The sequence below is a fragment of the Polyodon spathula genome, chromosome 14, assembly GCF_017654505.1.
Source record: "Polyodon spathula isolate WHYD16114869_AA chromosome 14, ASM1765450v1, whole genome shotgun sequence".
Lineage (NCBI taxonomy): Eukaryota > Metazoa > Chordata > Actinopteri > Acipenseriformes > Polyodontidae > Polyodon > Polyodon spathula.
The window spans coordinates 25,875,180-26,019,358 of NC_054547.1; positions in this window are offsets into that span (position 1 = coordinate 25,875,180).

Sequence of the window (144,179 nt, forward strand, 5' to 3'; positions counted from 1 at the left end):
GCTTTTGATTGTTTTATACAAGAAGTCCAAACAAAGCCTCCAAAAGTTATTTGCTTTCGAGGCTGTTGCTAAAAAAATATATGTATACTGTAATATAAATCAAATAATGCATAGTTCTATACTGTATTATCACACAGTGACTTGTATTACAAGCAATTGCCACTATAGTTTATGTATTTTGAAAATCTGGCTAAATTAGTCAGATTTATATCCTATCAAATTATAACCTCACATTCACATAATTATGTGCTAAGTGCAAGGTAAATCAGGATACAAATTTAGTATCATTACATTGTGTCTTTTACAAGAGTGGTGCATCTGCAGTCAGGCAGCATAAAAAAAGGATAAGCACTCTGTGAGAGGATGGCATTGTGGACCCAGGTGTTCCCAGCAGGGAAGAAGACTTAGATGTAGAGAAGCTGCAATTTAAGCACTGATGCGCCTTTTAATAAACAAAAAAATAACACACACAGAAACAAAAGATATAAATGAAACACAGGAATTAACTCCTTCCTGGCGAACCACCACCAAAACACACACAAAACACTATTTACAAACAGTGCCTTGCCCTGCCACACACCCTTAAAAAAAATTATAATTTTGTTTTGATTTAATTTTCTTGTGTATCAGAGTGAGGGGGCTCTATTCCATCTTTTGGTGAAATTCCATCTTTTGTCATCTTTTGGTGAAGTTTATTATGTTAGTAAAAATGACCATCACTGAAATTCACTAACAGCTATAGAATACATGATGGATTTTCAAAAGTGCAAAGTATTAAACCATGTGAACAAATTTGAATTCAGTGCAATCTGAACTGGAGTAACCCTTTTCCTCATGTGAAATGGACTAAAACAAATCTGAATTGTGTGATTAGTTTGCAGGTGATTAACAGGCTTTTATTAATTTTCTGTTAATAGGTATCACATAATATCAATTCCCCCAACAGATTATTTCAAGCTCATGTGGTGCATTAATGTTCTTTGAGTCTTTGCCATCATTCCTTAACTTTCAACTTTGCATTAACAAAATCACAAATAAGTATACTATAGTTTAAAATATGTATTATGTGTGGTAGACTTAAATTCAGATGAACCATAAGGCTTGTAGAAAAAGCCATCGCTGTCTTGACATTTTTGTTCCCTCCTATCTCCAGACTATCATTTCTCCCTACACCGCATCTCGCCCCCTCCACCACTGGCTCCACCACTGGCAGATTAGCCTGTACACCCCAAGGATGCCAGCCTCGCTTCGCCAGGAGCTGCTGCATCGCCTGGGGTTGCCCGCCGCTCTGCATCGCCTGGGGTTGCCCGCCGCTCTGCATCGCCTGGGGTTGCCCGCCGCTCTGCATCGCATGGGGTTGCCCGCCGCTCTGCATCGCCTGGGGTTGCCCGCCACTCTGCATCGCCTGGGGTTGCATGCCTGCTCTGCATCGCCTGGGGTTGCCCGCCTGCATCGCCAGAGGGTGAAATGCCATATATTCTCAACTTCGTCTGCTCTCCCCAGCTTCCAGAGCCTGCTCCTTCTCCACCCTTGCCCCTTAATGGTAGAATGACCTATCCATGGATATCAGGACTGCTCAGTCCATCACTACCTTCAGGGAACCTCCTCAAGACACACCTGTTCAGACAGCGACTACAAACCTCACAACTCTCAGTTATACTGGACTATATGACACCCAATTGTACCAGTACTTGCATCAGCTTTTACTTGCATTCAACTGCTCCATAACGTGCCGTACTCTACTACTGGTTTTAATTATAACTACTTCCTGTATCTTGTATTTGACTTTACTCTTATAGGTGTCCGTATTCACATTTTTTTGTAATTGCTCTTATTTGAAATCATTCTCATCCATTACTTATTAAGTGCTCATACTGGACTTCACTCATTTAAGCAAATATGTTTAATATAAGTTAACTGCTCTTAGTCGAAATTGCTCTTACATGTAATTATTTACTGTATTCTCTATGTTTTGCTCTTATTTGAATTTGATGTTTTGCTACTGATTTTATTGTACTTTACAACTGTAATGTGAAATTTTACGTGATATTTTGTAACAATTGTAAGTCACCCTGCTAAATACTACTAGGTACAAGACCATACATAATAATAATAATAATAATAATAATAATAATAATAATAATAATAATAATAATAATAATAATAATAGGCAGAATTAACTGTTTAAGCTGCTATGTTTTCATGCAATGTCTCCGTAAATCTCTCCAAGTCTATATATCACTTCACACATTGCATGCATTTGGTAAACAACAGTTTCCTTTGCTGTGTGGAAAAGACTGAATGATTCTTATTCTTTGTTTGTGAGCCATGTTCTTATGATTAGCCTCATAGTTCAAAGATAACAGCATAGGCTAAGCATCTCAGCTCAGTTCTGTGGATTCCTGCAAGTACATATTGGTTGATTACTCTGTTGATAAAACATAGGCACATCAAGGTAATAACTGTCTAATCTTGGAAAGACAAAGACATGTACTGCTGTAAGCCTCAGGCTTTGAATTTTAGACACACCAAGATACTTCACAATTGACCATACAGTTAACAAACCTCAGACATTTGAATGCTTCAGGCTAATCTATGTTTTCATGTTTTTTTTTACCCAAGTCCTATCAGGGTTGTGTTCCATTACTGAAGTTCAATTTTAACTACAAACTGCATGTTGGTATCAGAATATCACATTTACCTTTAAATTTGCCTCTCTCATGTCTTTGGTAATACAAATAAAGGTTTCAAACACATTTAAATTCCTGTTGAGTTGTAATATGATATTCACCAGAATTTGCATTGCATTAAAAAAAAAAAAAATGCTTTCAACCATTGTATTTGACTGCACATGCAATTCCATTTAATATGTACACAAATACAAATACAGAAACAAGAGCTGTGAACTAATGTCACATAACTTATTTCATTAGATGTACGATGGAATCTTTGACATTAATGTAGTTTTGCTGCTCATTTGTTGTAAAATGTTTCATTTAGAGGATACAGGCACACTATCATTGCCATTAACTAATAGTTACTACATGCAGTCGGTCCATCATTATTGCAAAAGACGAAACAATACAATACATTCACACATTAATACATTTGAATAAAAGAACAAACAAACACACAGTTTCTCAGTCAATTTATTTCTAAAAGGGGAAAAAACACCAATAACAAGTATAACAAATAATTAAAAAATAAGCATTATTACAAACCCCTAATTTAAAAGTTTGTGTTTAACTCAGTTTTGGTACATTTATTGGTTATGTTTTTTTCATTCAGAAAAAAATTGCTAATGAAGATTTGGAGTAAATATGGTAGCTGTGAGAATCTAGCACTATGCGATTTGTTAAATATTTGCTGTTAATATGTGGACGTAATGAACAACACAAGTGTACATTTATAGTGTAGTTACTGTACCTGTATTAGGAAGTGTATACATTAACTTATTTATAATCTGTGGTATTCACAATTTAGAAGCAATATTAAAAGCAATTTGAATTTAAAAGAAAATCAGCAGGAAGTACCCGACAAACAATAAGACAATCTATGCTTTGGTATTAAAGCTATTTGGAACAGTTAAACAATACATATGTAAATAATGTATACATAAAATGAAAAATTTGAATTTGCAGTTTACAGTCACCCAATTAATTCTCTGTATACCTTCCAAGCAAATATTAAAACAAAATACAAACCAATTACCATATAAACTAAATACAGAACAAAGACATTACATAGAAACATGACCAGAGACCCATTATTATCGGAGGCTTTGTTACCATAATTCTTCTTTGCATGATTTATAAAGCTGCTTCCACTACACCTTCCATATTTCCCTTTCAATTTGAAGACAACCACCCAGCAATACTTGTGGGATATGCCTGCCACAGGTCAGGTATTTACTGACCATTTTATATCAGAGCTGCTGATAGGCCCCTCCGGGGAGTGACGTCCTCTGTCCCGCATCTTGAGGGAATAAACTGTCCCTCCATGGAGCTCAATTCCTCTTTTGCTTCTCATTGTGGTAAGGAAAGTACTAAACTGTCCAGTTGCTGTGATTGAGTCTTTATGAAAGAGCTCTCACTTGAGTTTTCTGGAGTGCCACTGCAATATTTTATTCCTGCTGGAAGTCAGCTTGCCATTCCCCTGGAATCAGAAACTCTGCTTCTGTGAACTGAGTTATAAACGTTGTGCAACTGCACCTCATTAAATCTTTTCTCTTTTTCACCAGCCTGCTTTGCTTTGTGTGTATACCCTCCTGCTTTTTGCAATTTCTCCTTTGGTGCCCCTGAGCACCACTCTTGAAGCAGCACATTTTATCTGAACATGCAACTACAACACACCTGCTTCAGTAAACATTATGGCTAGGCGTCTGTCCCCAGTACCCTCCGTGCTCGACATCCTCGGAGCCTCTGTGCTTCTGTGCCCTTGGTGCATAGATGCCCTGGCACTCCTGTACTCAGGCATTAGGTGCCCCCCAGTGATTCACTGCCCATGGGACTTCAGACACACAGTGCTTCGTCACGCCTGATGACCCATTGTCGCGCTGAGAGCCCAAGATACCCTCGGTGCTTCGGCGCCCACTGGATCTCGAAGCCTTGGCGAACTCAGTGCCCCCGATAATTCAGTGCTTCGGTGCTTCAATTACAGACATCCATCTGTGCTTTGGGGCCTTGATTTCCCAGTGCTCCACTAGTTAATGTCCTCCGGTGTTTCAACTCCCTCTGGGTCTTAGAGACAACAAGCATGTCTACGTTCTATGCTTGCACGTCCTGCAAAGTGAAGCTTCCTTCAGAGGACAAGCACCTCCTCTGCGTCTGGTGCCTGGGCATGCTGCACGCCTCCTCTGCCTTAGTAGACGAGACATTCTGCGAGATTTGTATAGCATTCCAACCACGGGTTCTAATCAGGAGACTCACCAAGTTTGCAAGCGCAGCGCCCCCAGCTAGCTCTACTAAGCCGTCCGTGGCTCTGGGAACCCCGGCCTCCCCTTCCTCAATCTCTCTGAGCCCCTCACAGAGTATTCCTTGTGCTCCGGCTCCGAGACCTCAGTCTTGCACCTACTCTGAGTCTCTACATGGAGCGGGCCAAGTACTCGAGACTGGCACAGGACCTACCCCAGAACTGACCTCGCCTTTGCTGATGGTCGCCCCAGATGCTTCAGAGCCGGACCTGGCTGTGGCCAAGGAAGACTAGGATGCAATATCAATCGCGGCATGGGGCGGTAGCCTATTCTCTCACAATGAGGTGGAAAGGAGACACCCAAGAGCTGACCTTTGAGACAGGTCCCAGCTCTGACACAACCTCAGATGCTGGGCTTCCCCCTCTTCAAAGCTCGATCCCGGCACTTGTAGAATGAGCCTCCAAGTTATTGCAGGTACCTTAGACAGCAGCGCCCGAACCACACTGGTCAGTCTTGAGGACACAGGCAGCATTGCCCCACCTCCAGCCCTTCCCAGTGTTCCCTGACTTCCTGGAAGAGGTGTGGTCCTCTTGGAACCACCCAGCCTCTGTGTAGAGTTTGGTGAAACGGGCAGCCCTGCTGGCTTCCTTAGAAGGCACGGGGGTGCTAGGCTTGGCTGAATTCCCACCAGTGGACTCAACCTTCGTGGCCCTGGTCTTGTTGGTGTACATTGTTGGTGTACATAGATGACATACTGCAGTCGACGCCACTCCCTGAACTGGTGGCTTCAGAGTTGTGCCTGATTTCAAGCACGCTCCTCATGATCTCTGGCTTCCAAGGGCCGGAGCCTGGCAAGCCTTATAGTGACTCACAGGCAGCTTTGGCTGTCCCAAGCGAGAGTCCCTGATAAGGACAAGTCTGCGTTGCTTGATGCGCCAACATCCCCTGGCCATACCTCCAGGCCAGCTGTAGAGGAAATACTGCAACGCTCCCACCAAGAACGCAAGGCGTCTCAGCAGATAGCCTCAATGCTCCCTTCCCATACTCTGGTACAGGAGACCCACAGTGACTCGCATGGTCCCACTGCCCGGCATGATGACCTGAAGTACCGCCTTCATGCTTCCGCGGCAGTTAATAGCCAGGCCCACATGCAACGACGGGAGGGTGCTGGATGTGGGATCCCAATGCAACAGTGATCCCAGAGGCAGTTTCAACAATGCCCCAGGCAGCCCCCACAGTGGGCCCCGCCCCAGCTGAACAACTGAAGGCTTGCGGCCTCAGACCCAATCATTCACACAACAGTGTTGGTGCACTTGCACCTAGACAAATGGGTTCTCTCCACGGTACACACTGGTTACAGGCTTCAGTTCCGTGCAGGTCCTCCTCCCAAGAGGAGGGGTTTTACTTAAGGTATTTGTTGGTGCCAAAGAAGGACGGCGGCCTTCACCCTATCCTAGACCTGAGACACCTCAACAGGTTCTTGAAGGAGAGGAGATTTCAAATGGTCACACACAATCACATTCTCCAGTCTGTCCAGCTGGGCGACTGGTTTACTAATGTGGTTTACTAATCAGACACTTAACTTGTATAGATAGTTTCCCCGTTTCAAGCAGTGACATTCTTCAGTCCGGGAGATTTAGAACTGCACTGTAATAAAACGAGCGGTGAAATACACTTTCATACATTTTCAAAAAGAATATATATATATATTCTCACACAGTTTCACATAATAATCTAGAAGAAAAACTGGTGAGTGGGGACATTCATTGTAGAAGTGAGGATGAGAGATTTGCATAAGGTACTACATTAAATTGGAGAACTCTCTGCATTATACAGTATTTGGTGCTGTGCGAGTACATCCACCCTGTCAACTAGGAGGATTACACATGTTAATATAAATAATGTAACTGCACTTTAGGGCGTTATCTATAGGAAGCCAATCATTTTGTGCATTTCTCAAATTATATATACACCTTAAACCACCACCTTCCACTAAAAACGTGTACATTTTATATATTTACAGGTTAGATACCCCATGTAGACTTGATTACAACATCAAAAACATTCTCTATATGAAGAAAAGTGCTTGTACCCACTTCACGACTCAATTTATTGAAAAGATTAAAAGTCATCGAGCAATTTACCATAAAAATATTATAATTTTGAATGAATCTCCACAGAGAACATTGCCTTTAGTTCTAAGATTCACGCATGCGTAGAAAGGCTCAAAAAGGCAAACGCTAACTTATTTCCTGTGACAAAGTCTTTCCACTTAAACTAGTGGGTGGAACTAACAGCTTTCCACCCCCCTTCTTTTTCTTTGGCGGAGGATCGCAGACTAAACTCTCTCTGCCCGGTTCGGGCATTGCGATGTTATGTTGGCAGAACGAGAGCTCTGCATCAGTCTGACCAACTTTTTGTCTGTCATGGACCCTGGGTCAGGCCCTCTCAAAGCAGCGGCTGTCTCACTGGATTGTGGACAGTCGCGACTACATATACTAATGCCAGTCTACCCCCACCTGGGCAAATGGCTACATCATGGGCCCTCTTTAGAGATGCCTCATTGACTTTACTGTACTGCAGCTAGCTAGGCAACTCTGCAGACTTTCACCAGGTTCTACCAAATTAATGTGGTAGATCCCTCTATGCCTTCTTTAACAACAATCTTTATTTTTATATAGAGCCTTTCATAGTGGACCACTATCACAAAGCACTTTACAAGATACGAGACTAAGCACAAGGGCCCTTGAGGTTACATGCTCGCACTGCTAACTGTGGTTTTTGCGGTCTCCAAACGAACCTTGTCTGCTGCCTCTGCTCACATTCCCTCGCAAAGGCTTTGGTATACATTTCCCAAAAGTATTGTTGGTGGCCATCTTTGAATTGAAAGGAAGCTTTAGATTACAGATGTAACCCTGGTTCACTGAAAGAGAAAACGACCACCAACCTGCGAGATCGCATCGAATGCTTTCGCGGGTTAGATGCAAAAAAGTGAGCTCCGTGGAGTGACTGGTTGTTCCCTTGGGAGGTGTCACTCCCCGTTGGGGCCTATCGGCAGCTCTGACATAAAATGCTCAATGAATACCTGACCTGTGGCAGGCACATCCCAAAAGAATTATAGTGGTCGTCTTCTCTTTCAGGGAACCAGGGTTACATCTGTAACCTAAAGTTATTTGCTGATGGCTTAACGCAGAATTTAGAAACAGGATTTATTTCAAGGTTACAAAAGTTATTTGTTTAATGATGACTAGCACTACATCTTTTTTTGTCCAGCAACTTATTTTAAAGCAGGCCAGGAAGTAATGACAGCAGTTCTGTGAGTAAATCACGCTGTTGAGCCAGTTTATTATAAGTGAACAAATAAAAAGGTTTAACAAAACAGAAACACAGAACAAACAAAATGGCACGATGGCCAAACACACACACAAAAAAACACTGACCTATAACAAGTAGCGGGCTGGTGTAGACCCAGACCGCGTAGCAATTGTTATTAGTGTTATTATTTTGTTCTCCTCTTTCTCTCTCTCGTACCTCCTCACTGCTCTCCCAACCCAGAGTGAGTGATTTGTGCATCTATATATACAGCTTTGCCGGGATGCAATTACTAATTAACAATTCACTTGAATCCCAGCATGTGAACTAATTGTGCACTTCCCTTGCCGCCATACAAATACCAATTTTAATCTGCATGTGAAGTGGTTGCGCATTAACCCTGTGCCTAAATACAAATATACACTTTACATCACCTGTGTTACATAACCCACACTCCATGCATCACTACAATAATACATATAACAGACAAGAGAAAACACAAAACAAAAAATACGCACAGGGGCGGGGTCCACTGTGGAGGAACCTCTCCATTGCTAAACATACTGTGGAGAAGCCTCCACTGCAAGTCCCCAGCTCTCTTGTCCAGTGGCAGCTTATACAGTTCTCGCCACATCGGGGCTTCCTCCTCTCTCACAGAAAGACTGTCCCACCACTCCTTTTAGGTCTTTAGAAATATATTTTTTACACTAAAAAAATAACTCTTTGCATTCTAAGCAGTGGAGACACAAGCAGCACTGGGAAGTCAGAGTCCTGACAGTCACCTTGTCATTTTGCCATCTCCTCCATCAGGACCTCTCTGAGCCCTGGAGAGAAACAGTCCCTAACAACAGCCAGAATCCCGTCAACCTGTCTCTGCTGTGCCAGACCAGTCTGCCATCCAGTTCAGCAACACTGAAACAGCAAGAACTCCCAGACCACTTTCTTCCAGTGAGCCTCCTCCCCGGCATACAGGCACCTCTGCACTGTCATCAGCCTGTTGGCAATGTTAACCAGTCCCTGCCCTCCTTCATCTTGAGGAAGGTACAGCATGTTTGGCTTCAGCCAGTGCTTCCCACCCCAAAAAAACTATGACAATATTTTGGATTTCATTAATCAGGCCCCCAGGGAGGGTCCAGGCACATAAGCCTGTGTCAAAGAATTGAGGCAGCCATGCTTTGAACCCTAATTAATTACTTGAACCCTATTAATTACTTGAACCCTCCCCCTAAAGGAGAACTGAGACAGCAGCCCCCGCCAGCACTGAAGCCGTCTTCTCACTTTGTCCACGAGACCTTCCCAGTTCAAGTCCATATAGGTTTCAGTCCACAAAAATACATCTAATATTTTTAGCCCTGTTCTTTCCCACCTCAATGTCTGTGGCAGAAAAGGCTGGCCACTTTCCTGCCAGCTACCTGACAAGAATGTGTTTATTTTTGCTGATGAACCCCCTTGGAATGCCCAAAGGCTCTTTTGTAACAGCTGGACATCCTGGTTAATGTTAAAGAAAAACACATTAACGTCATCAGCATAGGTGGACACACCTGCCACAGCAGTGGCAGAACAAGGCACCGCCCATCCCAATAGCCTGCTCCTCAGCAGAGCTAGCAAAGGCTCAATGGAGGGAATACAGTATGCCAGACAGGGAACAGCCTTGTTGATGCCCCTGCACACTGGGAAGGGCCGAATCAGTCCCCCATTAATTTTTAACATAGATAATGAACCTGGGGCCAAACTCAAAGGCCTCCAGTGTTGTAAACAAGTAATGGTGGTCGACCCAATATCCTGATCTAAGGAGACCAGTCCAAAATTAAAATCATCCATCTGAGTACATTCTAAAAAATCTCTCATTAAAAATATATTTTCAAACATTGATCGTCCTGGCACACAGCAGGTCTGGTCCGGGTGAATGACACTGTTCAAAACATCTCAGTCTAATGACCAGACATTTTGAAAAGATTATTATATCGGCACATAAAATTGAGACTGGTGTCCAGTTTTTTAATTGGCACAGGTCTCCTTTCTTGGGCAACATAGTCACTACAGCTCAGCGGCAGCTAAGCGGCAGCTCCTCATATCATAAACTCTCCTGCAGCATGAGCAGTAGATCTGGCCCCAGTTCTTTCCAGAAATATTGGAAAAACTGCTTGTAAACCATCGATCCCTGGGGCCTTCTTGCTGGCCATCTGCTTGACGACAGTGGTCAGCACTTGGAGAGTGATGGCACAGGGCAGCTGGCCACAGTGCAGCCGCTTGCTGTTTGCTTTCTTTTTCTCCAGGCAGAAAAAGAAGCTGGTGGGGTCATCTATGTCCCTTAGCTCGATAAATCTTGACAGCACCTGTGCCCCCCACACCTTCTCCTCCAGCAGGCTGCCCAAGGCTTGTCTCTGCTCCCGCAAGGTTTCCCGTGGCACTGTGCTCTGTTCAGACTGGTTTTCAATTTTAAGAATCTTTCTCTCCAGCTCTCTCACAGCTGCGTTCAGTGACTTGGTTGCACCAGAGGTGTACTGCTGACAAAAAACTTAAATTTGTACCTCACTGTGACAGGAAATGGCTTTGCGGTGATGTGAGGCCAGAAGAAGGAAGAACAACAAAGGTATCTGCAGTTCAAAAGCATTTTTTTCCCCAAGCTGTACCATGCAATTCACCTCTACTTCTTCATCATCAAAGATCTTGGTTATCTGGCCGACATATGGCTTATCAGCATATTTGCCGATCACAAAGCGTCCCACGGAATACTTATCTGCTTCATCCTCACTATCAGCAGAACTAGAGAAGAGGTTATCTGGCTCATTACTGTGCTGTGGGCAGGAGGTTTGTGGCAGGAGTAGATCCCTGGGCGTTCACAAAAACAACTGACATCTCTACAGAAGATGACTTCTGGTGGAGATGAGAGGATTTGGTGTGTATTCATTATCCCAGTTACTGTCTTCACAGAGTCTGTAAGCATTTCATCGTGCCAGAGTATGTCAGATTCCTCTAGCCATTTAAAGTTGATAGTGCTTGATGATTTTTTGCTGAGAAACTCATACAGTTCTTTGGGAGACTGCAAGTCATTGCCGCTGTTTATATGTTTGTCAGCCATCCTTTTTACTGTACCTCCCACGCCATCTGGGGCTCCTTTCCCATGTTCCTTCTCTGTGAAATTGTATGTGACATGTTTGAACCCACACCTGAACGGAACTGTGCTCATCAAGTAGCAATTGGCCCGGTTTCGATATTGAGTAGCAGGCCCGCCATTGAGTATGTGTATGGTGTCTATTTCTGTCTCATGTTTTTCCTTCAGCTCCTTGATTACTGGCTCAATGTGTACCCAAACTTCTCGCTCATTGCGCCGTATTGACTCTGAAATTGTTGCATATGACTGCAATTGTCTGGATGTGTATCCAACAACAGTGTGAATGATAGCTTGTTGACGATTTCCACCAAAATGAAAGGCCTGGATTTTGGAATTTAGTTTGCAGGCGTAGTTTTCGGAGAAGTCAATATGCAGTGCTAGTTCATTTTCCATGAAATGTTCTTTTAAGTGCCTGAATTCGCTTGACTGATGAAACGAGGTGAACTGGTGACAAGCAATTGTTTCAAGCTGGTTGTTGAGTTCAATGACCAGTTGTTCCAGACTTCCATATTGTGATTTTTTCACCCAGTTTTTATAAGTTTTATCACCAACTGTCATGTCTTCCTTCTCCCATTGTTCCCATTTTACTTTTTCATTTGGGTCATGTTCTTTTAGTTTGACTTCATTGTAGCAGCATTTTGTACACTCCCGCTCCATGCATTTTTTGTCCTCTGTGTCGCATGTTATTTTTGAGAGAAGAGATGATATGCTTTTTCTTGGTATGATGCCCCTCTGAGCCAGTTTATCAACGATAAGGTATACATTCTCATGCTGGCAACAGGCACATGTGTTGCGATCACTATTCTTCGCTTCCGTGATATACATAGGTCGATACCTCACAAATTGTCTGTAAGACATGGAAAGTCTACCACCAAACTCCTGACTACTCGAAAGGTAGTTCCTGAAGGGACTTTAAATAAGATCAGTCTTTGATTTTTGATTTTTCTTCCAACTGTATCTTTATTTCCAGGGAGAAGTCAACTATTTTCATCCCTTGATAAGAACGATTCGACTTTTTTTTTTTTTAATGGGCAGTGTGTTTCGACGACCTTGGCTTAAATCTTTCACTTAATTTTAACTGACCTTTTGGACTTGTCATTGTCAGACGTTCATTCCTTTTTTTGTATTTTTCAGCCTTCTGTTTTTCAATTTCAACCTCTTTTTTCAGAACTTCCTTTTCTTTCTCCAGTCTTCTAATTTCTTTTCCTCAATTTACTTTCCGCTGTTTGTTTTGGGTGTTTGAGCTTAGGTGTTGATGCTCTTGGTTCATTCATAATTTGGGGGCCTGGCTCTCCAATTTCCATTTAATTAATTTTGTGTAACTATAAATCAATATCCTGTACAGGGATTTCTAGAGATGGTGGGGTCAAATCCAACAAAGCATTTAGTCTTTTTCTTGCTTTTGCACTTCACCATCTCTTTCGTAATTTCTGCTTTTGTCCTTCTGATAATTTTTTCATGTTAAATGTAGGGATTTCACCCATGGCTTTCTTTTCTTGATATCTGTAAACAATTTCAGAAGAAAACAGAAAGATGTAAAAAAAAAAAAAAATAGCAACGATCATGTTTTCATTCATTTTTTTTGTTACTGTAAGTAATAAGATGAATGAAAACATGATCATTGCTATTTTATATATAGTTATATATTTTTCACACAGTTGATAGCTATTGCCACACTTTAAAAAAAAAATACTTATTGTAAATTTCTTCTTTTAAAGTGTGGAAATAGCTATCAACTGTTCATAATGTGAAAAACATATAACTATGTCAAAAATTATTATGAGAAGCAGCAATTGTTTTTGCAAATATAATTATACTGACTCAAAAAGAAGACAACTGGTCCTCTGGTATGACCACTGTATCCTGGATGTGACGCACAACATGTGACACACCACAGGACATATGGGATCACACCAGAGGAATTTACTGACTCTTTGTTTACTTAAAGGCCTCATTATAGCCAGCTACACAATTCAATTACATTGTAGGTATTCTGTAGGGTTTTTTCTTTGATCACATCATTTATTAGACGATAATTGTATTATGATATTAACATTTAGGGTGTCGCAACAAAGGACATGAAAAATCAGAAGGGTATCAGAAAACTGAATTATTTAGATATTTCAAAGCCAAAATCTCACCTTCTCCTCACAGCAGGTGCTCTGCCAATGTCTCCTGGACTTCTTGTTCGAATGGGTCCTCAATTCCAGCATAGGCATCCAAATAAAATCATCTTTTTTAAATGCAAAACTTATGTCACACCAGAGGACATGAGTTTGAGGGACAAAACTTAATAAACTGGTAAAATGTACAAGTAGCTAAAATTAACTTCATGTGTTTATAGGACAAAGTATGAATGTGTCAAATTATGCCAGGAACATAAAACATAGATTTTATAACAACTTAAGTAGATTTATTAGTGTTTCACTTTTTACAGCTTTGCTGAGGACAGTCACACCAAAGGACATTTCACATGTTTAAACCGATATTATGTAAAAACTGAAAATATTTAAATATTTGTAGATTATGTCTGAAATAGATCACAATGCGCATTGTCATTATGTAATATAGTTTATTTTATACTTTTTCTATATATTGCTTTTTTATTGGGACATCAAAAATGGCATTGCATTTCAACTGCCCATTTTCTGTAAACATTAAATCGATTTCTACAGTAAGTTGTATTTTTTTCGTATATATATATATATATATATATATATATATATATATATATATATATATATATATATATATATATATATATATATACATACACACAGTACTGTGCAAAAGTTTTAGTCAGGTGTGAAAAAATGCTGTAAAGTAAGAATGCTTTCAAATATAGACATGTTAATAGATTATATTTAGCAATTAAGAAAATGCAAAGTGAGTGAACAGAAGAAAAATCTAAATCAAATCCATATTTGGTGTGACCACCCTTTGCCTACAAAACAGCATCAATTCTCCTAGGTACACTTGCACAAAGTCAGAGATTTTGTAGGCATATAGTCAGGTGTATGATTAAACAATTATGCCAGACAGGTGCTAATGATCATCAATTCAATATGTAGGTTGAAACACAATCATTAACTGAAACAGAAACAGCTGTGTGGGAGTAATAAAACTGGGTGAGGAACAGCCAAACTCAGCTAACAAGGTGAGGTTGCTGAAGACAGTTTACTGTTAAAAGTTATACACCATGGCAAGACTGAGCACAGCAACAAGACACAAGGTAGTTATACTGCATCAGCAAGGTCTCTCCCAGGCAGAAATTTCAAGGCAGACAGGGGTTTCTAGATTGTCTGTCCAAGCTCTTTTGAAGAAGCACAAAGAAACGGACAACGTTGAGGACTGTATACCCAGTGGTCGGCCAAGGAAACTTACTGCAGCAGATGAAAGACACATTATGCTTACTTCCCTTCACAATCAGAAGATGTCCAGCAGTGCAATCAGCTCAGAATTGGCAGAAAACAGTGGGACCCTGGTACACCCATCTACTGTCTGGAGAAGTCTGGTCAGAAGTGGCCTTCATGGAAGACTTGCAGCCAAAAAGCCATACCTATGACATGGAAACAAGGCCAAGTGACTCAACTATGCACGAAAACACAGGAACTGGGGTGCAGAAAAATGGCAGTAGGTGTTCTGGACTGATGAGTCAAAATTTGAAATATTTGGCTGTAACAGAAGGCAGTTTGTTCCCCGAAGGACTGGAGAGTGGTACACGAATGAATGTCTGCAGGCAACAGTGAAGCATGGGGGAGGTTCCTTGCAAGTTTGGGGCTGCATTTCTGCAAATGGAGTTGGGGATTTGGTCAGAATTAATGGTCTCCTCAATGCTGAGAAGTACAGGCAGATACTTATCCTTCATGCAATACCATTAGGGAGGCATCTGATTGGCCCCAAATTTATTCTGCAGCATGACAACGACCCGTTTGTTACAGCGAAAGGACAATCAAAATGAATGGTAAACTGCTGAAGTAAGTTAATGAGATGATATTGTGAATAAAAGTAGAATTACATGTACCTTTATCTAACTTGTTAAAGAATTAAAACTCTGTACAAAAAGCAAAAATCCCAAATTGAAGAGTAATGTTGAAACAGAAAGTCTCTTTGGTGCACACATTACATATTTCTTATTAATTTTATTAGTACAGATTAGCACAAACTGACACATGACTTCTTTATGAGATTAGCATGAGCTACTATAGGAAATCTGGAGCAGCTTCCCTTTTTGGCAGGTGCTTACAGTCTGCCACTGCTAACACGGCTAACTAGCTTTAATTTGTATTAAATTAAAGTATGACTACTTACTGTAGAAATCACATTCATGTTTATGTTGGACCCTCGACAAGTGTAAAGCTATGAACGTTGATTGTGTACACTCTATTTAATAAACTTTGAACGTAATACTGTTGTAGTTGAATTTTGCCAGATCGTGCCGTCACGTTTCAAAAGTGAAAGCAAACGCAGAGTTGACCCATTCATTAATGCCTACAATTTTATACTGTGTATCTGTGTTTGCACAATGCCATTTAGCACCCTAAAGGGCCTGGACACAGCAGAGCCTCACGTCGCTTTGGTTTTTTTTTTAAGTCCAGTAGACAGCGCCACACCAGGATGTCTGTACCCAAGCGCCAGTTCCCTTTCCCGGATAAGGAAAAAAAAAGTACTTCTGTTTAGCGCGAAAATACCCTCCCTCGCCCCACTGTTGCTCCTGCCTAATATGCAAAGAAAATATGACTGTGTTTTGGGAAGACATGGAAAGTGTGCTGTCAACAGAAGAGGAAGAAGACGAGATTCGTACTGTACATAAGTTTGAACATACATTTCCATTTCACGTGAACATCTTAAAAAGGAAATTTAGATAGTTGTCTAAAAATAACAAACTTAAGTATTGTACCTTTTTAAACATAGATAGACAATCACAGTATGTGTTTATGTGCAGTGGTGACTAGTGTCTTGAAAAACTGGTGGAGCACGTGACCAGGAGTGCCCCCCCTTCCCCCCCCAATGTGTCGCCACTGTTTATGCGTATTTGTACATTCTTGTGTGCATGTGGGTGTACTTTGTATCTGCATTTTGTGTGTAAATGTCAATAATATTACTTGACCACAGTTTTACATCAGCTGATTATGCAGCAAAATATTTTACCGGTACATCCTGTAGACATGGCCAGCGCAAGATTTTTGCCGCCCTAGCCAAACAAAATTTTGCCGCTCTCCCTTTTCACTCTTTTTTTAAAATTAATTATATAAGGGCTGACTTTGCGAGATTTATTGTTAAAAGCAACTAGCCACAAACCTAGCGATTTCCAGGACAGTCATCAGAGAATTTCAGAGATTTAAAATCAGTAAAACGTTTTGATTATCCTGTATTAGCAACGTCCTGTTATAAGAATCATTGTCAGGGTAATTAAATGAAATCCAATAATAGCCTGCCCCATTTGAATATGCAAGGAACTTAAATGCGTCCTTTGATACCGCACTGGCATGATCACCCCGCCCTGCCAGCGTTCCCATACTTCCAGATTTAGGATTATACCACTGATATACACTCATGATATGGTTCCATAACATCAGCAATACGTTTTGCAGAACAGGAAACAGTGATCTAAGATGTAGAACATTTTCCGACTAAATAAATCTGAAGTATATAATGTAATTATATAACGTTTTTGCTGCCCCTTTCAATCTGCCGCCATAGGCGGCCTGTCTGTTCTACCTATATGGTTATGTCGGCCCTGCTTGTAGCTCATATAGTGAAAAGCATATAAAAATAAAAGAATCAGTCCTACTCATTAATTGCGCAATGCGAATATTGTTTCCTGAATTAATTGTATATGCTAGATTTCAGATGGATCTTCTAAGTTAGTGCATAAGGCATTTTACAATGCTATAACATACTGTGATAAAGTGTGGGGTAAAGTGATGGAGGCAGGTACACAGGGCCACATCTGGAAAGAAGCATATACCCTTTTTGACCACTGAGATGAGAAATGTAGTTCAGGGAGATAACGGCGGCAGGTTAAAAGACTAAATTTCCCAAGGGGGCTTTGTGTCTACAGTACAGGAGAATGGGTTGCACCTGTGCTTAATTAATGATGGGTATTTAAACGTCCCACCTGAGGGGTTCTCTGGCAGAGTGGGGCTAACATCTGTGAACAACAGATGAGACTGGAGTGGAGGAAAATTAAACAAGGTAACAACAACGACGACTACTGTAGGTTGTGTGTATCTGTTTGAGTTTGTTTTGAAACCAGCAAGCAGCTTAGCTGCCTGGGTGATAATTAGGGTAAACGGCTGTTGAGTTAGTAAGTTCTCCAAAAAAGGAGATAGAGTTTTATTTTGTTTTGTAGTTTTTATTTGAAAATTGGTGACTCTGTGTCCCCATGGCAGGACACAGGAAAACAGAACGGAAAACAGACCGCTTTGAAAAGACCTGCTGAGTACTGTGGTAAATAACACCTCGCTTTGCCACAATACTCACTATAATTCATACACTTTGAGTAAAAAATACAATCTTATATAGAAAAAGTAGGTTGTTTTTTTTTTATACTATATATATATATATATATATATATATATATATATATATATATATTATATATACACACACACACACACACACACACACACACACACACACACACACACACACACACACACACACAATTGCGTAACTGCTGTATGGTTACTGACTTATTTTCTTTTTAAAATCTGTACTTTACTTTGTTAATGTGAGAGTTTTCAATGAAATCCCACACCATCCACTGTAGATATAAGTAACATGCTTTAATCCTGAGCCTAAAGACACCGAGGTGAAATGACCTAGGAATAACATTAATAACAGGCCTTCGAACATGAAGACATGCCTACTGAGAGCTAACCTAGTATGGTACTGTGACAGGCTGGCGAGTGGATAAAGGCCCAGAGACAGACTGCAGTTCAAATAAAATAACTCTTATTATAGATAAACACAAAAATAAAAGGACACAAGGGCCAAAACAAAGGGATTTAAACACAAAACTTACAAAAATAAAGATTTCCAGGCTGGGCGATGCCTTCACTGGATTTAGAAAATTAAAAAAAAAAAAAAAAAAAAAAAAAAAAAACCCAACCAACAACCTGCTTCCTCAGCTCCCTCCTCCTAATGGGAAGCGGAGGCCTCCTTTTGTCAGGTGGCTGGACGCTGATTGATCGTTAATTAAACTAATCATCTAATCAACTAATCAACCCCAGCCACCTGAACACATTGAACCTGGGCAGGTAGGGGAATTTAACCCCATCCCTACCAATTTCTAAAGGGCAGAGCTCTGCTCTGCCACAGGTACTATATATAAGTGTCTCAATGTCTCAACATTGAAAACACATGACTTAAGATTAGAAAAACAAGCTATGTGTAACCAAAAAGGTTATTTTTAATATTCATTTTTAAAAGTGATAAAATGGCACTTAACACAACTAAGTAATCTAATCCGAAGTCTCTTTCACACTGGCATGCTCTACCCAGGTCGGAACCTACCCGGTTCAGGACCCATTGTCATGTGGGTCAGCTAAGTTAGTTCATACTGCTTTTGATAAAGCAGATTTGACCTGGGTGACAGACGCAGGTGCACAATGTGCGTATTAATGCCCCGGAAGCAGCTTGTTACAAACGTTTCCATCCAAGCATCTCTGGATTGAACCATTGGCCCAAATGTTGATTAGGACAAATGTTTCTTTATCTCTGCTGCAATCAGGCTCATGGTGTGTCTCAATCAACAAAAGTATGGCTAAACAGAAAAAACAAAAATGTTCCTTGCGTAACTGAAACTTTCACGCAGGCACTGTTTGTTATTTCATTGGTTTACGACCGTCCCTCATGCATTGTGTCTCGCTTATCCCAGGTCAAAGCGTGTCGACCCACATCCTGACATGGGACTGAGGTATGCGCTTTCACTCTATGTGGGATTGTGAGCTGGATAGCCAGAACCCAGGTCAGGACCCAGGTAGGCGTGCCAGCGTGAAAGGGGCTTAACATTAACATGCATTTTTCTAATTTAAAAAAACAAAAAAGTTGCTTGGAGGAAATGCTAGGAAAACATGTCCTATAGTATTTAAACAAATACAAATAATTAAAATAAAATAAATACAAAGACTTATGTAAGAAAATAATTTTTATTAGACAAAAGTGTTTTTTTTCACAAACTATAAAATGATTATTTAAATATAGATAATATGCACTTGTAAAATTGAAATGAGTTTGGATAAATTATTCTCTGATGGTGCAGGGTCAAATAGTTTATAACATTTTTTGTGGGAATTGTCACATTTGAGAGATGGCCTTTCTAGCATAGAACAAAAGTGTAAACATGGCACAGATTATACATGATTACTACAATTGAGGTGTAGGAGGAAAACATATTGCATTGCAATCAATTAGCAAACCGTTCATTTAGTCTATTTCCTGAGGAACAAAACCTAGTACACAGACCTATCAGCTGTCAAATTGCTTTAAAACATTTGTGTTCTAAATTGATACATTATTTTATTCTCTACCACTGGCATGGTTTCTGTAAACATGGAATATATAATAATATGGTTCTATGCTGGATATTCCCATGAAAATAGGCAATAAAGGAATACAATAATCATCTTGATTTAGCACCTTTCATGGTGGGCCACCATTACAAAGCGCTTTACAAGATACGAGACATGGTTGTGTGAACTATGCATCAGCTGCAGAGTCATTTACAACAAAGTCTCACCCGAAAGACGGAGCACAAGGAGGGTCAGTGACTTTCTCAGGGTCAGACAATGAGTCAATGGCTGAACTGAGATTTGAACCAGGGACTTAGCTACAAACCTGTTTCTTTAACCACTGGACCTCCCTCAACAGTACAACCCCACACAAACTGCCTTAAGATACACATTTTAGCTAAACTTTTGGTAACGATTTTAGGTAAAGTATTTCCAAAACATGACTGCAGAGGGGTTTGCTGAGAACCAGGAGAAGCTACAGTAATGTTTTACTGGCTTATACATAGCTCTACTAAATATAATACAGTCAGTTCATGTTAATTTAGTGGAAACTGATTACTATAATTTGGGCTTGAAAGAAACTGTCAGCGACACAGAACAATTAGTAGAGACAGGTGACTGCAGCGGGATTGGCAACTTATTTGCAAGTGATTTTGTTTTAAAAATGTTTTATGGAGTTTAAAAAAAAACACAAAAAATTAGCTTGTGCAATGTTATATGAGCTGTTGACATAAATCAAAGAACATACATACCTGTATTAGTGATAAATATATATATTTGGACCCAGGGCCATAAATAAATCTATTAAAAATGTCAGATCCGTATGGTATATATGGTAGAGGTCTGCTTGGGCCTAAATTTAAAACCCTATCCCAACCTGACCCTACCAAACAAATTCCGAACGCAACCTGAGCCCGAGACCTTTGAAATATTTACATATCTGACCGACCATCACAAATCTATTCCTAACATGCACTATTGCAACTAAGAAGCTTCAGTGCAGAGTATTCCTGGTTTCCATTTAAAATGTAAATAATTAAAGAAAACATCACTCTCAATAAATTATGATTTAACACTACAAGCCCCGCGGTGGTCATTTTGGTGGTTTGTAGTTTTAAAATGTAATTTTCTCTAGTCGTGTAACACATATGGGGCTGCGAGTTCATGTACCTTTCTGTCCGTATGTATTAAATATTCTCACAAAGCATGAAATGTGGGAGTGCAGAAATAAAGGAGATATATTACGTCATACCTAAAAGCCTCGGGAGCAGTCACATCGACGGCCATGCAGAAAACAATTGTATCTTGATTATACAGAACAGTATTCTACTTTATTATTTTTATTTACCAGTCCGCAATGTGTTTAGCTGTAATCATATTAGTTTCTACTCTCTGCTTGAGTGAATTACTGACAGTCTATTGTTTTCAATCAGCCTTTTGAAAAGCTGGTGCCTGGTTGCCAGGTCAGTCGATTAGCACCGGGACTAGTGAAAATAAATATCAGAGTTTTGCGTTTACTACGCAAAAAATATGGAGTTGATGTTTTGGATCACATGGCACAGAAGTATTCCAAGAAAGCTGGCTCCCGACAGTGGTCTGTTCAGGTGTTTTACAATGTATTGGACCTAGCAGCCATCAACTCCTTGGTGCTTTACAAAGAATGCACGGAGAAGAATTTACCAAGGAGAGAATATATTTTAAAGTTAGCACAGGAACTTTACAAGAAGCATTTGCAACAGAGGGAGACTGCCAAGCGTGCCCACAGCTGAGGCTAGCAACTCCATTGAGAGCTGCAATAGACACCAATGCCAGATTGGCAAGTGCAATAAAAATAAAACTTCGGACAGCTGTGCCCTCTGCAGAAAGGCAGTGTGGAGAAGTGCATTATTTGTGTTGACTGTGAACAGCCTTAGATTCAAGGTAAAGGAATACCCTTTTGTCAAAGAAAAGAAATTAAACTTTTTTTTTTATAACTTCTTGTGCTGTGCGCTTCTGTAAAATGTTTTTTTTCTAAGTTAGTTTATCTACATTGTTAAGTTTTAGCTCATCTGATAATAAATAGATTGCTGTTGAAAAGTAAAAAAATGTGTTGCTATCATTTCAGTTTTATAAATATGTACAGTATGTTGTAAACTGATATCTGTTAAGATGTTTGTTTATTTACATTTTCTTGTTTTGATTTGTAAAATAAATGTGTGTGTGTGTATATATATATATATATATATATATATATATATATATATATATATATATATATATATATATATATATACATACATACACAGCTCTGGAAAAAATTAAGAGACCACTGCAAAATTATCAGTTTCTCTGGTTTTACTAATTATTGATATGTGTTTGGGTAAAATGAACATTTGTTTTATTCTATAAACTACTGACAACATTTCTCCCAAATTCCAAATAAAAATATTGTCATTTAGAGCATTTATTTGCAGAAAATGACAACTGGTCAAAATAACAAAAAAGATGCAGTGTTGTCAGACCTCGAATAATGCAAAGAAAATAAGTTCATATTCATTTTTAAACAACACAATACTAATGTTTTAACTTAGGAAGAGTTCAGAAATCAATATTTGGTGGAATAACCCTGATTTTCAATCACAGCTTTCATGCATCTTGGCATGCTCTCCACCAGTCTTTCACACTGATGTTGGGTGACTTTATACCACTCCTGGCGCAAAAATTCAAGCAGTTCGGCTTTGTTTGATGGCTTGTGACCATCCATCTTCCTATTGATCACATTCCAGAGGCTTTCAATGGAGTTCAGGTCTGGAGATTGGGATGGCCATGACAGGGTCTTGATCTGGTGGTCCTCCATCCACACCTTGATTGACCTGGCTGTGTGGCATGGAGCATTGTCCTGCTGGAAAGACCAATCCTCAGAGTTGGGGAACATTGTCAGAGCAGAAAGAAGCAAGTTTTCTTCTAGGACAACCTTGTACTTGGCTTGATTCATGCGTCCTTCACAAAGACAAATCTGCCCGATTCCAGCCTTGCTGAAGCACCCCCAGATCATCACAGATCCTCCACCACATTTCACAGTGGGTGTGAGACACTGTGGCTTGTATGCCTCTCCAGGTCTCCGTCTAACCTTTAGAAGACCAGGTGTTGGGCAAAGCTGAAAATTGGACTCATCAGAGAAGATGACCTTACTTCAGTCCTCTACGGTCCAATCCTTATGGTCTTTTGCAAACCTCAGCCTGGCTCTTCTTTGCTTCTCTTTGATGAAGGGCTTTTTTCTAGCTTTGCATGACTTCAGCCCTGCCCCTAGGAGCCTGTTTCGAACCGTCCTCGCCGTGCACTTCACCCCAGCTGCCGTTTGCCATTCTTTTTGTAGGTCACTTGATGTCATCCTATGGATGCTACATGACATTCGAATGAGTTGGCGGTCATCCCGGTCAGTGGAGAGCCGTTTTCGCCCTCTGCAGGTCTGTAGCTTTGTTGTCCCCAATGTGTGCTGCTTGACCTTGTTCTTATGAACCTCCTTCTTTGAAATTTTAAGGATGGAAGCAACCCGATGCTCACTGTATTTCTCTGCAGTAAAGACAGAATTGAACCCTTCTTTTCCTCACTCAAAACTTTCCTTTTCAACTCTTTGGGCATGGTCAATAGTTATTTTTTGATTCCAATTACTTTTGAGGTACTACTAGCATTGTTTTGCCATCCAACTGGTCCTATTGCAAGAGGATAGTGATGACCACAGGAGTGGTTTTTATACTTTTCCTTGTTAAATAAGATTTGGTTCAGGTGATCCCCTAATCAGTACCTCATTCAGTAGAATTAGGTGTGCCTGTGTTAGAATTCAACAGACACTGGAATGGAATGGCTGCCATACATGTAGAGATGCTGATTTAAGAAACATTTGCAGTGGTCTCTTAATTTTTTCCAGAGCTGTATATATATATATATATATATATATATATATACATATATATATATATGTTTTGGTTGCTCAGATGTTTGTGAGGTACGCCATAAAAAAAACACAATTACATTCCACTGTTTCTCCTTTCGTTATACTATTTACAGTGTTTTGAATACACTCGTCAGAAAGGCTGTTGCAGGGATTGTAGGTATGAGTATATCTCTGGTCCTTCTAGTGTTAAAAGACAGCAGCAGGCTTCTTCAAAACTTTCTTACCATAAATAGCCAAAGAAGATGCTCTTTCAAATTCACACACTGATTTTGGAGAGGCCATATCATATCAAACCTCTAAACTAACATTCAACAAATATTATATCACAACTATGGCTTTTAAAACAGCTACAGGATGAATGCATCAATTTTCAGTGTGCAGCTGCAGGGATGAATTTCCCATCTTTTTGCTGTCATATTTCAGTAATGTTTTGCAAGATTTGCATTGTACAAAGCCACATGGACTTTTATTATCGCTGAACACAACAATGTCATATTTTTTTTCAAACAGTGGATTTAAGCCCTAGTTACAGCTGGAACAATAATGATTTAAAAAAATTGTTCCAGTTCAAATGAATCGATGTGGCACACCACAATGATAACAATAGCGATCATTGTAAATGATAACGTTAGATTACTTACCGTAACCCTGGTTCTCTGAAAGAGAAGATGACCACCAAGACATTACATATGGGATATGCCTGCCCACTGGGTAGGTTTTGCTGAGCTCTCTATACCAGAGCTGCCAATAGGCCCCTTCCTAGGATGATGCACTTGGTCGCGCCCACGGAGGGGATAAAAAAAGGAAACCATTTCTCTTTTTCCTTTGGACCCATGAGAACGACCGATGCGACCTTGCGGTTGGTGGTAGTCTTTCGGGGAACCAACGTTCCCTTTCAATTCGAAGACAACCACCAAGACATTGCGAGGGAGAAGGAATGGCAGCATATGAGGGATGCACAAGCACTGTCTAACCCAGAGGTTAGCGGTGTGAACTTACACCCACAAGAACCCTTGTGCCTACAAAAGGCAAGGCAGGGTTCTACCACATTAATACGGTAGAACCTGAAGAAAGTATGTGGCTTAGCCCAGCTAGTCACAGTACAAATATCAGACATCGAGGCACCTTTGAAAAGGGCTCAAGATGTAGCCAACCCTCTAGTGGAATGTGCGGCTACCCTACCTGGAGGGGGCAATTCAGCACCATTATACGCCGTTGAGACTGTGTCCACAATCCAGTGTGACAGATGCTGCTTAGAGAGGGGCTGTCCTACTGTCTGTGTCCTGTGACAGACGAAGAGCCTGGTCAGATTGACGGAGAGCTCTTGTCCTAAGCACGCAGCATCTCAATGCCCACACTGGGCAGAGGAAATTCAATCTCTCATCCTCTGTTGAAGCAAACGGAGGTGGATGAAAAGACTCCAGTTGCACAGACTGGTTCATGTGGAAGGCTGTAATCACCTTGGGGAGGAAAGATGTTTGATCCGCATCGACACCCTGCTGCCATCGTCCCAAATATGCATGCAGGAGCTGCGCACAGACAGCTCATGCAGCTCACTGACCCACTTAGCGGAGGTGATAGCCAAGAATATGGCTGTCTTCATAGACAGGTACTTCAGCTCTTTGGAGTGTAAGGGCTCAAACCGGGCCTTCATAAGAGCCTCTAGTATAATATTAAGGCTCCATTCTGGGAGAACAGTGTCCTAGGAGGGCATAATCGCCGTGCGCCTTTAAGGAAACGAGCAGCCAAAAAATGTGCACCCAGAAACATAGAATCTATGGGGGCATGGGAGGCAGAGATACCCGATAAATACACCTTCAAGGTAGAAGCAAGACTGCAAGATGACTGGCATAGGCAAGTGATGGGGTCATGGTTCCTAGCCAGACACCAAGCTTGAAAATATTTCCACTTATAGGTATATGATGACCTAATGGAGTCCACCCTAGCACTCTGCATTGTAATCACAACCATGTCCGATAGCCCTAGGGCTAGCCAGCAGTGCCTTTCAGGCTTCCGGGTGCCAAAGAGAGCCTTTCATCTGACTGAGGAGATCCAAAGTGGAATCTCCCAGGGCTGGCCATGCAGCAGCTGGGATAGGGTCAAAAACCATATTCTCCTGGGCCACTTGGGAGCCAAAAGGAGAACTAATGTTTTCTCCAAACTGAAGTATCTGAGGGTGGATTTGCCGCTCACTGCATCGCCCGTAGGGACAGCAGGTTCTTCTGAGCCCATATCAATAGCTTGAAAACTATACGATACAACCCCAGGGTCCATCCAGATCAGCACATGTGTACCGCTCAGCACTGGGAGGTAATGGTGGTAATGGTGGAGAGCAAGGGATACTGCTTGCAACTCCAGCATGTTTATGTGCAGGGATGCCCAACGGTCCGACCAAGATCCGCTTACTCCTCTGCCTTCCCAGACCGCTCCCCAACCCAGCTGAATGGCCGAGATAGCTGCAGCCATCAGAACCAATAGTTTTTGGCACAATCTGAGGGTGACCTGCGATACCTGTCGACACAGGGAGGCAGCCCTGGATAGCTGCAAATCTGTCGTCCGACAGGTATGTGTGCATCATAGTGGAGTCCAGCCAGAGCCCCAGGTACATGGTGCACTGCACTGGTGTAAGCTGACTCTTTGCATCGTTTATGGTGAGGCTGAGTCTGACCAGATGCTCTGTCACAACCGCCGTGTGGGCCAGTGCTCCCTCTCGTGACTGGGAACAGATCAACCAGTCGTTGAGATAGTTTATTGCTCTTATCCCCTGCAGTCGCAGGAGAACCAAGATAGCTCCCCTGCGTATGCGGAGCTAGGGAGAGGCCGAAGAGCAGCACAGCAAACTCGTACACGATTCCTTGAAAGGACAAGCGCAGATACTTTCTGTGCTATGGACGATTGGGAACATGGAAGTATGCTTCCCGTAAGTCCACGGTGTTGAACCAGTTGCCCGGCCGGATGGACTGGAGGATGTGATGGTGCATCAGCATTCGGAACCTCCTTTCTTTTAAGAATCCATTTAGAAGCCTTAGGTCTAAGATGGGGCGAAAGCCGTTGTCTTTCTTACCAGAAAGTACCTTGAGTAGTACCCCTCTCCATGGGAGATGGGGTCTACAAGACAAATGGCTTGCTTGCACATCTTTCAGAAGTACCGAGGCTTGTAGAAGGTTTGTCACGAAAGTGTTTGTGACACCTCCAAAGGGAGGAGGTCCTAATTGAAATTGAAGCGCATAGCCATTTTGCACGGTGGCGAGCACCCAGGAGTCTGAGGTGCAAGTGTGCCAGTACTGTAGCTGTTGTGCCAAAAAGGGGGTCTGAGGCCACCAGCCTTCAGGGGTCCTGCTCGGGCTGCTGAGGCTGGGGCTGGGCAGTTTGGGGTTTAACTGTTTAGGGTGCTGGCCCTGAAAACGCCTCCTGTTACGCTGGTTTGTGGACTGACCACGACCTGCGTTCCCCTCTGCCTGCCGGATGGGCTCGGTTACCTGTAGGCAATGCCTTAGGTCACCCAATGGTGCTGTGGGGACTGGAACTATTCTGGTGACATTTCAAGTCTGGGGAGCATGCCTGCGGCTCTACCTACCCCATACAGAGGCACAGGGAGGGAGCAACACGGCCACCTGACGGGACGCCTTGCATTCCCGGTGGGATTTTTGTAATATCTCCTCCACAGCTGGGCCCAAAAGTATGTCCTGGGGATATGGGCACACCACGCTTCTCCATGCCTTCCAAGGAGGTGAGCAGTGTGGCCTGTTAAGTATGCTAGGACCCGAAACTGGGCGATCCCAGGAGTGTACTTTCTCTATAAAGTCAGGGAAAGCTAGGAACCTATGAGGTTGAGGAGTCAGCAGGAAAATGGACGTGCATGGTTCTGCTGCTGGCGTCCAGGGGACCTGCAGGAAAGCTGCAGCACATCCCATGAGTGCCGAAACCGAGGTGGACAATGGGGTGGTACTGGCTTCTGAGGCACTCTCACAGCCTGGCTCTTCCTCAGCAAGGGTCTCACCCAATTGCATTTCAGAGGAGAAAGAAGCTCCATCCCCTGAGGCCACGATAGATAGCATATCCTCCTGCACCAGCTGAGGCGACCCTTCCCACCCACCCCCTGCACTCCCTTGGGGGAGGGGGGGTATGGCAATTGAGGCTGCAGCGGGGTGTGGACAGGGGCCTGGGCCACTGGTACCTGTTTAGCCAGCAGATCTAGCACCTGAGCCATCTGGGCCTTGACGTCATTAATGTCACTCGCCTGCTTACAGCACTTCACCCATCTCGCTTGCTCAGATGGAGAGCGACTGCGGGCGGCAGGGGGTCCTGAGACAGGTCGTCTGGGGCACCCAGAGCCACCGACAGTCCGGCCATGGAGGACACTGAGCTCGACCTCATGGCTCTTTCTAAACAAGTCTCTTTCACTCAGGGCTGAAGAGCCTCACAGATATTACATGCCACGTCCCTTTCAAGGGCCATGGTGGCATGTTGAATGCCCAAGCACTGTGCACAGAGGGTATGCTTATTGCGTTGTAGGCCATGGAGGGATGGAACCCTGACTTTCCCAACATTGACCTGATGTGCATTCGCACTGAGGCATTGCTCGCACTGTGTTGAATCACTGGTAAGTGCTAACGTAGTATGTACACTCACTAGCATTGCAGCAAGGATATTAACACACGCACCATGCACCGAGTACCGCGGGCTCCTTGTGCACCGCATTCTAGTGCAGTACCGTATGAGCACTAGTGTAGTACCAATCTACTTGTGCACTATGTACACTGTGTACACCGTGTATGCTGAGCGCCGTGTGCACCAACTATTCTGTTTTTCACTGGGTACCGTGCAGCACCATGAGCTATACACTAGGCTGAGCAGTGATTACGCGACAAGTGCAACATGCACCGCTTGCACCGTGCATCCCAAGCACCGTGCACACCGAGTACCGTGCATCACGTGCGTTACTGCACTAGCATGGTAGAGGTACTAAGCACCGTGTGCACCGCGAGTACCAAGCACCGCGCACACAGAGTACTGAGGGCACTAAGTGCACCACGTACTGTGCACCGAGATAAAAATATCATGGGCTATGCATGCACCAGGGAGGCCACTACGCAATGTGCCTATCCTAACCGCTTGGTCACCACACTCACCTGATCACCGCGTAGTGTGTACACTAGGGGGAAGAAGGGCCAAAGCCACAGTTGGTGAGTTTAAGCAGACAGTAAGACATGGTAGAAAGATAGTAAAGGGAGAGAGAGTACACCTTTTGTTTACAAGGCCCGATGTGGGCGAGCCTGTGCGCCCGGCAGGGTCTACTCGACAGTGGGGACGTGGCAAAGCCTAGCCCTGAGGAGGACACATGTACTCTCAGTAAGAATAGACAATAGTTCACGGATGACTGCACAGGCAGTCTCTCACATACGACAGACAAATATAAAGAGCGGCCTACCACACGGGGAGGCCGCTGAAAGACAGAAAGGCAAAAAAGGGCTCTGTCTTTTTTAAGTCGTTGATTCCAAGAAAGCGGCAAGTCGGCTTTCAGCACGAATGCAAGGGAAATACAACCGACTCAAGCTCTTTTCTATCAACATGCTTAGCTCAACACAGAGGTCTTACCGTACCGCCTTTAGAGGGAAAAAAAGGAGGATCTTCCTTTGGGTGACTGTTTTATTCTCTCAGTGGGCGGGGCAGAGTGCGTCATCCCAGGAAGGGGCCTGTCGGCAACTCTGGTATAGCAAGCTCAGCAATACCTCTGAAGGGCAAGAATATCCCATACCTAATGTAGTGGTGGTCATCTTTGATTGAAAGGGAACAAACAGCGGGTTACATGGTACTGGAATAAACACACAAACAAAAGGTAAACAAGCAATGACGGAATACAGCGGGGAGGGAATAGCACACACAGTATGCAAACACAAAGAGAGAGCAGGAAGTAGAGTACAGTACATAAACACAAATGCACAGATCGCTACAATGCCATCATTGCCGTGCAGGCATAATTCATGTTATAAAGTGGGTCATGATATAAACCGAGTTTCACATTTCCCTATGACAGCATATTACGAGTGCAAGAAAAAAAGAAAGAAAACTAATGGTTAAAACAGTGTTTTAATACTGTACATTTAGTCGTTCTTTACATTTAAACAAATACACACGGTTTACTACAGGACAAATACATTTTGTGTCATTAACTAGAAAGAAACAGTTTGTGTCATTATCTAAAAAAGGTAAGAATTATCGACTGATGAGAGATATCAATTAGGTGCTGCACTTGATGTTTATTTTTTTTATTTTTTGTGTGGATTTGTATAAGACTGACTCTGTTAAATTTTGGTGAGGTTGGTGTTTTGCAACTGAACTGTATCCTGTTAAGATCGCCCATGCAGCATTTGTTGACAGGCTGCACAAAATATCAGTTTATCAGCCAAGATGAATATTGGTTGTTAGTTGTGTTGTAAATTAATTATATCCTGTGATTACTTATTAAAGCCCGGCGACGCAGCATTTGACAGGCTGCACAAAATGAATAAGCGGGTTTGTGAGACGATATTAAGAGAGGTCATTTCTCAAAGAACCTATGGTGCATGGCAAGTGGTTTTTCAAAAATCGTGAAGCAGGAAGTGAGTTTTAGGAAGCACTTGCACACAGAGGAAGAAAAAAATACTCACTTAAATAAAATTGCCATAATCCACTCACTGATAAAACTAACTCAATTGACCCAACCTCAAACCATAATATACAAACTACACCCGACCCAACCCAAACCCAACACTTATTGTCATGTCCCATCGGGCTCAGGTCGTGTAGCAAAGCTTGTGGGTCAATCTCATTTGCTTTTTTTTTCTTAATTTATTTTGTCAGATTAATTTGAGCTATGCATATTCCAAGTTGGCATTGGGTATGCTTGATGATTGGCAGATGTGATGTAATAGGCTGTGATGAAATAGTGCACTGCTGTATTCTTGTGTAGGTTACAGTTTTTGAAGCTAGTATAAACATTTCAAGATCACATTTGTTCACTAAATGGATGTGGCTGTTTCTATTGGGTTATAATCAGATTAGTCAGAGAGTTTGGTACCAGCATGGGTAACTATGCCTCAGTTGTTCTAAATCAACCCTAATTGTTACTGGTTTTACAACTTGTATCATTTACATGTTTATAATCTGGGGTGTGACAGGGTAGCATCACGGCCAAGCTGTTACTGACAGGAAGAGAGATTCAGAACACAGAAAGCTGCAGTGGAGTGCTATTGCGCACGTTTATTACACAAGACAGTGGACAAAACAAAACACATTAACAAAACAAAAGACACACGGCCCAAAACAAAAGGTCTATACACAAACTTCCTTCTGTGCTCCCTTCTGTAATGGTTTACATTAAATGTATTGTGATTTTCACCTGTAACTCACTTCCAGATACTGGAATGAAATTCAAATAAGGAATGTCATTTTCCTAAATCCAATAGCTGCGCCCCGGCACACCCCTGGTCAGTAATATAACCACCTGGATTCTTTTATGTTGCCCCTCACCCAGTGGTGACACTGTAGACCCTAGGACTCATTTTCAATCCCAAAAAGTTAATGATGTTTAGTGGACATTTTCAGCCGTTTTCCAATATTCTTGATTGTGTTGATTTAAACCATGTGAATCTGGGGGTTGTTCAGGTTTACGTCAGAACCATGTGTTCAATATGGTAGAGTAACACTGATTTCAAACCTGCATATTCTCACCAGATATTTCTCCACACTCACACACACACATAAGTTTTGGTACATAAAGCTTTTTGCAACAAATCTCTATTGGGACAATTGTTTCTGAAAGAAAATACCAGTTACATTTAAACAAATTTAAAACAACCTAAGAGTATTTACAAGCTTTAAATCAAATGCCTGAGTTGTTTATTTATGGCTTGTTAACATTACTGGGTGCAGTTCCTTTCTGGGGGGGATGCTTATGTCAATTTGACATATTTTTTGTTAACATTAACTACAAACAGGGTTTAAATTGTGAAAGCTTTTTATTTTTATTTCGCTGTTTCTTGAGGGATAAAGCGACAAAGATGCAACATTACTAAAAATTTTGTCTCCCAGACCTTAGGAATAAACAGGTTTTATAATATATATATATATATATATATATATATATATATATATATATATATATATATATATATATACACACACACATACTCATACACATACACATACACATACGTTAGCCAGTTGAGCAAAATATTTTTAATACACGGAACCCCCTGTGCAATTTTGAATGGTCACAAACTACAATATCGGTAACCAGGGCAACTAGATGAAGTGCATTCATAGACATGGCAATCAGATCATTTGTATTTCTTGTAGAGGAAAGAATGGTGTGTGAAGTAAACTAGTTTACTTAATTTAACATCTATGTATATTATGGTATTTAATATATTGTAATATATACCACACTCTTCGATTTGATTAATCGATGGACAAAGAACCTTAAAATGTTTATTCAAAATCAACATCTAATGCATTATACTCAGGGACTAACATAAAAATGAATAGAGGATGCCGATACCTATGGGCACCACTCTTTATGTAAGAGCTGTACAGTATAGTATAGTATGGAAGACTGCACAGTTTTAGCATACCATTTTCTATTTAGTTCATTGGTTGGTAAAAAAAAGAAAAGATAATTCATCCCATTCTGCTTGTGTATTGTAGAAATGTATTGTCTGTGATCGTGTAGCATGTAACACTATTGAATGTTCTTTATTCAAATTGCAGGCAAGCCAAAGGACCAAGACCCTAATGAGATGGTGCATCTCAATGAGCAGTTCTGCTTAATTACTTCCTCATAAACAATTAGAACTCTACCATGGATGAATGACACAATTCTAGATCAAGCAGTTTCTTTTCCAACATGCACAATTGAATGGTTTGATGACAATAGTAGGTCACTATTTTAGAATCAGTATAGTGCATAAATGCAGCATAGTATAGTAGCACAAGATGAAGCTGGGAATTGTAATTGACCATACTTTCCCATGAGAAATTCACAAACAATTGTAATAGTGATGGCTATGTACAGAACATATAGACATCATCAAAGTGCATTAATATTATAAAAGGTGTTTTTTTTTGGTTTGTTTTTCTGGTGTTGTGGAGAAATGCTTTATTTCTAATAATACAATTAATGACCTAAGTTGCAAAGGGAATTCATCATTGCCTGAAGCTCTGGCAAAGTACATCTCAGAAATACAGTTTGATCCACAAAGCAAAGGATAAAGAAACACCATTGTAGCCATGGCTGTTTGTACAGATTATCTGTTTTAGCACATGTTTAGAGGAATATCAGAGTTATCCAGGCTCCTCTGTTGACCAAGCAAACATTCATGAGACCACATTGATATCCCACAGTCTTGCCTTTTGAGTTATTAAATGTTGTAAGCCCCCAATCTGTTTCAACAGCAATGTACAGGACCAGACTGAAATCATTTGGATTGGGGCTTATCTAGCTGATGTAGTTCTGAATTTTCTTTCTGGTAGAGGGCAAGATACGGGAGACACAGTAATGCCATACAAAGCCCATACTGTCCATATGCCTTTTTGGGAAGCTATGAAACTATACCTATTACGCCAACTGTGTGATATAAGCTTAATTGTGTTCCCTGTCAGAAACATGTGAGAATGTGGCTGTTCCCAAACAAGATAATTGGTGTCAATTTGGAACAGCCACAGACGATAAAAAGAACTTGCAGCTTCATTAAGGGGGTGATCACCAGGGAGCTGGTTTAAAAAGTGGAGTGCTGTGAGAAAGAAAGGTATTGTGGTCAATACTTTTGAAAATATGTGTTTTAGGTGCCGGTAAACAGTTTAGATGTGCAGTGATAGTTAAGGAACTTGATGAAGTTTTTGTTAGCACTCCTGAAAGGAGCTAGGTTTTGCTTTGTTTTCTTTGTTTTGTATTTTGGAAATAAACATACAGGCACCATCCTGTTCAAAAACCTACCTCTGCTGTTGGAGTGCTGTTTTTACACAAGAACATGGGCCTGCATGTGGCAAACTGAGCTCACTTTGCAACAGTATTTCCATATCCATTTTGTGGACTGAATATGTAACAGTTTCACATGTAAATGAGAGAAATTTTGGGCCAAAGGTGTATTTTAACTATGGAATTTATAATCTAAAATGCTGTGGATATTAAGTTCTTCTGCTGCATAATTTAGGCAGCAAGTCATATAAAACCACAGATAACCAGTCATATCAGTGCTTATTCGCTGTAAACGCAAGCAGACATGTATACAATAGCCATGGAAATCGCAGCCATTAAAAAGGCAAGGAATATACAGTATTAGACACAACAATGTCAATCAATGGGATACTGTATACCCAGTTGTATTTCTAACAGATGATGGTGACACATACTGTGATGATTTTACCATTTCTTGAATCTGCCTCAGTGGGATGCAACGAGTTCTTGTCAGTCAAGTGTATTGTCTTGCTTCAAACTCTGCTTGTAGACTAAGTATATCTATATCCTACCCAGGTTTGTGGAAAAGTACTGCTTATGAAACACAAGGGAGTGTTTCTGGTAATTATTGAAGCAGCTACTGTAGTTGAATGTGTTAATCCAAACAATTTCAAGCATCTCAAATCAAACATGCTTGTTGTTGCTTGAACTCTTCACACAGGGGAAAAGGACAAGGCTCTAAAGATGGGACACTTGCCTCAAAAGTGGTGGCACCTTTAGTGGAATAACCATAGGGTATATTTAGAATAATCAGCTTTTCTTTTCCATGTGTATTAAATTCAATGTGCTCCCACTTATGTAATTTTCATACTTTGCATCCTTTTTAATGTAAGTATCGATGTCATCTTTAAAATGTAAGAAACATACGGATGACTCAAGTTTAAAGTTGACATGGACATAAAAAAATGGACACCAAGGTACTGCAGGAAAAATGACCTGAAATTGAACATAATTGCACAAATAAACACATCACTGTTGTACAGATCCTTATCCTTTCTGTAAAATGTCATGTGAAAACTTCTTGAAAACTGACTTTGTGTTTCATGGATTGAAACCTGAATCCATGACATTGAGGTAAGAGGGCAAAATTGGAAAGTATTAGATTACCTTCTGATTTCTCATGAGGAACATTTAAGTCTAGACACTGTTTGATAGAAGATTCTTTACCCATCTGTTGAAATGTTATTGACATGTTTTTCATGGCATCTCCTGGGAGATTGTCTTTCTAGGAATAACCTGACTCCATTTGTTCAGGGGTTGTGAAGAATGAAAATATTCAGTGTTTGAGGCATTGTCAACATCTCTCCACCTGTTCGTGTGTGCAGTGAAATCCTTATTTAATCTCAACCATGAATTGACACCCCTAAAAGCACAGTGATTCCCAGTACCACATTTGTACATTGATGTAGTTCTAGTCCAGTGGTGAGGATGGCCCCAAGTAACGAACAATGTTTATTATGTTGCTTTAAGGTCTTCTAACCAAGTATTGAACATATACAGTCATACCTCACCTGATTTAGATGCAACAAGCTTTGGACTCAGTGACGAATTGAGTATTAACACAAATCAGGATTTGTCATTGTGACAGAAATCGAATGACACTTAGTGTTAGATCTCCCTCCCAACCTGAGAGGGTACTAGATAAAGGGACTAAAAGGTATGAAACTTTTTTCCCCTGGGTAGGTGGAAGTCGGCCGGCTACAAAAGGGACTGAGCTACGGCACCCGAACGGGAAACAGCGTGGCATCCACGGATTGGAGAAGCTCGTTAACCAAGGGGTCATGAGTGAAGGTATAAAATAGGGGCATAGCAAAGTAATCTGCTCCTTTGTTTGCCTTTGGGCTCTGGACATTGTCATTTATTAATAAAGCACACTTACACCTGAAAGCAATTGTCTGTGTGATTAATCCACTCTGCACTGCACTCACCTGTATCCACTCACCACTTTGCAAGTCATTTAAACTGCGTAGATATGTCCAGGGGATTCCACAGGGAGCCTTGTGTTGGTTCTGGTGATCCCACAGGTTAGGGAGGCAACAGTTTCTTCTAACCACGATATAGTGACCCCTACTGGCTCTGCGCCCAGTGAACTCAAAGCAGCAGGTGTCAGTGAGCCAGTAGCTCACAGACATCAACTGTAGAGGTCCTGGTGTGGCAATTGGATTGGTCATAGGGTACCCATTGACCTTCCGTTGTTGTGGGGATTGCTGCAGAGAGGAACATAATATAGATGGAACATTTCAAGTCATACCAAGTTTGTTCTATGTAGAGAAAGCAATAGCTCTATTTGACATTTTGGAATTTTTACTTTTGGCTACTTCAGTGATTTCTAATTGTGTTTGGGTGAGGGAGTTTTATGAAGGTGGTGTCATTTGTTGGTGCAATGCTACAGCAATGTAGTGAATGCATTAATTTCTTATAACATTTAGACCATCCCTTAACTTCAATTAATGCACTTTTCTGCAGTTGACAAGATACAGAATACAAGTGGATAGATAAACATACTTTTGCAAAGTGCAATAAATTCATTTTTGTATAATAATGTATGTGTATTAGTTTTATTTTCTTTCTTTTTTCTTTTTTATTGAAATGGACCCTCTGTGGTAGCTGACTGAGTTGTGAAGTATAAAGCTGTCTGTGCTGTGGAAATGTAACCTTACTCTTTTGGCTTACCAGACAGCACAATGATCTGTGAACCTGGAGACTGAGGTTTGATTTTCAAAGTTTCTGGCAGTATAAAGAGCTAAAAATCTCGGGATGCACCTTGGATCAGACGACATCTCATATTTAATTCATACACTAGTCTAGTATTGACATACCAGTGAATTGTGAGTCTCATTTACAGTCCTGTCTGTCTTTTAAAGGGAAAAAAAATAAAGTATTGTTTGGCTATTGTCTTCCTTTTTTGTCTGCAATTGTTTATCCCCCATGATACCTTTACAGCCTGACACTAGATGAGACAGTAATATACGGGCAGGTTTCATGTAGCAAGCACTGAATTTGAAGCAGCTACTGTATAACAAGTATGTCATTAACATACATCCCCAGGCATCGCTGTAAATTCAAAATTAGAGCCATCAATAAGCCATCAAAACATTGATAACCATGACATATTAACAGTATGTCAAGAATAGCATAGATATTAATTTTGCAGTGAAATCTTTAATTACAATATGATAAGTGATTTCCCCATAGATGTGCAAAAAGATATGGATGTACAGACAGATACGCACTTATAATCTCAATCTGATAGTATGAATAATTTTAGCTAAATAACGGTAATGCTGTTTCAGCACAATTTAATAAGCAATTTTCTAGATAACGCACTGTGACAGAAATACAATGATTCTTGGTTGTAACTCTCCCTCCCTATCTGTGAGGCCGCTAAAAGCAGCGAGAACAGAGTTCTTTGGATGGGCTGGTCTGACAGTTCTTTCCCAGGGTCGGACAGTTGGCCAATCTGAAAGAAGGTGAAACTCCGTTGCAGGAATGCATTGACCCGGAAGGGAAATGATGTGGCAGCCAAAGATTGGAGAGGTGGTTGAAGTCATTTACCAAGGGGTCATGTGTGACATTATAAAAAAGGGGACAGAGAATCGTAATCTGTTCCTTTGCTTTGGTTACGAGAAATAACCGGAAAGGACCCGTGCAGTATTGTGATAACGTGTGAGTGTTTGTTTTGTCTTGCCTATAATTGTTGCTTGTATATTAATAGATGGCTTGCATATTCCGGAGCTGTCACTAAGGGCCAGCATAAAATCCGGAACAGCACCACATTATTGTCATGCATTAAACTGTACCACCCACCATAAGCACTGCAGCACGCACCCAGGACTGGTGACCATGTTTGTGCATTGTGGGAGGGATATTTATGTTTCTTGTTTGGGACTGCAAACCCGTTATTATTTACCCCGTGCACTACGCATTGCTGTGTATTGCCAGGGATCATTGTTTGGTCACCAGACCTGTATTGTATAATAAAAGTGCTTTTCTAACTGGATTACAAATCTCTGTCTGTTCATTGCGCACTGCATCAATCCTACACCTGTACACAATCAACCACTTTGCTACACGCACATACGGATGTATGAGCATACATACACGCGTATGACCGCCTTCACTATGTCCTGCAGTAGGTTTCATCTCCAGCAGCCTTTACAGATTTGTACATTTGTACAACCGCTTATCCAGTTGTCATGAAACTTGGTGTTAACATTATGTAGTTAAGGTCTTGAGAGTATCAGATTCTAGGGGTAATAGGTGGTGTCTATCTGTCCGCTCCTTACTCCTCTTGTATGTCTGTGACAGAAATACAATGAGTTTTGGTGATAAATCTCCCTCCCAACCTATGAGGGCACTAAAGTACGGGAGGAGAAGTATCTGGAAGGGCTGGCCTGGCAGTTCGTTTCCGGGACCGGGAAGTCGGTCAGCCTGGAAAGAAGTGAGACTCTGTTGTAAGACCGTATTGACCTGAAAGGTAAACGAGGGGCAGCTGCAAGTAATAAGGCAGCTGCAACTGTTTACCTAAATGTCATGCGGGAGTACATATAGGGGCCAGGGTAACACTGATCTTTTCCTTCGTTTCGGTTAATGTGCGGAGATAGAAGAATCGAGAGAGGAGCTCTCGTTGGAAAAAGAGAAATTACGTGTTGTGTCTTCTTGTGTTTCTCTGTGTAATTGTCTGTGTTTTTCACCACCAGTCAGTTAAAACACCACTCTGGAGCAGTTGCCAAGGGTCAGCATTGTCCGGAGCACCACTGCACACCACACTACCTGTGTTTGCACTGACCACCATCACAACTGCACTCACCCAGGACTGGTGACCATCTGTTTGTTTTGTTCGGGACTGTGCCCTGTTTTTGTTATCCCCATGCTTTACACATTGTTATGTATTGCCAGGGATTTATTTATTTTACGGTCACCAAACCTGGAAAAGAAATAAAACACACTTCACTGGATTACCGTTGTCTGCCTATCACTCCTGCACCGCGTCACCACTACAACTGTTCCCCTTACCAGCCACTTTGCCGCAATGTCACACTTACATTTTTCCAGATATCTGTAGAATCTCATATCAAATCCTTATTCTACACTATTCTGTACATAGTGTTGATATGTCCTAGCCATCAACTTTTTCATCACAATAATAGCTCTAATTTGAAATGTACAACTGTGCCAGGGGATGTATGGCCCTGACATACTTGTTTAGTATTCCACTTGCATAACCAGCTTCTCAAGAATGGACAATGTTAAGAAGCAGTTGTAGACCGGCTATTAAGCAGCAGTTGTGGATATTACAAGAGACTAAATATTGACCCATTTAATTTCAATCTGATCCCAGGTGTTTGGAAAGTAGCCACAATTTGAGTGCTCCAGAAGGGAGGTGACAGTTGAGAGATCATCATCTGATTTTATAAATGGTTTCTAGGTCAGCGACATCCTGCTCTGGTGTGCATCCTAGATCTAGGTCAGTTGGTCTGTATGGACTTACATTTGACCCTCAATGAGTGTTATGCAGATTTTATGGTAGTTTTCTAGGCCATTATACATTTTTTATTGTACTGTGCGTTACTCTATGCATGCCAATGGTACTGTCTGGCCCGTTTGATTAAAACTTTCAGTTCTGCCAGTTCTCCCCTTGCTGGGGTTGTCAAACTGGACACTTTTCCATATATCTGAAGAACCACTTATCATGAAACATGGTATTAACATTATTTAACATATTTTTCGTATTTTATTTTGAAATGATCAGATTCTGGGCATAAATGAGCTTTTCTGTCTGTCTGTCTGTCCATCTATATTAAGAACTGCTTATCCATTTGTCATAAATTGGTACTAAAAGATTTAGTTGTTATTAGCTTAAGTTATTGAGAGTATATACTTACATTTTTGCATATCAATTATGAGTGTGATTCAACATAATGTTGTTAATTCTTATTCTATAGTATTTTGTACATACTACTGATATATGACTTATACAGCCATCAGCATTTTTATCATACTGATAGATCTCATTTTAATCATGGATTTCTGGAGTTCTGTGTTGATTATTTCTCAGTTTTGTATCACCTAGAATTTTAGGATTGAGACATCATTAAAAAAAAAATGTATGAACAGAATTTTGATATTTTATTTAACATCATGTAATCAAAGAAACTACAAAATTATATTGCAAAAGTCTACCGTAAGTCATAATAGTAGTACAGTATTTCACTTTGGATTTCAAAATGTCACATTTTTCAATTTGTCAGTTTTTTGTTAAGTATATGGAAAACTACAAAGCAGTATGTAATTCAATATATTAACATAACATTATTCAGCAGATTTCATTCAAATTTATGAAACAACTAATAAACAGAAAAGTATTGTGCTAATTCTCAGTTGTCTGTCACTGCTGTCATTGTAATGCATGTTATGAGAGTGTCACCTTGCTGTCTGCAGTATGCTTGTTTCTGTTGGATACATATTGTTTGCTTTGGCCAGTATCATGCAGGTGTGCTGTGATCAGAAAGACTGCATAGCTTATTCATACAGTATTTTTTTCATTTCATACCCTGTTCACCAACCTTGAATATTTTATTTCCCAGTTGGGCTCTTTTGATAAAGAGGCAGACAGAGCGAAGCGGCATATCCCAAAGATTTGAAAAATTGAAACTGCATGTATATAGTCAGTGTTGTGGATATTGTAATTTCAAGCAGTAGTGGGTTCTAGTCATAAAACTACTATAATTTATTTTCTCATTCTGCCTTTGCAAATTTAAGGTTGGCATACTGAATTCAGGGTGGCACAGTGGTGTGGTGGTTAGCGCTGTGCCTCATAGTGCTAGTGTCCTGGGTTAAATTCCAGCCTAAAGGTCTGTCTGTGTGGAGTTTGTATGTTCTCCCCGTGTCCGCATGTGTTTTCTCCAGGTACTCTAGTTTCCTCTCACAGTCCAAAGACATGCTGTTCAGGTTGATTGGTCACTCTGAATGAGTGTGTGTCCTACAATGGACTGGTGTCCCATCCAGGCTGTAGTCCCACCTTGCGCCCTGTGTCTGCCAGGTTAGGTTCTGGCTCACCGCAGCCTTGTAAAGGATTAAGAGGTTAATGATAATGGATGGATACTGAATTTGTTGAAAGGACCTATTTATTTGTACAGCTTGCAGACTCTGCAATATTTCATAAGTAGAGAGCCAGTGAGCTTATAATTTTGCTATCACTCATCTCCCTTTCTCATATTGTTTTTCTGGAACAGAACCACAAACTCTAGCCCTGGCAGCATTTTGTATCTTTTGTATTTAATGTGTTCCATTTAGATTCTGTGGACCTTACAAGGTGATGCCCACTCCACAAGAGGTCAGAGTAGGGATGAAACTATTTTTCGATAGTACGAGATATATCGTGATTACGAATATTCGTGATAATCGTATCATTAACATTTTTAAATTATTTGATAATCGTAGAAAACGATAGTCACATAATCACCAAACTTGCCTTGCTATTTACAGTATTTCTACCATAGACAAGCAGTGGGCGTGCTCTTCTTTTCCTGCTCATGTTAACTAGCATCTGATTTACTGGTCCCATCCTACCAGTGAATCTGTTTAGAAAATTATCTGTTAGTACGCCCCTCTGTGTATTCCCTGTGCAAAAACAAACAAACAAACAAAAAAAAAATCCAGAGCAGGACGACAGGCTTATATTCCTGGCCAACAGCCTGTTAATAAATTGTGCCCATTGAAAAAAAAAAAAATACTGTGTACAGTTTGTGCTGCTTTGGAGTTTCAAAATGAACTGTTATATAGCCTAGTGAATATTTAACAATATTCAGTATTGTTAAAAAATAAATAAATAAATGATCAGTGATGTTAAACTAAATTTTGGAGTAAGGATCAGCTAGCGGGTATGCAATTTGTGGTAAGTCAATGTATTATTATTATTATTATTATTATTATTATTATTATTATTATTATAGGCAGGGATTTCCGCATTGTGTTTCACAGATATTAAAGGCTAGGAGGTACAGTATTAAGTTTTTCGTAAACTCGTGTCTAGTTTATATAGCTTACATTCCAAAGTACTGTAATCTGTTTGGAAGAAATATTTTAGTAACACTCCTGTAGTATGTTAAACTTGCTGGGCTTGTTGCGAATGCTGTGTCCTTTTTTTTTTTCCTCTTGACACTACCATGGCGTAATTACCCCTAACATTCAATTGCTGTGCACAAGCTTTTACTGAACTGCAATGATATTAAAATAAGAATGACACAGGGAGAGGAATGCACCAAAAATGTATGTTGCAATCATCAATATTTACTAGTACAATTATATTTTGTGTGCCCAATTAATCAATTGCTATTTTGAGGCTTAAATGACAGCCCTAGTGTGTACTTCAACTGCAAAAAAATATATATAGTGGGGAAAAACAGTACCATCATCATTTTTTCCAGTGTGGTGCCCTCCCTATGCTGTCCTCCATTCCACCCTCAAATATCAGTATATAATTTCAATATGTCCATTAAAATGTACACGATCAGCTATTATGCCACCAGAAAAACAGGCTACCTCGAGTAAAGCTGATAATGGTATTTAAATGTGTTTTCTTAAATTCTAAATTAAAGAACGACAAAAAAGGAATAAAAAAGGAATATGCAAAAGAACATCATGTCCATACTTCTCTGTACCTTACTTACAGGTTGTATAGTACAAAATAATGTATTTATTTTGCAGACTACTTGGAAAAAAAAAAAAAAAAAAAAAAAAAATGAGAATAGTTATCAGTATGTGTGTAAAGCAAGTACTTTAAATGTATTGAAAGAAATACAGGTGCTTCATATTTTGTAATTATGTACTGTTTATAAGTACATTTAAATAAATAAAATGTGTAAATACAGCAGCATACTTTAACATTGAACTTAAGCTGTTTCTAGATATTCTGTCTTTCTCACCTTAGTATTTTCAAAAAGTATTTTTAAAGCTATTTTTGACACACTGTAACAGGGTCAATAATGCCTGTTATCTTTAATGTGTTTATTTGTCACTTGCATGTTTTATTTTTTATAATTTTACACTGATTTGATTAGTGCAGTTTTTATATATTATTGACTAACGCTGTCATTTATTTATCACTTTCTAGTAGCTTTTCCACTCAGTTCACTTGTTATGCCTTTTTGGGTACCGATTAATTCAACTATTGATAGTTTTATGCACCTGAATATAAATAGCCCACATCTTTTGCCTGTCCTTTGACAATAAGTATACAGCTGACGAACATTATGCCAGTTTGAACAGTGAGTGTGCTATGATACGGAAAGTAAAGTAAGAGATTGTTATATTTTTTTGTCGAGATAAGGTGGGATAAAGTAATAGCTACAGAATTAAGGGCAATCGGGATATGCAAATTTTAGCATTACAAATCCAATGAAATGACAGTGTTTTAAAAGTCAGAGCACAGCAACTGTATACATGTTTCACCCTCTTTAGGGCTCATGAGTGCAGTGTAAATGTACTCCAACTAGTAAAAAGCTGTGTTATAAATAAAAATAACAACCACTGATTGGTTAAACAGTATCACATGACAATGTCTATATATAGCTTATACCATGGCTTGCATACTAATGAGCCGCTTCACACTGAGTAAATCAATACGCACCACTACATTCTAAATTCCATGACAAACTGCCATTTTATTTGTTAATAGTTTCCAAACCACTGTGATGAGTGGCATTCCACCTATCTCCTTTAATATATTTGGGGTGGAATTCCAGATAACTAGTACAACACCAACCTCCCTGATGAAAGGTGCACAGCAAAAAAAAATTTTTATTATTCACGTTACCGTTGTCAAGACTAGCTACTTAAACTAGAAAGGAAGGGGGGAGAAATCAACAAAAAAACAGAAGGGAGACCGCATCAAAACAAGAACAACAACTCAGGTAAGACAACCATTAAATGTATTTATCTAAATGCTAGAAGTATCAGAAACAAAATTCTAGAACTTGAAGCTACTGCACTAACAGGTAACTATGATGTGATAGGTGTTACAGAAACGTGGTTATCTGAGAGTGATGGGGACGAATATAATATTTGTGGGTATACACTGTATAGGAAAGACAGGCAGGACAGAAGAGGAGGAGGGGTAGCGCTATACATAAGAAACAGTCTTGAAGCCCAGGTGTTAAACCTGGACAAAGAAAATAAAACCGAATCAATATGGGTCAGAATAACAGACAAAAATTCAAAAGGCATAATAATAGGAGCATGCTATAGACCGCCAGATTCAGACGGTGAGCACAATAATCTGTTATACAATGACATTAGAAATGTGTGTAGCAAAGGAGAAGCCATACTAATGGGGGATTTCAACTTCCCCCAAATAAAATGGGAAAACCCGGTGGGTAGCGCGAAGGATGAAATAGAAATGGTGGAAATGACAAATGACTGCTTCCTAACACAATTTGTGAAGGCACCCACTAGAGGGGAGGCATGCCTTGATTTAGTCTTTTCAAATAACGAAGATAGAATAACTAAAACAGAGGTCAGAGAACCACTGGCAAACTCAGACCACAACATGGTCTCATTTGAAGTGTTTTTTAAATCCCCAAAAGTAAAGACTAAAGCTAAGGTTTACAATTTTAAAAAAGCAAACTATGAAGGTATGAAACAGAGATTAACAGAAGTAGATTGGAGTAAAATAGAGAAAACACCCACAGAAGAAGGATGGTTGTTCTTCAAAAATGTAGTACTAGAGGTGCAAAACAATTATATCCCTAAAGTAGACAAATCTAAATGTAAAACTAAATTGCCAAAATGGTTTAATAGATCAATTAAAAAAAATATTCAGCGAAAAAAGGCACTTTACAGAGCATTAAAAAAGGACCAAAAAGAAAGTACGCAGAAAGAGTACACAGAACTGCAAACGCAAGTCAAAAAGGAAGTTAGAAAGGCCAAGAGAGAAATAGAAATGAACATTGCTAAGGGAGCTAAAACCAATTCCAAAATGTTTTTCCAATATTACAACAGCAAGAGAACATTCAAAGAGGAGATTAAATGTTTAAGAGATACAAATGGCAAAATCGTAGAGGAAGAAAAAAAAATAGCAAATATGTTAAATGATTACTTTTCACAAGTTTTTACAAAGGAAGATACTGACAACATGCCCCACATGTCATCCAGTTCCTATCCAGTTTTAAATAACTTTAGCATAACTGAGGCAGAAGTGTTAAAGGGACTAGGAGCTCTTAAAATAAACAAATCCCCTGGGGATGAAATGAAAGAAGTAATTTACAAACCGCTAACCAAGATCATGCAGCAGTTTCTTGACACAGGGGTGGTACCGACAGACTGGAAAATTGCAAACGTAATACCGATCCACAAAAAGGGAAACAAAACTGAACCAGGTAACTACAGACCAGTAAGCCTGACTTCTATTATATGCAAACTTATGGAAACTATAATAAGATCCAAAATGGAAAATTACCTATATGGTAACAGGGTACTGGGAGACAGTCAACATGGTTTTAGGAAAGGGAGATCGTGCCTAACTAACTTGCTTGATTTTTTTGAGGATGCAACATCGATAATGGATAATTGCAAAGCATATGACATGGTTTATTTAGATTTCCAGAAAGCTTTTGACAAAGTCCCGCACAAAAGATTAATTCTCAAACTGAACGCAGTTGGGATTCAAGGAAACACATGTACATGGATTAGGGAGTGGTTAACATGTAGAAAACAGAAAGTACTGATTAGAGGAAAAACCTCAGAATGGAGTGTGGTAACCAGCGGTGTACCACAGGGATCAGTATTAGGTCCTCTGCTATTCCTAATCTACATTAATGATTTAGATTCTGGTATAGTAAGCAAACTTGTTAAATTTGCAGACGACACAAAAGTAGGAGGAGTGGCAAACACTGTTGCAGCAGCAAAGGTCATTCAAAATGATCTAGACAAGATTCAGAACTGGGCAGACACATGGCAAATGACATTTAATAGAGAAAAGTGTAAGGTACTGCACGCAGGAAATAAAAATGTACATTATAAATATCATATGGGAGATATTCAAATTGGAGAAGGAATCTATGAAAAAGACCTAGGAGTTTTTGTTGACTCAGAAATGTCTTCATCTAGGCAATGTGGGGAAGCTATAAAAAAGGCTAACAAGATGCTCGGATACATTGTGAAAAGTGTTGAATTTAAATCAAGGGAAGTAATGTTAAAACTGTACAATGCACTAGTAAGACCTCATCTTGAATATTGTGTGCAGTTCTGGTCACCTCGCTATAAAAAAGATATTGCTGCTCTAGAAAGAGTGCAAAGAAGAGCGACCAGAATTATTCCGGGCTTAAAAGGCATGTCATATGCAGACAGGCTAAAAGAATTGAATCTGTTCAGTCTTGAACAAAGAAGACTACGTGGCGACCTAATTCAAGCATTCAAAATTCTAAAAGGTATTGACAGTGTCGACCCAAGGGACTTTTTCAGCCTGAAAAAAGAAACAAGGACCAGAGGTCACAAATGAAGTTTAGAAAGAAAAAGGGGCATTCAGAACAGAAAATAGGAGACACTTTTTTACACAGAGAATTGTGAGGGTCTGGAATGACCTCCCCAGTAATGTTGTTGAAGCTGACACCCTGGGATCCTTCAAGAAGCTGCTTGATGAGATTTTGGGATCAATAAGCTACTAACAACCAAACGAGCAAGATGGGCCGAATGGCCTCCTCTCGTTTGTAAACTTTCTTATGTTCTTATGTTCTTATGTTCTTAACAGCAGAGGAAGAACAGCTTAGAACAAAAAAAAGATTGAAACACATACACACACAAAACAAAAACAAACTACAGCATGGGCTGTTAATGTACTTAACGACTGGCTCAAAGACATTAACGCAATTTTATGCCAGTGTAAGAATTTCAACAGTATTCAGTCTCTAGTTTTATAACGCTGAGCTGGATTATAAATAATTTAGCAGTAGAAGTTTTTACATCTCTGCTGACAGCAAGTTTAAAACCAGCAATAATGCATTCCTTTCAGTCATGAAAACTTTTAGCAAAACAGGTAAAAACAAGGTCAGACACCACTCCCCGAATTACAGCCCTGGATTCGAAGTGTCTGCGGTAAACTGAGGCACTGTCCCCTGACAACGTGGTTGGATTGCTGCGTAAAATCTGATTCAATCTTAAACATAATCTGGCATGATGTGGACATGAGGGTGTCCGACAACTAACAAAAACATCTTTTGAGATACAAAATGATTAAAACAGACTTGAATATGTGTGCCTCACATATAACAAGGACACAAAATCATCTCAAGATCCTGCTGCTGCCCTGCCTCCTCAGTGTTATTTGAAAGTCCACACAGACCATCCACATCATTTGCTTGTGCTCAGTCCTCTAGTTTCGAGATGCCAATTTCGATGCAGAAATTCACAGTAAACAGACCGGTGCAGTTTATTTTTAATAAATGAACAATAAATTAAATTACATTAAATTAAATGTGAGATTATATTACACAGAGGATGTACACACAATGAAAGTTACTGGTTTTGTCTTAATTTAAAAAGTGTTTCCAGTTATTAAAGTCCAGTGCCTGTAACCAGAAGGTCACCGGTTCAGATCCCACCTCTGCCACTGACTGGCTCACTGTGTGACCCTGAGCAAGACACTTAACCTCTTTGTGTATGTGGCAGAGAAGAGCTCTGCCCTTTATAAATTGGCAGGGATGGGGTTAAATTCCCCTACCTGCCTGGATTTATTGTGTTCAGGTGGCTGGGGTTGATTAGAGTAATTAACGATCAATCAGCACCCAGCCACCTGACATAAAAGGAGGCCTCAGCTTCCCATATGGGAAAGGAGGGAGCTGAGGAAGCAAGCTGGTGTTTGTGGTTGCTAGTTTTGTGGATTTTTTTGTATTTGCTGTTCCAGTGAAGGAATTGCCCAGCCTGGAAACCTTTATTTTTGTAAGTCTTGTTCTGTGTCTTTCTATTTGAGCTTAAATACCATTGTTTTGGCCCTTGTGCCCTTATGTGTTTATTTATAATAAAAGTAGTATTTTTTTGAACTGCAGTCTGTGTCTGTGCCTCTATCCACTCGTCAGCCTGTCACAGTGCACCATCCTGCAGATGAGATGTTAAATCAGTGTCCTTTTGTAAGTGACTGCATATAAATCACAGTTCAAAGTCTACTTCTGTAAAGTGCTTTGGTCCTCTATGAAAGGTGCTATATAAAACCAAATACATTATTAAAAATAAAAATAAATGATGCTTCGGGCTGTGTGGTTCCGATTTTATTTATTCTTATATACCACTTCTGGGCTGGTTATCACCATCGCAGGCGTTGTGTATATTATGGGAACTGCACCAGAGTTGTGGTCAATTCTGAATTGACTTGAAGTTCAAAGATCAATTCCAATTCAAGTGTGGAATTGGTAATGAATTGGAATTAAGAACAATCTCAAAGCTTTGGAATTGAATTGGAATTGGCATTTAATTCCACTGAACAACAGCCTGGCTCAATAGTCAACACACTTGTTTGTAATTCACACAGTCACAACAACAGGTGTGATCTGCCTATCTCAGGCTCCTCTTCCTTGTGGAAACCTAAGATGATTACAGCTTAGCTTTCCACAAGGAAGAGGAGCCTGAGATAAACAGATCACTAGCAGCCAGTTCTATTGATAAATTGCTTGTTGTCATCTTTACAACGGAGTCTAGTAGTATGACAACTGTGATGTGAATGTTAACTCCTGTTGTCTGAGGGTCCTATGTTATCCCAAGTATGGGGGTAGTGAATCTCCACTAAGCCCATCTCCTATTTTCCCGGTAAATTCAGGGGTTTAGAAACCTTGATAGTAAAATCAGATATAACGTTTTTAGGGAATACATCCCTCGAAGAGTTGCAAGTTTTTTTTTTTTTTTTTGGATAATGTCTCTTTAAACAATTCTAACTCTTAACTGTCTACCACTTATTGAGTATCAACCCAGCTGTTAAATTTCTTTGGCCAACCGAATCATTTTGTAAGATACTTTTTACTGTTTTCTTTTTTGATGCCATAATCTTCAACCCTAAACATTCTATTAGTCTTTTCCATTATCTTCTGCAGTTCAGGTTCGTAAAAGATACCTGTTATTTCTTTGCCATCATAGTTCTTCAGTTTATACACTGGTGGGTCTCTTGGCAGACATTCGGCAATAGTAAAAATTTGGCCTGTGAAAGTTTGTTCATAACCCTTTATAAAGGGTGCTCTTAGCTTTGAAACTCTGACATTATCCCCTACCTACCCTAAACCTAAATTTAGGAGCTTTGGTAGGAACCTCCATAGAGTATACATTTTTACACACTTTGAATGAATTGTCTTCATTAACCTCTGAGGGGGCCATTTTAATACTGTGATGGTATAAGTTATTATAAGCCTGAACCATTTCTTGTAGCTTATATATATATATGGGTGTTGAAGGCTGTAAATTATTTCCACATTTTTGTTTGTTTTAACAGTAGTACTCAGGAGAATTTGAACAAAATATCAACACATGTTAACATAAATTTGTAGCCCGCATTTTCTTTTGACAAACTAGTCATATCCACTAAATCAGCTTGCCACTGGTAATCAGTATCAGAAGCATAAACTCTGTTTCTTTTAAAGTTGATTCTGGAGGGTTTGTGCAAGATAAATGTATCTTGTTCAGATAACCATGATGTTAACAGGGGCCCTTCCACCTTAAAACCATCATTACCCAGGGCCCGTTGAAGGGCTTGAGGTCCCCCAAACCTCCAAGGACTTGAAGGATCATAATATGTTTTTTCATGTGATTACGAGCCATTCCCTCAGAAAAAGTATAACAAATGCAATGTGTAATCTGTTCAAAATGTTTTTATACACAGTTTATCAATCAACACTGAACTCTTTACAGGTATAAAGTTCATACATAAAAGGGGTTGTTCATCGATTAAACATGGTACAGTGTCTTGTACAATCTATGGTATATCAGGCTGTAAACCACAGTCAATCTGGTAAAGACATACTTCAGATACATAGGCATAAAAAATAATTATATGCACACTGTGACACTGTGTGTTCAAAAAAAAATAATACTTTTATTACACAAAATAAAAGGGCACAAGGGCCAAAACAAAGGTATTTAAGCACAAATAGAAAGACACAGAACAAGACTTACAAAAATAAAGGTTTCCAGGCTGGGCGATGCCTTCACTGGATCAGAAAATACAAAAAAAACAGCAAGCACAAACACCAGCTTGCTTTCTCAGCTCCCTCCTCTCTCTAATGGGAAACTGAGGCCTCCTTTTATGTCAGGTGGCTGGGTGCTGATTGATTGTTAATTACTCTAATCAACCCCAGCCACCTGAACACAGTAAACCCAGGCAGGGAGGGGAATTTAACCCCATAACTGCCAATTTATAAATGGCAGAGCTCTGCTCTGCCACACACACACACTTATAGGATTCTATTTCATTAAACATTTGAGCTATCATTCTCTTTAAGAACTCATTTAAGGGATTATTACATTGTACAGAGTCTGTAAGCATTACAATCCATTCTTCATCATGAACAATATCATGTATTAATTCTGTAACTATTTTTAGGTTGTTGTACATCTTTACATTTACTGAGAGGCTATTTTGAAAGAGGATCTTACATGCTATCAACTTGAAAAGCAGTCCTTCCATGGCATTGCGTATTTTAGCTGGAGTCAGGATATTCCCCATATTCAAAGTCATTAGCCCCGTAATATGCTAAAGGCGCTCTTGGATAAGTAAAACTTCGATGATAGTAGGACTGAGTTATTTTCTTGACAACACCTTTGGTCTCATCGTCCAGATCTTCTTGGATTTGCTGTAGTTTCTCTCTTATGTAGGGCCTTACATTACGGCTTTCGTTCTTGTAACATGTCCTCTATCAGTTTCTTGAACTTGTTCAAGAGGGATGAATATTGAAACATGCAAGACACCAGAATCTTTAACCACAGAATGTGAATTTTTTCTAGTATTACTTCAAAAAGGCTGTTGAAATATCCAGTATCAGCTTCAAAAAGACAGCTGTGTCTTCGCTGGTAGGATGATCCACAACACAGCCTTCAAAAATTTTCCTCAAATCCCAGTTTATGATCACTTCTAGTAGAGAGGCTAGAAGTCCCTTTGTAATCTTTAAAATTCGATCAAAAGATCCGTCGGGGACATCCTCAGGCTTCAACAATGAGTCAAGACTCACATTTTCAAAAGCTTTTATAACATCTTTCATGATGTCCATTCCTGCAGCATCATCCTCCTCATTAACGGGTCGCTCCATCAATACATCATCAACCTCAAAACGGCGTTGTCTGAAAAATATCTAAAGCTTTCAGAAGACATGGCTTTGTAACAGTTTTGTTAAGAGGCTATAGAGTGTGTTACTCCTTTTATCAGGTTTTGAAAGACAACCCCTTGTGGAACAATGAAAGCAAGCCCAGACCTGTCCTAGGAGCTTTCAAAGGATATATGAAAACAAGCCCAGAGGATATGGGAGGGATAAAACACGTCACCAGATATGGGAGGGATAAAACACATCACCGGATATGGGAGGGATAAAACACATCACCGGATATGGTAGGGATAAAACACATCACTGGATATGGGAGGGGCTTAGAGATCATAAATCAATTAAAAAAGGGGTCATACCTTTGCTACTATTGCTGAATCTAAAGGTTCACATACTTTTTCACACATGGATCTTGAATGTTGAATCATTTGCAGATAAATACATGTTGAAAATGTGTTATGTTTTTGTGTCGTTTGTTTAATCAGGTTATCTTTTAGGACTTAGATTAAGATCTATTACATTTTAGGTTTGAAATATGTGAAATAAGTGAAAATCCTAAGGGGTTCATAAACTTTTTTCTCTGCACTATACATCCCTTCCACCAAAGACATGCATCAAACTCTTTTCATTTATGACCAACCGCTCCTCTGAAATCTGCAGCAGTATCTCCACTACAGAGGCCTCTTCTGAAATATCAGACTACCTGAGACAACCATCTGCTAGAATATTCTGATCATCTGGCTTATTGGATAGAAAAATGGATGGATTTAGCCCAACTAGCCTCTTTAGTGTGGCAGGCAAAGTTTTCAGGCCTGAGCAGTGCAAACTAAGTGATGCAAAATTTGAAGAGCTTATAATGAGGTATAACAGAATTGATAAGTGATGATAATCTTTATGGATGTATGCATAACAGTTCTTTCTTTTTGTGGCAATTATCATTACTGCTGTTGAAAGTGGCAATAACAATGAAAAAGGTATGTTGTTTGAGTGTCCCTTATCATTTAATACAAAATTATAAAATGTCATGGACTAGCGATAGAATTTGATTTGGAATGACAACATTGTAAGGGAACTGAACGTATACATGGGTGGAACTGGAATTGACTAGATTGATTTAAAAAAAAAAAAAAAAATTCTAACTAAAGAAATTGGATGGAATTGATCTGGAGAGGGAATTGAATTGGAGTTCAATTAGTGGAACTGACCCCAACTCCGAACCGCATGGCCCGTCATGATTTATACCGTGCATACACAAAACAGCCAACTTCCCAACGTTTGGGTATTTTTAACATAGCTTTGTCAAGGGAAAGTGTATTTGAAAACAAACAGTGGTGGTACAATGCTTATAGGCTATGAATGTGTATGTGATGTCATTTAATACATAATTAATGTATTCCTATTCATTTCTAGTTAGAACTTCAGTCATCATGGTATTAAATCTATTTATCCATTTATTTTCTTTTGTTCTTCTGTATTGTACATGATCTCATTGTATTATATCTAAAATTATAGGTCATTCATGCTATGTAAATTTTTTGTAGCATTGAACTATTTGTTCATTTACTTTTTTTATTTCTTCTGTTTGATGGTGATTCTGTATTCTTTTATATAATGTTGTTCCTGTCTCTCCTACATTTTATTTTGTTACATTTTTGCCAAAATATATCATAAACAAGGTTACTAGTTTTGCTAGACAGGTTTCTGAAGATTAAAAACGCATGTTCTCTATTTGCGATTTCACTTTTACCTTTCAAACAGGCTTTCCCTTGACATAATGAAATGTTTGAGCAAAAACTATATATGTAGCCAGGATTATGTATCATGCTTGCATTCTGTGGTACAGTATAGAATAAATTAAATCTGTATCTTAGATTAATTTCTATGCTACATAGTTTTAACCATTTCAGGACCAAGCATTTTTCAGTGGGATGCTCCCCCAGGACCAGGCGTTTTTTGGCTGTATGTGACTCTCTTCCTATAAAAATTCACTAAAAATCTATTTTTAACAGTAGCATCTTGGAAATGGTGTCTTTTTTTCAGAACACTCTGGGGAACATTAGAGTACTTTAGAAACCATACAAACTTTTTGCCTTTTTTTTACACTTTTTTTTTTTAAGTTAAGTATGTTTTATTACATATTCTGCTTAGAGATACCTGTATAAAAACACATTATTCTATGACCAAAGGAACCTCACAATGCTTGTTGAACATATTGATGTTTGGGCAAATTATAAGACATGGATTCACATGAGTGATTGTAATGATAAGCAATAATGGACACTACTCAATTTATTTTCTCAAAATAAATATTTATAAACAAAATAATAGTTATTCATTCCATTATTATCAGCGATAAGGGGGTAAAAATGCACCTGATACATTTAGTTCATGAAATAGTATATGCTTTCTACTTGTTTCTTGATATTTATAATTTATAAATGTTGTATTAAAACATGTATTAAAACACATGACAGAATAAATGATGTCAAATACATCAGATTTACAGTGTTTCCCCTTTTTGTATTAGCTCTAAACAAGTTCACGTGATATTTTGTTTCTGCTTTTGTCTCTGCAGGCTTCTGTAAAATGTCTCTGTCCTTTAGACACTAAGGCCCAGATTTATAAAAGGATTGTGCTGAGGGTTCTGAATTCTTGGATGGGATTTATAAAACACACTCAATGGCATAAACACACAATTAATACATGATTTGTGGGGGCAATGTCTCTGTGCACTTTAGCCCTTGATACATATGTAATTCTGTATATGCATACGTAATTCTGGGGCATTTCTGAATGAAACCGTTAAAATTAGGAGGGGATTTTGCAAATGAGGTCTAATAAATATTCTGTCTAATTTATTAAAGCTGCCAGTAATGGCGGGTCTCGTATTTGCGTGAATGTTTTAAGCAGGTGTTAATTTGTTGCAGTCAGACAGTAGGCTAAATAAAAGGCAAGGCGATGTGGGAGACTTATCTGCAGCAAGAATAAGACATTGTATTGTTTTGCAAACTCCAATTTTCAATACATGTTCCATAGCTTACATGACAAAACAGAAAGTCTGCAAATAGAGAATATAGGCTCCATGTAAAAAAGTCTCCCCACAGAGCGTAGGCATTATTAAAAGAACATTGGAGGAGGTTAACCCTTTGCAGTCCGAAAGACGTCAAGCGCAGGTCTCTAGTCATTTTTTTCTCTGGAAAAAGCCGAGAAAACCTTTCAATGGCCGAGTGAGACCAATAGCAGCTGAGAGAAGCCAAAAAAAAAGGGGCGGATCTGTGAAATACACATAGCCCCTGCACTACAGAGATAACACGAACACAAACAAAGAAGAAAGCTACTTCTGCATCCAGTGCTCAAAGAATATCACAGACATTTGCAGAGCTTTTTGAGATGTTATAGTGGTAAAATAATGACTTGGATTGCATTGTTGAGAAGTTTGGTGATAAAAATGAGTGATCAGCAGAGGATTTATCAATATGCATGACTAGGAAGAGGTATGACTAGGAAGATGCTCGGAAACATTGTGAAAAGTGTTGAATTTAAATCAAGGGAAGTAATGTTAAAACTGTACAATGCACTAGTAAGACCTCATCTTGAATATTGTGTGCAGTTCTGGTCACCTTGCTATAAAAAAGATATTGCTGCTCTAGAAAGAGTGCAAAGAAGAGCGACCAGAATTATTCCAGGCTTAAAAGGCATGTCATATGCAGACAGGCTAAAAGAATTGAATCTGTTCAGTCTTGAACAAAGAAGACTACGTGGTGACCTAATTCAAGCATTCACAATTCTAAAAGGTATTGACAATGTCGACCCAAGGGACTTTTTTGACCCGAAAAAAGAAACAAGGACTAGTGGTCACAAATGGAAATTAGACAAAGGGGCATTCAGAACAGAAAATAGGAAGCACTTTTTTACACAGAGAATTGTGAGGGTCTGGAATCAACTCCCCAGTAATGTTGTTGAAGCTGACACCCTGGAATCCTTCAAGAAGCTGCTTGATGAGATTCTGGGATCAATAAGCTACCAAACGAGCAAGATGGGCCGAATGGCTTCCTCTCGTTTGTAAACTTTCTTATGTTCTTATGTTCTTATGTGAAAAATATAGCGAATAAGGGGTGGGGCTTGGCTGGAGATACAGTACTGAGTGTCCTTTTGCTATGCAGTGCCTTTTAAAGCTGTTTTACTTAAAAAAAAAAATTAAACAGTACATGTAAAATAAACAGCGTGTGTGAAAATAAATTGGTCCTGACGTGCCTGACAAGCGCTGAATAAATGAACCATAAATGAACTCATCCTCCACCATAATTTTAGTAATGCCTAAGGAATTTATTTTTTGTAATATGGCATTCTGGTATTTAGCAATACTGGTTCAGGCAGTATGGTTAAATTTGACACAGTTAGTTTGTAGCTAGAGCAAATACAGTTTTTCGACTATATATACCATACAGATATGCTTTAAAATCATTCCTAGAGTAAGAAATACAGACAGACATAAGAAATAGGAGTGCTATAACTCCATACGACTTTAAGAAGATTAAGTTGTAGTTAAACTGAAGACTGTTCGTATGAAGCTGTATGGAGTTTTTGAAGTTTGAGAAGTGTGTATGCCTGGAATTATTCTATACGAAATAAGAAGTTGCACTAACTGGATGATGCGTCGTAATGTTTATGCAACCTACTACAAACTCTGTAGTGGTACATTAGTTTATTAAGAAGCCACCGCACATTCCATATTTTATTCATTTGTCCTGTTGATGTATTTCAAGCTTGTAACACATGTGGAAAGTGTATGGTGGTGCCATACACTTTCCAATTCTTAATAATTGTCTTGACCATGCTCCAAGAAATATTCAAGGCCTTTGATATTTTTTTTTTGTTTTATACCCATCCCCTGATCTGTGCCTTTCAACAACTTTTTTCCTGGAATTCTTTTGAAAGCGCCTTAGTGTTCACGGTTGAGTCTTTGCTTTGAAATGCACTATCTATCTATCTATCTATCTATCTATCTATCTATCTATCTATCTATCTATCTATCTATATATATATATATATATATATATATATATATATATATATATATATATATATATATATATATATATATATATATATATATAGTACCAGTCAAAAGTTTGAGTGCACTTGCTGGAAACTAGGTTTTTTTCATAATTGACAATGTTTTACGTCGTATACGTTTCTGTAAATACTTGAAAATGAAAACGATAGGTTGTGGATGCAACCCCGGTTCCCTGAAAGAGAAAATAACCATTAACATATGGGACATTGCCGTCAGACAGTAGGGATTGGCTGAGTTTTATGGCAAAGCTGCCAATAGGCCTCTGTGCGAGCTGTCGTGTAAGCCCGCCCCCCTGGGAGCTTACTATAAGCAGCGCGCAGAGACTTTCTTCCTCTTTTGCTCTTCGGGCCGAGAAGGCTTCCAGAGCGACCTCGCGGGTTAATGGTTATTTTCTCTTTCAGGGAACCGGGGTTCCATCCGCAACCTATCGTTCCCTTTCAATTAGAAAATAACCATTAACATATGGGAACAGTGTACCCAAGCTGTCGCGAGGGAGGATTCCCGGCAGTAGGAGAGACTTAAGTCATAAAGCAATTGCGTAGGCAGTACATCTAGGCATATGCAGAGCTGCACCTCAGCGTCTATGCTCGCAATGACACCTGTTCTAAGGCGGGGTATCAGACACTATATTGGCATCCTGAGGTGCCACAGAGTGTAGTACAGATGCTCCAAACAATGGAGCAGAGGAATCCAACACATTTAATCTGTAAAGCCTCATAAAGGTATGCTGTGTAGTCTAACTGGCTGCCGTGCAAATATCAGACACTGGCACCCCTCTAAAGAGGGCCCAGGAAGTTGCCATACCCCTAGTGGAATGTGCCTTCAACTTCCCTGGCAGTGGAAGGCCTGCAGACTCATAGGCTAATGTAATAGCATCCACTATCCAGTGGGAAAGGCATTGTTTTGACAATGGCTGACCCAATGTCTTAGAACCATGGCATACGAACACTGTTTGCCTCACGGTCTTTGTACAGTCAATATAACACCTCAATGCCCGCACAGGGCAGAGCATGTGTAACCGTTGTTCCTCTGGAGAGGAAAAGGGAGGAGGATGGAACGCCATTAACTCGACCGGCTGGTTCATATGGAACGGGGATATAACCTTTGGCAGAAAGGCTGGATTTGTACGCATGGAGACCTTAGAACCATCTCCTGCGAAGCGAATACATGAAAGGTGCACTGACAGTGCATGTAATTCACTGACGCGTTTTGCTGACACTACCGACAGCAAAAACGCGTTTTTTATAGACATGAGCTTCATATCCACTGAGTGGAGAAGCTCAAACGGTGCCTTGGTCAGGGCTTCTAGCACCACGTCAAGGCTCCATGACGGTAAGTTGGTCACTCTTGGAGGTTGCAAGTGTCTTGCGCCTTTAAGGAACTGAGATGCCAAAAAATGGCAACCCGGTGATAATCCGTCAATGCGTACATGGCAGGCTGATATGGTGGCTAAATACACTTTAAGTGTAGAGGAAGATTTCCCTTCATCTAACAGTTTCTGCAGAAACTGTAATATTACTGCCATAGGACAAGATATTGGGTCATGGCCCCCAACCAGACACCAATCTTGGAACAACTGCCATTTGTACATGTACTGCGACCTGGCAGAGGGCGCTCTGGCGCTCTGAATGGTTGAGATCACTGCTGTCGAAAGCCCTAAGGCTGACAGGCACTCCCGCTCAGGGGTCAAGCCCATAGCTGCATGAGCTTGGGGCTCGGGTGCCAAAGCCAACCTTCGGCCTGGGACAATAGGTCTGCTCGCAGGGGAAGCTCCCGTGGTTGACCATGCAGTAACTGCACCACATTCGGGAACCATGCTCTCCGAGGCCATCGAGGAGTGATCAGAATCACTGTCACTCGCTCTACCTTGACCTTCTCTAAGAAGGCGGGGAGCATCAGAGTCAGTGGAAAAGCATATAGGAGGACTGGCGACCAATCGTGAGACAGTTCATCGACTCCTAGGGTGCTGTCGGGATCCCTCACCGAGAACCATAGGGGGCAGTGCGTGGTCTCTCGCGAAGCAAAGAGATCTACCTGCACTCTGCTGAACCATTCCCAGATGCACTCTACCACCTGAGGGTGGGGACACCATTCTCCTGCAAGAGGGCCTCCTCTGGATAGGAGGTCCGCTGCGTAATTGACTCTGCCCAGTAGGTGAACCACACGCATAGAGGTCAAGCGCAGCTGTGCCCATAGCAACAGCCGTGCTACCATTCGGTGAAGGCAGGGGGACCGCAGGCCGCCCTGGCGGTTGATGTACGCCACAACCGTGGTGTTGTCCGACCGCACCAACACGTGCTTGTCTAGAAGCACTGGCAAGAAGTGCCGGAGGGCGAGGTCCACTGCTTTGAGTTCCAGAGCGTTGATGTGGGCTGACCTCCAGGGTCCTGACCACACTCCGCAGGTCCCTGAGCCATTCCAGACTGCTCCCCAACCTCGGTTGGAAGCGTCGGTCGTAACCAATTCCATCCGGAAGATGGGACCCTGGCGAACGCCCTCGCGGATGTTTGCAAGAACTTTCCACCAGTGTAGTGCTTCCCAGCAGGTTCAGGCTACCGTCAACCTGCGGTGTTTGTCTCTCTGCGTATGTAACGCAAAGGCATTGAACCAGGCCTGTAGAGGTCTCTGGTGTAATAAGCCCACGGGAAGGGCTTGTGAGGTGGCAGCCATCAGCCCCAGCATGCGCTGACACAGCTCCATGCTGATTTTTTCTCTCAACCTGAACAGGGAGAGACACCGTTCCAGCGAGGCAACTCTTTGTGTCGACAGGGTCGCTTCCATGGACACTAAGTCCAGATGCAACCCCACGAACTCGATCTGTTGGCTTGGCACGAGGCGGCTCTTCTTTGAATTGACCTTCAGACACAGCCGCTGAAGATGGTTTGTAACCATCACTGTGTGCTGTGCCAGCTGCTCCTTTGACTGCGCGCAGACGAGCCAGTCATCCAGATAGTTCAGCAGTCGGACACCTTGAGCCCGCAAAGGGGCTAAAATGGCGTCCATACATTGAAAAGGTTCGAGGAGCTAGAGACAGACCAAATGGGAGGACACAAAACTCGTACACCCTGCTCTGGAATGCGAAATGCAGATATTTCCTGTGATCTGGGCAGATAGGACGTGAAAGTACGCATCCGTCAGGTCCACGGTGGTAAACCAGTTGCCGTGCCGGACAGACTGGATGATGTGCCTGTGTGTAAGCATCCTGAACAATAACCGCTAGGTATCTGTTCAGTACTCACAGATCTAAAATAGGGCGGAACCCGCCGTCCCTTTTGGACACTAGGAGGTATTTGGAATAGAACCCCTGGTCGATCAGAGCAGGGTCTACTTGTTGAATGGCACGCTTCCTGAGCAGTGTCTGTATCTCTGCATTCAGAGCTGAGGACTGAATCGTGTCCTTTACTGCCCTGAAGGGGGGAGGCTTTAACCGGAACTGAAGGGTGTACCCGGTGGAAATGGTCTTGTGCACCCAGATGTCGTTGGCACACTGTTGCCAGAACTGGAGCTGTGGAACAGTGTAGGGGTGGGCTAATAGCTGCCTGGGTGTTTCAGGGCTGCTTTGGCTGCTCACACTCACGAGGGTCCTGGCTGGAGCCATGAGGACGTGACCTGCCACCTCCGCTAGGGCGCCATATTACGTGCCACGGTTGTGTAACCCCAAGCTGCACTGATAGACCTGCGGGGGGAGTCTTACCACCCTGTGGTCGCGCCTGCCGTTGTGGCGGTGCCTTGCGCCAGGGTTGTCCCTGGGGCCGCTTCAGCTGTAACCGTTTGCTTGGCCACATCTTGGCCATTTGCTGCAACGCCTCTCGTGCTTTGAAGCAGCGTTGTAGCATCTCCTCTACTGCAGGACCAAACGTGTGTCTGGGAGTGATTGGAGCATCCAGCAAGGGGGCCTTGTCAGGCTCCTGCACTCTCAGCTGTGAGAGCCAGAGCTGTCTTCTGACCACCACCATTGAAGCAATGCTCTTGCCCTGAGCTCGCACGTTGAGCTGGGCTAACCTTACCAGCAGCTGGCTGACCGTGTCTAGCTCGCTTCTGAGGGCTGCAGAAGGGCACTCCGGAAGGTCTCTAATTAGTGCCGACTGGTAGACTGTCAGCAGACTGGCTACGTTAGACAGTCTGACTGCCTCCGTGGCCGCAAATACCCTTTCTTTAGGTGTATCTCTGTGGTCCTGCACTGTTTATTAGGACATGCTGGGTCCTTAGTAAGCCCAGACAGTGTCAGCGTTTTCACCAACGCGGCGAACGCAGCGTCCACCGGTGGAAAGGATGCTAGGCCAGCCTTGCTGGCCCCCTGCATAGTAAAGGCCAAAGCCTTGCGAGACGTGCACCGGTGAAAGCCCAACATCTTGTGCGAGCACGGCACCGTAAACATTGACCGAATGGCAAGCGTTGAGTCGAGAACTTCGGACAGCAAGCGGCAGAGCGCCGACGCGCATAGCTCAAGGCGTCGTGCGTTGAGCGCGTGGCATCGAAGCGATGAGTGCGTAGCGTCGAGGTGCCGAGTGTCGAGCACATGGCGTCGAAGCGCGGAAGCGCTACTCCGAGCGCTGAAGCGCTGACACCTCACAGAGCGAGTACCAAGCGTCGAGATGCTAGCACAAGATGCCTAAGCGTCAGCTGACCCGCAGAGCGGAGACGCTGGTGCTGGTACAGTGTCTTATTTGGTGTTAATACTTACCTAGGTGCTAATGGGAGTATGTGCTTGGTGGTCATCTTCTTTTTGGTGAAAAGGTTTTTTTTTTTTTTTATTATTATTATTCTGGAACGCTGCAGTGAGTGCTTGGTGTACTGTAGAAGGGCTGTAGGGCAAGCCGTACAGCTACCACGCAGTGGGGAACACACAGCAGTGGAAGATTCTAGAGGGCTGCAAAGCAGACTCCAAAAACATACACACACACACACACACGGTTTAGTCACGCAAGACCGACTGCAATATGCGCGTTGCAAAGCCAAAGACGCGCGTCAAAATATATATAAATCTGAAATAGAAATATATGCAACCCAAAAACACACAATATAATAATAATATTTATAATAATATTATAAATAATAGGAGAAGACGGAGACCACGAGGTAAAACAAAAACGCAATGCCGAAGCAAAGCGTGAAGGATATATATATATATAAAGTAATATATATATAATATAACACAATTATATAATCCAATAAACAATAATAAACGTACTGAAATAAACTCGGAGAAGGGGCCAAAACCAGCTTCTCAAGCCTAAGCTTTGTGAGTACAATCAGTATGAGCTCTAGTACCTACCGCTACTGATGCTGAAGACAAAAGAGAAAGAGAGTCTCTGCACGCTGCGTATAGTAAGCTCCCAGGGGGGCGGGCTTACACTGCAGCTCGCACAGAGGCCTATCGGCAGCTTTGCTATAAAGCTCAGTCAATCCCTACTGCCTTACGGCAATGTCCCATACGTTAATGGTTATTTTCGAATTGAAAGGGAACACATGTCACAATATACAAAACAAAACATAAGGAGTATCAAAGTAATGTTCAAGAAAATCGAAAATTGTCTCTAAACCTTGGATTCCTCAAAATAGCCACCCTTTGCCTTAATAAAAGCCTCACAAAAACGAGGCATTCGGTTAACAAGTTTCAACAGGAAATCACCGACTTCCCAGCTCTTCTGCAACAATTCCCAGAGATGTAGGGCACTTGTGGGTAGCTTTGCTTTGACTCTTCTGTCCAGTTCTTCCCTTACAAGTTCTATGGGATTAAGGTCTGGAGACTGAGCAGGCCAGGTCATTAGATTGAGTTGTCCTTCACTTTCCTTCTTCACCAGATAGTTCTTGCACAACTTTGAGGTGTGTTTCGGGTCATTATCTTGCTGAAGAATGAAGGACTGCCCAACTAGCCGTAATCCTGATGGAATGGCATGCCTCTGAAGTATGGTATAATAGCCATGCTGATTGAGCTTGCCATGGACATGGCAAAGATCGCCAACTCTGTCACCAGCAAAGCAACCCCAGACCATGACACTGCCTCGTCCATGTTTGACAGTGGGAACCACACATGCAGAACTCATGCGCTCACCCTCTCTGACTCTTACAAATACTCGGTGGTTGGACCCAAATATGCCAGTTTCTTCAAATCGTTTGATAGTCTTGGCCACAGCAGTTACAGACACTTGCAAAGTTCTTGCGATTTGTCTTAAAGATTGACCTTCATTTTTTAAACTAATTACAGAGTCTTTTTTTCTTTGCTTAACTGAGCATATTTTGCCATTTTCTGCTCCCTTACATTCAGGAATGGCAAATCTGTGCCTGTGCTACCTATATTTATGGTAATCATGGACCCTCACCTGTTAACAATAATTGGTGACAAAAGGTTAGTTAGGTAACATGCTAGTAAACTCAGAGAACATCTAACAAAGACACTTTTATACTTAGGCCAGTGTTCTAACACCGTGTTATCCACATTTCAGATTGACTTGGGTTTCAGACTGAAATCCCCTTGCTTTGGGTGACCATTTAATTGAAATTGACAAGATTTACATTTTCATTAAAAAAAAAAAAATTTGAATGCAATTCACTTATGACTATCAGCTTATATAAGTACACATGTCATATAATTAAATATTAAGTGTTTATAGACACTTTTATACAGTTAAAAGCATAGATAATTATGAAAAACCTGGTTTCAAGCAGGTGTACTCACACTTTTGATTGGTACTGTATATATATATATATATATATATATATATATATATATATATATATATATATATATATATATATATATTATATATATAACTCGTGGATCAGTCTTGGGCACATACAGTACAAAGGTTGCCATAGACATAATGAGCAATGATTAAAAGAAGTGAGTGACCTGTCACAGCATCCTGTGGAAACGTGCTCAGAGAGAAGGGATGAAGGCAGCTCTGGCAGAGCTCCTTCAGTTTGACTCCTATTCAAACTGAACTTGTCAAAAGGGATTTGCTCACATTCATGGCTGCTGTGGAACCTCGCACTTGCAGTATGCCCTGTTGAGAAATCTGCCTGACAGGATTGGTAGGCCTCGGGGTCTGATTTTCTTCTTTCCAATGTGATAAATTTTAGTGCATCAGAAAGATGCTAGACTTTTACACTTGGTTTACGCTTGAACAGCTATCACCTGCAACTCGCATAGCACCTGTAAAAATAATGAACTGTAGAGGATCTGGCTAAGTATAGTGTTGTGCTGCATGGAGGCAATATTTTTCCTACCTGTCTTTCACTTTCAAGATTTGTCTAAATCAGGGGTGTCAAACTGTCTAAAGAGTTTTTGTCTAAAAAGGGGTGTCATTTTAGCAGGGGCCATGTCTTAATTTAACGTTTGATTCGCAGGCCACAAAATGCACACCTTTTACATATACACATACTTTTTAATAGGTGATGTAGAAAACTCATGTTTATATTCACAGTTTAATACATACACATGTATTTTATATATGACTTATTAATTTAAAACATATGTTGTCTGTCTTACATAGTTACTGCCTGTGCGTTCTTATTTACTGAAGAAATCGAGCACCTTTTTCATGAGACAAGCTTGTAAATATTGGGATTCATGTTTTGATCTTTAGCATGGAGTGTAGATGCTTGTCATTCAGGCGAGATCTTTGAGCGGATTTATTAATCTTCATCAGTGAAAATAACTGTTTGCAGAAGTATGTACTGCCAAACATTGACATGAAGCGTGCAGCCTGAATGCGGAGCTGTGGGAATGTGGCTGGAAGGAATCAAACTTAGCCTTCAGTGCGCTGTTGCACTGCAATTTAAGAAATTCCATCTGGATGTCTTCTGGTGCAGTTTCCACATCTATGCCAAATGGGTTTGTAAAAAGCTGGAACTGCTTCTTGCGAAAATCTGGAACTCTGTTCAAATTCCACAGGCAACACATTTAGTTTTGCAGAAAATGGACTACCAGGAAAAGTAAAATCTGCCATAGAATCACATACAGCTTGGTACATTAGGTAATGGGAATTAGGTAATTAGGTTTCCTTGGTGCTTGTGTTTTTCCCACACATGTAGCTTTAGCTGAAGTGCCTTAACACCTTCATACATTTCAGTTATGACTTGTTTACAGCCTTGCAGTTTCACGTTTAAATTGTTGAGCTGTTGAGTTATATGGCAGAGAAATCCCAAATCACAGAACCACTTTGAAACTGAGAGCTGTCTAATTTATTTCCCTTTATTGTGCATGAAAATGTCTATTTCTTGACGCAATTCAAATAACCTTGTAAGTACTGCATTGCGGCTAAGCCAGGAAACTTCGGTGAGGTGCAACAAATCACCATATTGAGGATTAAGCTTGTAAAGCAACTTTTGGAATTGCCGGTGATTCAAACTTTTCGCCCTGATGACATTTATCATTTTCATAACTGTGACCATTATGCGATCCATTTTCATCACCTTCCCACACAGCGCTTTCTGGTGTACAATATAGTGGTACGTTATAAGTGTCGTTGGACAATTCACCTCCTGTAGTTTTTTGCACACCAAATTAACATCATTTTTTTTTTCACCACACATGTGAGATGCTCAGTCTGTTTTGTTCAATCCAACTAATTTCTCCCACTGTAATTTCATGTTGCATGCACACTACTCAAGCTGTTGAAATATATTGTTTGCTGTGGTAGTGAGGTGCATAGCTGCAACATCCAAAAGTTTGTAAATGTTCTTATGTCTGTTCCTCTCTGGAATGTCTGTCTTCTACCTGTACATATTATAATGCACCACTGTAACTAGAATTAAAATAAATACAAATGACCTTGGTGCCTGTTATTGGTGTATGGACTGTTGCACCCTGGGGATTTATATGTGTTGTGCAAAAGTCCAAAAAATGGTGCACATCTTGCACAAACCTTTAATTATAAAACAAATATATCACAGAGGTATATAGAAATAAAGATACTGTTGTAATATTTTTTCATTATCCTGCCATGAAACCTGAACATAGCTCATGCTGTCAACCTAAAAAAAGGCTTGTATAATTATTCAAGTGATTGAAAAGATAAAATAGGTTGGAGAAGAAAATATGAGCTCTCCAGTATCAATGGTGGAACTATTCTGTCAAGTAGAGATAATTGGTAAAGAGAAAAACAAGATAGATATGGTGCTCTGAAGAAGGTGAAGATAACTGAACATACCGTGGCACGAGTGTATAGACCCCAAGTTTTAATAAAAATAGTTTTGTGTTAATACAACAAACAGTCCCCTCTCTCAAGCCTTCTGCATACTACCTGTACAGTGCTGCATTACACTTGTTTCTCTTGACAATTGCTAATACTGACATACCCAAAACTTGCCTTATAAATAGTTGAACAAACAGTTGTTTTCAATTGATGACAATCATTTAGCCTTCGACTTGCCCATGTGAGTTCACCAAAAAGACTATTTGAACGTACCTGTAGGCAGTTGTCCTGTTGATTGACAGAAGGAACACTAGGGGCTGTTATGTATAAAACAGACATTATTTCCAGATTGTCCCTTTAAAACACTGTGACAGCTGTTTTGTCAGATTCATAAAACTGCCGCAGGGATAAACATTAGTGTTGTATTATTGTCTTTTTAGGATCAAGGCAGCAAATTTCACAAATAAATTGAGGGCTTGATCAATATAATAATAATAATAATAATAATAATAATAATAATAATAATAATAAGCAAAACTATTTCTGCCTTGCAAATTTCTGCAATGACAAACTTTCAGTCCTTTTAAAGTGGCTTTTCAGGATTTGTCATATTGTCATACTGTGAAAAGCTGCAGAAATCTTGAATGTGAGCTGATTTGTAGCTTGTCAAAGGACGCATTATTGGTTATTACCTGCTAACATAGAGTGAGTTGCTGTACAGAGTATCAAAAGAGGAGTAGTGCTTAAACAACAAAAACAGAATTCATATTCTAATTGAAATATTAGTTGGGCACTATACATATCCTGTATTATTATTATTCTTGCACCAAACACTTTCGTGCTGGATTTTAAAATGTGTCCAATGCATGTAGGTGTTCCAAATCCAATTTTCTTAAATCAGTTTAAGAAAATAGACGAGCAGAGTTTCAAATGGAAAACTGAATAAAAACTGTGCCAACTAATACTGTATCTTTGCTGTAATGATCACTGCAATTTAAAAGAAAAGGCTGTGTATTAATTTGAGTAGGATAAATGGAAAACTTGTTGGTTCTGCATAGGCAGTGCAGAATGAATCAATTTGTGAGTAAAGCCATTTCAAACTTGGGACTTTTGTTACAAATTGATTGTTTTTGAGCTTCTCTTGTAATGATAACACTGTGTAACAATTTTTTTATTTTTTTTTTTGGTTCCTTGGTAGTAAGTGTTATTTCCTAATTGCTTATGCCTCAGAAGTATAGAACATGGCTATTATTCCCCACAAACTTTGCTTTTGTGACCAGGACAGTGATATTTTGAAATTTACCTATTTTCCAGAACATTCCAGATAGACTCAGTGCTAAGTAAACTTGAAGTAACTGCTAGAACTTTCTAGAACTTTCCAGTAATATAAATAGCAGTATAAATACAGGGGCCTTAAGCCCACCAGTTCAGTTTAGTTCTAGCTGCCTTAGTGGATACAAGCAAAGTCTGTGGGGAATAATAGCCATTTTCTATACTTTTGAGGCATAAACAATTAGGAAATAACACTTACTACCCAGGAACAAAAATTCTGTTACATAGTGTAATGTGTTCACTCATTCATTGAGTATTTTGCCCAACACCTAAATGAATTACTCTTTTAAGGCATGAATTACAAATAGTCATCCATAGCTTTAATATTCAGTATCACTAAGGTAAAACTATTAAAAAGTATACAATTAGTAGACAGTAGTGAGTAGTCAAAAAGGTTGCATGCTTGATGGTTTATTATAGTTTTAACTTAGAATTTTTATTATTATTTATTTTATTGTTTATTATTGTCCATAACGTAAAAATGCTCAAGCTTTTTAATGTGGTTTTATTATAAAGTAAAGGAATAATGCACGACAGGGTGTGTGTTGTGCTGGGATAACATCACGCCTCGAATGGTTGGGTCCAGCTCCCAAGGAGTGATGATATCCCAGTGCAAAACACAACCTGGAGTGCATTACTGCTTTTATACAATGGCTCACACTATAATAAAATAACAAAGACTCATTTCATATGTTTAAAAGTGATTGAAATTAGAAAAATGTGGAATTAACATTCTGCCTCATTAAAATAGTTCCTGTTTTCCATTTACATCTGTAGAGATGGAGGTAATAATAAGAATAAGAATAAGAATAATCGTTAAATCAGCTCACCGTGTTTGTCTTTATAGTTCATTTTGTTTGTCTCTTTTGTTTTGGCAAATGTGCCATGTCCTGTGTTTTTTGTATGTTACAACCTTTTTATTTTCTGTTCTGTTTATTTATTAAATGCTCCACCAAACTCCACCTCTCGTTGCTTATTTCCTGGCTCTGGTCTGATGCCACCCACTCCGGCCGTCTTTGTGACACGTGGTGTCAGATCGGGATTACCAGCGCCCCCTAGATGCAGACCAGAGCAGGAACCGCAAAAATTAATTAAACAAAAAAAAAAAATACAAAAACAAAAACAACAACAACGAAAAAAAATAAAGAAATGGAAGGCTGGAGCTGGAGAGATGGCTTCCAGGATTTGGAGGACCAGGCTGGTGCCTTGCCTGTGGGGAGTTCGGGCACACGGTGGTGTGCTGCTCCTATCAAGAGGGAGAGGAGGAACTGGCCCAGGAGTGGAAGGTGAGGAGGAGGCAGAGAAGGGGAAAGGGGAAGAGGAAGGCAGAGCGTCCACCGCCCAAGTCTCCACCAGCAGAGGAAGATTGCCTGTTGGTTTTGACCCTAAAGCCAGAGGGAGAGGAGCCGACTCCAGCACCAGAGGGAGAGGAGCCGCTGTTGCTGTCTCCAGCGCCAGAGGGAGAGGACTCACCGCTGTCTCCAGAGCAGGAGGGAGAGCCACACCAGTCCCCTGTAACTAGGGCAGACTACATGCTTCTCCCACCTCCACCGCCAGGAGACCATCAGCAGGAGCAGGGGAGCAGGAGCTGCCTCGAACTCTGCCAGCTTTACCGCAGGAGACTACACGCCTCCGTCACCTCCACGCCTCCGTCACCTCCACGCCTCCGTCACCTCCACCGGCAGGAGTAGAGCAGCAGGAGCTGCCTCGCCACCTCCACCGGCACGAGTAGAGCAGCAGGAGCTGCCTCTGCCTCCACCACCTCCACCTGCAGGAGCAGAGCAGCAGGAGCTGCCTCTGCCTCTGCCTCCTCCACCGGAAGGAGCAGAGCAGCAGGTGCTGCCTCTGCCTCCGCCACCTCCACCGCCAGGAGCAGAGCAGCAGGAGCTGCCTCTGTCTCCGCCACCTCCACCAGTAGAGGGTGAATGCCTGCTGGGTCTCTTTCCACCAGCAGAGGATGAATGCCTGCTGTTATCACTTCCCCCACCAACAGAGGATGAATGCCTGCTGGTATCACTTCCCCCACCATCACGAGGAGAGGAAAAGAAGCTGCCTCTCCCTGCACCAGAAGGACCAGGAATTGATGCTGGTGTTCCTCAGTAGCCCTTGCATAGGCTGCTGAGGGAAGCACAGGGAAGAACCTCCTGGCCGCAATGGCCGAGAAGAGGTCCAACGCCTGCACCCCAGCTTGTCCTGACTCCCTGCTTCACTTCGCCCAAGGATACCCGTCTCACTTCGTTCAAGGATGCCTGCCTCGCTTCGCCCAAGGATGCCTGTCTGGCATTGCCTGGGGTTTCCAGCCGCTCCGCATCGCCTGGGGTTGCTGGAACTGCTTCGCCAGGGGTTGCAGTCAGCTCTGCTTGGCCGCAGGGGTCAGTGTGGCCGGAATCCCTCCAGAGGGAGCTGCCAGCTATAAAGGGGGGAGAGGTCATGAGACCACCTTCCCCTGCAGCAGTTTTGCTGCCGGAGATCTTGGGAGAAGTCTGGAGACCACCAACCCCAGCAGCTTTTCCGCAGCTGGACTTGCCCTGGCTGAAGGAGTGCAACAGCTGCACCATTGGCAGCATTTTCACTGCCAGTGGTACAGAGGGAGGAGAGATTCGCTCCACTGTCAGCATGTCTGCCGACAGCATGGCCAGTAGCAGCCTGGCTACTGGCAACATTGCCGCCCATCAACCCCTTAAAGTCCCTGTTCTCGGCCCAGGACTTTGAGCGAGACTTTGGGGATTTTAAGGTGGGAGGTGGCCATTGAGGCCATGTTTGCTTTGCACAAGGGGGGTATATGTGGCAAAGTGCCCACCCCTTTGTATATTTTGTGTTATGTGTTGTGTTTTAATGTTGGTGTATAGTCATTGGTACACGGGATATAAACGGGTCTGTGTAACACAAGTGTTTAAAATGTATATTTGTATTTAGGCACAAGTATTGCACAGCACTTCACGTGCAAGTAAAAAGTAATAATATGTGAGCATGGGGATTTGCACTTTATTAATTCACGTGCAGTTGTACCGCGACTCCAATTGAATGATTGATTAGCAGTCGAGTCTCGGTACAGCTGCATAAAAGCAGCATGTTTTCACTTACTCTGGGTTGTGTGTTCGGTGAGTGGAGAACGGGATTGGAGACAGAGGTAATAATAAGAATAAGAATAAGAATAATCATTAAATCAGCTCACCGTGTTTGTCTTTATAGTTCGTTTTGTTTGTCTCTTTTGTTCTGGCGAATGTGCCGTGTCCTGTGTTTTTTATATGTTACAACCTTTTTATTTGCTGTTCTGTTTATTTATTAAATGCTGAGCACAAGCAAGCGCTCAGCTTCACCAAACTCCACCTCTCATTGTTTATTTCCTGGCTCTGGTCTGACGCCACCCACTCTGGCCGTCTTTGTGACACTTGGTGATAAATCTCTCTCTAGACCTGTGAGGGCACTTTATAAAGGGAAGAGAGTGCCCTGGACTGGATGGCCAGACAATTAATTCCCAGGGTTAGGCGGAAGTCGGTCATCTTGAAAGGGGGTAGAGCTACGTTACACTAAATCATCAACCCGGAAGGGAAACGATGTATTAACTGTAGGTTGGAGGAGTGATTGACGGTATATAAGGGGGCATAGCAAGGTGATCTGTTCCTTTGTTATGGTTAACTCTGAAACCAGAAGGAGAACCATATCGTAAGTGTTTTGTTTCGTGTCTAATTATACTTGTTTGTTGTTTATTAGACAGCTAGCACAATCCAGAGCTGTTGCTACAGGCCAGCATCACTCCTGCATCTGCACACTGCAAACCACTGTGTCACACATGGCCTTCACACCAGTAATCTGTGACACCTGCATGATGTGGGAAATCCGAGGAAAGCCAGCAGAGAAACAAAGTGAAAACTGCTGCAAGATCAAAGACTTCCTTCAGTGAGTAAGTATGCTAGAAATGGAGCTGCATGAAAGGACAGAGCAACAGGAGTTTGAGGAGCTGGCACACCCAAAATTCTTGGAAGTTTGCACTGCTAACAGACAGAAAGCCACCAGGGAGATAGAAGAGGGTCGAACAGCTGGGTTCAGATAGGCAGAGACAGGGGGAAAAAAGAAACGTAGACAAACACAACCACCAGAAATCAGAACGTCAAAGAAATTTGACCCACTTCAAAAATTAGATGATCAAAACTAGAATGAAGAGAATGAAAGGAACAATATCAAGGATCCCATAAACAGTGCTGACCAGGCAGCAAAAAAAAGGAGGTCATGGTTGTCAGGGACTCCATATTGAGAAACACTGCAAGTTCACTAAGGACCCCCTTACAACAAAACTGTGCTGCCTACCAGGAGCCTTTGTCACGCACATCATTGAGAATGTGGACAGGCTTCTAGAATGAACAAGAGACGACCCAGTAGAAGTCATCTACATTGGTACAAACAACATTGGAAGAGACAGATCAAGATTCCTGCAAAATAAATTCAGAGGGCTAGGAAGGAAATTAAGACACACAGTAACAATGACATTGATCTTTGGCCTCAAATGGCTGCCATTCAATAGATTTCTGATTATTTTATTTTTTTGTGGATTTTCTTATTAAAGAAGTGTACTGTTACTTTTTGTTCTTGGCTATTGCTGAACACATTCTTGGAACACTATCCTCAACTGAACAACATGTGCAGGGGTTATTTTAAATGAATTATTTCTTTAGAGGCTCCTCCCTTCTGTACATTGACATAGAGGTGACGTTGCCAAGTAGCCTAGCCAACTTTAATCAGGCTTTAGTCTTCCCCTGTGTATTTTAACTGACATTAGCAGAATTGTTGTTAAAATTATGAGGTCAGGAAAAAAGTCTTCACCATTAAAATAAATGAAAAATAGGTTGCACTTTGAAGAAATCTAGTGCCCAGTGGAATCCTATTTATAGTACTTTGATATGATCTCTCTAACATTTCAATTCAGTCAATGTGAAATATAAAGGATGCCCAGTCAAGTTAATTAAACCATCAGGAATACTATTCTTTGCCATGGATAGTTGTAATTAAAGTTATGACAAGTTCCTCTCCATACAACTGAGAATCAGTCAACCCAGTTTTCTGCAGTATGATTTTACACAGCAGTAAAGGAAATATGTCTGAGGCATGGGAAAGTAGTTGACAGCTCATTTGTATCTAGACTTTTGAGATATAGTATAACCTGAAGTTACTGTCATTCCTTGGAGAGCAGAGCTAATGAGTTCAGGGATTTAGTTACTGTGCCTCATGACTCTTTTTGGAATGCTTCCAGAAATATCAACATCATTTTGTGTTGCCAAATGCCACCACACACCCCACTGAATAGAGAAAATGCTTTGGGTTCAGGGTGAATACTTCAAAATGGTGTGGTTTTGTATTTGTGTACAACCGTCCTGTTAATGCACATAATAGGATTCCATGTTAACTTTTTTAATACCGTATTCTAAATAGCCTAGTTTTGAAGACAGTTTTACTGTATGTCCATTAGACAGTATGACTCATTAGTATTTGAGTTGTCCCTCTGTTACTGCCCATTAGTTCCTTGAAGACACATTTGGGCATGAAATCAATTAGTCTATAACTGGGTCAGTTTCCTAAAGCCTTTAGACTTCTGTGATATAGGCTCGCTGAGTTGTGTATTCTGTTCTATGACTTCCATAGAACCATAAGCACTGTCTTAGTATGCCACTTGGTGTGCTTCAGTTTATTTGTATTTACCTGAGGTTATGAGATCGTATGAGTGAAGTGGATGTCTCTCCCTCATGTAAAATTGTACTAGTCTGGAATCCAGATACCCTGAATTGGTGGATGTGCAAGACACTGAAAATACCAAACATCTTTAAGACTATTAAGACCATCTTTAAGAATCTTTATTTTGCAGCTAAGTAACTTTTCTTTGATTTTAACTTTGCTCAATCAAAACATAAAATTACATTTTATTCATTTGAAATGTAATATTAGTAATTTAGGTCAGATTAATCATTGTCCAACATTTTCGTCTGCAGGAAATAGTCTGGACCAGCGTTCCAGTTGATGAAACTTGGGACCTATGTATTGACTTGTGTAGTAAATTGAACACTTCTCTCTTTTTTTTTTTTTTTTTTTTTTACATGTTTTTCTTAAAAGTTGTTCTGGATTAAAAACAAATCTAATAATTTACTATTCAAATAGTAATCAAAGACAATGTGTTGCTTAACAATCCTCCATTTTGTGATTTCTTCCCTTCTCCATATACAGAAATGTATACTGTAGGCCATAAGTGTAAAGTCATATTTTCTGAGAGGGATTAATAGATTGTAATACTAGAAAAAGTGAACAAGAGTGTGCAATTAAATAATTGTTCTGAATAGGTTTTTGAATATTTTTTTTTTATAAAGTCAAAATTACTTTCTTTAAAATAGGGCTCTGTGGATGTCATACCTAGAACAGAAACACACAGAGTGGTAAGTGAACTGTGAATTGCGCTGTTACGCTGGTTTATTTCAACAAAAATAAAAAAAGTTTCATGAAACAAAAAAACACTTAACAAAACAAAAAGCATGGTGGCCAAACCAAATAGACAGACAAACAAATGTTGGCCGAACCCCAAACAAGCATCATACGAGTCCTCCCGCATGAGTAGCATTTGTTATTTTCAGTTTTTAAAGTTTACTCCCTACTTTCTCTCTCCCATTCTCCACTCTCGAACACACAACCCTGAGTGAGTACTTCGTGCATCTATATATACAATTGTGCTGGGATTCAATTACTAATTATTATTCAATTACTAATTATTCACTTGAACCCCGGCATGTGAACTAATCTGTGCACTGCCCGTGCTCACATAGTAATACACATTTTGTCTGCACGTGGAGTGATTGTGCAATCCTTGTGCCTAAATACAACTATATAATTCAAATCACTCATGCTACATAGCAACCAACATATATACATATAAACCAACAATTAACATACCACACGAAACATAACACAATATACGCACAGGCCCTATAGATTGCATAATATCAGAGGACACCAGAAGACATTTAGAGAAGGAACAATATTGGATTTAATACTTTTTCATTCTAGCAGTTATTTAGTCACTGTTTGCTGGATATTTGTATGCCCAATTGCCCATATCTATTTTGGCTCTGCTCAGTTGTAATGAACTCTTTGCTGTAAGGACATTTTTCAAAAAATCTTGAGTTGGCAAGCATACTCATTCTACTAGAGAATAATTTACCAAGCATCTTCAAAGAAAAACATGCAGCTTAAGGAGTAAAAATCTGTTTTTCCAAATGCACATTTCATTGACTCCACATACAGAAGCTGCCTGTCATTGGATGACAAATGCAGCACATTTGGTTGAGTGGAGCTGTGGTATGAAGGATTTGAAACAAAGGGCTTATTGACCCAGCATGAGATGCCAGTGGGCATCACATTATAATTTACAGTATACTATTGTTGTTATCTGCAGTATGCAAGCTTCAGAATTGCCACTTGAAACTAAATGGCAGCATAGGTTAGAATAAATTTACTGGTGTCTTGTGGAAGACGGTGTCAATTTGAAAATATATTACCGCAACTGCTGAGTATTTGTTTAAAAAAGGTTAGATGTAGTATTATCTGGATGAATCAGTTTCAGTCTGGTTGGAATCTCGTCTGGTTTCCTCTGCAGCAGATATGAGAAAATAGATAAAACTAATTGATAATAAGTATTGATATATATATATATATATATATATATATATATATATATATATATATATATATATATATAATCCATCCACCTGACAGGTGTGGCATATCAAGAAGAGGATTAAACAGCATGATCATCACACAGGAGCACTGTGTGCTAGGGACAATAAAAGGCCACTCTAAAATGTACAGTTTTGTCACAATGCCAAAGATGTCTTAATGGAGCATTGCAATTGGCATGCTGACTGCAGGAATGTCCACCAGAGCTGTTGCCAGAGAATTGAATGTTCAATTCTCTACTATAAGCCGCCTCCAACATTGTTTTAGAGAATTTGGCAGTACGTCCAACCGGCCTCACAACCGCAGACCATGTGTAACCACACCAGCCCATGACCTCGACATCTGGCTTCTTCACCTGCGGGATCATCTGAAACCAACCACTCAGACAGCTAATGAAACTGTGGGTTTGCATAAGTGAAGAATTTCTGCACAAACTGTCAGAAATCGTCTCAGGGAAGCTCATCTACGTGCTTGTCGTCCTCACCAGGGTCTTGACCTGACTGCAGTTCGGCATCGTAACCGACTTCAGTGGGCAAATGCTCACCTTCGATGGCTACTGGCACACTGGAGAAGTGTGCTCTTCATGGATGAATCCCGGTTTCAACTGTACCGGGAAGATGGCAGAGAGCATGTATGGCGTTGTGTGGGCGAGCGGTTTGCCGATGTCAACGTTGTGAACAGAGTGCCCCATGGTGGCGGTGGGGTTATGGTATGGGCAGGCATAAGCTATGGACAACGAACACAATTGCATTTTATCAATGGCAATTTGAATGCACAGAAATACCATGACGAGATCTTGAGGCCCATTGTCGTGCCATTCATCCGCCGCCATCAATTCATTTTTCAGCATGATAATGCACGGCCCCGTGTCGCAAGGATTTGTATACAATTCCTGGAAGCTGAAAATGTCCCAGTTCTTCCATGGCCTGCATACTCACCAGACATGTCACCCATTGAGCATGTTTGGGATGCTCTGGATTGACGTGTACGACAGCGTGTTCCAGTTCCCGTCAACATCCAGCAACTTTGCACAGCCATTGAAGAGGAGTGGGACAACATTCCACAAGCCACAATCAACAGCCTGATCAACTCTAAGTGAAGGAGATGTGTCGTGCTGCATGAGGCAAATGGTGGCCTGGGCAAAGTGGCTAGTGGAGGGGAACAGGTGTAGTGGTGATGGGATGAGGGAGTGACAGGCAGACAACAGTTTCCAATGGAAAGGTGCTTTTATTTATAATTCAGGTCTTTTGACCGTAAAATAATAAATACCCGGCTATACACAACAATGTGTAAAGCGCGTGGATAACAAAGCAGGGCAAAGTCCCGAACAAAAAACGAACGCACGGTCACCAGTCCTGGGTGAGTGCAGACGTGAGGGTGCGTGGTGAATGCACGGATACAGTGGTGTGCAGGGGTGCTCCGGACAGTGCTGACCCTTTGCGACAACTCCGGAGTAGTGCTTTAACTGTCTATAGTGAAATAAACACAGGCAGTTAATAAACCAACACAACACGTATATCACAAAAACACTGCGAGTTCCACTCTCACGCCTTCTTTCTCCAAACGTTTTACCCAAACGAAGGAAAAGATCAGCGTTACCCTGGCCCCTATATGTAATCCCGCATGATATCTAGGTAAACGGTTGCAGCTGCCTCTCGTTTGCCTTTCAAATCAATACGGTCTTACAACAGAGTCTCGCTTCTTTCCAGGCTGACCCACTTCCCTGTCCCGGAAACAAACTGTCAGGCCAGCCCTTCCAGATACTTCTCCTCTCTTTCTTTAGTGCCCTCACAGGTCGGGAGGAAGATTTATCACCAGAACTTATATTTCTGTCACATGGTCACAGCAGATACTGACTGGTTTTCTGATCCACGCTCCTACCTTTTTTTTAAGGTATCTGTGACCAACAGATGCATGTCTGTATTCCCAGTCATTTGAAATCCATAGATTAGCGTCTAATGAATTTATATAAATTGACTGATTTCCTTATACAGTGACTTGCGAAAGTATTTAGGCCTTACAACCTGGAATTAAAATGGATTTTTATTTGGATTTCATGTAATGGACATACACAAAATAGTCCAAATTGGTGAAGTGAAATGAAAAAAATAACTTGTTTCAAAAAATTCTAAAAAATAAATAACAGAAAAGTGGTGCGTGCATATGTATTCACCCCCCTTTGCTATTAAGCCTCTAAATAAGATCTGGTGCAACCAATTACCTTCAGAAGTCACATAATTAGTTAAATAAAGTCCACCTGTGTGCAATCTAAGTGTCACATGATCTGTCACATGATCTCAGTATATATACACCTGTTCTGAAAGGCCCCAGAGTCTGTAACATCACTAAGCAAGGGGCAACACCAAGCAAGCGGCACCATGAAGACCAAGGAGCTCTCCAAACAGGTCAGGGACAAAGTTGTGGAGAAGTACAGATCAGGGTTGGGTTATAAAAAAATATCCGAAACTTTGAACATCCCACGGAATTAAAGCCATTATTAAAAAATGGAAAGAATATGGCACCACAACAAACCTGGCAAGAGAGGGCCGCCCACCAAAACTCATGGACCAGGCAAGGAGGGCATTAATCAGAGAGGCAACAAAGAGACCAAAGATAACCCTGAAGGCGCTACAAAGCTCCACAGCGGAGATTGGAGTATCTGTCCATAGGACCACTTTAAGCTGTACACTCCACAGAGCTGGGCTTTACGGAAGCGTGGCCAGAAAAAAGCCATTGCTTAAAGAAAAAAGTAAGCAAACACGTTTGGTGTTCGCCAAAAGGCATGTGGGAGACTCCCCAAACATATGGAAGAAGGTACTCTGGTCAGATGAGACTAAAATTGAGCTTTTTGGCCATCAAGGAAAACGCTATGTCTGGCGCAAACCCAACACCTCTCATCACCCCGAGAACACCATCCCCACAGTGAAGCATGGTGGTGGCAGCATCATGCTGTGGGGATGTTTTTCATCGGCAGGGACTGGGAAACTGGTCAGAATTGAAGGAATGATGGATGGCGCTAAATACAGGGAAATTCTTGAGGGAAACCTGTTTCAGTCTTCCAGAGATTTGAGACTGGGATGGAGGTTCACCTTCCAGCAGGACAATGACCCTAAGCATACTGCTAAAGCAACACTTGAGTGGTTTAAGGGGAAACATTTAAATGTCTTGGAATGGCCTAGTCAAAGCCCAGACCTCAATTCAATTGAGAATCTGTGGTATGACTTAAAGATTGCTGTACACCAGCGGAACCCATCCAACTTGAAGGAGCTGGAGCAGTTTTGCCTTGAAGAATGGGCAAAAATCCCAGTGGCTAGATGTGCCAAGCTTATAGATACATACCCCAAGAGACTTGCAGCTGTAATTGCTGCAAAAGGTGGCTTTACAAAGTATTGACTTTGGGGGGGTGAATCCTTATGCACGCTCAAATTTTTTGTTTTTTTGTCTTATTTCTTGTTTGTTTCACAATAAAAAATATTTTGTATCTTCAAAGTGGTAGGCATGTTGTGTAAATCAAATGATACAAACCCCCAAAAAATCCATTTTAATTCCAGGTTGTAAGGCATCAAAATAGGAAAAATGCCAAGGGGGGTCAATACTTTCACAAGCCACTGTATTGTATGAACTGTAACTCAGTAAAATCTTTGAAATTGTTGTGTGATGCGTTTATATTTTTGTTCAGTATATATATATATATATATATATATATATATATATATATATATATATATATATATATATATATATATATATATATATAATTTAAATAATGAGTCAGAAGTCATATAAGGAGGAACATTTTCAAAAACTGGTCTTCCAAGGTGGAAGTAAGTAGGTTTTACTGATTGCCTTTTTCATGCAATAATGAGTTTGGATTCCTTTGCCCCAAGGATTGGCTAACCATTACATTATGTATGGGCTCCCTTCATGTCCTCCTGTGCTCCATGGTGTAACCCCAATCACTGAATTCAGTGACCCAAAGAGGTTCCACAATTACTGCCTAGACTGATTCACAGCATTACAAGCCAAATAACTTCTTAACTCTTTGATAGCAAAACTAGAGACACTTCTTTGGGAGTGTTTTATTACGACTCAGAATACAGTAGTAACAATTCATACAATCAACAATTATGTACTAACACTTGTTTAATACACATACACATTTAAAACTTACAAATAAAGAAACATACAAAGTGACAACCACAGCACTAATGTGCTGATATTTAACAGAGTCTAAGAAGCAATGATGATTGATGAGGAGGGAAATCAATGGCAGATTTCATGCCTTTGAGAGGATGTGGAAAGAGATTAACACTAGAATTACCACAGTTATACTAACACCTAAAACTGCCGCTGGCAATCATTATGATATTTTAAACAACATCAATATTAAAATGAAATACAAACAATCGGATACAACTCAAAAGTTTTATTCAAGCAACTCATATCAAACATCTGCATAGCCAAAACACTGTATTTAATAATTAAACATAAAAGGGTTTATTTTCTAACTTACCACAAATAAAGCACTACTTCAAAAAAATTAAAAACTAGAATAAAATAAACATTTGAAAAGAAACTAGTGTGTAAACAAGTGTAAACAGGTGCATGTACATACAAAACTGTAAAAATAAAATTGTTTTTAATTTAAAACAAAACTCTCGATGCAGCACTGAATCCAGGTTGAGCTGCTGTACTGCAGCTTTGCAGTTTTCTGATTGAAATGTTTCTGCTGAAGCGTTGTGGCTAGCTTCAAGATTAAATCTCTCCTACTGATATTTTCCGTGGTGAATTCCTTGTAAAAAACGAAGAAATTGTTGGCTGCCAGGTCCAGCAGAGATAGTAACAGCCTTGTATATTTAAAATAATATATAATATTGTAGGTTATATTCAAAATAAAAACATGTATTGTAAAATGCAGTAAAAATGACGACTTTGGCGGTTCTAGGTGGGTGGGATTATAACTTCCTTATTTTCGCAACCCTGGCTTTCAGATGCAGTCAGGGTATTCGTTTAATACATGTATTTAGGAAAAGTCATAAATGGACAACCGCATAACTTTCAGACATGCAGAGTAATTTAAATTTGAAAATCTCAAACTATTAAAATGACTGCCATGGTGGTTCTAGTGTTAAACAGCAGAGATTGCCTTCAAGGGAACTGTGTTATTTTCCTTGAGTTTCTTCATGTTTAAAACACTGCACTGTACACTAAAATTATGCTGTTCATCTGCCTGTCCTTCAAATTCAATATTTCACAAAGGGAAAACTTGTTGGCAAACATTTGTCTCAAAATACCAATCCTGTTTTCTACATTCTCAAATTAAAGTGAAGCAACTGAAGAAACAGCTGCTTGGCGTTGTGTGGATTGTTGTTCAAGTCCAAGTCAAGCAGCAATCATCACAAACCCAAGCATCTGTTTCTTCACTTTGAACTGTAAATTAGCCAATCCACAATGGCCCTAACCTGTCACATGATTACTGTGGTGTACTCAATCCAAATAATCAATTAATTCTTTACTGCAGCACTGTTCTCCAGTAGAGACAATTTTTGGGGTTCCTATTCCTTGTGTGAAGAGGAAGTAGGTAGTGGCTGTTGTCAGAAACAGGGGTATCCTCTGTTTTCTGATTTGAATTTAGTTTCGTACAGTTACATAGAAAACACAGTTTTACAGTTGATATAAAGAGGAAGAGATTGTACTGCATCTCTACAACTGCAAATGACCCTGTATTCCATATGGCAGGTATGCTTTCTGTTAAAATTATTGTCATAGTTCCCGTGGCCTTGTTTTTACAAAGCATACACGTGTGTGAAATCAGGGACTTGCTGATTCAATTAAGAAAACATACTAAACTACAATAGGATACTGTTTAACACTTTACAATAGACCCCTATAATCAGACATTGCAATTTTATTTTTAGTACTGAGGTACTTCTTGAAAGCATCAAATAACTATTGAACATTCATAGTGTTGAATAATAAAGTATTATAAATTGCTAAAACAAACTTAAATTCAATGACAAACGTTTGTTTTTCAATGTCTTCTTTACCCTTTTTTGTATATAATTAGGGTGTCTGATTTCCGGGTGTTACCCGATTTAACCCAGTTTCCACCACCCCCCCGACTGCTTTTTTCTGCATTCAAGTTAAACCTGAAAACTCCCCGAATAGGCACACATGGCATATGAATAAATGCATGCTCAGTTGTCTGTGATTCAAATACAACAGAGAAGAACTGGCACCGATGAAGGTAAGCTACCTATTAGAAAAATGCGGCTTCTTAGTGTTATATATAACATATATTATAAAAATGTTAATTACTGCAATATAGCTTTAAGGTTTTGGGTTTTTTTGCACACTTTTCTTCCCAGTTATTTGTTTTATGAGTGTGTGTTTAAGCCAAGAGCATTTAGATGTAACAGTAAATCGTTTCTCTTTGTAAAACAGCATGGAGTAAAGTTGTTTAGTTTTCCGTATGTTCTGTGTACAATTATACTTGCAACTCCACTACAAAATAACTTGATTGGAACAGAGAAATCCCTCCATATACAGTGTGTGTGTGAGAGAGAGAAAGAGAGAGGAGAGAGATAGATGTCATCAAAAGTTTGCATACCCCAATGTGTGGAAATATGCATACGTTGGGGACAGCTTTCTCATCAACACTTTGTGCTTAAGCATTTGTTTATTTCTTTCTAAAAAAAAACCTGATTTCTACCCAAATATTTATTCTTTCTTGATATTTATTTTAAAAATTCACCCGATTTCACCCGTTTTTTTCATTAAATAATACAACCCGATTGTTTTAAAAAAAGCATTTTCCTGAATTTGGAAAATAATTTCACCCAAAAATCAGATGCCCTACATATAATTTAATCAGACCATGCATCTCTTTCACCTGATTTCATTTCAGGATCCAGTCGAGGAACAAAATTAGTAAACAATTGTGCCTTTGCTAAGTGTTTGCTGTTCAGCTCAGACTTGAACTTTGATAATGATATCCTGGTAAAATTTGAATCTGAGGCAGAGAAGACCTCCAGTTTGAAAGAACCCTACTAGAGGTGGAAGTGCATTGGGTGATGGTATTGATTTTGTGAAGGAAATGTCACCTACTGCATAACTACAATTAGAGTAATGCCGGCTATGGTTTTATGTATCATTAACTTCATCAAATCTCTGCTATTATGTCAAAAAACACAATTTGCATCCCAGCACCAGTATGGCACCATGCTTTCATAATGCGCTCATTGTGTTTCCACTGAAGCAGAGCCTCATTGCTCAAGTCTTGACATACTTCTAATGGGTAGATCCTCTTGCTTCATTTCTATACTGTTCATGAATAACAGTTCATTTTATTTTTCTGCACATATAATTCATTATAAACACTCAGTGCTGTCAGTTTTAATCTGTTAATTGAGGAACACAGCACTAGCATGGGTGTTTATAAGCACTTCATTGATGGATTGCAGGTGATGATAGGCAGTACTCTCAGGCAGAAAACACAAATTGCATCCTTTTAGTTTTCTATATTTCTATATAATCTTCATACACCTATGTAGAATATTAACTTGCACAGAACAGATGTGAACATAAGTAATAAGTTCAATTTAATTGAACTTACCATAAGGCAATTGATTGTACTGTATATAATACAGGCACATACAAAGACAGAGAGAGAACAAGAGTAGGGTGTCAAAGCAGTGCTTATTTCCACAAAGGGAGTTCTTGAAACGTCTTTCAGTTCCTTTCCCTTTTTTTCTGCTAATAAAAGTAGCTAGAACAATCAAAATATAGTGTATAGTGTTCTGCAATTCACCTTGCTGCTGAATGTTACTTGAGTGTTCAATTGAGTGACAGGATGAAAAATAGGCAATTAACACTAGAACTACCAGAGTTACGCATACCTAGAACTACCATGAGCATTCAATTAAGGACAACATAAATGTTATAACGAAAGGACAAACAATCAGGTATAAGTCGTAGTTTTATTCAGGCATATCATATAACACATCTGCACAACAGAAACATTATAAAACAAACAGAAATGGGTTTATATCAGACACATTCTAGAAAGCGCAACTGCAAAAAAAGATAACATTTAAAAAAAAAAAAACTGAAACTATGTAAATAAAAACATTTGACTATAAATGGGTTTTCTATATAATCGCAACAACATATCGTGTTATCAAAGAAGTCTAAGTGTGTCTGCAATCCACACAGATGTTGTGCTTCTCCACGTATGCAGTGCACTTTCCACACACTGCCTTTGAACATGGGGCACAGCTATCAAGACTCTTGTTACCATTGCATTTGGCACCCTGGCATTGTCGTCACTTGCGGCTGGCACCAGGGTGACTACCTTCAAATGCAGGTTCTTCTGTTTGAAATATTTCTGGCAAAGTTCTTCAGCTTTATATACAGAAGAACACTCATTTGCCTGTGAGGAAGTTGCTGGGGAAAAAAAAAAAACAACTACTTTTTTAAATTTTATTTTATTGCAGGTGCTTTTTCCTCAACTCTGGAGGAGTTGTGAATAATTATGCTTATAATTGCGAAATTAAAAAATATGTTTTTTTCCGCAAATCACAATGTTAAAGACAAATTTGTAGCATGGGTTTGTCTTGACAACAAATTTGAAAACAAGCTAAATAAAATTTAAGTCTGTGAATGTTTGTAATGTCAGGGTAGCATTTCGAAAATGGTATTTTCAAATGTTGACTGAGCAACAAAAAAGAAAGAAAATACATTACTGGAATTATGAAACCTGTCATGTTTAAATAATAATAGTAAAACTTGCGTGACAAATTTGATTGTTCTCACCCATGGAATAACATTCGAAAAATAACACTGCTAACGTTGACCACAAGAGGAAACTTAGAACTCACCAAGTACGAGTAATTACTACTCTGCAAACCCTTAGTTTATATATTAACTGAGGCATATGCTTGGTTTGGGGAATCTAAGCATTTAGCCTGAAAAAAATATTGCTAAAATTCGCATCCCCATTCCACTGAATGTTCCGTCTGCACCTTTAGAGAAAGCAACTATCGTGAGTCATTATCATAAGGGTATGTGTGCTTTATCATGGCATTGGATTTTACCGTTCAAGTTGAGTAACATTACAATATTGTGGATGTAGATTCCTAACCTCTAATGAACCTCTTTTCCAGTAAAAGCTTCAAGCAGACACGTCTAACAAACATTGTGTGCTATTCTGCTAATCAGCATGGGGACAATAGAAATGTTTTTCTTCCTCTTTCAAACATACATCTTCATTTATATATATATATATATATATATATATATATATATATATATATATATATATATATATATATATATATATATATATATGGACACACACACACACACACACACACACACACACACACACACACACACACACACACACAGTGCCAAGAAAAAGTTTGTGAACCCCAATGATAATTATGGAAATTCTATAGTTTTACTATGATAGCGTTCTTGAATCAAAACCAGTGTTTTCTTAAATATCCAATAGGGTTTATATTAACTAATTCCATGTCTTTTGAAACAAAATGAGAGAAACTTTATGTTTGGCAAAAACCAAACACTGCGTTCAAACAGAAGAACCTCATCCCAACCGTGTAGAATGGTGGTGGGAGTGTGATGGTTTGGGCCTCTTTGCTGCCTCGGGACCTGGACAGCGTGCCATCATTGACAGCCATGAATTCTACATTTTATCAGAAGATTCTAGAGGAGAATGTGAGGCCATCCATCCGTGAGCAGAAGCTGAATGGAAAGTGGGTCATGCAGCAAGACAATGAAAGCAGATCTACAAAAGAATGGCTGTAGAAGAAGAAATTCCACGTTTTAGAATGGCCTAGTTAAAGTCCGGACCGAAACCCCATCGAAATGTTGTGGCAGGACCTGTAGCTAGCTGTCCATGCAATGAAGCCCTCAAATGTCACCAAGTTGAAGAAGTTCTGTATGGAGGAATGGGCCAAAATTCCTCAAAACCGATGTGAGAGACTGATCAACAGTTACAGGAAACACTTAGTTGAAGTCATTGCTGCTCCAGGGGGTGCCACCAGTTACTGAATCGAAAGGTTCACATACTTTTTCACACATGGATATGGAATGTTGAATCATTTGTGGATAAATAAATGTTGAAAAAGTATCATGTTTTTGTGTAATTTGTTTAATCAGGTTGTCTTTATCTATTATTAGGACTTAGCTTAAGATCTAAAAACATTTTAGGCTTGAAATATGTGAAATATGTGAGAATCCTAAGGGGTTCACAAAGTTTCTCAGCACTGTATATGTCAAATGCAGATGCCGGCGCTACAAAAGTATTCAAGAACAGTTTATAAAATCCGGGGTGCCTCGTCCTGGGATAAAGGTAATTAGAAGTCTCCTCCAGTGAGAAATCCCATAGAAGGAGAAATGAAGACAGCAACTCCCGTTTCAATTAAGTCCACAGTGCAAAGGAATTCTCAATAAAAGCAATAGTCTTTATTTAACATATTAAAAACCACAACAATGGCTTACACGTTTTGACCTGTGGTTTTAATATGTTTAAATAAAGACTATTGCTTTTATTGAGAATTACTTTGCGCTGTTATATCAAAATTTTATTGCGCTGTATAATTTTATATTTTATATATATATATATATATATATATATATATATATATATATATATATATATATATATATATATATATATATATATATAGTTGCTCTCAAAAGTATTCACCCCCCTTGGACTTTTCTACATTTTATTCTGTTACAGCATGGAATCAAAATGGATTTAATTAGGAGTTTTTGCCACTGATCAACACAAAAAAGTCTATAATGTCAAAGTGAAAAATAAAATTTACAAATTGTTCTAAATTAATTACAACTATAAAAGAGAAAATAATTGATCGCATAAGTATTCACCTCCTTTGCTATGACACACCTAAATAAGCTCTGGTGCAATTAATTGTCTTTAGAAGTCACATAATTAGTTGAATGGAGTCCACCTGTGTACAATTAAGGTGTTTCACATGATTTCAGGTTAAATACACCTGTCTCTGCGAGGTCTCACAGTTTGTTAGTACATTTCCTAACATAAACTACATCATGAAGACAAAGGAACCTTCAAAGCAAATCCAGAATAAGGTTCTTCAAAAGCACCAATCAGTGGTAGAATATAAGAACATTTCCAAGGCATTGAATATCCCCTGGAGCAAGTAAAGTCCATTATTAAGAAATGGAGAGAATATGGCACAACTGTGAATCTGTCTAGAACAGGTCATCCTCAAAAACTGAGTATCTGGGTGAGAAGGGCACTAGTTAGGGAGGCCATCAAGAGGCTTATGTCAACTAAAGGAGTTACAGTCTTCCATGGCTGAGCTGAGAGACACTGCATACAGCAACAATAGCCCGGGTGCTTCAGAAAACTGGCCTTTATGGCAAAAAGAAAGCCATTGTTGGAAAAAAACTCACATCAAATCTTGGTTAGTTTGCTAGAAGGCATGTGGGAGGCTCTGAGACTAAGTGGAAGAAGATTCTATGGTCTGATGAGACCAAAATAGAGGTTTTTGGCCTCAACACTAAACATTATGTTTAGCACAAGCCTAACATCGCACATCATCCTGAGAACACCATTCCTATAGTGAAGCATGGTGGTGGCAGCATCATGCTATGGGGTTGCTTCTCTGCATCAGGGCCTGGAAAGCTTGTGAAGATAGGGGCAAAATGGATGCAGCAAAGTACAGAGAAATCCTGGAGGGAAACCTGCTGAAGTCTGCAAGAGAGTCTTCCAACAGGGCAATGACCCCAAACATACAGCCAAAGCCACACTGGAGTGGCTTAAAAACAAAAAGGTCAATATCCTGGAGTGGCCCAGTCAAAGGCCAGACCTCAATCCGATTGAAAATATGTGGAAAGAGTTAAAAATTGCTGTTCAAAGGTCCCCATCCAACTTGACTGAGCTTGAGCAATTTTGCAAAGAAGAATGGGCAAAAATTGCAGTGCCCAGATGTGCAAAGCTTATCCAAATAGACTCATGGCTATAATTGCTGCCAAAGGTGCCTCTACCAAATATTGACTCAAATTGATTTAGAGCAATTTGTAGATTTTATTTTTCACTTTGACCTTATGGACTTTTTTTGTGCTGATCAGTGGTAAAAAGTCCTAATTAAATCCATTTTGATTCCATGTTGTAACACAATAAAATGTCCAAGGGGGGTGAATACTTTTGAGAGCCACTCTGTGTGTGTGTGTATGTGTGTATGTGTATATATATATATATATATATATATATATATATATATATATATATATATATATATACTATGACACTATGTTTAGTGACCAAGAAGACCTCCAGGAAGATGGCAGGATGAAATTATAAAACACGCCAGAGCAATGTGGATGAGGGACGCAGCAGACAGGCTTTGTGGAAGAATCTTGGGGAGGCCTTCATCCAGCAGTGGATTGAAAAAGGCTGTAGATGTTGACTGTGATCCTAATGTTTAGCTTTTTTTTGCAGGGTTTGTTTGATATAATTGTCAGTGGTGCTACTGGCAGTAAAAATTTTAAAAAAAAGCTGCTACAAACTTGCTCAATGCCTATGGCCCTTAGAAGACTCAGATTAATGAGCAAAAAAAAGAGAAAAATATGTATATAAGCAATGTCGCTGCAGGGATATCAGGTTGAGTATCTTTTGAAGGAAAAACAAGCACCCCAGTCCCTTTAACTTTCACAGCTCAGCAGGGTGCTCTTTGCTATGCAATGACCCATTTACAGTTTAACTGCAGCCCATGCATAATTTTAGACAGAACACTCAAATTAGGTCACACCAAAAAGAACTAATTTGTCTTTGGATAACTTGTACAAAGGGGGATCATTAATTATAGATATTAATAAAACAAAACGCTGTGTTCACCCTTCTGATCACCCTGTATCCCTGCTATTTATTTTTTGTGAAGTAATCACCAGCATTCCAGTTGATTTGTTTATTAAAAGCTAAATGTTCAAATTAATATGTAGCTGGAGACTCGAGCAGTTGCGCTGAGGTCGCTTCGGAATAAACTGAATGCTGCCATATAAATAATTTAAAAAATGAATGTACAAAGTAGTACTCCAGTAAAATGATAAAATATAAGTATATGCAATATAATATATTATGACGATATCAATGGTCTTTGTTAAATTGTGTGATCAAACCCACATTGACTTTCTGCACCCCACAATGAAATGATCTGAATTTGATCCACTGTTTTCATACCTGAAATAAATAAACAACCAATATTAACAATGAGGCCTATGATGTCCAACTTGCGGAAATGATTGTACAAGTTAGTAACTTTATACAAGAAAACTACACAAGGATACATCTGTAAATTGAATGCAAATGAGCATAGATATATTAGTTTATTAGATGTAACTTTCCTAAACAGTTTTATACAGGTCTACAGTGTCAAGAATTAATGAGAAAAAAAAAAAAAAAAAAAAAAAAAAAAAAAAAAAAAAAAAAGCTTTTTCCTTCATCTATAAATGTAAAATCAATGCATTATCAGCATAGGAATGTTCTATTGAACCCCTCCTTGTTTTCTTTTTCTTTTTCTTTACAAATTGGGCGTTTGTGTAACAGGACTACTTCGTTCACCCTGTTGACCTCTGAACTCTGCATTGTTTTACTTTTAAAAGATGATGACACAAAGACTCGAGTTTCCAATGTTTTGTTTTTTTTTAATCCTGAATGAACATAATTCTAATTACAAACAGAAAAGAAAACTGAATTTCAGTCTAGGGTTCTGCATCCACCTTCCTCCGAGGTTTTACAAGACAAAAAGAAACTACCATAACACATAGTTTTACATTATTTGTTTTTGTACTACTTTTACATTGTCACACACACACACATCGAGAGTATATAAGAAAAATATGCAACATTAATGATACATAGAGTTTTAAATTCAATTAAACAACATTCATGAAAACTAATACTGTATTTAATTTGAGAAAAACAATTACAGTAATAGTGTGCCTGCATTGATAATGAAAATAAAAGAATTGGAGTTCAGTCTGGGTTATTGCATCTGCATCCACCTACTCAGTAATTAAAATAAAGTAATTACTCAAGATATAGAACCCAAACCAAAAAAAAAAATATGCAATACCTAACATTTAAACATTAGTCTTCTTTTACATTGAATATCTGTACAGGGGTTCATTATGGAGGTTACATAGTGTAAAAGGCTGCACTCGCATGTGGAAGCGCATGTGGTTAGGCCATCAGAGAAGAAAACAACAACTTTTAAAACTTTGTTCACGTCAAAATAAACACATTTTTACAACACACATTTTTTTTATCACATTAATATCACTCTGTCTAATACTCAGATTCATATTTCCAAAGGGATAAATACAGTTTTCAGGTATATATCTTTATTACGCATGCTATCAAACTTTTTTATTTTAGCAAAACATGAATTAACACAAAACACCCACTCAACATACTTTTTAATTACCTTGAGTTATTATGTTTATAATGTTGCACTGTTAATAAATGTGCATTTAATGAGTATTTTTATATAAATTAACAGACAATGGCAAGGCAACATACCTTCCAGGAAAGAAAGGACTATACCAAAATAAAATCGAAGTTATTTCTGCTGCTTTTATCAAACAGACTACTCATACAGCTCTATAATTAGTAGAAAACCCCAGTTAGGTATTTTTTATATTCTTAGAAATAATTACTGCTCTGTGTGCAGTGAAATTCACAATATTTGTGTTACCCATTAAGAGTATAATGGTACAGTCCGCTACTCTCAGAAGCCTCATGAGGAAACAAATGTACAGTGTCCATTTTAGGACATCCTCAGACGTCACCCCTCCTCGAGTCAATCATCAGACCTCACTTCTCCTTGAGTCAATCCTCAACCCTACTCGAATCAATTGTCAGATATCAGACCTCACCCCTCCTTGAGTCAATCCTCAACCCTCTTTGAGTCAATCGTCAGACCTCACCTCTCCTTGAGTCAATTGTCACCGCTCCTCAAATCAATCCTCCACTCTACTCGAGTCAATCGTAAGACATCAGACCTCACCCCTCCTTGAGTCAATCGTCACCTCTCCTCAAGTCAATCACAGATGACACAGATGTCAGTGTAGCTGTTGATTGGTGCATGCATTTTTACCTTTCTTCAGCATTTAATATGTGTATCGTAAGCATTTAAAAAAAAATACTTTAAAAGTTATGAGCAGACATACAGCAGACATAACTTTGTTTTTTATAGTTTGTGTTACGATTATATATATATATATATATATATATATATATATATATATATTATATATATATATATATATGTGTAAATACTCTTTACTGTGCAAACACCTTTTTAAGGAATTAAAGTAATTTCAAGCAGAATGTATACAATACTGTAATCTGGTTATACCAGCATCTTCTGCTAATCCTGTGAAAAATGTTTCAAGTAAACATAATTCTTCAGCCTATACTTAATTTTATATCATTATTATTATTATTATTATTATTATTATTATTATTATTATTATTATTATTATTATTATTATTATTATTATTATTATTTTGAAAACATTGTATTGCTTTATTATTTCTAAAAGTTTGATGTGAAAGATTGTGCTTCAAAAATGACTTAATCATATTTGTGTATGTAAAAACATGAAAATAGAAGTATTGAAGCCTATGAGCCATTGAATATTACTTTCTATGTAGTTTACATATATACTGGTCTCGATTTTGGTCTCTATCTCAACATATCTGGTCTTGGTCTCAATTTGTTTTGGTCTTGACTACATCACTGGACTCGAGGAGGGGTGAGGTCTGAGGATATCCTTAAATGGTCAAATGTCTGTGCCTTTTAAAGCAGCAGCAACATTGCTATTGATAAGCTAGTAAAACCATTATACCATTGTTATACTTGTGAATTGAGTTATTATAAAAAGTTGCTTGCAGGTGCCACAAGAGCTTCCCCATTCATTTGCCATTCAGTCCTGGACCCCTTCAGACAGAGACTGACAGTTGTGTTATATTGTATGGTGTTTTCTTTTTTTATGATGCAGAATAATTGAGATCCACAAACTCCTATCACACAATATTTAAACCCGTTGTCCGAGATAAAAGGCTAGTGATACAAAAGCTTGCTCCTCATTGGCCTTTAGTATTGTTTATTACTTCAAACCAAACAGTGGATTTATTCCCAGACACAACTGAGGAAGGTAAAGGTAGACTGTCAGCTATATAAAACCTGCCAAAGTAAATTTCAAACTCAAATTAAATTCTGAAATTGATTTGCATCTTTAACAGGACTGCTAAGACTGGCTTATATAATATAATTTAATTAGGTGCTCAGTGAAATACCTAGTGTCAGGATGACACATCTCATGTGGTACACTTTAAGTTACTTGATGTAGACAAATTGCAGTTGCACACATGGACCTAATCATGGAACAGTAGCTTGATAATTACATCATCATGTGACTTGGAAGTAATTGATTTCCATTTCCAAGAATATTGTTGAGTAGTTAAGTGTGAAAACCAACAAGTTACATATTGTTTCCTTTAGTCAAATGTTCTATGCTAACCTGAAAATCAAGGTTTGATGCAAACACGTTGTATTTTCATTATTTAAAATGTTTGCCTATATTTTTTAGAAGGGGACAAATTAATTAGAGTACTTTATAAAATACAAAAACATTAGTGTTTCCCATTAATATACAGAAATATGTGGATTAAAAGGTGACTGACTCTGAATTTGAGAGGCCATACTAAACTAAATAAAAAGTCTGAGCATGGATACTTTATATCTCAAGCCAGCACTCACTGTCGTTCATTGTCCCTTTAAATGCAGACCCAGACATAAAACTTGAAGTTTAAGTGTGTTAAAATGCTATTTTTAATAAAACAAAAATGAAAATAAACACATCTCTACCCGAGCAATAACTAAACAAAACAGGACAGCTAAGCTCTTTACCTATTAAACAAAACAAACAAAAAACAGTTTCACACATCAAAAGGTTTTTACACTACCTTTCTCTTTTTAAGCTTGAGCACACTATCAAGCAGGCTTCTATACACACCAGTTTACAAAGTCCTAATTTACAATGATCACCAGGTACAAGGGGTAATTAATAAAACAATTAACAAATAATTACACAATTTAGCAAATACACATTGTACACAGGGAGGATATTAACCCCCTCCCTGCTGTGATATATATATATATATATATATATATATATATATATATATATATATATATATATATATATATATATATATATATATAAACAGCTGAAATGAAGAAATGCAAAAGGGAACTTGCTTATTAATTGAACACCATGTTTGCCTCTAATTTCCTTGTCTCAATATGTTAAGTTCTGCACGGTTAACCAGCTAATTCAGGGAAACTAGTTGCCATGATTATGTAATATAATTGATCATATATCAATTGATGACAAACAAAACCTATACAGATAGACTTGGGTTAATTGTTTGCACAGGGACATTTTTTTAAAGTGCCAAGACTTGAAACACGGTTCAGCTAGATGCTAGCTAGTAGCTGTCAATCAAGTGACTAAGTAACCAATTGAACTCAACACAAGGTTCATTTTATGAACCAATGTTAGGCCCTTGCCAAGATGATATGAAAGAGACAGCTACAGTATAAAGCAAGCAGGCATCCGATGTGATTTTAAACATAAACCAAAGTGTGACAGCAAACACAGCATTGCTTTTGATATTTAAGCTATATTGTATTCATTTCAACGAAAACTTTCATGACTTAAGCAAGTTATTTTTGCAGCTTTTCTCAGCTGGCATAACCTGAATGTTGAAAGTGAAGATGCATTGAAAATACAAATATATATTTTGTAAATAATCCCAATGGGCAAAACATGAATAGATTTTAAATAAAATGTAAACTGTTTGCCCATGGTTATTTCTTGCATGAACACCTCTGTGGAAAGCAGTAGAGGTGAGAACTTTCAGGTGTGGAGTATTCAGCCATTTCAAATTACAGTTTCATCAGCTTCCTGAAGGCTACAGAACTTAACCACTTGATTGCTTATATATTTGGGCTTTGCAAAGAATTAATAATAAAAAAAAAAAAAACATCACTAAGAATAAATTTATCTAGCAATAGTAATGGGATTTTTTTATTTAAAATTGTTCCATTTGCAACAGAAACGTTTGTGCAGCATCGACTGTTTCAGGAGAAGTATCAAAAGAGATCACTCTGTGGTTCTATCCATCCAATTCAGATACTCGTTATGTGGCCCCTGCATCTGTGTCAAGTTTGCAAATTCCTCAACCTCACCAATTTGCCAGAGAATCAACCCCTTTGACTTAAAAGTAAAATATTTGAGTAGAGCCACACATTCGGATTGAGCTCTCCATAGGTAAGGGTCATTGGTGATGATTGGACTAATTAACAATTCCAAGTGAAACAACTCAAGACACAGCTGCTTGGAGTTGTATGGCTTGCTGTTCTGCACAGAGTTAGCATCAACCATCACAAACCCAAGCCAATGTTTCTTCACTTGTTTCACTTTAATGGTTAATTAGCCCTATCAACACCAATGACAGTCAGCAGTTGATTTCTGCGGAGAGTTTACTCCAAGTTTTAATCAATTTTAAATTTAAAATAGGGGAAAAGGCCTATAAAAATAATAATTTTATAGAATTTTCCATATATCTTTAATGTAATGTAAAACCCTACACATTCTTTTTTGTGTGAAATGGTATGTTGCTCTGTTTACGATTTGGGTTACTTATTTCTTGCGCCCACAAGCCACACGATTAATGTATGTTCTGAACATACATCATGCTCATGGGGAAAGACTGCTACAAACAGAGGAAAGTGTATTCGCCAGTTGGGAGATTTTGTGAAGACTTGTCTGTAAACCCTGTTTCAAACAGACATGCTCTACGTTCAGGCTGACAGTCATCTTTACATGTGGGTACAGTTATTATCAGCCTGCAATACATTCTTTAATGGGATGTGTTGTGCTTGATCTGGATCGCTGTTTATTGATTACCTGCTATTTTTACCTGCTACTTTTGTCAAAACCTTTTGCTATGACAAAATAGTGATTAATATTTGTTTACTTAGGATAAGAAATAGTTGTTTACATATGTTTATTGTGTAATAAATTGCTAATAGGCCTACTAACAAATGTATCGACGTGAGGAGTGTAAATATGAAATAAAAAATAAAAAAACTCACTCCAGTGGGCCTATCAAAACATTCTAAAACTCACTACTCAAAGGATTAAAACCAATATGGTCCTTAGTGGAGAAAGTCAATGCTCTCTGTTACCAGGACAATAGTCAAACAGGTGATGAAAAGGTGGCAGGACCTGTGGCAGCATACAAAAGCGAAATTTGTAACGGAGCACAGGAATGCAGAAGGAACAATATAACAACCGCCATTCACATCACAAGGCAAGTGGAGAGGACAAGCCATCCCAAACAAGCCAGCGCGTCCAATGCCCAAGTGAGAGGAACCATAGCATCCAGCACCCAGAAGGGACAGCCCGAGCAGTCAGCACCCAGAATGGGGAGCCAAAGCGTCCAGCACCCAGAAGGGGGGAGCCCTTCTGGACACCAAGTGCGACAGGATAGCTTGGGTAGTGATGTCAGGCCAGGAAGAAACACAGATTGGTGAGTGAATATGCAGTTTAATAAATTAACAAATAAACAGGTTGAACAAAACATTGCACATAAAACAAAATGGCCAAAATAAAGACAAACAAACAGTAGACAAACACTAAATAAACAAGTATCGTGATGAGCTATGGCAGCACCAGTAGCAATTGTTATTTTAGTTGACATATTTTTGTTTTTACTCTCCTCTCTCTCCTGTTCTTTTGCCCTTAACACTGAACCCAGAGTGAGTGACTGACTCAATTGGTTCAATTGCTAATTAATCATTCACTTGAATCCTAGCACGTGAACTAATGTGTGCAATTCTTGTGCCCACATCTCAATACACATTTTATCTGCACATGAAGTGATTGTGCAATCCGTGTGCCTAAATACAACTATACATTTTAACAACGCTTGTGCAACATAGTCCAATATATACCCCGTGCACCTATACATCCACACCAAAAATAAGACATCACATACAACATATAACACAAACATATGCACAGGGATGGGGCAACCTGCCACAAGGGGATAACATTTTTTTTATAACATTTTTATTTTTGTGATCCTGCCTTTCACACGCGATCAAGGTATTTAATACAGGAAAAGTCAAGAATGGACAACCATGTATCTTTCACACAGAGTAATTTCAATTTTAAAAGTGAAAACCGTCAAAATGACTGCATGGTGGTTCTAGTGTTAAAACATATTGTTTAGTTATTATTTATTGATGTTTTGTTTGGCAGGGAGGGAGATAAAACCTTCCCTGACAGAAAATACTTATGTAGAATGTGGCTGTCTTCACACTGGCTAATTGATTGCCAGTTTGAGGACTGTCACATCAATATAAAAACTCACAGCTTTGGCTGAAGTGTGTTCAGTGAGAAAGAGCAGGAGAGAGACTCTTATTTATAATTCAAATGCACCGTAGCACTTTCATACCCCAGTGCTGTCTGTGTCTGCTTTCTTCCGGATCTGTGACGTCACAACACCAAGACAACCTGCCACACAGCCGCAAGACAATTTGCACGCATCCTTACATTGCCCCTTTAATTAGCACAAGTTCCTGAGACTAGCAGAATCTTGGGGCAAAATGGATATGCATTTGTCTGTATGTCACATGTACCTTTTTACATGCATACAGTAGTCAAGGTGACTTTGGCGGGGATGTTTGTCATTTCTTTGAGTATTTTTTTTTTTCTTTTTCTGGCAAGCAGCGTCACAACACCAAGACAACCTGCCACACAGCTGCAAGACAATTTGTACGCATCCTTACATTGCCCCTTTAATTAGCACAAGTTCCTGAGACTAGCAGAATCTTGGGGCAAAATGGGTATGCATTTGTCTGTATGTCACACGTACCTTTTTACATGCATACAGTAGTCAAGGTGACTTTGGCGGGGATGTTTGTCATTTCTTTGAGTATTTTTTTTTTTCTTTTTCTGGCAAGCAGCACTGTACTTCTGATTGGATATTCTGCCTAAATATTTTTGAAATCCCTTAACTTGTAAATTGAGGTTTGGGATCATAACAACACTGTGTCTTTGTCAGTAGGTCATGTGAATAATGATGTTCTAGCTTATTACTGCAACTCACACTGTGCCTGATGATGCTGCAACCCATAAACTGATGAACAAGTGACAAGCATTTGCTAATATAGAGATTTGGGAGAGCTGGTGATGCAACACTTACTAAATCTCTTGATAGACAGACTGCACCCTCGTGTTGATAACCTTTCAAAGATTACCTCAGGCATGATGTATTCAATAGATTATATGCAAATACTGTACTGTATCTACTTTATTATTATGTTAAAAAAAGAGGCCATCATTATAGGTGTCCCAGTTATAAAAAGTCCAGTCAATTATAATATTACTGTGCTCTTCTGTGAAAGGTCAAATATTCCTATTAATCTACTTTTATATAATCACATCTGTAGTTTTGAGTCAATCAGATATATATATATATATATATATATATATATATATATATATATATATATATATATATATATATATATATATAAAGTTCAAGATTTTAAGATCATTGTGGAGTTTTGTACAGGGTTTGCCGGCCTAGTCATACAGTCAGGGGAGCACACTCCATGTCCTGGCTGTGCCAAGTTGCTGATCTTCAATGGTGGAATCCACTAGGAGCATTGCATTGGATTTAGGGCTCCTGTTTTTAAGAGAGGCAATATTAGCAAGGGGCTGTTTCTGTCAAAGCTACAGCACCCCCTACTGGCCAGGTGTCCAGTGAGCTAAATTGGACACCGGCAGGGCTGGCCTTTGTATCTACATGTGAAGAGTTAGTATCTATGTTAAAGAGGCACTTGGCTTGTCTGTGGGATCAGAGGACACCCACTGACACGGAGCTGTTTTGTCGAGTTGCTGTGATGAGGGAACATAAATTAAAATTTAAAAACTGGGAACAAAACAGGGGTTCGAATAATTGAGCAGTCTAAAGAACACAGCAATGGTGTATTGTTTATGCTAAGAATATTTAAAACTAGTTGCTGAAAGGAAAAACAACCTGTCCATGTGATAAAACAAGTAACAAATAACATGCTTCGTTTCCATATACACCATGAAACTAATCTGTAATATGTAAAACTCAGTTTCTTATTCAAATAACAAACTGGGTTTTGGAGCAGAAGGAACACCACATATTTAGACTATTTTGAAATTCCAATGGTGTCAGCCTATACAAGCTTGTAATTCAGTATGAAAGCTAATCACTACCACCATGTTGCCTTTGCTGGTTATGCGGTCTTCTGCAAATGTTTCCTCAGGGTAATATCATAATGGTATTTTTAAAACTTTTCTGTAAGGGTTGCCCTATTTGTTTTCATTTGTAAGCTGAATGATGTCTACTTTCCGTAATTTAATTACTTATCTGCCAAGTTAACCAGTGCAAAGTTTTTCATGTATTGATTTTATAGGATTTGTTTTGCTGAAATCTTGACTAAATGCTCCAGATTTTTATAAATACATGCAATCAGGTGCAGTGCTGTTGAACTTAGACAGTTAAACTTTTTATATGCATAAACTTTATGTACATAGCAAAAAAAAAAAAAAAAAACACATTAAAGGTTTGATCATTGCTCCCTCTATGCTAGAACCACTGCTAGTAATACTGTGGTCTCTATGGTTTCTTCAAAGTACTATAATGTTATCTCAATGGTAACTTTGGTTAGTACTCCATTTACACATTCATAACAGATGATTAATGGAATTTCCATCTGGCTGCCAAAAGCAACTTGCATTAGAGTTAATAATAATGTAATTTTTGGGCTCCCGAGTGGTGCATCCAGTAAAAGTGTAGGATGCGCCCTATAGTCTGGAGACAGCTGGTTCGAGTCAGGGTTATGGAATCACCAATCATGGCCGGAAGTCCCCATTGTCCAAGGGCCACCCAGGTGAGGAGGGTTCACGTCGGCAGGGGAATCCTCAATTCACCATGCACCAGTGACTCCTGTGGCCGATAGGGCTCCTGCGGGTCTGCTGTAGAAGCCACTCAGATCTGTGCTGTCCTCCGGCACTATGGGTCTGGTGGCTTCGCTGTAGACCTGCAGCGCAAAAAAGACGGCTAGGCAGGACACATTTCGCCAGATAGGGATGTCGGCCGCCATTTCCTCGAGTCGGCGCAGGAGTTGCAGCGGTAACCGTGATAAAAATAATAATTGGTCATTCCAAATGGGGGAGAAAGCCAGGGTAAAAACCATTGGCGACGACCAAATTTAAAAAAAAATAAATAATAATAAATTGTTTACCGTAGTCAAGTAGAGACCTGGTTATATTTTTATGTGCTGCATTAAGCATAGACAGATCAGGTTGGAAGCAATTGCCAGTATTGTAAAATACATCAGTGTGTATTATTTATTTGATAGGCTAGAGTATGATCAATATTTGGAGGTCAAAATATGCAGCCGTGACAGGGATGGCTGAGTGGTGACGTCAGGCAAGGTACTGCAGTGCAAAAAGGCACTGCGGCACAGTTTATTTTCAAACAGAAATAAAAGATGGAACCTAAAACACACTGCACACGAACACAAAAACTAAGCACACAGGTCAGGCTGGGCAGATCACATTCACTGATCCTGTGTACTGTATATTTTTTATTTCGTTTTTAAACTACTCTCGCTCTCTCTCCTCTGAACACCCACCTCTTGCAACCAAAGCTGCAGATCTTTTATATCACGGACCATGGGTTAACTGGCTATCAATTCTCTCATTATTCCTCGGCCATAGTCTGCACAGGTAATTTTATTTTGCATGACTGCCAGCTACTTCAATACTGACTGTCTGACAGTCACACAAGTTATTTTAATTTGGATGGGGCTTCCCATCCACGCTGCCAAACAAAACCTACGCCATCATATATCTACAAATAAATCATAGTAAAACAAACAAATACAAAACAATAAATTGGGCGGGGCGGAGGAGTACCCCATTCTAAAATAAACAAACAAACACAATCAAAACAAAACAATAACGTGGCAGACGGCACCTCGCTCACCGCCACATACAACTTTTTATAGCAGGGCTTTTCATGTACAGCAGCATATTGTGCCTTTGAGCTGAAAAAGCAGCATTTACATTATTATTTCTACTATGGAACACTTGCACTTCCAACAGTGAGGTGCTAATGTAACAGGCAAACAGACTATGCTCAAGTATTGTCTGCAACAAGGTAAAATTATTCCACTGGTTCAACCATAGCTTGAACAGCGCTCAATCATAAATTACAAGACACATGTTTTTGCCTTAGTCAGTGTTCACATCATGTTTGTGCTAAGGGACTGTTCTCAGTTAGGGCCCCACGGGGAGTCTTTATTGGCCTTTGCACTACACAAAATTAGGGAGGAAAACTGACTGGAGTTAGGCCATTGTTCTTGACAATAGGAAATGGACATTTCAAATTAGACAGATGATTCATTTTAAAACAATTTTCCATGAGGATAATTGCTGTCCTAGCCCTGTTGACCTTGTTACAGCATGTGTTGATATATATATATATATATATATATATATATATATATATATATATATATATATATATATATATATATGTGTTGTTAAATATCAAGAATACAGCAGATGCAGATGACAACACAAGATGATGATATTCTGCTCTAACACAATGAAATGGGTGCAGGGTGTAGCCAGAGTAGCACAGATTTAGTGTGAACACATTTTCGGCTGGAATACATGACCATTCCCTTAGACAAAATGAGGGTGGAAATAAAGTGGTATAAGTCTTTTAAATGGCCATTGAGTAATCTGTTTTTAGACAGATACCTTTTTTTTTTACTTTTAGATTTGTGCAAAAAGGACGTATAGGGAAATCATCTTTGAAACGAATTGCTAATCGAATTGCTAATCTTGGGACCAACTGTAGATTTTGCCATTCTAAGCATTTGTATTTTGGCATACAGACGATTACAGTAACTTGTATTCAAGTTTTTCACTTTGCTAATTGTAATTAAGTATTATGAAGGGCTCAGTGGGAAATTATGAATTCATTTTGTGCACAATTTTTTTAATCATGCCATGCATTCAAAATATGATTTTGAGAATATGCACTAATCTTTCTGTTATCACAAATATCATCTGTCAACTTGCAATATTTATTTATTCACACCTGTACTTGACACTAAAATGGAACTGCAATTCCTTTCTATTCATCAGTACATTACTAGTAAGGTAGTATTAGACTTAAAAAAAGTAAAAATAAATGCTTGTACAGTGTGATTATATTATGAAAAGAAAACATCCAATGCATTAAACATGAAAAGCTATAATAAGAACAATTGCAAAATGAGACACTAATATATACATATACATACATATACACACATACACATACTAACACGGTCTCACTCACAGTTGTTTGCCATTTTAAAAACCATAGACCAGACCCAAAAAACTTGTTTTTTAGCACTTGCGTGCACATTTAATAATACAAAATAAACAAAAACAAAAATAAACACCTAGCTCCTCTGAAGCGCCAACTAAACAATTGCAGGCTCCTTGACAAATAACACAAAAACAGTTTTAAACATGAATACAAAACAGTACGCAGTTCCTGTTTGCTTACTCTTGTGACAGAGTCAGGCACTCCACACAGCAGTTATCCTGAAGTCTAACTGCTTTCCTTAAATATTCTGCATCTGGCTCTAATTTACAATAATTGGCAGGTGCAGGTGATAGTTAACCATTAAATAAATTAACAAACAATAATTAAACACATTTACACATGTTTTTGGCAGGGAGGATTTTAACCCCCTCCCTGGGGGTAAAAAGTCTCACAGCCAGAACATGTGTAAATGTACCTTTATTTAATTGTTTTTGCAGTTGGCTCATTATTGTAAATTAGAGCCAACTGCCAATATTTAAGGAGAGCAGTAAGTCTGCTCAAGGACTCTCCTGTGTGAAGAGCTCTGACTGTATCATAACAAAAAAAACGAAAAACAAAAAGGTACTATGTGAACCTTTCTTTCAGGCTGTTTACCTGTTAAAATAAACACTGTATCATTTTTGTTACGATACAGGCGGGGCTCTTCACACAGGAGAGTCCTCTAGCAGAATGACTGCTCTTCTTAAATATGGCCATTTGGCTCTACTTTACAGTAGTAGCCAGGTGCAGATGACAATTAACTAATAAATCATAATTAAACAAATAAATAAACAAATACACATTTCTGGCAGGGAGGATATTAACCTCCCTCCCTGCCTTGTTGCAATATCTATTTAATGGCAAAAACTCATAACGTTAAGGTTTGGTTGCAAAAGTCTAAAAGGTTAGGAAATTTGCAAGTTAAGGTAGCCACACAACCTTAACGCTGCACCCTTATGTGTATGTTTCTCGTCAAATTCTCCCTGAAGACTGGCCGTATAGACATATCACTGGGAAATCATAGTCCCTGTGATTGATAACATGTTCAATAACTGCATTACATTACTAAAGGCACAAAACATTTAAAAAATATATATATATATATACCAATTTTAATCCAGCCAGAAACAGATGTGACCCATGTGTGCTGAACTATATATTCCATATCTCCCTATTCAGTGCAATGGAATGGGCGCAAGTCACTCTGCCTAGCAACAACATCAGGCAGCAGTGGCATCAGACCGTTCTTTGGGGTTCAATTTCTATAAAACCAGGACCCCCCAAAAAATATTAATACCCTGTTGCACATCAACACGCCTGGGGCTATTTGTATGCTGAGCGTGTTTCCTTAATTTGCTATAGTTTGAGATACAGAGGTATAAAAAAACATCTTAATTATTTCTGTACCTCAAAGTATTCAACCAAACTCTACCCTGTTCACAGGGTTGAAAGCCTACCAATCTGACCACACATTAAAATGTTCCTGCACATTGGCAGGGTTTTACCCCTATTTTGTGCTGGTTGTAAAATCGACTTTAAACACTACTTTCATTCAAACCTTAACTATGTCTGCTATGTCCAACCCTATAAAAGTTTGACTTCAGCGACGGTTCAGTGAGTGTAACTCATATCTGATCATTTCATTTTGGCCCGTTACAACCCTTGTCTTTTTCAGGGAACACAAAAAAGATGTCAATATCAAAAATACATAGCTGAAAGGATCGTGTTTTAAAATAAGTACGCTTCCTTTTATATGTTCTGTAGTTGGTTTTTGTTGGTACAGTACTATATTTTCAACAGAAGTAGTATTTAAATTCAGAACGATATGATTCTGAAAATATCACCTGCCAGAAGAGACGACTGTGACACGTGGACTGTATTACAGTACATACTTTTAAATCCGGTACATATTGTATCAGTCTGTAAAATTCCACATTAATGACCGAACAACAATATTAAATCAGTGTTATCTATGCACAGAACTGCGTAAAACATAAAAGGCAACGCAATGTAGCAAAAGATTGAAAAAAAAAAAAAAAAAAAAAAACAGATTCCATTGAATTAAAACAATATCCAAAGTCAGTATTAAAAATTGCAGAATATAGTCCTCAATAAGGCCCTAATGTCACAGTTCACTTGACAATGAAAAAAAAACACATATATATATATATATATATATATATATATATATATATATATATATATATATATATATATATATATATATATATATATGCAGGTTGCCATAAGAGGTACAAAACTAAAAGTCTTGAAAAACTATTTCAGAACTTTTATTCAACAATTATAATTCTTTCAATGTTGGTATTTAGATTTGACACTGTTTTATATCAATTGAATAGACTCTAATAGCATATTGTTACAACACCGCCTCTGGTGAAAAAAAGTATATCCCTGTAATTCTTAGCTTATTGATTGCATTAAGCTCCTAAAAAAGAAAATTAAAAAAAAAAAAGTGTTTATTTTAAAAAATAATTGTTGTAAAAAGGAATACTTTTCCTTTTAAACTAGCATACATTCATGGAATCCCTTTTGAAATCTAATTGTATTGCACAGGCGAGTGAACAAAGAGAGTAGCTGTCATTTATGTAACGATAATATTTACCAAGATATTGAGATAGTAGTGGTGGGGACCAACCAAGACGTAGCTTTGCTGCACCATCTGCACACGTTGAAGTAAGATATGAGCTATACTATGAGCTGCTAGGGAACATGGATTTCCTATCGGTCCAATGTTGATGGCTGAAGTATTATGCAGGTCCAGGGAACAGCCAATTTGTGGCCTCTCTGGCTCATCAGCACACACAACAGTGGTGACGCTGGCCCCAGGGATCAACCAAAGTGTGGCCTTCCAGTTGCCTCAGCATGCCAACCGTCTGGAATTGGTTACGTGGGGCACTTGAGGTGTCGTCCAGTGGGCTCCTCCCGTCTTCGGTATTCCGCCAACTTGCCCACAACACCTCAAAGGCTTGACAGCGATGCTGGCATACTAGCACCACTCCCCTCCAAGTACATCTTGTAAGTACAACCATATCGAATAATAAATCACCCCACCTCATCATAGCTTTGTCAGTCCAAATTAAGTAATGTGTCAAACAACACAATCACACAAGTGTGTGCTACATAATGTGCTTCTGATTTCTTGTCCAGTCTCTGAATGTGGTTGTGTGTATACTCCAAATCTTTTTTAAAGTGAACCCCTATATTATAATGGTCAATTATTCTCAAGAGGTGAATATAAATAAGCAGTTTGAAACCATTTAGCTTGTCTGGAAAGCTACACATTTCTAGAAATTGGTGAGCATGAAAAGGAAAACATATAGTGATGCTTCGATGGACATAGCTGGCTATCCTCATTATTACAATCTACCTTTCCTTTTATAAACTGTTATGGTTGCTGGTTGTGTATTCACTATGTCACTATGTTTACAACAGCAAAAGTTAAATGTATAGCCATTTCAAAATTGAAACTATCATATTGTAAAGATATTGGTGCAATCAGAAAAGGTAAAAGGATGTTTGCAAACTTGGTTGTGACCTATTCCCAATGTTGCACTCCAGTTCCTTTAATTTGAGTCTGTTGATTATCCCAGACTCAAGAATCTGCATGGTCCAGGTAGCTTGGATATTTAAAGGACAGATAATGCTTTAAAACACATGCTATATGTTTTATCAACTGTATTGTCATTACTACTGGTCACCCTTTGTAATTAAAATATACTGGTTCTTTACTTGTTTTATTTTCTTTATAGTATACAGATATGTTTTGACCACTGGATTGATACTACAGTCTGTTGAGATATGCCATGGATTTGCCTGTATTATTGTGATTCAGAAGGGACTGTTTCTGTTAATACTGAAGAAATGAAATCAAGTAGAACAATCTGTAACATGATAGGCTCATTAGCCTAAACATTTGTCAAATCTCAAAATTCAGAGGCCCAGATTTATAAAAGGATTGCACATCATTTATGACCTTAAAACGGTCGCTGATGGTTCTGAATTATTGGATGGGATTTATAAAACACACGTAATGTCATAAGCACGCAATTAACACGCGATTTGCGGGGGCATTGTCTCTGTACACTTTAACTCTTAATGCATATGTAATTCTGTATATGCATATGCAATTCTGGGGCACTTCTGCACGAAACCGTTAAATCGGTAGGGGATTTTGCTAATTAAATAACAATATTCCGAGGCACATGAAAGAAAAAGTCTTATACAATGAGGGCTCATCCTCCACCGTTATTTTAATAATGCCTACAGAATTCCATATTACAAAAAATACATTCTGGTTCATGCATTATTTTTAATTTCCAGTTGGAAAGAAAATGGTAAAAAAAAAAAAAAAAAGGACAGAGGTCCAGATGAAGCAGTTGGTTTGTAGCTAGAGCAAGTACAGTTTTTCAACCATAAATACCATTTTGCTGGGGTGGCCAACCGACATCTCCCGAGCCACATCCGGCTCTTCGAACATCCCATAAATTTCATTACACAATGAATAAGTTATATGTTTACTTATTTATTTTTATATGTGTATTATCTGAGTTTTTTTTTTTTTTCATCATAAACCGATCCATTTCTGACTTTAGCCAATCAGCAGCGTGGCATCAACATTTTGTTACATAGCAACTAACTAGCAAATCATATCCACCCTTACTTTACTGTGCATTCGGGACTCGAGTTACAGAAACTTGGAAACCATTAACTTTACTTTGAACAGGACCGGCTTCTGTTTTGTTTATAATGGCAGACAAAATAACGAAAAAGAAAATAGATGAATATCGAACTTTCTTACTGAAGTGGGAGAGTAATGCATTTTTTTGTTGAACGCAATGGAAAACTTCTGTGCCATATTTGCCAGTGCCCGGTTGCATAAAACACCTTAAGGATTTCACTTAAGTGTATTTTTCATTTAGCTAAAGGATAAATTTGAAGCGTGCTGCACAAAATATCTTAACCGCTCTCCTTAGCTAAGAGAAAAGGTTTAAGTATGCATTGACTGTTTAAGATTTCAACCAATAGGCGAGTAGCTTAAACATATTTAAACAATTTGTATGGCTGTGTTCGCAACAAAAGTAAGAGCAGCATCTTGTATTTAGCAGAAATAACCATTAATCTCACTTAAGATGTTATGCAACTGGCCAAATGTGTTTTTGTTTTTTTGTTGTTGTTGTAAGTATACATTTTTATACAAAAAGCCACCAGTTGCAAAAAACGAAGTGCTACCATTGTATTTCAAGAACAGGGAGCAATGTGTGATTTCTTCTTGTTTGGGGTTGTTACTCTGCTTCCAGCATACAGACCATTAAAGACAGTATTTTGGTCAAATCAAGTTTGTTATTAATTGCTCGTCACCCATTAATCCAAAGGATTTTCACTCTGCAAATCCTTCTGCTAAGTGTGGCTCTGTCCTCTTCAATTTCCAAAAATGCTGCCATACTGTTTTTTCGATTGAAAGGGTCTCAATAGGACAGTTAAGTATTTTCACTTAGTTATCCCCTAAAGTCGTTTTGTGCAACTGTTAACTAACTTAAGCGAAATACTTAAATACAAATATTACTTAAGTAGAACATTTGGGAAAACTAAGGGGGGGGGGGGGGGGGGGATTTTCACTTAAGGTGTTATTCAACCAGGCACTTGCCTTATGTCTTATTTCAAATCTGTAGTGTTATTTCACTACAAACCATGCCCGCATTGACAAAGAATTTCCAAAAGATTCTGAACTTCTGTCTTTAAAAGTTAACGCTAGAACCGCCACGATAGTCATGCATTATATTTGTTAATTTCCATTTAAATATGGTGTTTCTGCTATACAAATGTTAGATATTAAGTTCATGAATACATCTTTTGAGTTGTATCTGAAAGTATCTATTTCATTTTCATATCGGAGCTGATTAAAACGTATCTGTCAAAATGACTGCTGTCGATAAAAAGCAAATGGATGAACAGAAAAAAATGTCTACCAAATTTGACAAACAATCCGAGACCGCGACTCTAGCCTACTCCTAACAGGTGGCCTGGAAGATTGCCCTTGCAAAAAAAAAAAAAAAAAAAAAACTACTTCGAAGGTTTGAGTTTGTGAAAACAACTTGCCTTAGGGATGTTATTGCTATCCTATGTCCAAACAATCAAACTGCAAAAGCAAATTTCAGACCTGCAGCTCTCACATCACACGGTAGAATGTATCCATCTCAGATTTAAATGGTGACATTGAACTACAGCTGCATTCAGAACAATGTACGTAGTAAAGAATGCCAAAAGTCACATTGAGTACAGACCCTGCCTGTATGTGGTATAAGAAAATAAATAATAGTTAGCTACTCACCCAAATAAGAAACAGAAACAAAATATGCTTTTATATATAGTGAAAATGTATTTGTTTGGATATCAACATTACGTATGTAGTGGAAAAAATAAAGGTCAGCTACATTTAACTGTGTGTGTAGGTGTGTGTGTGTGATAGTAGTTGCAGTAAAAAATAAAAAAAAAATCAGTGAAATGCTAAATTAAGCACTTTTTAAAGTTTGTGGCTCTTTGGCACTGTACATTTTATTTCCTTGGCTCTTGGTCTGTGAAAGGTAGGCCACCCCTGCCATAGAGATATGCTTTAAAATTATACATAGAGTAAGAAATACAGACAAAACATAAGAAATAAGAGAGTTGTAACAGTAGAAGAATTTAAGAAGATTTAAGTCATAGTTCAACTGAAGACTGTTCGTATGAAGCTGTGTGGAGTTGTTGTTGGACATGTACAACAATGGAAGGATTATCCACCCGTTTGACTGCTGTTTCTGAAGTTTGAAAAAGTCTATATGCCTGGAATTATTCTATACGAAATAAGAAGTTGAACTAATATGCGAAGCACAGTAACTGGATGATGCGTTGTGATGTATAAGCAACCTACTACAAACCCTGAAGTGGTACATTTGTTTATTAAGAAGCCACCGCACATTCCATATTTTATTAATTTGTCCTGGTGATGTATTTCGAGCTTATAACACATCCTCATATGTTACAAGTACTGCTTGTACCAAAATCTCCAATTCCACATTGGTAAATTTCAGTTTTTGCTTCTGTGCATCCTCATCATCATGGCTATTACCAGGCTGAGTTCTTTGTGTGCTATTTATTGTGAGAGGTGTGTAATTCTCCACTCTTAATTGCAGTAAGGGGTATTTAAATTGGCTGATTGCGGAATTGTCTGCTTTACCTAATTAGTCTTAGAAAATAGATCATTATTTTGACGCCGAGTGCGGCTGTACTGAACACGTACATTACGTGGCTTTTTGCAGTTGTATTTTCCCCTTGATAAATTTGGGCCTGAATGTTTAAAATTAAACTGTCTTTATATTGCAAGAACTTCACTGAGACAGTTAATTACACAACGCTTTAGAAGAACAGAAGACAAGTTTTGAACAAGAGGAGGCCATTCAGCCTGTCAATCCTTATCTGGTATGTAGTACACTGATCCCAGAACTGTCATCCATATTCTGCCCTAAATCTTCATATCTCATACATGGGATTAGTTTAGTTGCTCTTTGCTGGACTTTTCCATAGCTGCAGTTTCTTTTTTGTAATGCAGGGTCCAAAATTGAATATAGTTTTCTTTGTGCGGTCACAGCAGTGAATTATACAACCACACCATAACCTCCTCCAATTTGCCTATAGCTAAGCATTCCGTTTTGCCTTTTTAGTTGCTTCCTCACACTACCTGATCATCGTTAGCGATGGGTCGACTGCAACACAAGGTCTTTCTTTCTTGTAGCAGGTTTGTTATTGTTCAGTATTTCTACTTTTTTTTTTTTTATAAGCTGCATGTAATACACAAAATGCCAATTAAATTGCTGTTCATTTCTGAGGTCAAAATCACATTAATTTTCTGGATCACCGCATATGTGTTAACCACTGCCCTTCCACTTGGTGCCGTCTTTTAACACGTTTGCTGTTTATCCCCCTGTCTTGGTCATTTATGTTGATAAGAAATGGCAGGGGTTCCAGCCATGAACCTTGTGGTACCCAACTCGAGTATTTGTACACTTGTACACGCTGAGTAAAAGCACACCAAGATTTAACCAGTTAGGAATCCAAGTGCATGTACAACCTTGAATTTCTAAAATAGTCATTGTGAACAGGCTGGCTGTAGCCAGACCTGGAAGAACACACAGTACTGCGAGTGTAATGATAAATGTGGTGCTTAAGCGTTTATTAAATGAGTAAAATAAAACGCTTAAACAAAACATTTGCACAAAACAAATGGGACGTTGGCCAAACAAACAGACAAGCAGTGAACAAAAGCAGGTATCATGCTCCCACACGAGTAGCACTTGTTATTTTTAGTTTTTTTTTTTTTTTAATTTACTCTCCTTCTCTCCCGTTCTCCACTCACGAACACCCAACCCCGAGTGCTTCGTGTATCTATTTATAAAATTGTGTTAGGATTCAATTACTAATTCATTATTCTCTTGAATCCCAGCACATGAACTAATCTCTGCACTCCCTGTGCTCACATAATATACATTTTATCTGCACGTGCAGTGATTGTGCAATCCTTGTGCTTAAATACAACTATGTAATTTAAATCAATTGTTTTACATAGCCCAATTATACTCCGTGCACCAATACATATACACCAACATTAGCACACCACACGCAACATAAAACACAAAATATGCACATGGGCGATGGTGCCCCACCCCATCATCTGTGCAGTATGTCATCAAGTGACAATTAAAAGTCCTGATAAATTATGGCAGATGCTCTGATTGTCTTCAGCAGTGCAGTGCCTTCTTAAAATAGGTCTTGGAGGTTAGTTAGCCTTTCTGTTGGTTGTAATGTTTTTGCTATTTAACTACTATAATCCATGTTATGTTGTCATTTTGAAGGACACTATTTAAAATGAGACATTTTTTCAATCAGCAAGATTGTTGGGCATCATTAAACTAACTGCAGTCCAACAGTGACAAAATATGTAAAATATTTGCACCTCAGTTAATCACCATTGATCTATCAATAGAGGGAGGAATCTCATTGGCTAGCAAGTGTTCCAATTTGTGGAGATATGTCACCATAGCAACACAGCTTGATCTTTCGCCTCTCTCCCATATCACTTCAAATCACTTGTAAACTAGGCGGAGGGTTCTGTGATTATCTATGTTTAATGCAGAATCAAAGTAGAAATCCTTTTCAGTTGCCTATTACTGCAAACACAAACCAAGAACAGTTTCCGTTGTTGGCACGGCTTAAAAATAGTAAAAATGCTGAAGTTTCCATTAAAAAAGGCTATTGCTGCAGTTTTGCTTACTCAGACCCGTTTCAGTTTACTCAAAAAGGTCACTTGAAGGACCATGCAAAACAATCTGGCCTGCATTCAATTCTTAACGCTTAGTGTGGGAGAAATTTGTAGTTGTAATTGAACGTACTTTATAAAATGGCATTTCAAATTTTAAACTATGGGACTGAGATACTGTCATGTTAATTAAGTTTGTCTTTCCTCTTCCTTTCCCCATAACATTCCTGTTGATCTACTTAAGACTTCTATATTGGTAACAGAGGGTCATAAAGATTGATATTGGGGAATAGTTGGGATTACCTGCTGTGCTGATCTTTACAGTCTGGGCTAAACCAAAAAAGCCAGTTCTTCTGTTAATTAACCCTTAGTGGTCTATTTATTCAGCGCTTGTCAGGCACGTCAGGTCCAATTTATTTTCACATGCACTGTTTATTTTACACATGCTGTTTCATTTTTTTTTTCACACTACAACAGGTTTAAAAGGCACTACATGGCAAAAGGACACTCAGTACTGCATCTCCAGCCAAGCCCCACCCCTTGATCACTGTATTTCACATCCTCTTTATAGACATACATACTGATAAATCCTCTACTGTTCACTCAACTCCTCAATAATGCAATCCAAGTCATTATTTTATTACTATAACATCTCAAAAAAGCTCTGCAAATGTCTGTGACATTCTTTGAGTGCTGGATGCGGAAGCAGCTATCTTTGTGTCTATGTTATCTTTGTGGTGCAGGGGCTATCTGTATTGCTTTTTTTCAGGTTTGTTCAGCTCCTATCGGTCTCATTCAGCCATTGAAAGGTTTTCTCTGCTTTTTCCAAAGAAAAAACAATTAGAGACCTGTGCTTGACGTCTTTTTGATGATATCAGACAGAGTCCGACGTCGGACTGGAAAGGGGAAACTGTAATGTCAGACCTGGTCTGACATAGAACTGCAAAGGGTTAAGAATGTCTGTCTAAAAGGCAATATACATTTTTCTTCCTATACAGGGTTAAGAAGTACGACAGCTGGTGGACACGAAGTGCCATGACTTTCACCATTTAAGTTTTTGTTACCATGACATGAAACATTTATATTAATGTAAATTTCTCATTTTCTTATTCTAAAAGTTAATTGAAAAACAAATTGGTTTTAGAATCATTTTAGCAAATCTTGCGGACACAAGTTTAAAAGTTGTTCAGGTACGTTTTCCCCAATACAATTGAAATGTTTATTGTGTTTTAATGACGATTAAAGTGAAAATAATTCTTACTTTTATTGTATAACGTGCTTAACATGCTTGTAATGTTAATTTAGTTAGGAGAATGAAACTGAAATGTTTATCCTTCTATGATCAATATAACTAAAGCTAGAACAAAAGGAAGTGTTGTTCTATAAATGTTAGTGTTTTCCTATTATATCTCTCTCCATGGAGGAAGAGTCGCCTACCTGTTTTAATGACACACATTGCCTGTGTAAAAGCATTGCTACTGTTATAACAAACTTAATATGTTCTTTCAGCAGTTTAACTTTAAATGATGATAACATATATTTCTAATTCAGACACTTTAATAATTTTATTTTACTCCATTGATCTGTTATGAAGCAATTTAACCTTACAATGGAGAGTCCAGTTATTTTTTATCTAAATTCAAGCCGCTGTTAACATATTCTAATGTAATAGTTTTATAGTGATTGAACTAGTCTGACCTTTTCTCTGTTTGTACAAAATCCAGTTGAAGCAAGTTTAAGACAGCCTCTCCTTTTTCCAATTTTAGTGTTAATTAATATGAGACACTAGCATAAGCATTTTATAATACTGATTATTTTAGACCAAATTTTAACTTAACACAGTAAATCTTATGCTTTTCGTTCCCATTTCTTCTTTCCAGGTTCTAATTAATTTCTGTAATATATAGAAAAATGTTTAATATAAACTTTGTTAATATTACCAAGGTCGCTCATAGAGTGGAGCTATTATATCTCTCTCCATGGAAGAAAAGTCGCCTACCTGTTTTAATGACACACATTGCTTGTGTAAAAGGCAGCGCCATTCAAATTTTGTAAGCCAACGAAAGGATTGATTTCGGTCAGGGATTAGCTTCCCGTTTTACCAGGAAGTGATTGGATCATCGAAGTAAACTCTTTGGGCCCTATATTTAAAGAAAAACAAGTATGAACTCTTTCTCTTTGCTTGCAGTGGGGATCCATTCAAAATGTCGTACCAATCTTCGTACTGTTGACTCCGCTACATCCAATTGCAACTCTATGCATTACAAGAAGACCAACAGCATTCCAACTTTGTTTTTCAACAATAACCACATGTCCAGAATAAGTATTAAGTTTCAAAGACTTTTACGGTTCAAGTACAATACTATTCATTTGTATCAGAAATATCTACATACAAAGCAGAAGTAAAAACATTTAATAAAGTGTAACAATTGCTAACATAAAAAAGGCAAACAATTCTACCTTGAACAATTAAAATAAGATAAGACTTTAACTAAATTGGTGATATGGTGTGCATTTGAAAACAACAACTGCGAACATCAGAACAATTTAAACATTGATTGAGTCTATGTAGAAATTTGAAGTAACTCTGAATTACAACTTTGTCAGAATTGCACTTTTTATATTAAATGCTTTAAAAATTGGATTAGTTGGTTGCACAGACTACAGTACAGTAAATTCCTAGTGATAAGCACTCTGGGCGATCCAGTACTTTTACAGGTTTAACAGCATTAGTACTTTAATACAGTAATACAAATATGTTTATCATATGCTTAGCCTTCAGGCAATACAATGCAAAAAGCTGAAGCACCCACAGCTACGTCCTACAATGTTCAATATATCTCTCTCAACTAATACATAAGTGCATCCAATATAAAAGATATAAATTCAAATGTATGCTTACTTTCCAGTATATGGAAGTGTAGGATATATGAAAAATAAAACCTGTCTTCAAAAGGCAGAGACTTTCAACTTCAACCAAACAGCAATCAGTTTCAGAGACCCCCCAGAGCATGGACGACGCCAGCTTGTAAGATCAATGGTGGTGAATGGGATCTTGCTCTGGGCTTATATAGGATTTTCCCTCCATTTAATACATTAGGGGTCCCAGTTAAATCTGATCTGCCTTGACAGTTCTTATCTTTGAGTTAAATATATATTGTAGAAGGATCTGGTAAGCTATTTTTAAAACTAATTGGAGTGATAAAAAATTTAAAAAAAAATAAAAAAAAAATTAAATATAACTCCTTTCCAAAATATTGGAACATGATTTCATAGTTCTCATTTTCAATCCCTCCTTTCTCTAAAATGTCAGATGAACCAAAGTTCACGGGATCCTTGCTATAATATAATACAAGTTTATATGTGTATCAAGAACCTGTTTTATACATAACTTCAACATTCTGTGTGATTATATTAACCTGGGTCTACAATATATTCCCTCTGAGCAGCATATCTTGTCAACTTTTCAGATTAGTTTACTTTCATATACAGGTGTGTTAAAAGTATTGGACAAAGACTGTAGGAGTTCATCACAAGCCTTTGAATAAAAACCAGTAAACATACAGTGGTCACTTTAGTTTCTTCCATTTAAATTTAAGCTATAATGAACATGTTACATATAATAGCCTTATTTAACTGTGCCAATCTTGGACCAAGTCTGACCTCTATTTTTAAAAATTTGCCTGCACAAGCAGGTAACAGGCACCCTGTTTACTTGCCAAGGCTAGTGTTTTAAGTAATATGAAACTCCACTGCAAGCGCTTCTCCAAATTCACCGCATGAAGTCATTTTTTGGCTCTCAAATATTATCCCAATTAAAGTTGCTACCTGCCTGAGAAGAAATGATACTGTAGACAACTTTTCTAATGTAATGGAATACTCACGTCGGCTGCTAAGTTTTCATTAATTTCTATTATAAGTATGAGAGTTAATTTTGTTCATTATAGAAAGGCCATGGATTGAAAACTGCTGACGACAAGTAAATTTCGCTTTGACTGCCATAAAGAACATTCCAGGTCTAGCACCGCTCTGCTGCAAGCAGGTAGAGGCGAGGCTATTAATTTAATTATTTTTATTAAGTCTACTGTGTACTAAAATTATTAAATTAACTTAACACTTTGTCTTATATGCAAACCTAACAATTCTTCTTTTTTGTATTGCAGTAAAACCTAAATTAAACATTTATACTAAACATTTATATTCTTTGGTTTAATTAATATTGCACTGTCTAACAGATTTTTGTTTAGTTGTAAATGGAACTACTTCTTAAATTGATTAAATTAAATGAACAGTCTCAAATGTGTCATAACAATATGTTTACAATAGTGTCAATGCAATGCTTCTGTTATAATAAACTTTTAATATGTTCTTTCAGCAGTTTAACTTTAAATGGTAACATATTTCTAATTCAGACACTTCAATAATTTTATTTTACTCCATTGATCTGTTATGAAGCAATTTAAGCTTTCAATGGAGGGTCCAGTTATTTTTTATCTAAATTCAAGCTGCTGTTAACATATTCAAATGTAATAGTTTTATAGTGATTGAACTACAGTCTAACCTTTTCTCTGTTCATACAAAATCCAGTTGAAGCAAGTTTTAAGACAGCCTCTCCTTTTTCCAATTTTAGTGTTAATTAATATGAGACACTAGCGTAAGCATTTTATAATACTCATTATTTTAGACCAAATTTTAACTTAACACAGTAAATCTTATGCTTTTCGTTCCCATTTCTTCTTGCCAGGTTCTAATTAATTTCTGTAATATATAGAAAAATGTTTATTTTAATATAAACTTTGTTAATATTACCAAGGTTGCTCATAGAGTTATCTCCAACACTGCTTTTACTTCAAGCAGGTAAGAACAAGGATACAAACTTAATTATTTTCCTTCAGTCAGTTCACTGTATACTAAAGTTATATTATGTTTCTTATTTAAATACTTTTGTTTTTTCTTACGATAAATTGAACCTAGTTCGATTGCTTCTGGCATATTAACTCTGTTCCATAGAGTTTGCCATTCTGCTCTCGCTGGATCAGAATGTTTTAAGGCTCGTAGTCCAATTAAAAAATATGCTTTTGCCTGATGAGAGGTGACGATTGGAACTTCCAGCAGTCCGGCCTGACTTTAATACCAGGATCTCTCTTTCAGACCTTACACAGACTTATTCAAAAGGATACAAAATACATGATCCTACACCATTACTATTAGCAATGTATTTCATTCTATAGCAATCTATATCTAAGAAGTCAGCTTGTTCCCAACAAGATTCAAACTCTGCACCAGTCTCAATTGGAAATGACACCGTGAACACCACAATAGGCCTTACACAGATCTGCTAATAATATTTTCTACTGGTTTTATATTCTTTAAAACACATTACAGTCATTACAATATTTGTTGCCGTTTCACAAATGTTCAATTTGTATCCCAAAGATCATCTTGCTTTCAGTAGCGGTCACAGTCTTTAAAAGAATAATACCTGCAAAAACTTAAATCTTGTTAGCTGGGCTCCCATCTCTACATTCTCACTCCCATCGTCAGTGAGCAAACACATTTTAACTGAATCTGCCTCCATCAAAGAACCATGCACCCTTGCAACCGAGGCATTCCATGCAAAATTATTTAATGACTTATAGCACAAAAGGGAAGTGCCAGAACCGTCTGTGACAACTTAAAGCTAAATGCAATAAAATTTGCTTCCGAACTGAACTTGTGAAACAAAAATGCAGTGTTCATTCCAACCAACACATCAGACACTGTTTAACACCATAACTGAATGTAATGTAGACGTAATTCTGGTACCATGATTTCTAACTTCTATATTCTTACTTTTGTGTGCCTTAATAAACTTAATCATTTGTTGAGTTTGTTTTTTCCTGTTATAAGTACTAAAGTAATCATTTGTGATTGATTTGAGATCCTTAAGCACACATGTGTATGTAATTACTATATATATATATATATATATATATATATATATATATATATATATATATATATATATATATATATATATTGTAAAGGACCAGGAGCCACGTGCTGGTGAATCTCCGTACTTTCACCCCGTCAACAGGCACCAACGCAACAGATTTGCAGGGAAGTACATTTATTTACAATATTCACAACCAATTCAAACAGTTTTTGCTAACTCTCACGCCCTGTCCGGGCCACTGACTAACTCACTTCTTCAACCCTCTGTGGCAAAGCGTAAGCCTTGCACAATGGAATGTGTAGTTTATTGTATGTTTTTGTGTTAATTGTTAATATTGAGTTAATTGTTTAGCTGCTGTGGCGCTCCACTGGGGACGATTACCCGTCTGCGTGGAGCAGCAGCTGAAAGCAATCAGCTGTTCCCGCAGGCGGGTGGGCGTGTCTCAGCGGAGAGTCAGTATAAAAGCATGGCGATCGCTGTGATCGGGGCTGCTGCAAGGCCTGCCGTTTTCACGGCACCTTTTGAGTTATAGTTTGGGGTATTGTGTTTTATTTTGCACTTTTTGTACGGTTTTCTGTATTTGTCCTCTGTGCGTTACCATCGCTGGTAACGTCACATGACCGCCTTTATTTTACTTTCACTTTCTGTTTGTTGTTAATAAATCCTGCGCGCCTGTGCCGGCGTTTCAACACCAACCTCAGTCTCTCTGTATGCTTGAACAGCGGCTACCCACGCGTGTGACCCGAGGAAGACCCTGTCACATATGGTGTCGGAAGTGGATTCCGCTGCATCCTGCCGAAGCAAGGCTAGATGGCTACAGAGAGACAGGAGGAGCAAACCCCTGAAATTTTTTGGGGGGGACAAGGGCAGACCGCAGGTAACCCTGAGGGGCTGCTGAAGGAGAGGGATGGAGCCGCTGTCCTTAAAGGCACTGGGAAGGAGCCGAGACATCCCGCCCGAACGCCAGAGAGGCCGAGGAGGGTCCGTTCCCGAGAGCTGCAGAAGGAGGAGTTCCGGTCCTGGAAGCTGGCGAGGGAGGAGGAGAGAATGCCTGCCCGGACGCCAGCGGGAGGAACTGCCTGCCGAGCGTCAGCGAAGGAGGACCTGTCGTTTGTGGGGGATCGTCACAGAAGGAGGCGGGTCAATCCTCTGGAGAGGAGCCCCGTGAAGGGACACTGGGTTTAGGGGGTAATAATTGTGGGTGTATTGTTGTTAATTATTGGTATGTGGATAGTGGTTGTATGTGTGTGCATGTTTATTGTTTATAGTAATGCTAACGTTGGAGCCTGGTGTCTGGTATGATGGTATGGAGGTTGCGCCTGGCTCTAATGTTCCCTCCCACCCACCCTTGTGTTTTTTTGTTTTGTCGAATGGACCCCTATGGGTTCCATTCTGAGCGGGAGGATATGTGGCAAAGCGTAAGCCTTGCACAATGGAATGTGTAGTTTATTGTATGTTTTTGTGTTAATTGTTAATATTGATTTAATTGTTTAGCTGCTGTGGCGCTCCACTGGGGACGATTACCCGTCTGCGTGGAGCAGCAGCTGAAAGCAATCAGCTGTTCCCGCAGGCGGGTGGGCGTGTCTCAGCGGAGCGTCAGTATAAAAGCATGGCGATCGCTGTGATCGGGGCTGCTGCAAGGCCTGCCGTTTTCACGGCACCTTTTGAGTTATAGTTTGGGGTATTGTGTTTTATTTTGCACTTTTTGTACGGTTTACTGTATTAGTCCTCTGTGCGTTACCATCGCTGGTAACGTCACATGACCGCCTTTATTTTACTTTCACTTTCTGTTTGTTGTTAATAAATCCTGCGCGCCTGTGCCGGCGTTTCAACACCAACCTCAGTCTCTCTGTATGCTTGAACAGCGGCTACCCACACGCGTGACACGAGGAAGACCCTGTCACACCCTCTAAGCTACTTCGTTATATGAAAGTCGATGTGAAGTCTCAGGCTCCCTTGGATGAAGTGAGTCAGTCTGTAGAAAAGGTTTGAATCCGCTCTCTTCACTGAAGCTGTCCTGAGTCACAGGTAAGGATTGGAAGGGCTCACTCTCCTGGAGTTGTCCTGAAACACTGGTAGGTACCAGACCAGCTCCCCATTCTGGAGCTATCCTGGAACACAGGTAAGTATAAGACAGGCTCCCTCTGCTGGAGCTATCCTGGAACACTAATAAATATAGAACAAACTCCTTTGCTGGAGTTATCTTGGTACACAGGTAAGTAGAAGAAAGGTTCCTTCTGCTGAAATTGTCCTGGAACACAATATATATGACCCCAGCTGTCCATGGAAGGAAACGAAGGTGGAATTAGTTATATCCAATCTGTGGAAAAGAAAACTCTGGCAGCCAACTCCCTATCGAACACGGAAGTAAATTGCGTTCCTTAAAATCCAGCGATCGCTGTCCCTGTGGTTACCACATGTCCAATGTATTGCATCTGTGCTGAAAATAAATTACATTTGCATTTCCAGCCTCATGAGTCCATTCTTTCTGGTTATTTTCTCTGTCTCTGTTATACATAAACGAATAAACTCGTCCGGGTAATAAAGCAAATAATATCACACGCTTTTGTTGTGATGGCGCACAACCACACAGTTCCAAACAGCGCAAGTTACTTTTTTCGTTTGTTTAAGAATCCAACTTCTTCAGACAACGCCCGACAAAAGAAAAATAACGTTTTATAATCAAAAATAAAGACTGCCTCAACAAGAGGAAAATCGCACCTAGTTTTAAACTCAATATTATTGTCTATTTTTATCCAAGCAGAAAGCTTTACCTCCCGATGTTTTTTTCAGCTCAACGTAGTTAACACTATTTCCTTCTGGAACCTCGACCCGTGTTCCCCACACACCTCTCTATAGCTCTGGCCTGCTTCCTTTTAAACCCAGTAAACCCCACCCAACTAATTGGTGCTATTGTTTTTGGGTTGTGTCGCTTCTTCCCTAGCACCGCTATCCTTTCCTCACTATATATATATATATATATATATATATATATATATATATATATATATATATATATATATATATATATATATATATAGTGACAGATTGCCCTCTGGTCACACATTTTTTCTTCTCCAAATAAACACTTGAAAAAGAATGCCGGGAAATGCCATAGCATGTGTTTATTATTTACAACAATAAGAAAAATAAACAAAACAAAACCTAACCCAATCTCTGGCCCTATCTAAACAAATGTTTCCCTCACTAATAAGAAGGTAGGCTAAGCCTGTTACCTCATCGCCAAAACCAAATCTCAATCCAAATCGTAATCCTAGATATCTTTCCAATAGTTTGTTGTCCCGTTTCCACAACTTTCACAATACTCAGCTTGTTCTCCAACTCTCCCAACCAAACTCTAACCATCACCCACACAAAACACAGTCACACTCTTTTAAACATAATTAATTAGTTCATTGAATTAGCCTGGTGTTGGTTCCGACTACAGTAACCTCTACTGGGTCTTAATACATACCTAATTACAATATGAACCAGGTGCAGGTGATAATTAACAATAAACAAATCAAAAAAATAAACGTGCACATGCACATGCTTTTTATTTGGCAGGGAGAAATTTAAGTTCCCTGCTCACAATACATATACTAAGATTATAATGTTAGTATATTGACTTCTCAATTTGACAGGTTAACCTTTGCTGATATTGAAACTGAACAGCATTTTTTTTTTTAACTTAGCCTCATATTTCTTTTCTATTGTATTCATAGTTCTTTTGATATATTTGAAAACATACAATAATTAAATGGTTAATATCATTGTATACAAAATATGACATTTACAAAGGACTAAAACCCTATTTTTATATTTAAATATTAATCACATAATGGATGTGTCACCCTGTTTATCGAGAAATTAATATTAACTAATACATCATACCCACTCTCTCAATAGTTGAAACATCATTAAAAGAAGGGAAAGGTGGGCTCCCTTACTGTATCTGTATCTGAAGAATTGCATTAAATGGCATACTTTGCCTCTAAATCAATAATAACAATGGCAAAGAGAAAGTACTCAACTCATTATTACAGCGTTGGCCCCTGTGGCGCCCCTGTAAGTTTATTATGTGTTTTATGTTGTCTGTAGTGTGTTAATGTTGGTGTTTATGTATAAAATACACGGGATATAAATATGGGTTACGAGCACGAGTGTTTAAATTGTATATTTGTATTTAGGCACGAGGATTGCACAGCACTTCACGTGCAGGTAAAATAATATGTGAGCACAGAATTGTACTTTATTAATTCACGTGCAGTTGTACAAAGACTCCAATTGAGTGATTGATTAGCAATCGAGTCTCAGTACAGCTGCATAAAAGCTGCATGTTTTCACTTGTTGTGTGTTCGTGAGCGGAGAACGGGTGAGAGAGAGGAGTTTTTGAGATCAAAAATAACAATTTCTGCAGCGTGCTGGAAATGCCAGCATGGAACTTGTTTTTCTGTTAGTCCACTGTCTTGTTTAGTGTTGTCCGTTTTGTTTACCTTTTTATTTTGGCCAACACGCACTTTGTTTTGTGTGTCTTTTGTTTTTTTTTAAATCTTGTGTTTCTTTATTATTTACAATAAAGCCGTAGCCTCACAGATTCACCTATCATTCCTCAGTGTTTGGAGTCTACACTTCTGGTCTGACGTCACCCCTGCAAAGCCATCCTGTTCACAGTCCCAGACAGGTATGATCTAGCCTTTGTTTTCCTGGTGTCTGAACTTCTATATCTGGCAGTAAGTAATTGTGATAGTCTATGAGCCAGGGTTGCACTTCTTTTCCATTGCTCAGACCTGCTGCAGCCCTTTCTTTTGTCCGTTTAAGCGTGCTCAACCATAAAGAAAAGGAAACTAAATGGGTGATACACTCATTCATTATTTCTTAATGTACCACGTATATAATCTTGTAATTTGTGCTGTGATGTGAAGCCTTGCTGCTAGTTGAGGTCTCAAAGGGCTACAAGACTCATTCAGTGAGATATGAGCATGGTTCATTAAGTGGCATTCAAAATAGAAATTTTAAATTGAAAAAATCTACTGGTGCCTGATTAGAAATTAATGATGCATTACAAGTTCATATGCTTAAGTGAAAAAGGGACAGCCAGAATAGATTAGGAACTTTAGAAGTTGTTCATGGCTAGCATAAAATTAATCTATAATTCCCTGTTCGGTGAAAGGTAACATGACTGTATCTTTTAAGAAATGTAGCTCTATTGTCCTTGGAAAAGAATGTGTTTTAGAAATTCAAGAAGCTCTTCATTTAACAGAACTGTCTTGGGCTCCAAAGAACACCTCTGAACTGGATGGAAAAAGTGAAGGATAAAGTACCTGCATTTTTCATAAAATCCTTTTGGTGCATATGGGCAGGTGATTGGGGTTAGAATAGGTTTGCAATTTTAAAGAAGCGTTCTCAAAACAACCTTATCCACTGATTTTCAACTACTCTGTTTAAAAAATAGAAAACATTTTTGTATCTGTGTAAAAGCAGATCTATAATAATTGTGAATATGTAATGCCCATTGGCTTTTAATGTCTAAATAATCTTACAACTGCAGTAGTACAACTACAAGACAAGGTATCACCAATTAAGTCAAGTGCTGCTGCATGTGGATATGTTCATGCAAGACCATACATAGGCCTCATCTACAAAAGCACGCTAAACTTTATGGTGCGCTATAACTGCAATTACTGTGCATGTTAATGATTTCCGTATTTACTATTGCAATTTTATTCATTGTGTAGCATGAAATAGTGGGCATATTATGATGCACACTAATTTTATTGTGCCATACTATGGTAATCAGAATGAATATGTGATTTTATGGTAATGCTTGATAATGTATTTAAATGAGCACTCTGCCCAGAATAATGAGAAGAGCTGTATTTACTAAAGGGCAATAATTTTAGTGTGCGCATTAAAGTGATAATTTATGAGTGCGTATGGGAACCAGGATTTAACCATTGATAGGCACACTATTTTTCTGGCCTGAAAACTAGTGGTGTGCAGTTCGATTGTTTTTACTGACTTGATTCATTTGATTCATACAGTTTAGTGGATCAATTCAACAGATTTGTTTGTTTGATTCGCTAACGTGAAAATAAATACATCTTGCTGAATTACTTGGTTATGAAAATGAGTTTGAATGGCCAAATCTGGCAGCAAGGGCCATTTAACTTAAGACTGTTTACTTGGTGAGCCGAGCCGTAGAAGAAAAAACACACACACACACACACGCGCACACACACACACACACACACACACACGCACACGCACACACACACTGTGTGCAAAAGTCTTAGACATGTTGCATTTTTCTACTCTGATGCATTAGAAGCATCAACAATTTACTCAAAGCCTCCACTAGTGTTTTCTACTATTATAACAACCTTGACTTGAAGGAAAAACATTGCTTGCATTACTTGGTTTTCAAGGTATGGTATCCGAAGCATAATCAACAAGTACAGGGAAACACCATCTGTAATTGACAAACCCAGGACTGGAAGAACTAAAAAGCTGTCTAACAAGGATGAGCGATACTTAAGGAATAGAAAGGAAACAAACATTCAGACAACAGAACTGGCAGAAGGCACAGGGGTTGTCGGTAATGGCTTTCTGCATGAGGTATTAATTATGTTATTAATTGTAAGTTTTCCATTATGTGTTTGTCTTTCATAGTTGTTGTTTTTAATCATTATGTTTAAATTGTGTGTGAATGTGCTTTTATAGTCATTTTAATGCAGTATTGTCCAAGTTTAGAATTCTGACCAGAGACAGTGGGAAGGTGCATTAAAATGAGAGAACCCAATACAACTGCACAATACTTTTGTTACTTTGTACATATTTGTCTGATACCGCATAATTTTGTATAATTTAGATTTTTTCAGCATAGAATTCCATGGGGTGTAGCTTAAATACCTGCACACATACCAATAATTACAGTCATTCAAACAATAATTCAGCTTACCCGGTGTTTCCCCATTCAACACTAGCAGCTTTTAGAAAATTTTCTTTTTAAGCCTTTGGCCATGACACCCCTCCTGTGGACTACAATATCACAATACATTTACAAGCAAGGCTTTGCCCCACCCCTTCTAATTATGTGCAGGGCTTTTCTTCTGCCCTGCCACAATCACAAATGTAATATTATAGGAAATAGAGTATTTTATTTCAATGGAAATCTCAAACAGTAAAAAACAAACAAAAAATAAGATGTCAGTGTATATGATGCTAAAAGGCTATGCACACTGGACGCGAACGACGCAAGCAAGCGAATTTGAGGCGAATAAAGTATACACACCGGGAGCGAAGCGAACAACACGAATACAGTCATGAAAAGACTGTCTCCTTTTGCTTCGAAATAAAAACAAAGAAATATGGGTACACAACACACTGAAAAAAACGAAATTTAACAGTGACTGTTTATATGCGATATGGTTTATAATATTATAACTAATTTTATAGAAATATGAAACCAGTGTGTGATGCTCCTCGGCACTTTGACTAAAATTAAGGTGAAATTAACAGACAGACATACCATCAATTTTCGAATGTCCTGCTATGTCTTGCCATATGGCGTCCTTCTTTTTATTGTCTTTATAACCACTGGAATCATAAAGAATATTATATTTATCGACTTTAATAACTACATTCTCATTGATGTCCATTTTTTTCTGTGGTAATCTCTGCGTGAGACAGTGACAGTCTGACAGGCGTTACCTTTGACCTTATTTCTGATTGGCCATTGCGACACAAATAACTCGTGGCGCGAATAAAAATAAAACAAATGTATTTATAAATTCACTAGCTTCGTTCGTGCCAATCGCTATGGCTGCAGTGTGCATTGCTCCATTTAAATCAATAGGTTTAATTATTTTTTATTCGCTCACTCGCTTCATTCACGTCCGGTGTGCATAGCCCTTAAGTCTCAATATTTAACTTGTATTCCAAAATATAATGTTTCTAACAGCACCAAAAAAAAAAATATAATACTGACAAGCTGTGAAAATGCAAATAATAAACAGTATCAAAATGTACCTTTCTATGACTTCTGTCCGGACACTTGGCACTTACTGGTACTTCTGTATTTCTTTCATTTTTTTCAAGCTAGTCAGTCCACCTCTTTTGTCATATGGTGCACCCTCTGTTGTAATCCCAGTTACTTTCTTCCAGTGTAATTTCCATGGCTTCTTGAAGGTAAAAACAATGTCCTTTCCTTTGGTTGTGTTGTTCATGGCATCCACAGCACTTTTCAGAAAAAACCTTTCATTGACTCTGTAGCTTCTTTTATTTCCAGTAAACTCAAAATATGTTGCTTTGTGCAGCGTTTCATAGTGACAAGCCTTCGCTTTGCTATCCTAATCAAAATTGTGTGCTGTATGCAGGGCCTGATTAACCCATAGGCTAATAAGGCTATCTGTCGGTTATCATGTTCATGACGGGCATAACTGTTTGCAAATAGTTCATGTGCCATTAGGCATTGAACCATTGAACTGTTATTTTTAATACTAAGTGGATGTCTTCTTTCTGAAATGGGTATAGTGAGTGATTTCTGTTTGATGAATTTACCCTAAGTTGAATATGTTTGTTATTTTACATAGGTAAATGAATAAATATGTTTGACTTCATAATTTGTTTGCAATATGTATAACATACTTAGGCCCTTCCCTCCTATTAGCCTTAGGCCCCTCATAACCTTAATCCAGCCCTGGCTATGTGCGTGAGGGAACGGATCCTGTGTGCTATTTATTAGCTTAGCTATTTTACTACCTTTGTAAGTTTGACTGGCTTAATGGGAATGCCACTCAATGCATACAATGCATACTGCACATGTAGAATACATACATTATATTAAAGAGGCGTTTTTTTTTTTTTTTTTTTTTTTTTTAATAATTCCAAAACGGGTGGGCCATATGTAAAAAAGGAGAAAGAAAAGTTTTCTTTTTTTTATTTATGTGTTTACATCAGACAAGGAATACATGTTAAAATTAAAAGGTAAGCAATGCAATTTCACTTTACATTGCCTCTGCCTGTCTCGCTGCTGAGTGCTGTGTCTGTTGATCGCTCATTTTAGGTAAATGTAATCCACCTCCGTCTGCACAATGAGCTACTGACCAAAAGATACACCTGGACTGCTGGGACTTTTGATATCACGGTGCTCATGGGTAAGTCTCTCACATTATCAAGCAAGTTAAATTATTGCACACAATACATATAGCGTGCACGGTATGGTATGTAAATTAGCCCAATAATGTGCAAGTAAATTAATGCTTCTCGGTTCGTAAATTTATTGCGCACATTAGGCTCACTACTTTTAGTGCCGCTAACTCCAAATTTAGTGCCCTTTTGTAAATGAGGCCTCATAAATAAAGGTTTAAAGCAAGCAAGGATCTTAACCACTATGCAAAAAGAGCAGAGCTCATCTCTATTTGTGGTTATAGAGTTCTTCTCATCTCATCTCAATAACAAGGGGACTGATTTCATAAACCTTTTAACCTCATCTCATCTCACCTTACAGATGGGCCAGAATCCATAATGGCAGTGTATCACACAATAATTTAGCCCTGACCTCCAAAATGTTATTGCAGAGATGATGTGCTGACATTATTATAAAATAATTTAGGCATGTGCAATTTTAAAATAATTGCAAATGTCCATATTTATATGGTGCTTTATTATTTTACTTTTTGACATCTGCAGAACGTAGCATACTTAACTAATTAATGAAGTAAACTAGCACACATTTGTGTGCAGGTCTGTTACAAATGTAGGGGATGTCAGACCAGAAACAGGAACCAAGAAATAAACAGAGAGAGAGGTGGAGTTTGGTGGAGCTGAGCGAATGGTCTCGCTCAACATTTAATCAATGAACAGATAAACGGTTGTAAGACAAACGAAAACACAGGACACGGCACTGGTAGCCAAAATAAACAGACAAACAAAATGGACTATCACTAAACAAAACACGGTAAGCAGATATTTTTCACTACTATTATTATTACCTCCATCTCCAATCTCGTTCTCCACTCATCGAACACACAACACTGAGTTAGTTAAAATATGCAGCTTTTATGCAGCTGTACCGTGACTCGATTGCTAATTAATCATTCAATTGGAGTCGTGGTACAACTGCACGTGAATTAATAAAGTGCAATTCCCTGTGCTCACATATTATTACATTTTACTTGTATGTGAAGTGCTGTGCAATCCTCGTGCCTAAATACAAATGTATGTTTTAAACACTCATTTTACACAGACCCGTTTATATCCCGTGTACCAATGACTATACACCAACATTAACACGCAACATATAATACACACAGGAGCGGGCACTTTGCCACAAGGTCTTAATCTTATTACTAAAAAGAATACTGGCCACAAGGACACCAGGTCATTAGAGCTGAAAGGCTGTAGATGAAGATACCAAGATATTGAACACTAGAAGTGAGGCCCAGCTTGGCATTTCTGTACTTGAGTATACACTTCTTGGGAGCACATTAACCCTTAAACTGTAATGTACATACTAAAGCTCTAAACATTTCATTCAGCTCCGTGGATGTTCAATATAAGCAGTCCCTTATAGTTTTGAAGAAGTATCAAAGTCAAAGGCATATTCTTTCTTCAACATGCATCACCCACAATTGCAATTTGTTGTAATATTAAACCACTTCACTGTCATAGCAAAGAAGCTATTTTTTAAAAGTTTGCTGCAGAGACACAGTGTGGCCCTGTGTGACCACCCTGGTCAACATGCTGTTAATAAGCCAGCAATGTAGTTCCCAGTTTAGGATACTGATTTACAACATTATTTTGCATGAGATGATAGTCACTGAACATGTCCAAACATTTTGAGAATGGTCTGCATTGGTGCTGGTTTGTTCAGCAGCAACTACACTAAAATGTCACTGAGTGTAGATCACATGTTGAATGACAAAACATTCTAAATGGTTCTACACAATAACAGATTAAATAAATTAATATCAGCTTTTTGTCTGTTTTTTAATTTTTTTATTTCGATTTATTGGCATGTTTCTAAGTGTTCAAAGGCTGGCTAATGAAGTTGAGAGTGTACGTTAGTGGTGGAGAATGGGACTACTTCTAAAATAGCCAGCAGTACCATTCAGTAGCAACTGCTATCCACACAAGTGGCATAGTATGAAATCTGAACACCTGTTAATATTATGTGTAGTTTCATATATTCCGTTATCCAGAAGATTATGCCACATTCAAATCTACATTACAGTTGGTGGAATGATGTTATTGCTATAATCATTCAGTTGTTTTTTAGAGTACCAGTATTATGTATATTTTTTTCAGTAATAAGAATAGTGAATAGAGATGTTACTAACCTGAATTCAAATCTGTCGAATAAGCTGTATTTATCATTTTTAAATTAAAGGGTGATTTGCTGATATCAGCACCATGCTAATCCACAAGACTAGCTAATGGTATAACTGTGACTGCTCAAGTAGTTCAGGGGCAAAAGTTCAAATGACAATAGATATTCCATGTAGAATTGTAAGGTAGTGTTTTGTTTGACCTTGGTTCATGACATATTTGAATATCTTAAAATATTTAGAGACCTAGATTCATAGATCCATCTGGGAAAATCTGTACGGCTCAAAGATTCTCAGTCCACTCAGTCTAGCATTAACTGTATAATTTAAAAGCCTGGTTTTACGAACATCAAGGGAGAATGTTGAAGACACGTCTATGTACTTTACTTCCTTCTCAATTTCGCCCACAGAAAAGTCAAGGGAATGTGATATAAATAATAATATTTATGAAACTAGCTCTGGAAATCTGACTTGCATGCTGCTTATTAACTATCATAAATCAAGCTAAAGTATGATCTTTCTAAAATGCAATGTTGGGGCTATGCCCATTGTAGCAAACTTATAAGCCTGATGTATCACTCAAGAAAACTGTTAATATTACATAACAGGTAAAAATAAATAAATAAATAAATAAACACCTTATTGACATTTTAGATCACTAAATTAACTTTAGTTTTGTATGATTAATAGTTTTATGTTGAACACATACTGCACGTGTGTGTGTGTGTGTGATGATTTTAGAATATATATTGTGTTGTTTTTTTTTTTAATGTGTAGAATCTGCTCTTTCCAAATTGAGACTTTTTTCTCTTGCACACAGTGGCTGGTGGTTAGCTGCAGCACTTTCACACGAGTAGTAGGCAGTCCTGCCTGCATAAAGCCATGGCCAATGGCGATGCAGGGGGGGGGGGGACTATAAAAGGGGTAGGAACTGAGTACAGTGAAGAGCTGGAGAAAAGGAAGGAGGACTTGAGAAGTGTGTGCCAGAATAGCACGCAGCTGTGGGAGTACTTTCGTGAGGATTTGCTGTTTTTTTTTATTTTTTTGTTTTCCTTTTTGCTTTTTTTTTCCTGGGATTTATTGAGAGTGGTTTTGGAAATTGCAGAATCTTGTGGTGCGGGACAGACTGGGACAGAGACCACATGAGAGGAACGGGGTTGGAATTTTTTTTCTGTTTATTTTTTCTGTGATTGGGACATAACAGGGTGTTTTTTTCTTTGTTACTTTCTGGTGTTTTTTTGGTAAATAAATTAATTTTTCTGCTTTCACTTTAATAAGATTAAGCACGTTTTTTGTTGATTTTTTTTTTTTTCACTCGTGTGGTAACGTTGATAGGGAACTTGCGCCCTCCTTTCTTTGTGTGGAATGAGCAGAGCAGGTCCAGCTGGTTCTGGACTGTAACTTCTGGACTGATTTTTTTTCAGTTGAACTATTGTTAAGAGGCAGGTGGCTAAGGGGACAGAGAGATTAATTAGGCCATCCTCCCTTTTTGTGTTAGGTCCGGTTCCAGCGACGGTGTTCGGGAGGTTGTGACAAGGTCTTCGTGTGTTAACAGTCGATCGACGGCAGAAGGTTCCAGTGAGACGGGGTTCCCCCGTGATGAGTGGGAATCAACACAGGAGGGACAGTAGTGGGAGGATCTCGGGGCAGTGTGTTGGGGTCCACATCCTCCATTGGACCTTTCTTTCTCTCTTCTTTTTCAGGAATGGATGATTTTATTTTTTATTTTTTATTTTTTAGAGATAACTGACAGGAGGGGACTGCCAAAGTGTGCTGTGTTTGGTGTGTTTTTTTTGTTTGGTGCTCCCTTATATGTTTTTAGAACTTTTGCTGATTATATGCTGTGGCTTTTATTTATTACTGGATACCCTGTTGAGAACAAAGTTTGTTTTACCTAGTCCTGACCAATTGTGTTTGTGTGTATGGGGGAACACAGGGATTTAAGAACCTAACTGGGGCAATATTTTGGCAGACAAGTTCCTTGCCTTGAAAGAAACAAGGTGGCATAGCAGCAGCTACATTGGTATTATCACAGTCTTCACGAGTTATAGAACTGTGACACCGTCTAAATTTTGGCGTAGTCGGCAGGATCATAGCTTTTATCACAGTCTTCACGGGTTATTCAACTGACGTGTGTGATTTTAGGATTGAGACATAATTTAATAAAATAAATAAAACTATATAAACATTTTTATTTAACATCATGCAATCAAAGAAACTACAAAATTATATTGCAAAAGTCTACCAGAAGCCATAATAGTAGTACAGAATTTCACATTTAATTTCAAAATGTTGCATTTTTCAATTGTGAGTTTTTTGTTAAGTATATGGAAAACTACAAAGTAGCATGTAATTCAATATTTTAATGTAGCATTACACTATGTAACACAATTTTTGTTCCTGGGTAGTTAGTGTTATTTCCTAATTGCTTATGCCTCAAAAGTATAGAAAATGGCTATTATTCCTCACAAACTTTGTTTTTGTGATCAGTACAAGTCAGTTATTCGTAGCTGGCTCATGAAAATGTTGCTTCCATGTGCACACTGAGAACTGGTACATGAGATAATCTAAGCTGTGATTTCTAAATATCTTGTGCCTGGTTGTTTAATAATACGTTTTACTGCTCTTGCCCAAATTGTTTTTCAGATGTCATTAGTAGGGTGTCATGTCATTAGTAGTAGAATACAGTTTCAACTAATTTATCTTACGACTCATTGTCATATATATATATATATATATATATATATATATATATATATATATTATATATATATATATATATCAGTCCTACATCATCATAGGAATAGTCATTTTAATGTAGTAGTACTCCATTTAAAAGTTGTACACCTATAGGAAGTGTATTGACGTCTAGCCCTACTTCCCTACTTTTGGGGGAGAGAGTTATATGACAGATCCCTTAACCCGCAGGTGGGACATGGTACTACAATTACACATTATATTTCAAAAATAATCTGTAATATTCTTACAAAAGCAAAACAAAAAAACGGACTCAATATCAGAAATGTTGTTTTCCTACCATCAAACAGTGAAGGAATTTTTCGAATTTGCCATTTCACCACTGAGATATTCCCTTCGCAATGTGTCTAGTACCTCACGGGTCAAAAACAACTCCGATCGACTAGCTGTGCATTTCGCTGTTGTGGTCTTACATGTATCTGTTGATGGTGAAATCTCAGTGATCATGTTGTAGGGGAGGTCACAAGCTGCTCAATCATACCTTGACTTTATTTGTAGCCTAATCCATTGAAGAGTAATCGATGTGCGTATGTAAACAAGACACATATTTGCAACTGAGAGCGCAATATTACGCACTTAGGACCAAGGTTTCTTACCGTTTTCTGAGCATTTTTCAATTTGTAAAATTTATAAAATCAAATGAAATGGTGAGCAGTGTTCCAAAGCATCCCAAAAGAAGTCGATTCAGTCTTTTTGAAGTTTTGGAGGAGATGGATAATAGTGAAAGTTATGGCGAAAATGACTTTCTGGGTTGGAGACTGATTCAGCGTCTGTGAAGCAACATTTGAAGATGGATTGGAGCCTCTTCAGGATTTGTAAGTACAATGGATCCACACTACATTTATTATTATTATTATTATTATTATTATTATTATTATTATTATTATTATTATTATTATTATTATGCGTAATTTTCAATATGCATTTTTACTGTAAATGTTATTGAAAATGCAACCATTTGACTCTCAAGGGGCACATAGAAATAACATTTTTTTTAACAATTTTTATTGCATAGTAAAGAGCAACACCATGTCTCATCTGTGCTGTGCTGCTATATACAGTTCTTGATCTTTACGATGCAATACAAGTTGCAAGAAGTAATTGTTTCTTCCCAGCAATCTTTATTTTCTCATTGATGTTCATTGATTTAGATTATTGCATGGGAGTGTTTAGCAAACTTTTTTATATTTCCATGATTACAAGGAGTGATAGGTAGTGTAGGTTTCTTAGCCTTTCAAGATAAGCTGTCTGCCTGCTCCAACAATCACTCACTCAGCTCCTTTGTTTGCCACATATCAATCAAAGTAAAGATGAAAGGAACTGAGGTGTTTTCAGTCTGGCAGCCTAATTTAGAGGAGCAAAGGTGTCTGCAATCTATTATTGTTATTATTTATTATTATTATTGTAGACATTTAGCAGATGCCTTTATCTAATAATCAACACATGTTCACCTGTCAGCAGTGCTTGAATGAGTGTAATCACTTTATTTTGAAAAAAAAAAATCTCATTATTTTTCTTCTTGACATTTACATACTTTCAAGCAAGTGAGTAACAAAAATAGTCAGGTACTGAAAATTCATAGCCTCAGAAAAATCTCAGTAGCAAAACACATAGTTATGTGAGAGCAATGTGCCTGACAGTTGTGGCATATGAACTGAGAGTATTTATCATGCATATTCATCATGGATACATTTCGGGCACCCAAAGCTCTCAAAAAAGGCCACCTTTTGAATGAAATATTGGACAAATAAGTAAAAAAGAGGATTACAAAATCTAATTCATGTGGCAATGTATAGCATGTGAGGTGCCAGAAGGTAACTTCTCTTTCAGAACTTTCTCAAGAAAGTAGTGTATGACTGGCCATAAAGATTTACACAATATTCATTTTCGGAGAGATTTGGGGACCCTTGGGCCTAGCTTTGTTAAAACTCATGTAGAATTTGATTCCCTTGTTCAATCAGTTTCAAATTTAATCCAGTGTAGTAGACATGTTGTGGAAGCAGTAGAAAAAAATTTGGCTCTTTTCATGTACTACAAGGTGAAAAAATGACGATAGAATAAAAACAAATGAAAAGCGTTTCTTGTTTTTTTTTTTTTTTTTTTTTTTTTTTTCTGGATATCTCCTTCCAGTGTGATACTGAGTAAGATTCTGAGGTTTCAGTCCTAATGGCCAGGGGGTTACCTTGAATTCAAGCCCTGAACCATGCCTGTGCTATCTATACTTTGGAAGATAATGTGATTTATTTAAGGCCATAGCCCTCCAGGCAGAAATTGCCTATGGGAGACTGGGGGTTTAACGGGTTAACTTACATAGAACGCTGTGAGGAGTTCCTTGTTTTACGCCCCCTATTTGAATCTGAAGTTTTCTGTTTTGCATGGTACTGCCAAGGATTGGTGGGCAGCAGCTAGATCATTTGTGGTTTCCTGGTCTGAGTTTAAAGTTTCATTCTTTAAGTATTTATTGTTAGAGGACTATGAAGCTGAAGGTGAAAGATGGCTTAGTGTCAGAGTGGGACAGCGCCACCTAGAGGCTCAGAGCAGTATTTTGTTTTATTTTTATTTATTTTTTGGGGGAATTTTTGGGATCTTTTTTTTTTTTTTTTTAACATGGGAAAGAAGAGCAGACAGCAGCAAAGGCAGGACAAGCAGCAGCTGAAGAAATGTAAGCTGCTGCAGCCACCGCTGGTGTTCCTGGTGCGGGAAGGAGGACCATCGTTGGCGGTCCTGCCCAGATGGGCCACCGGCAAACTGGTGTGGCCGGTGTGAGGAGGACGGCCACAACTGGGCAGGATGCCCCTACAACCAGGCCCAGGAGGAGGCAGTGTTCACCCCGGGCATTAGGGGCCACCCCACTACCTCCAGCACCACCACCTTCACCACCGTCCCAGGAGATCTGGGACTGGTTGATGCACCCTGAGGCAGACCTCGTCCACGATCTCCCCATAGTTATCAACACACTGTGGCGTCGAGATGGGGAGAGGTGGGAACAATGGAAGGAACAACACCACCCGGCGTCCTTCCCAGAGGTTGCCCTCATGGTGGTTAATTACCTGGCGGTAGACATGGGAGATGCCCCGGTCACTCCAATAAAGAGGGGTGAGCCGTCGCTCCCAGAGCCAGAGAGGGGTGAGGAGCTGCCGTCGCTCCCAGAGCCAGAGAGGGGTGAGGAGCTGCCGTCGCTCCCAGAGCCAGAGAGGGGTGAGGAGCTGCTGTCGCTCCCAGAGCCAGAGAGGGGTGAGGAGCTGCCGTCGCTCCCAGAGCCAGAGAGGGGTGAGCTGCTTTCCCGGGAGCCCGAGAGGAAGAAGGAGGAGCCGCCGCTCCCAGAGCCCGAGAGGGAGGAGGAGGAGCCGCCGCTCCCAGAGCCCGCGAGGGAGGAGGAGGAGCCGCCGCTCCCAGAGCCCGCGAGGGAGGAGGAGGAGCCGCCGCTCCCAGAGCCCGAGAGGGAGGAGGAGGACCCGCCGCTCCCAGAGCCCAGAGGGGAGGAGCCGCCACTCCCAGAGCCCAGAGGGGAGGAGCTATGGCCCAAGGATGCCTGCCTTGCACCGCTCAGGAGCAGGTTGGTGTTTTGGTGTTTGTGATTTTTGAATGTTTTGAATCCAGTGAAGGCATTGCCCAGCCTGGAAACCTTTATTTTTGTGAGTGTATTTTTGCTTTAGTTTGTTTATTTTGTGTTTAAATTGCTTTGTTTTGGCCCTTGTGCCCTTTCATTTTTGTGTTTATAATAAAATAGTTATTTTTTTGAACTTCAGACTGTCTCTGGGCCTCTATCCACTCACCAGCCTGCCACAGGTCAATATAACTTTAAAGACAATGATTGCTTCCTTTGTAGGGGAGAATCACACAGAGATAAATGGCTTCCGAAGTTTAGCTTTGCAGTCAGTTCTGCTGTAAACGAGACCACTAGTTTCTCCGCAGCAGAGCTAGCATTGGGTAGGCTAAAAAGAGAGTTATAACCAGACCTCCTACTCCTGAATCTAAGGGTTATTCTTTTCTTGAACGCCATGTCTCTGTACTAGAGAATGTTAGAGTTAATGTTACCCATGCTCAACTAAGACAAGCAAAGTAGTATAATCCCCATCACTGACATGTGCAGTTTAGTGTTGGATACAAAGTTTGGATTCATTGATGCCCTATGTCTGATGCCTCAAAAGGATTCATGATTAAGTTAGCATCGAAATGGAAAGAGCCAGGATCAATTATAAAATGTCTGGGCCCTGTCAGTTACTTAGTTGGTTTCCCTCACACACAAAGCTGTCATAAATCCTCAATTTGGACTTAACACTAGATGGACCGGAGATATACTCATACCTAGAAGCCCAGCAGCAGTCTTTCTGACGCCTGTATTCAAAACACTGTAAGTAGTATAATGAAAGGAGAAATGGTCGGATGTAATTCAGTTTTTTTTTTTTGAGTATTTTTTTATTTGAGTATAAAATATATGCTATCAAATATATAATCTATATATATATCATATATATAGATCTATATAATAATAAGCTATATATATATAAATATAGCTGTAAAATCGACAAAAGGGTATTCTTTTACCCAGTTCTAAGGCTGTTCACAGTCAACACAGATAATGCGCTTCTCCACACCGCCTTTCTGTACAGGGCACAGATGTCCGAAGTTTTATTTTTATTGCTCTTGCCTACCTAGAACTGGTGTCTCTTGAGGCTCTCATCGGGGTTGCCAGCTTCAGCTGTGGGTGCATGCTCGGCAGTCTCCCTCTGTTCCAAATGCTTCTTGCGACGTTCCTGTACTAACTGTAAAATGTATTCTCTCCTTGGTAAATTCTTCTCCATGTATTCTTTGTAAAGTACCCAGGAGTTGATGGCTGCTAGATCCAATACATTGTAAAACACCTGAAAAGGCCACTGTCGGGAGCCAGCTTTCACAGAATACTTCCATGCCTCTGATCCAAAACATCAACTCCATATTTTGTTGCGTAATAAAACTCCATGATCACTGGTATTTATTTTCACTAGTCCCGATGCAAATCGACTGACTAAAACAGCGCAGCTGGCAAGCAGACACCAGCCTTCAAAAGGCTGATTGAAAACAACAGATGGTCAGTCATTCACTCGGGCAGAGAGCAGAGACTAATCTGATTACAGCTTTGCGGATTGGTAAATAAAAATAATAAAGTAGAATACCGTTCTGTATAATCAAAATACAATTGTTTTCTGTGTGGCATTTTTATGCTTTTATGCATAATGTAATATAACTCCTTTATTTCTGCACTCCCGCATTTCATGCTTTGTGAGAATATTTAATATGTACGGACAGAAAGGTACATGAACGCGCAACCCCATATGTGATGCGACTGGAGAAAATTACATTTTAAAACCAAAAACTGCCAAAATGACCGCCGCGGGGCTTCTGGTGTTTTATTCTGGAGTCTTATTCACGAATGAGTCTTAACTGAATAAGGTCTTAACTTTAAGATTACTCTGAAGGAGGCTTAAGTCCAGATCTGCCATTGATACAACTTTTTCTTCTGCCATGGCTCGACAAGTGATTGTATATGATTTATTTTATGATCATCCATATGAGAATTGCACTAAATTGAAACCCTAACAATTATTTTAAATACCGCTATATCTCCATGAACTAACCGAAGCAACGCAATTCTAGCTTTATTGCATGTGATTATTATATATTTTTTTTTTATATTACAAAGTATTAAATATGTTTTTTAAATGTAGTAAATATATTTTGAGCTTTCCATGGCTATAAAACAAATCTACAACCTGTGTACACTTTGAGTGCCCTACTACTGTTTCTTCCCCTGTTTTCCCCTCTGCCTGGTTACTCCATTACCAGAAATTATACCCTGTTTCTAAAAATGCTTGCGACTCATTAAAAACCAAGAACGTCTTTCTTATATACACATCTAAAAGCAAATAGAAAGATAGACATATAAACAAATATCTTTTAAATATACATGAGTAACAAATATTCCATTAAATACAATTACATTCTGCATTGTTTTTATTTCACTGTAATTACATGTGATAACAAATATATTTATTTTTTATTTAAGTAATCAATGAATGCCTAACCACTGTAAAATAATTCAACATGTCAGTTTAATCATACATTTAAATATAATTATAACAATATATTTTTTTTTTATAGAAAATTAAAACATTCTTTAATAAAATATATACATTTGACATTATTTATATTTACATGACGTAATGATTTTTCTTAACTCCCAGTGAAGAAGCAAAATTATCAATTTGTCCTCATTCAACTGCTTTCTCTCATGTGGAAGATAGTGAAGACGTTGTGTGAGGACAGAAATGCTGATCTCAGTTAAGACCCCAGAAAAAAACTGACTTAAGACTCGATCATAACAAAGTCAGCAAAAGTCAGTTTTTTGGTCATAGACTTAAGTCAGCTTTGTGAATACAGCCTCAGATGTATACAATGTTGAAAGTTTGAAGTGGTTTTATGGGTCCGAGTCCCATAACCCTCTTGGGGGCGGGGCGGGCTATGTTACATAGTTACAAAAATTAATAAATAAATAACCGGTTGCTTGCCAAAGTATATATGTATATATGGAAAGATTAATTGTTAAATCTGTACCTAAATTAAAAGCAGGCAATATTCATTTTTTGTCCACCAGTTGGCCAGTGCCCCTGGGCTTGTGCCTGAGAAACCCTTTTAAATGAGGTGTGCTCTCACACAAATGAGAAGGTAGTTTCAGGGGAGAAGTCTAACCTCTGTTCAGTGCAGTGATTTTTGTTATGCCCAGCGTCTAGAAAAGTATATAAGTTATAAAAGTTTTTTTTTTTCTTTTTGAGTGATGTGGTGTGCCAGCAAATGCCTATTGGTTTTACCATCTGCAATGTTTTTTTTTTTTTTTTTTTTCTGAAGCAGAACTTTTGTATTTGGGAACCAATGTTTGCAAACCAAATTTTGTGAGTATTTGTGTTTTCCATGTTTTTAATTGGAATTAATTAAAGTATGGTTCTTTACAATTTTTTTTTTTCCTTAGGTAATAAAATTATTAATCTGCCCAGTTGCATTTGTGAAAAGTTCTGTCCCAACTTCCTGGCATTCCCTACGCAGTGTTTGTTACAGGTCACCTTCAGATTGAAAGGGAACTAATATTGGACTCAGCTCTCACTAAGATAACCACCAACTAAGACATAGCTTCTTTTACTGTAAACTAATGTGATCCTCTGCGCCATTTGGCTTGCCATACCTCTATCACGATTTGTAGAACATATGCCTGATGATTTTGTCTCATTATCATGGAGCTCCAATGCAACAGGGCTTTGAGTATGTTTTGTATTCCTGTGAATATGATTACATTTTCTTTTATTAAAATATAATACAATATAATGGGTCATAGTTGTGTGACCAAGGCTGCTTCTAGGCTATCAAACATCTTCCATTAAATCCTATGATTGCCAACTAGACTTTGTTAATTGGTTTCACTATAATGTATTTATTTTTAATTTTGGCTGTATTTAATGATGTTTAATAAAATCTGCATTTATACAGCAGCACTATTTAGATATGCACAGTTTAGGTAAAATAAATAGGCCCACTGTGTGGGTATGTTTCTGATTAGATTTAGCATAATTTAAAACAGTTCTGAGGACACATTTGAAGCCAAAATAAACATATGCTGATATAAAATCCTGTTGGAAATTATAATTATATGTAAACAAAACCTCGTTGTTATGATTGCGCTTCACTGAAACTATGTGAGTGGAAATTGTTTTTTTAAACTTGTTTTGATTTAGAACTTGCACATCTTACTGATTTTTAATATAAAGCATGGGTGGGATTGTGAGTCAAAAGAATGCTGTTCCCTCTGTTTATTATCCCTTGATCTTAATCACCATGTGTTACTGCTTCTGCATGACTATTTGGCGCTTCAATAAACTTGTCAGCATATCAGTCCAGCTTTTAAAAAATGATGGCTATTTTGTGCACCAGTTATTTCTTCCACCCTGAAAATGAGTTTTATAAATGTGATGAACATATGTAACAAACTCAGTAACTGATATGTTGGTGACTTTATTAAACAAGCCAAACAGAGCAGAAACAGTTACTAATGGGGATTAAACATGTACATAATGAGTCAATATGTTGTTACAAAATATATGTTATGACAATTCAGAGATTATACAACACTAAAATAGATTTGGTTCTTATTTGTTATGGTACATGTACACATCAACTTACCTGCTGGGGGCCAAGCGTTTTGTTCGTTGTATCGAGGCGTTCATTATAGCGACAATCAAAATGAAAATAAACTGTTGGAGTAAGTTAATAATATGAGATTGTGAATAAAGGTAGAATTACACGAACCTGTTTGTCTCATGTATGCAGCATTCTGCATTTGCTTTATCCTAGTCATTGAAAAAAGAAAGAGACAAAGACATGAAGAAAACATTGACTTGTAGTTAAACCAACTAATGAGGATGATGATGATGATGACATATATATGGGAAACATGTGGCTTCAGAGATGAGGGCAATATCAAACCCTCAAGTCAAGAGACTGGCTAAGTTTCAAATACAGAAAATACTTTTTGAAGCTGGTATGGTATGCTGGCCTCACCTGTCACACTGGCATCAGCAAACACTCAATCTACTCCCCCATCACAGCCACTATAATTTATTCCAGCCTATTCCAAGTCAACACTCAAGTTTCTCAGACAATTCCTCAAATTCCTTTTACTTCAGTTCAAGTCCCAGCCAAATCATTATAAGTTTTTGTGGCAAAGTGGTTGATTGTATACAGCTGCAGGGGAGATGCAGTGCAGTAATGAATAGACAGAGAGGTTTTATCCGGTTTGGAAAGAGTGCTTTTATTTCTATCCAAGTCTGGTAACCAATCAATAAACTCTGGTAATGTGTATTGCATGGAAGAAACAGTAACGACTTGCAAACCAAATAATAAACACAAAATATCTGTCCCACAATACTAACACAGTCACAAGTCCTGGGTGTGTTTAGTAGTGCTCGTGGTGGGTGATAACTGTTTATTTTGTGACAGTGGTGTAGTGTTGTTCCAGCTCTGTGCTGGCCCAAGGTGACAGCTACGGATACACGTTAGCCGTCTGGTGGTTCACAAACAAAAGACAATTACTAACAAGACATAAACAAACAAAACACTCGTGATTTAGTTACATTTCTCTGGGGTCTCTCACAGTCCTTCTAGGTTTAAAATACAAAACCAAAACCGAAGGAACAGATTACAATTCTCCGTCCCCTTTTTATGCTGTCATATATGATGCCTTAGTCAATGAGTGCAACCGCCTCTCCAATCTGCGGTTGCCACATCATTTCACTTCCAGGTCTATGAGTTCTTGCAACGGAGTCTCACCTTCTTCCAGACTGGCCGACTTTGGGAAAGAACTGTCAGACCAGCCCGTCCTCTGTTCACGCTGCTTAACGCCGTCACAGGTCAGGAGGGAGGTTTACAACCAAAAATCATTATATTTCTGTCACAGTTCCCCATATGAAATCACACATTCTACACATCAAAGTCATTCACTATGCACATCTCCTTCTGCAACACCAAAATATGAGCTTCAATCATCCAGTAATAAACCAGAGTTCGACCCCTAGTCCATCACTCCAGATTGAGGATGAAATGCATGTTATACTTTAGGATACTACTTTAAAGGACCAAACATAAAGTACATGGGTGGATTTTGGTTCTTAAATGCATGACTGTACTGTTGCATAGTCCAATAAATAAATAGCTAAAGTTATCTACGCTAACTGATTCTATAATGTCATATTGTAGTAAATATATTACTTGTAGCAGTGTCAGGGCCAATATTTCTCCTGCAGGTACGGTATTTCACGTTGTAGTGTTATTTTAGGTTATTTGTGGTCCTACAATCCTCACAGGTCTCAAGTATCTGGATCCACACAGACAAAAATGCAAAAACATATGTTTAAAAGATTATGATACGCTCCTCTCTCTTCACGATTTAGGATCCACTCCTTTGTCCACACAAGTCTGTTTTTGCGCTTCCTTTTTACAAAGTAAGTGCAGCACCTCTCAATGCAATAAAGCTTTCATCCATTTTGAAGTGTTATGAATGACCACGTGCTGTTTGAAAAAGTTTCTCGACAATGTTTCCTTGACAAGTTTTGAAGAAACATGTTTCAAGAAACATGTTTCCTCGTGTATGCTGGGCTTAAGGCACAGTATCAACTAACAAAACTAACAACTGGGATAAAGATAACTAACTGTGTCAATTTATATAGTGTTACTGCAGCAGTACATGATGGAACACAGTTATTATATGTTATTTGTAATATACTAAATAAAAAAAAAAAAACTGTTAAAAAATCAAATAAATTCTCTTCTAAGGACTAGATACAAGTGTTAAAAAGGGTCGGTTTTTGGCACTGTTTTGATGGGGGTGAAATACAATTTTGGAATGACAGTGTGTTTTTGATATAAAATGGAGAAAAAAAAATCTATAAGGAGTCTAATTTAAATTGCGGGTTCAGTCCACTTCTTGAAAGTCATCATTTATTCTTATCATGAAGCATTGTGTCCAATTTTCCTTTGTTCTGTATTGATAAGGCACGACTATCTCCATAATGAAAACCGTAAACTGGAATATTAACTATTTAAAGTGATTCTAGCTAACAAGCCATAAATCCTACTCATTTTGAACCTCTATTTGCAACACAGATTTAGCAAACATGTATTTTCAATTTAAAACATGATAGCTGTTATTCAATTAGGTTAAAGACTTCAGAGTCCATACTCTTAGGAAATCCAATACATTTTGCTGAAGGGGTGGGGAATGACCAAGGGAGTGCAACACAATCAGAATGCAACCAGTCATTTCTTTAACTTAGTGTTGTACCAGATATCATGTTCTGGAATAAAGGTACATGAGTACGTATACATTTGCTTCTTTCAAAATAACTGCCCATGTTAAGACAAATATAAAGAGCACAATGTGTAATATTTAGTTAATTATTTGGTGTTACAATCACTTTAACTGTAATAAAAGGACAATTTCAAGATAACCTAATAAACTAAACAAAAACACTAGCTGTGGAGGAACAAAATAATCTGAATAACCTGTGTCTTTAAAAATGGGTCTGTCATCAATCACTAAGGCATTGGATTTTAATAGAGGTATTTGGGTCTGTAATAATAATATTAGAAAACTTGGGTCCCCTTTCTTCCAGCTTAATGCTTGTGGCAAATTGTCATACAAGACCTGCTACTGCATTTTTTTTCCCCCAACACTTTTAAATTAGAGGGAATTCACACTTTGAAAGTATAGCCATACCAGAGATGGATACAACTGCAGGGGACATGAAGTATGGGAATAAAGCTGATGAAGTATGGTTGCTACCGTGACTCAGTGGTACAGAAGACAAATCACCCTTGTGTGCTTTCAAGGAAGCAGAGCTTGACAATATATCTAAATGTAGATGATGAGTAGGTAAATTCTATTGTATCCAAACTACGCACTGTAATAGCCTGCTTAGTCCCCCTCGCTCCTGCTAGAGAAAAGATCCCCCCATGTATAAGCTAATAGAAACCAAGCAATTATAGACTATACTACTGAGGCACTGTGACACCCTGTATAGCACGTCTAGATTGACAGACAGACAAGCATACAAACTGCTGTTGGGGAAGAAAGTGAGGAGACAAACATGAGCAGCAGAAAAGCATTCCTGTGTGATCTATGGAAACCTGTCCAAGGAAGTTGTCATTAGTGGAAATATCTGGTATTTCTTCTGGATGCATGACTCCATTACTTGGCCAACTTTGTGTTATTGTTGAATTGCACCAGCTGCAAACATTCACTCAGTTTAAGTACAGGTCCAAATTAACTGTATCGCTGGTTGTGTCTGTTTTTCTCCATATTGTGTTCAATTATCACTGGTCTGAATTGTTCTCAAACCGCATGTGTGCACTTCGTTTTTCTAGAACTAGAAGCTGTAACCTCTATATGTATTAAGCTTGTTAATATTAAAACTACAGGCTGTCCCATAAAACAAGCATCATAGAAACTCTCGTATTATGTTGATTAGGATATTCTCTGTAAAATTGGACAGCCAAACTCCAGTGACTATCTGCACCAAAGAATAAAATGATCTGAACTCATTCGTCTTTGCCTTTCACACCAGAAAGAGAGAACAAGATCAACAGTTATGCCTAGGAGGCCAAGTTCATAAAGCAGCCAATCGACAAGGTTAAATGGGGGGTCTAGGGCTAGCATCAGCTACCCCTAGATCTTTTTGTGATCTTTTTTTTTTTTTTTTTTTTTTTTAATTTAAGAATCATGAATAAATACAGCAGAAGTACAAAACTATATACAGAGGAACCGGAGCTCACACAAAAATAATACATAACTAAATAATAAAAGAGGAAATTATATAAACCAGTCAGCCAGGGCAGAAGAGACTGAATTCCACACCTCTGCTGTTGCTGGTCACTCCCCATTCAGCTTGGCTGTGGTCCATTCTAAATGACCAATATTCCTAAACATCTAGAGCTAAGAGCGAGCCAGAGTTGTATCTGGTGATAGCCAAGTAATGGGCAATACTGAGTGATACACTGCTGTTACAGATTCTGTCCCATCGATGAGATTTAAAATTTCTAAAACTATGACTGCAGATGTTTTATATTTTGCCTAAGGCTTATTTAATCTGAATTAAAATACTGTCAGTATTTGCTATATAACATGTATTTAGCTCAGAGAATTGAAAACAGTATTGAAGTCCGGGCCTCCTCAAACCTGGGCTCTATTTTGCTATTTGGTAATGTTATCATAGAAGAAAGTGGACTCTGTAGATGCTAAAGGAGAAACAGTATAGAAGCCCACTGTGTATTTTGCAAAACATAACAGGCAATGAAACTAACATCTTTCTACCCAAGAGATGGGCCAAACATCTTCCGCCATTGAAGAGTGCATGCAGTTTCCATGGGTGTTTTAGTCAGTTGTTCAAGTCACCTTTTATATCAGCAACAGTGTGTTTTAAAGGAATGAATATGTCTATATCTGAAATGCATTGGTATGCAGTGTAAGACTGTGGTTGCCCAGGCTGTTAATGGCATAATGAATAATGGATCCTACAGCTCGATAAAACATTTGGCTTGATTTAAACCAGATGTGTATTTTTAGTGCATGTCAGTTTGATTCCATGATACTTCACACCTGCCTATAACTCCCTGAGAGGTGAATGGATTTTAAGTATTTTCACTAAAAGCTTTAAGTCAAATATCAGAGACAGTAATCTGTAGTCGGTCTTATTTATAATATGTCCTGTAATGGCATAGTTGTATTTAAATGGCATGTATCCTCAAATTACATTTTCATGTATTATTTTTCCCATCCCCTTTTTATTGTGTTTACAATCATTCTGAATGCTTCTTATTGCAATAACTCAAATAATGTGTTTACTTTATTTTGGGAGCTGCACTTCCATTCTACTTGCCATAGACAGATGTAACCAAGGGCAGATCAGCCAAAGTGTCATTGCAGAAGATCGAGCCAGAGCCAACTAGGAATTAATAATTTTTTATATAAAATGTTGTCAGCCTTAAGAAAAACAAACAATACCCCCAGATTTAGCCAACTAGAACTCAATGTAATTAACAGTATTAACCTTTGTTGACCCTTTTTGAGGAATTATTAACGTCAGGAATTATGTCACTGCGATCTTGTGAACAGGTAGATTGCAGTGCGCAGGAATAACACACACAATAAAGTGAAATTTCAATTAAACAGTTCCTTTATTTGGATGGGTTGTGGGCTCACAACTTTTAATAAGTACCTGGCTCTACACAATGATGTGTAGCACAGGTAATACCAAGAATTCAGTCCTGAGATAATAAACAACACAAATAATACACTAAACACAAACACAGAGTGTGTGCTTATCAGTGTATGTGGTGAAGTACAGTGAATGGTGAACAGTGGTGAAGTACAGTGAGTGGTGAACAGTGGAAAAGTATAGTGAATGGTCAACAGTGGTTGTCTGGGTGTAGAGCTGGCCTTTTAACGACAGCTCCCAGTGATTAGCTACCCTGCCACACTGAGTACGTTTATTTTAGATAGGAAAGTGGTGCCTAATTGAATATTATTGCATTTGATAACAATTTAAATATATTTTAGTGAAGAGATGTTTTGCAAGTAATTTTAGTGCCCTCTATTTAATTTACTGCAACACATAGTCTCTTTAGGTGTAAATGGAAATTGAACAGGTTACATTCGAACATAAGAAAAAGTCGTGCATTGCTAGTTTTATGTAGTTATAGTTTGCCATATGCATTGTAATTTCCTTTCTTTTTAGAGTGAAACTGCTAAAATGTTCCTAACATAAGTGAGTCTCATTCCAAGTGAGTGAGTGTTGACATTTCTGGGAGTGTGATAATACAGTTCCCAAAGTAATATTATCTGGATCTCCTCCCCAATTAATTTAATTATTTTCTATTATATTTCAATACAATGATAATAAGTGGAGGATTAATTGTGTTTTTTTTTATTTTTTTTATGGTGCGTTGAACTACCCTGAATATTACAGTACACCTTCGCTATAACGAACCTGTTGTTGTCCAAGCCTTTTGTTGGTTATTTCACGGGGTGTGAGGTAGGGCAGTAAAAGCAATTGAGAAGCTTGATAATAGGTTTGAGGTGCTTGTGCAACTTGAGAGGTATGGATAGACTGTCAGGCCCTGACTGATGATGATTAGGGCTCGGCCTCAGAGTGGTTGCTTGCCAACCTTGGGGACCTGAAAACACATGACAGGCACTATCGAGCAAGGTAGCTGGTTCTAGGTGTGATTAAGAACCTGAAAGGAAATGATAGAATGGACCCCCTGACTGGTCTGATGCAAGTCATTATTTTATTACTATAACATCTCAAAAAGCTCTGCAAATGTCCTTGATATTCTTTAAGCGCTGGATGCAGAAGCAGCTATC